Here is a 144,179-nt window from a genome sequence, read left to right as displayed (position 1 = left end):
TCAACTCCATGGTGGAGCTTGTGTTCTCCTACCTCGACCCCATCTACGAGTTCCATTGCAGCTTCCTCAAGGATGTGGACCAGAGACTCTCTATGTGGTCAGTAACTCTCATGTGTCCCGATATGTCTCATATTTCCTGGATATAACATATGCATGATCTATGTTATATTTCCCAGATATAACATATGCCTGATCTATGTTATATTTCCCAGATATAACATATGCCTGATCTATGTTATATTTCCCAGATATAGCATATGCCAGATATGTGTTATATTTCCCTGATATAACATATGCCAGATATGTATTATATTTCCCTGATATAACATATGCCAGATATGTGTTATATGTCCTGGATGTAACATATGCCTGATATGTGTTATATTTCCCTGATATAACATATGCCAGATATGTTATATTTCCCTGATATAACATATGCCAGATATGTGTTATATGTCCTGGATGTAACATGTGCCTGATATGTGTTATATTTCCCTGATATGACATATGCCTGATATGTGTTTAATTTCCCTGATATAACATATGCCAGATATGTGTTATATTTCCCTGATATAACATATGCCTGATATGTTATATTTCCCTTATATAACATGTGCCTAATATGTGTTATATTTCCCTGATATAACATATGCCAGATATGTGTTATATTTCCCTGATATAACATATGCCAGGTATGTGTTATATTTCCCTGATATAACATATGCCAGATATGTGTTATATTTCCCTGATATAACATATGCCAGATATTTGTTATATGTCCTGGATGTGACATATGCCTGATATGTGTTATATTTCCCTGATATAACATATGCCAGATATGTGTTATATTTCCCTGATATAACATATGCCAGATATGTGCTATATTTCCCTGATATAACATATGCCAGATATGTGTTATACGTCCTGGATGTAACATGTGCCTGATATGTGTTATATTTCCCTGATATAACATATGCCTGATATGAGTTTTATTTTCCTGATATAACAGTTTTGTCATGATCTGTGTGTTATTTCCTTCTTGTGACAGTTATTTTTTCTTCATATAGGTTGTATTTTCTTGCATGATATATCCGATATGTTATTTTCTTGTAGTATTTCCCTGGATGTAACAGTAACATAATTATAATAACATATTTCCTGTGTATAATATTACGTGTCATGATATATTCCATAATTGTATTTTATTTTCTAGTTTTTGTGGCAGTGCCCCTCTACATACTTTATATCCTGAGAGGGATATACAGTAAACTATGGTTATAATGAACTCAAATGGACCACTAATTTTAGCATGTTGAATCCGTAGTTCGCTATAAGCATATATACAACATATATATGGAAAATGGCCAGGACCAAGAATTTAGTTTGTAATATGCGTCAGTTCATTATTTGTGTGTTAGTTATAAACATATATTATGGTATGTGTGATATATACTTGAGTATTCTGCTTCAGGGAGGGAAAGTCCAACGCTCACCAGAACGGGGACTACCAGAGAATCGGAGACATTGTTCTCAATGCTCTAGTCGTGGCTGAAGAGGTGAGGGTATTTGCTTCAACAATGCTGTAATATATTCTTTATCTGTTAGTTGAGAGGGGGCACGGGTGGCCCAGTCGTCTAAGGCGCCACAATTTGCTGTGCAGAGTTGCGTCCCGTGGGCATGCCAGAAACCTATGATTGTGGGTTCGAATCCCAGTTCTCCCTGATTATGTTTCTAGGTTTGTCAGCACCATACCCGTGCTAGTGGGTATCAGCAAAGTGGTAAACGTCTGAGACCTGCATCACTTCGGGCTCTCCTCCCACATTAAGCTGACATGCTGTGATATAACTGGAATAAAAATATTAAAAGCGGCATTAAACCCAACTCACTCACTCACTGTTTGTTTAGAAATGATTACATTTGTTCATCCCTACCATCTGTTTTATGTGAAGTTGAAAATTGTATAGCTCCATTGCAGTGGTGAAATTGGGTTTGATGTCACTTTTGGACCGTCTCCGTGGTCTAATGGTAGAGCGTCCGCCCAGAGAGCAGAAGGTCCGGGGTTCATAATGTCCCAGCCGCGTCATACCAAAAGACGTTAAAAGATGGTACTTGTTGTTACCCTGTCTGGCGCTCGGCATTAAGGGGCTAAAACAAGGACTGGTCGGCTCGGAGTCAGTATACTGTGTCTGAGTGGGGTATTCATGTTAAACTGCGGCATGGTATCTCAGTGTGCTAGCACTATAAATCGGCATCAGTCCGGACTAGTACAAGCAGCCACACAAACACACACACGTACATGCACGTTGCTATATAAGTGCAATAATCTTGGACGCAATGTTAAACCCCATTTCACCTCACCTTGATGTCACTTTCAAGATTATTTCACTTATGTAGAGACGTGGGTGAGGGTGTGTGGCTGCTTGCACTAGTCCAACCTCATGTCGGTTTTATAGTGCTAGCCCACTGAGAAACCATGCTGCAATTTAACATAGATTCCAGATTCAGACACAATGTTCTGACTCCGAGCCTACCAGTCCTTGTTTTAGCCCCTTAATGCAGAGTGGCAGGCAGGGAAACAACAAGTACCATTTTTTAATGTCTTTTGGTATGACGCAGCCGGGGATCGAACCTCGGACCTTCCGCTCTCTGGACTCTATCCACTAGACCACAGAGACGGTCAGGTCCATACAGTGTTTCTTCATAGAATGTAGTTTCATTTTTTACGGATTATTTCATTGTCAAGTGTCGAGGCAACACACAGTTTGTGATACATATTTTAGGAAAGTGTAATTACGTTCTTTCAAATGGGTAAGGTGCCACAACAACAATAATTGCTGTAGGATCTAACGTTTGTGGGTTGAAATCTGGACATCAGTCAATCTTTATTCTGCCTCATCTCTGATATCTGACCTTGACCTCTGACCTCTCTCCCACAGCTCTACTGCAACTACCTGGACAGACAGGAGGAGATTCTGTCGGAGGTAGAGAGCAAGATGAGGAGAAACAGGAAGTTCGAGGAGTTGTACAAGGACTTTGAAGCCCAAAAAGTGTGTTACCTCCCCTTGAATACATTCTTCCTGAAACCTGGCCAGAGGTTGCTTCACTTCAAGTTGATATTAGAGAGTGAGTTGGTCGTCTCATGGCTGCAGTTACCTGCACGTTTGTATTAATATATCTGTTGGAATTTATAATAAACAATCAAATATTTGAATACATATTTGATGAGTTTTCATCTTTAAAAATGAAAGTTTGTCTTTGGATAGCAGGCTCTCTTATTAGTTGGTGATGGCTTCAAATAAGCACTTTGAATGGGTGATAAGATTTATTCCAAGTCTGTTTGAAGCTGATCCAGGAAGGTTTTTGCAATATGTGCCTTTATCGTTATGAACACTTGGGTAAAAAGTGTTTGAAGCTCTCATAAAATATTCTGTGTATTGAAAGTGTGCTAACACAGAATATGGATGGCTTTTCTGTGGAACTGTTGCATATTATGAAGTGTTGATGTGTGAAATGTTCAAATATACAAGAAATTTACATATTTTTCAGAACTGGTGAAGCACTATTCACTGAACCATGCCGATTTAGATGATTGTACAGGTGAGCTAAACTCTGTTGTAAATAATTGTAAAGATGAATTAAGTTATGTATGTAGTACATGAAAGTAGGGTGATTTAAACCCTCCAGTACATGATGATATTGGTGATTTAAACCCTGCCATAGATGATTGTACAAATGATTAAAACACTGTGTACTTCATGTCCTCGCTAAGATCAGTTTATTAAGTATGTTTGTTTGTTGTCGACAGAAGCTTTAGCTAAAGTCACGGAAGTAACGACGTCTTACAAGGACAAGTTGAAGCGAGTGGTGAGTGGTTGCTTCTAAATGTTCACTCAAGAAAAAAGGTTTTCAACATGCTTTGAAACGATTGATGCTTTTCCTTGTTTGAGGCAACCTTTCAAATTATGTAAAGGACATCTTCACAATGACAGGGGCGGTCGGGTAGCCTAGTGGTTAAAGCGTGAGCTCGTCACGCCGAAGACCCGGGTTTGATTCCCGAAATGTGTTAAAATGAGTGAAGCCTATTTCTGGCTTCCCCGCTGTGATTTTTCTGGAATATTGCTAAAAGCGGCATAAAACCGAACTCAGACTCACAATAACAATCCCATGGATATTCTGGGTTGGAATCAGGTGGGTTTTACAGGTGGTCAGACTCAGTGACTTGGCTAACTCCATGTCCTAGTACCTCAACTGTTGGCTGAGTGGAATGGCAAGCTGTGCAGAGTTGTGTCCCTTAGATGCCATCATCTGCTGGTTTTTGGTGAAGCAAAGACACATTGATCCTTGGTTTATACTCGTGGGGGCGCATGGGTGGCCCAGTCGACTAAGGCGCCGCGATTCGCTGTGCAGAGTTGCGTCCCTTGGGCACGCCAGAAACCTATGATTGTGAGTTCGAATCCCGGTTCGCCCCGATTGTGTTTGTAGGTTTGTCAGCACCATACCCATGCTCGTGGGTTTCACCGAAGTGGTAAACATCTGAGACCTGCATCACTTCGGGCTTTCCTCCCACATTAAGCTGACACGCCACGATGTAACTGGAATACTGTTAAAAGCGGTGTTCAACCCAACTCACTCACTCACTTATACTTGTGGTCATGTTTCACCAATGTCCACCTTTCGGCTTTCCTCCAATGTTAAATATTCGGACATGCCTTGATTAAGCCTGATTCACTCACAGTATCAGCGTTACAGGCATCTGTTGTTGGACCATGTGCTTGAACAAAGCATATTGTTTGTTTGTTTGCTGTTTGTTTAACGCTGCACTCAGCAATATTCCAGCCATATGATGGCGGTCTGTAAATAATCGAGTCTGGACCAGACAATCCAGTGATTGACAACATGAACATCTATCTACGCAATTGGGATACAATGCCATGCATCAACCAAGTCAGCGAGCCTTACCACCCGATCCCGTTAGTCGCCTCTTACAACAAACATTCGCCTTTTACAGCAAGCATGGGTTGATGAAGACCTATTCTAACCTAGATCTTCATGGGTTAAGAACATTGTGTTTCCTCTGTGTAACTTGTAACCGTTACAGGTATTTTGATGGTCATTATTTATTTTCCAGGAAAACCTTCAGAAGATGATAGAACTACAACGAGACCTTGTTGGAATAGAGAACGTAGTGAATGCCGACAGGGTGAGTGTACAGGGGTCAGGGGTCAGAGATATACTGTTGGGAAGAAATAGGGCAACAGTTAAGATGAATATCCTTCTTCGTTCATTGGGGATCAGAGTGGCGCAGTCATCAGAGCCACTTTAATTTGTGGTGCAGGTGTGCCAGAATCCCATGGTCGCGGGTTCGAATCTGACCGATTATGTTTCTTGGTTTGTCAGCACCAAACTCGGGGATTTCACTGAAGTGGTAAACATCTGAGTCCTGCATTACTTGGGGCTTTCCTCCCACATTAAGCTGACACGCCCTGATATAACTGTAAAAGAGTCTGGAGTGTGGAAGGTCAGTGGTTCGATCCCCGGCCGCGTCATACCGAAAGACATTCAAAGATGGTACTTGTTGTTACCCTGTCTGGCGCTCGGCATTAAGGGGCTAAAACAAGGACTGGTTGCCTCGGAGTCAGTATACTGTGTCTGAGTGGGGTATTCATGTTAAACTGTGGCATCGTATCACGATGGGCTAGCACTATAAATGGTAGAAAAGTACAAACAGCCATAAGTAAAGTGATGTCAAACCCCATTTCACCCCAGTGAAGTACCTCTATGCTGGTGTTGAACTATGAACGCATGTCAAGTTTGTATTTAATGTTCTAGGACTTCATCCGTGAGGGTTGCCTCCAGAAGTTTTCTCGGAAAGGTTACCAACAGAGGATGTTTTTCTTGGTGAGTCTCTTGGGGATTTCCATGTTTGACTAACAGTTTAACTTCTAACTAACAGGGTCTGTTTTCAAAACAAAAAAAGGGGTGGTTGGGTAGCCTAGTGGTTAAAGTGTTAGCTTGTCACACCGAAATATGTAATTTTTAAATTATTTTGTGTAAGTATTATGTGTTATATTTCATTATGTGATGAAATAAGGAAAACGTGAAAAGGGGATTAAAAGGACTGATTAATAACTAATAAAATAAAATTCGATCATATTATTCTGTTCCACGTAATGAAATTTGGGGTCCAAGGAACCAGTAGGAGAAGGACAGATTCATGGGACTGTTGGAGACCTGTCTACATTGCATGGCTATATTGTGTTCCAGTTCTCAGATATGCTAGTCTATACCAGCCGGACAGCAACATCATTGCTGCAGTTCAAGGTCCATGGTCAGCTGCCATTGCGGGGAATGATCGTAAGTGTGACACGTGTTGAATAACATTGTACCACTATCCACTTGGCCTTACAAGTTTGATGGTACCACTATCCACTTGGCCCAACAAGTTTGATGGTACCACTATCCACTTGGCCCAACAAGTTTGATGGTACCACTATCCACTTGGCCAAACAAGTTTGATGATACCACTATCCACTTGGCCAAACAAGTTTGATGGTACCACTATCCACTTGGCCCAACAAGTTTGATGGTACCACTATCCACTTGGCCCAACAAGTTTGATGGTACCACTATCCACTTGGCCCAACAAGTTTGATGGTACCACTATCCACTTGGCCCAACAAGTTTGATGGTACCACTATCCACTTGGCCAAACAAGTTTGATGGTACCACTATCCACTTGGCCAAACAAGTTTGATGATACCACTATCCACTTGGCCAAACAAGTTTGATGGTACCACTATCCACTTGGCCCAACAAGTTTGATGATACCACTATCCACTTGGCCCAACAAGTTTGATGGTACCACTATCCACTTGGCCCAACAAGTTTGATGGTACCACTATCCACTTGGCCCAACAAGTTTGATGGTACCACTATCCACTTGGCCAAACAAGTTTGATGATACTACTATCCACTTGGCCAAACAAGTTTGATGGTACCACTATCCACTTGGCCAAACAAGTTTGATGGTACCACTATCCACTTGGCCCAACAAGTTTGATGACACCACTATCCACTTGGCCAAACAGGTTTGATGATACCACTATCCACTTGGCACAACAAGTTTAATGACACCACTATCCACTTGGCACAACAAGTTTGATGGTACCACTATCCACTTGGCACAACAAGTTTAATGATACCACTATCCACTTGGCCCAACAAGATTAATGATACCACTATCCACTTGGCCCATCAAGTTTAGTGATGTCATACACGACGATGATGTTGATGTTGATGTTGGTGTTGATGTTGCAGGTGGAGGAGACAGACCAGGGCAAGGTCGCTGTACAGAACTGTTTTGCCATCTACGCCGGGAACAAATACATCCTTGTTGCAGCCAGGTGAGCTAAATATATGTCTTTGAACCAACCAGTAGATGATTGGAAGCTTGGGCTAGAGGTAGATGGCAGCATGAAACGCCCGCAGTGATTGGTGGTCGGTGCTCACACCACTGACCACTGGTGTCTCGGTCCACACTCACGCATTTCAATGTGACCTTTCCTACCTGTAGTATTACAATATCAACATGAATCCAAGTCAGATATGGTCGTCGTGTTTGTCTTGAAAGATGAGGTTAGAATTATCACGCTGATTGTTGTGTCACAGTTGTCAGGAGGAGAAGGACAAGTGGATCGAGGACCTGAACGAAGCCATTGTACAGTTCAAGTCCCGGACGGACGACAAGTTGCAGTACGCCAGTCTCAAGTCCAGTGCAAGTCAGTATCATACATACAATGTAGACCCGATGTCACTCACTGTTGACTATAACTGATATAACTCCTCTGTATCTCTCCTGACAATACTGCACTCCTACCTCCTTAAACATCTGTTAAAGTGTGGAAATAATAATTGTCAAAGCACAAGATACTATGATTCCAAGGGTCCCATTTCGTGAGTCATTGTAGCACCGTAAGTCTTTGTTAGGTACAGGACTTACGATAGTGGTTGTAGCACGTAAGTCTTTGTTAAGTACAGGACTTACGATAGTGGTTGTAGCACCATAAGTCTTTGTTAGGTACAGGACTTACGATAGTGGTTGTAGCACCGTAAGTCTTTGTTAGGTACAGGACTTACGATAGTGGTTGTAGCAGCGTAAGTCTTTGTTAGGTACAGGACTTACGATAGTGGTTGTAGCACCGTAAGTCTTTGTTAGGTACAGGACTTACGATAGTGGTTGTAGCACCGTAAGTCTTTGTTAGGTACAGGACTTACGATAGTGGTTGTAGCAGCGTAAGTCTTTGTTAGGTACAGGACTTACGATAGTGGTTGTAGCACCGTAAGTCTTTGTTAGGTACAGGACTTACGATAGTGGTTGTAGCACCGTAAGTCTTTGTTAGGTACAGGACTTACAACTGTCGTTGTAGCACGTAAGTCTTTGTAGGTACAGGACTTACGATAGTGGTTGTAGCACGTAAGTCTTTGTTAGGTACAGGACTTACAATAGACGGTGCGCAAGGCGCTCTTTGTGAAATGGGCCCTGCTGCGGGTTTTAAGGCACTGTCCATTTGTGGAAATATGTTAACAGTTCGCCCTTTGGTCAGCAGAAATAGTGGTGGATCTTACAAACATTCTTAGTCAACTGACTATGCTGACAGACATTTATGTTGTAGTCAATGAGTATGCAAATTAAACAGCCAAGTGTAACTAGATTGGTGAATCTCCGCGAATGTGGCTCTGTGAGGTAAACACTGTCACCCGCGTTTCAGGCTCCACGGAGAACATGGATGGGACAGAAAACCACCAAGATGGAGAGAACGCCTCATCTCCATCGTCCCCCGAGAAGACCATCCAGCATCGAGCCAACACAACTATGCACGTCTGCTGGCATCGGAACACCAGCGTCAGTCAGCGAGACCATCAGAAGGCAGTCAAAGTACGTTGAGCTATGGGAGTCATGGCCATCGTAAGGCGAGGAGGACAGCTTCAGATCCTTGTATCATTCACAATGCAATCTTACACTTTTAATATCTCCACTAGGGCTGGGACGGGTAACTCGGGTTGGATGGGTCCTGTTTTTACACTATCAAAAACTTTGATAAAATACTTGGTCAGCTACCCGGGTACGGTCAGTAATAGGAAGTCGGGTACCTGTGTAGGGTCAGGTAATAGGGTGTCGGCTACCCAGGCAGTGTCGGTTAATAGGGAGTCGGCTACCTGGTTAGAGTCAGGTAATAGGGAGTCGGGTACCTGTGTAGGGTCAGGTAATAGGGAGTCGGCTACCCAGGCAGTGTCGGTTAATAGGGAGTCGGCTACCTGGTTAGAGTCAGGTAATAGGGAGTCAGGTACCTGTGTAGGGTCGGGTAATAGGGAGTCGGCTACCCAGGCAGTGTCGGTTAATAGGGAGTCGGCTACCTGGTTAGAGTCAGGTAATAGGGAGTCTGGTGCCTGTGTAGGGTCAGGTAATAGGGTGTTCGCTACCCAGGCAGTGTCGGTTAATAGGGAGTCGGCTCCCTGGTTAGAGTCAGGTAATAGGGAGTCTGGTACCTGTGTAGGGTCAGGTAATAGGGTGTCGGCTACCCAGGCAGTGTCGGTTAATAGGGAGTCGGCTACCTGGTTAGAGTCAGGTAATAGGGAGTCTGGTACCTGTGTAGGGTCAGGTAATAGGGAGTCGGCTACCCAGGCAGTGTCGGTTAATAGGGAGTCGGCTACCTGGTTAGAGTCAGGTAATAAGAAGTCGGGTACCCAGGTAGGGTCAGGTAATAGTGGGTCGTCTATATTCTTACAATGTTTGATGTCTTTTACCCTGAGACTGATCAGTGATTTACTGTTGATTAGAACCAGCTAAGCGGCTACTTACTGCGCAAGTTCAAGAACAGCAACGGCTGGCAGAAGCTGTGGGTCGTCTTCACAAACTTTTGTCTCTTCTTCTACAAGACGTACCAGGTGAGAAAGCAAGGAGCTTGGAGAAATCTGTGTGCACACAAAATGGTGATGTCACAAATGAATGCACAGACCAATGAATAGGAACAATGTGTGTTAAGTATTGTGTCAATGTGTCATTCTGAATGCCATCAGTAGGTAGACTTCATATTTCTTCATCAGAACATGCTGAGAACATTACTTATAGGAAATAAGTTCCCAAGATGAATCCGGTCTTAAGATTTTGATTTGCACTGTCAGGTCGCAACTCTACGGGACAGTGGGGTAGCCTAGTGGTTAAAGCTTTCGCTTGTCACACCTAAGACCCGGGTTCGATTCCCAAAATGGGTACAATGTGTGAAGCCCATTTCTGGTGTCCCCTCGGAGTGATTTTGCTGTAATATTGGTAAAAGCGGCGTTAAACCATACTCACTCACTCGTAACTCTTATTTCACAGGATGACTTTCCACTGGCGAGTCTACCGTTGCTAGGATACGCAGTGAACACGCCCGAAGAGGAAGATGGCATACACAAAGACCATGTGTTTAAGTTGCAGTTCAAAAACCATGTCTACTTCTTCCGTGCGGAGAGCGAGTATACGTTTGCAAGGTATGTCAGCGTTTACTTTTTATGTTCTGTTAATTCCAGTCCTTTTTTTTAATAAATTCTATAATCCTTTTGTCTATATCAAATCTCCTTTGTTTCAGAATTGTGTTTCCTGTTTTATACCAAAAGGATTTGTTTGTTAGTGGGTCATTCCTTAATTAATGGTCTGAGGTTTGAATCCTATATTTGACTTGCTTATAATCCTTGGTATGTCTGTGCCTGCTCGTTGGTTTACCCGGGGCGGTGGGGTAGCCTAGTGGTTCCAGCTTTCGCTCATCACGCCGAAGGCCCGGGTTCGATTCCTCACATGGGTACAATGTGTGAAGCCCATTCTGGTATCCCCCGCCATGATATTGATGAAATATTGCTAAATGCTGCGTAAAAACCATACTCACTCACTCACCTGGTTTACCCTAGTGCTTTACTATAAATATTTTGAGATCGCCCCTTGCAAGCTTGTCGCCAAATTTTCACAAAGCATCTCTACATATCTTCAACACACCTGTGTTTGCCTGTAAACCTCAGACAAATGTTAGCACAGTGCATTATTACTAATTTTAGCGTCTATTGAGTAGTTGGTTGGTTGTTAAATGCTGCACTCAGCAATATTTCAGCTATATGACAGCGGTCTGTAAATAATTATGTCATATCATGTCAATTGACTGACAAAATTTTGATACAATGACATGCATCAACCAATGCAACAAACCTGGTCACCCGATCCCATCAGTCACCTCTTATGGCAAGAGGGGCAGTCAGGTAGCCTAGTGGTTAAAGCGTTCGCTCGTCACGCCAAAGACCCGGGTTCGATTCCCGACATGGGTACAATGTGTGAAGCCCATTTCTGGTGTCCCCCGCCGTGGTATTGCTGGAACATTGCTAAAAGCGGCGTAAAACCATACTCACTCACTCACTCACTTATGGAAAAGGGGCGGTCGGGTAGCTTAGTGGTTAAAGCGTTCGCTCATCACGCCGAAGACCCTATTCGATTCCCGACAAGGGTACAATGTGTGAAGCCCATTTCTGGTGTCCCCCGCCTTGGTATTGCTGGAATATTGCTAAAAGCGACGTAAAACTATACTCACTCACTCACTCACTCTTATGGCAAACAAAGGTTGCTGAAGACCTATTCTAACACAGATCTTCACGGGTACCATACAAGAAACATTTGACTATGTAAATGCTCCAGTGCTAACGGCCATGTTCCTTGTCTCTGCAGATGGATGGAAGTGATCAACAGTGCCACCAACAGCTCGCGTCGAGTCCGCCTCTTCAGTCGTCTCGACTCCAAGATGGAGGTGGATACGCCTTGAAGATAGTGCCATAGAGTTATCTCCCCTATACAGGCTGTTCTGTTGATGTTTCAGAGAATTAATTTGTGTAGCCGATCTGTTGATTGTATCATACTGTATATAACCATGTGCCCGTAGGGGGCGCTGACAACTTGATTACGTGTTCGCAGCTAGAAATGTTACCTTATGAACAAATGCATGTGGAAGTTTTGAGGTGTGGGGGTTTTCAGATTTTTTTACTCAAGTGAACATCATGGCAGATTTAAATGGCAGATGGGGCACAGTTTGTTACTAAGTGGAACGTTTGCGTTAAAACATGGAAAGTGTTTTTAAGTAATGACACAGTTTATCCTGTGTCGTGTGACCGAAAAGCGACCTCTACTGTGTGACCGTGCTGTGTCCAATGTTTAGCATACACGAGTTAAGAAAAGTTTTTTTGAAAAGTTTTTTAATATGTACACAAATTGTAAGGAAGGTTTGAAACTTGTCAACAAACTTACAAATCATTTGTTAATTTAAAAGTCTGCAGCTGACGAACTTTTTGAGATGTCCTCCCATGTACATCTCATAGCTGTCTGAATCAAGGGAGACAATTTCTTTTCTTGACTAATTCATGTCACGGATGCAAGTGGACCTTTAATGGTACAAGTCACCCTAAAACTCAAATATCGTACCATAAATGAATGAATGAATCGTAACTCATTTAGATTTAGAAAATCATGTAATTAAGTCGGTGCTGGTGAATATGTTTTGAAAACATCATCACTTAACAAAAGGTCAATATGAATTTAACTGTTTTAAATTTCTTAATAGTATGCGTATTGTTAGTAGAAACTAGCCTGGTAGGTTTAGTCAAGCATTAAACATGTAAGCACCACTCTACTTGCCTGCTAGCTCACATATGCTACTCAACTTCTGATAGGGATAGTCCGATATGTCATTCTATTTAAAAATACACTGGACATTTTATGAGAATCGGTTTTGGGTGTCATGGAAAGAGTGAAATATCCCTTTCGAAAGTTGAATCGTATGTGAGGATGTTGATCAATGTCATAATATATTGATACCTCAAATACAAAGCTTTGCTCTAACCTAGGGCACAGCTTACAACAAGAATCCTGTTCCATGAAGCATTTCCAGAGCAATAACTATCGTAGGTCTATACTATGGAATGGGAGTTACGACAATCGGAGCTAAGATCTGTTTCTGGAATGGGACTTGTCTTATGATGTGTTGCAGACAGTGGAAACTACCGTATTTCCTCAATAAACACCAGAGTCTCGATTAAACTCCAGGCCTTGATAAAACGCAGTGTATGTTTTTGGCACAGAATTCTCCCCATAATTATCTCTGCCCTTAAACGATGGGGGTAAAGAGTGGCTTAAAGAAGTATATATCGGGTGTTTTATCGTGGAAATACGGTAGCCCGAAACAGTTTAATTTTATCAGTGACACTATTACGTAGGAGACGATTGGGCAGTCAAATGGTTCTAAATTCACCCTAATGTTTACAATAACTAATAAAATGTATATAATACTAAATAAAAGCTGCAAAAAACATTTCAATAATCAGAAGAAATCTCTACCAAAAGCAGAGTCCATTTTATGATTCTAACAATATCATAAGCACGTGTTTATTAATCACTATCAAGACTAATCCCTGAAATATGCATTTAAAAAAACAATTCCCATGATTTATCTTAATCTGTTTTGCCTCAGCATTTAACTAATTGATATTTTAGATATGTACAAAGAGTTAGGGTGACTTTTTTGTGATGGTTCTAAAACAGCTGACGCCATTGATACAAGTTTCTAGATACAGGTTGTTTTAGTATGTGGAGGTAGAATATTGTGTCTATTTATTCAGTAATTTAGCTTAATCGTAGAAATGAAATTTTGAAACAACTAATTAAGTGCTTCCAAATAACATAATGTGATAGCTTTAAACATTACCGTATTCGACGTAATAAACGCCCCGCTCTAAGTGCCCACGGCGATATTTGCGTATATATTGGCTAGTAAACAATCCCAATTAGCACCCCTTCCAAATGATCAATGTACACAAGACATTTATTCGCGTATGATACGCATTCGTGTGTTATATGTACCCTTAATAATGGGCAATTAAATTCTGGAAAAATATATCTGTCGTCTATAAACATTCAGGCTGTCAGGCTGTCAGCATAAACCATGAAATTTATCTTTCAACTCTGTTTTTTTTCACCAAGATATTATTCTAATAAGAGCCTCCTATTTCTAATTTTGAGAGCGCCCTTTGCACTTATTACATCGAATACGGTATGCCAAACTAATTTCAGAGGAATCAAAAGTTCTTCAAAATTTACTTAGTAATTAGTTAACTTTATTAGTATGATTTACAGTTGTGTACAGATTGCCATAGAGTTGTTAATTTATGTCACCTTTTTCTTTTGAATAATTCAATCAAAATATTTAATATCCTTAGCTTAATAGACAACCTGTTCTTAGTTTTCTGACAAGGCGGTGAGAGTATTATAGTTGTGTGGGCATCATCAGTGAGAGTGCCTGTCAGAGTTATCTCCCTTGTTTTTTGTATGAGAGTGATCTCCCTTGTTGCGTATGAGAGTGATCTCCCTTGTTGCGTATGAGAGTGATCTCCCTTGTTGTGTATGATGGTCAATATAACCCAAACTTCCCTCTTTCCAATACTGCACAATACAAGGATTTGAATAGGATCACATTATTCTGTATGAACTTTGGACCTCTGTCAAATGTTTGATAGAAGTTTCAGTTGGTCTGTCAAATGTTTTTATATCACATACATTTATTCTGTCAACTGTTTGAAATCTTTCTTTGACAGTCGTATTTAAGCAGTTATAAATATATTTAAGCTGTTGTAAATGTTTTCATTATTTTGCTATTAGAAGAATTACAGAAATTAATATAAGTACAGACCATGTTTCTATGGTTACAGCACCCAGATCACAATGAACTGTGAGTTGGGACTTTAGGGGCTGTGTCAAAACCTTGCATGCCATTTTCCACTGAAGTTTATATTTGATAGGTGGTTCCATGTCTGTGGCAGTATTTATCTATGCTTGTCAGAACATCTGCTTATGATGATAATCTTACTTCTAAATCATATTCAATTCAAATCAAGTATCATATGCAATGTTATTATGTTTTACTTGCTAAAAAATGAACCTGATAAACGTTTTGAACTGTTTTCATGGGTTAAAGAAAAGGTTTTTCATGAATACTGTCATGACACAATCAAGATAAATATGTTTTGAAATTGAAAACACATTCTATTGACACGGCCCTGATGATAATATATTTGTAACCAACATCAATTTTTCAAAGCGGTTGCACTCTTTCAGTGCTTGTTCGTTGGACTATGTTTTAGTGTTTATAGTGGAGGGTGAATACAACATATGAAAAGTCCAACTAGCATTGAAATGTACAATAGGAGTGTTTCCCTCCTGCTGGTAGGTGCTAACGTATCGTATACCATGTACTGCACAAATATCGCATTCTCTGGTTGTGTTAATCTGTCACTGATGGCTCCGACCTGATTCACACCTCATTCTGCAATAGACTGTTCCAAACATGAACATACTATTTTTGTTACAAGGGTGAACAGGTGATACATGTTAATGGTGCTTTTTTGCTTTTAACAAATTTGTATCTCTTTTGCATTTTATTTGATTCTGATTTTAGCAAATGTAGCGTTTGTGTGCTTTCATATTGCGTATGTATAGAGAGCCGTGATGGCGCATGCTTGTACATTGCACAGTGTGTGTTTAGTTGGGTGCAAGATTCATGCAATTTTGATTTTACGAGAACTGGTACAAGGATGTGGTTGAAGTGTGTCTTTGTATGTGTGTGATCAGTCAATGGTTTAAGGTGTCATCTGCACGACTAGCACAAACTTAAAATACTTTGTATGGTTATATAAAACTCTGTCATGAAGTTAATGAATTCGGATGATTGTGTTGAATAAGGAGGCGGACATATACTACTCAAAAGAAGTTAAAGAAGTCCTGATTCTTTTCATATGAACTATTCAGAGTTCATCTGTCTTAGCTGGTGGGGGGCGGTCGGGTGGCCTAGTGGTTAAAGCGTTCGCTCGTCACGCCGAAGACCCGGGTTCGATTCCCGACATGGGTACAATGTGTGAAGCCCATTTCTGGTGTCCCCCACCGTGATATTGCTGGAATACTGCTAAAAGCGGCGTAAAACCAAACTCACTCACTCACTCATAGCTGGTGGGTATTGCAACACACAGGCTTCCAATTGTGGGTGTTCTTTTACTTGTTTTGAGCGGTATATGTTCTCCCATCATTGTAACTCAAGTTTATTGATTTTGTGGAGAAAATCCAGATTGCCCGTTATTTACTCTGAGATGTTGAGGGTTACCCTTTTGATAATTCATACAGTTTGCATAATTATGTAGAATTTAGTTAAAATGGACTACAATGTGTGATGTTAATTGATCTAAACCTGAAGAGTCTAAGTACTATAGAGATATTGTGTTTATTCTAGTTACCATGGCAATGAGAATGGGATCATATGTATACCTCAGTGCCATAACTTCATGTTGCTGCCATATCTTAGTACGTGTCATGATATTCGCCACGCCTCAACACCCCTCCCCACGCCCAACACCCCATACCCACTGGTAGGTATATAGCCTCCAAGGCCCACCCTATATAACCATCAGCCTCCAAGCCCCGCCCTATATGACCATCAGCCTCCAAGCCCCGTCCTACATAACTATCAGTCTCCAAGCCCCGCCCTATATGACCATCAGCCTCCAAGCCCCGCCCTATATGACCATCAGCCTCCAAGCCCCACCCTACATAACCATCAGCCTCCAACCCCACCCTATATAACCATCAGCCTCCAACCCCACCATACATAACCATCAGCCTCCATGCCCCGCCCTATATGACCATCAGCCTCCAAGCCCCACCCTACATAACCATCAGCCTCCAACCCCACCCTATATAACCATCAGCCTCCAACCCCACCATACATAACCATCAGCCTCCATGCCCCGCCCTATATGACCATCAGCCTCCAAGCCCCGCCCTACATATCCATCAGCCTCCATGCCCCGCCCTATATAACCATCAACCTTCAAGCCCCACCCTACATAACCATCAGCCTCCAAGCCTCACCCTATATAACCATCAGCCTCCAACCCCACCATACATAACCATCAGCCTCCATGCCCCGCCCTATATGACCATCAGCCTCCAAGCCCCACCCTACATAACCATCAGCCTCCAACCCCACCCTATATAACCATCAGCCTCCAAGCCTCACCCTATATAACCATCAGCCTCCAACCCCACCCTATATAACCATCAGCCTCCAAGCCTCACCCTATATAACCATCAGCCTCCAACCCCACCATATATAACCATCAGCCTCCATGCCCCGCCCTATATGACCATCAGCCTCCAACCCCACCATACATAACCATCAGCCTCCAAGCCTCACCCTATATGACCATCAGCCTCCAAGCCCCACCCTACATAACCATCAGCCTCCATGCCCCGCCCTATATGACCATCAGCCTCCAAGCCCCACCCTACATAACCATCAGCCTCCATGCCCCGCCCTATATGACCATCAGCCTCCAAGCCCTGTCCTACATAACCATCAGCCTCCAAGCCCCACCATACATAACCATCAGCCTCTAACCCCACCCTATATAACCATCAGCCTCCAAGCCTCACCCTATGTAATCATCAGCCTCCGAGCCCCCCCTACATATCCATGAGCCTCCATGCCCCGCCCTATATAACCATCAATCTTCAAGCCCCACCCTATATAACCATCAGCCTCCAAGCCCCGTCCTATATAACCATCAGCCTCCAAGCCCCACCATACATAACCATCAGCCTCCAACCCCACCCTATGTAATCATCAGCCTCCGAGCCCCGCCCTACATATCCATCAGCCTCCATGCCCCGCCCTATATAACCATCAACCTTCAAGCCCCACCCTATATAACCATCAGCCTCCAAGCCCCGTCCTATATAACCATCAGCCTCCAAGCCCCGCCCTATATAACCATCAACCTTCAAGCCCCACCCATAACCATCAGCCTCCAAGTTTTTTTATCACTTTCAGTTAGTATCTATTTTTTAGTTTCCCTGCTCATGCTCCCAACATGTAGCCCTTCACTGGGGGTAGAAGTTTAAATGACATTTATTTCTGTATTAGCTCATCGCACAGATACTTCGCTGTAATGATTTGCTCAGAGGCTATATTTTGTTACTATGACAACTCCAGTCCAGTGCTGTATAGTCGCCAGAACATAAAAACAGAAGTATGTTCCAAGTTCTAACAGACCATATTGAACATACTAGAGGCTATGCTTTATATTCACCATGTGAGATTTATAACAATGTTATTAAATGATGATTCTTTGATCAGTGGGATAAACGTGCAAAACAGAAAGTAAAGCCCCCCCTGAATTCTAAGTACATGATCTGTGGAATATTCACAAACTTTCTTCATTTTTTTAAAAATGTATTGAAGGGATTTTCTTAGAGATTTCTTGACTTTAAAAAATACAAATGTCTTCCAAGAGAATTGTCAAAACTATTCGATGTTCTAATATAATGTATGTCATCTTAATTACAATTTTAGTTGTCGATTCCATCTGCAAATCCTTTCTTGAATCTGGGTCAACTGAAACTTCCATTTTATTAAACCTGCTTGTTACATAAAAGCATTGTCTCCAATATCCAGTCATTTCTGTAATAGTTGGCTGGACTAGAATATAGGTCAAGGTCAAGGTCCAGGTCAACTATTGTTAAGGTTATGTAGGACAAGAGCTTAAAGGCGTTTCAATATTCAGGGGTATGAATAGACAGAATTAACCCATAGTGAGAGTGGAAATATCTTAAATAATATTTACCTTAAAGTTGACCCAGGTGATATGTCGCTTTAATATTAGCCGAGGATTAAAGGATTTTGTATTATATCAGGCTTTCTGATTGGTCAACCATGTTGTTTGATTGACAGGTGGGATATGTTAATTGCAGGGTCAATTCCTCACAACAGTCATAGTGCTTCACGTTTGAACTTAAATTATCAGTCGCCATGAAAGTCTTTGTGCAATGATTGTTCTGTGAAACAGCCATTTCAAGATGAGTAATATTTTGAGTGTCGTCTTTTTTTCTGTACGTTTTTGACTGCATCAGGACCAATATAAACTACTGCCACAGCCTTGTCATGTGACAGTATTCCTCACAACAGAAACACTTCCTGTATTGGTATGGCGATCCATTATTAGTAATGTCATTAATCGTTTATCATACGTCGTCATGCATTCATTGTATCATTCAGTTCAGCATGGCTCGGGCGGGTAGCTTTCATGGACTTGAACCCTTGACACAGTACTTGAATACCCAACAAGGGGAGATAACTCATCTTTCCCTTCTCTAACACGCTGGTTGTAAGTGTGGAAGAGAAACTGTAGTTTCAAACATGTTTTTCGGTTGTTTCTTTTCTAGGATAAGGTATCCGCTGACCTTAGAAATAAAAAATTCAGACAAAAACATAATGAGAATGATACAAGGTTATTTTATACCGAGGACGGTAAAGATCGCTTTGACAATAAAAATGACAGTAAAATGTCGCCGTCAGATTTTAAGGACACAATCCAGGCAAAGGTTTGTTTATAACCTGCCAACTGAGATGCGACTTTGAGATGAATAAAAGCATTCAGCACATTGCATTTTGTAAATATTTTCAACATACTGACAAATTCGTTTTCAAAATCAATAAAAAAAAGTCTGGCCTTAGATGCTAAGAATATTGGACGTAAAATGTCATTTACTGATGAAATCAGGGGCTGGAGTCTGTGTCAGGTATTGAAACACAGGTCCCTCGAGTCTTTTCTACCCATCCGAGTCCTGTCTGTCAGACAACCACATTAAAGCCAAGTTGAACCAAAGATGCTGATCAGTATTCGATGGTTACTGCAGCCCTGTGATGCCTCTACAGTGGCCGCCACAGACAGAGGTGCTATAGGACCGATCACTAGAAGTAGCTGTATAGAAACAGATGGTCATAATAGTTGTGGATAACAAATAGGTTTGGGAATTGAAACACTTAAGTTGGATTGCCAAGCAGCCTTAAAGGCCTCGTGGCACTACAGCTTTGAGCAGCAGAAGACAGCAGCTCTCAGCAAAGGTGTGCATTCGAGCTGATAAGCCTCAGGTTTCAGAAGCTCAAAGTAAAATTCTGCGTTTGCGTTGATCAGCCACAAGTTTCAGCAAGCTCCAGCAAGCTCAAAGTAAAATTCTGCATTTGTGTTGATCAGCCACACGTTTCAGCAAGCTTCAGCAAGCTCAAAGTAAAGTTTCAGCAAATTTGAGCAGCTGTTAAGAAGCCATATGTTAAGCAGTACACTAATATCAGGATAAAAAGACAAAATATCATTTGTGATAAAACTGAGCTCATGTGATCTATATACTCAGCATGTTTGAGCAGCGCTCAGCAATGTAAAGCAGGTCCAGGCAAAAAAGAAACACTTTACATCTGCAGAAATACAGCTGTTGCACACTTTAAGCGTTCTCTTCCTGTCACCTACCTGAGTTGAAGCAGACTTGTTCAAGTGATATAAAATCCCTCACCTCTACACCAGATCTCAGTGTAGCTGTTTCCAAAAGTAACAACCTGATACAAGAAATAGTCATGGAATGTTTGATTTGCTTGTATATAGAAACTCCTTGTTCAGAGTTGCTTCCCTTAAGTGTGCCAGGATCCGGTGGTCATGGGTTCAAATCCCAGATTTTCCACATATTGAACTTGGGTCTGTTTTCACATCCATGGGTTTTACCGAGGTGGTAAACATCGTCTCCGGTGTTGCTGTGGCCGTCCCTGATAACATCGAAATAACTGACACTGTTTCAAGTGAGATAAACCCATCTTTGTAGCTAGATACTCTTTCCCCCCCCCTTTGAACCTAGTCCCACATTTCTCACAATGAACTAGAATTATTTGATTATCATTTTCGTCAAACATTTTTGACATTTTGTTCCTGAAGCATCTGTTGCTGGTCTTGTATAATTCTGGTGATATTTCCTCATCACATCCTCGCGTTCACTGCGTGGGTCCGATCTCACACTCATGCATACTCTTATCATCTGTTTGCCAATTACAATGTCGGGGATGACAAGTTGAAACTGGCAGGAAAGTCCAAAGACTGAACGTGGTCTCGGACACAAACAATTCAGCTGCCTTTCAATGGCCCTGTCATCCCTGCTATGTACACATGTAAAATTACTTGTAAGATAATGTAATAAATGAAATATGACAGAATATGTCTCTTGTGATTTATGGGTGGGTATGACATTACGCCGCTTTTTGCAATATCGTGGCAGGGGACACTAGAAATGGGCTTCACACATTGTACATCATGTGGAATCGAACCCAGACCTTTGGCGTGACGGGTGAATGCTTTAACCACTTAGCTATCTCATCTTTGAGCTTTGTGATATTCCAGAGTGGAAGTAAAGGAAGGATGTTTGTCGTCACTCTCACCAATATTCCAGCTACATGACATCGTGATCCAGACAACTGTTTGTTTGTTGTTTAACGCCGCACTCAGCAATATTCCAGCTATGTGACGGCGGTCTGTAAATAATTGAGTCTGGACCAGATAACCCAGTGATTGACATCATGAGCATCGATAAACGCAATTGGGATACGATGACATGCATCATCAAAGTCAGCGAGCCTGGCCACCCAATCCTGTTAGTTGCCTCTTAGCACAAGCCCAGTCAACTTTCATGACCAGCATGGCTTGCTGAAGACCTATTCTCTACCCGAATCTTCACAGATCAAGATCATAGAGACCAGACAGATTGAAATTCTGTATTGAAGTGGTAGAAATGAAACGGAAGGGTTTGAGAGAGCAGACATCTGTTTGGATGTTGGACCAACACATTCGTCACACAGATTGGGTGGTCGAAGGCTGCTCAGGGTTAACCTAAAGTGACCTAGCTGTGGACGTGTTGTCAGATATTCACGCAAAGCGACATCATATAGTAATAAAAGATGCGAAATTTAATGAGATTGTAACATTGAACACCACTCGAACAAGAATCATCCTTTATTCATAACTTTATATAACATAATACAAGATATAAAATATACATCATGCATCCATTTACTCATTAACAAACAACTCTTACGCATCATTATGCAACTTAACCTGGAATCTACATAAAGTGAGTGAGTCGAGTTTTACGCCGCTTTTAGCAATATTCCAGCAAATATCATGGCTGGGGACACCAGAAATGGGCTTCACACATTGTACCCATTAGGGGAATCAAACCCAGGCCTCGGCGTGACAAGCGCTGCTTTAAAGGGCAATTAAAGTCACCATAGCAACTTTGCAGACTTTATTACTTCAGGACATACTAGTGCACAAATGCTTGACCAAAATTAAATTTGAAAAACAGAAATAGATTAAAACAGACGATTAAAATACGACATGCGAAATCATCCCCCAAACGATAAATTCCTCCATGGTGGGGAATCCCCCTACTGGCAGTAATTTAGGTTTCAAAGCTTAAGACAATCAGGCCAACACCCAGTCTGCCTGCTTCTTACTGGTTTGTGATACACTTCTTTTTTTCTGTAGCGCTTCCCATTGGTTACCGTGTCCACAACTTATGTTACCTTGGTAACAACACTGAAGATGCTTCTAGATGTTTACTCAGGGGATTAATCCCTGACAGGCATTTATTGTGTGGAGTAGGAGTAGTAAGCTGGTGGTCAGCCCAAACAGGATGTTTGTAAAAAAATCTAACTGATCTTTAATTCAATTATTCACAATGTCGAGAGCTAAGGTCCTTTCACACACTTAACAATGCATGCAACGTTGTTATATTTGTAGGATTAACAAAAATAGCAGAAACAGTATATATGTATAACCGTTTAGAATCACAAGATGGATAAACGCGGCAAACGTAATGGCCAGTTGTCACCCAAATAGGTTGGTTTTGGAAGCCCGATTACGGAGCGTGTGATTTCAGCACTTTCACTTGGACATTTAAATACTTTCTACAAATATTATGAATTGTTCTCTCTCGGAAATTGACTAAATGTATCTAGGTAAAATGATATATGAAGATTAAAAATTAAAAAATTGCAATGATTTTTTTACTTAACATGCCCTTTAACCAGTCTATGCAACCGCCCCCTACATACAGTAACACATGAAGTCAGTGATTGAATATTGTTTTATGCCACTCATCATACCAGCCAACACCAAGGGTTTCCCTAATCAGTGTTTAAAATAACATGGAAGACCTCACAAGCTCCCCTTTTGTCCAGACCCGTGAAGATCCAGGGTAGAATATGTCTTCACGATCAGCAACCCATGCTTGACCCGTGAAGATCCGGGTAGAATAGGTCTTCAGCAACCCATACTTGACCCCCGTGAAGATCCGGGGTAGAATAGGTCTTCAGCAACCCATGCTTGTCCCCCGTGAAGATCCGGGGTAGAATAGGTCTTCAGCAACCTATGCTTGACCCGTGAAGATCCGGGGTAGAATAGGTCTTCAGCAACCTATGCTTGACCCGTGAAGATCCGGGGTAGAATAGGTCTTCAGCAACCTATGCTTGACCCGTGAAGATCCGGGGTAGAATAGGTCTTCAGCAACCCATGCTTGCCATAAAAGGAGAATAAAGGGATCGGGTGGTCAGCCTCGCTGATTTGGTTGATGCATGTCATCGATCCCAATAGCATGGATCGATGCTCATGATATTTTGCATGGATCGATGCTCATGACATGAATCACTGGATTGTCTGGTCCAGGCATGATTATTGACAGGGACCATCATATAGCGTGATCGTTCACAAATATCCTCGCTACGACCCATCCTAGTGAACAAAACGTAGACTACATCCACTATCATAGTATCAACTACACACTGGGCGCATGGCTATCCTCTATGTCCGGGTCCTGGGATGATTCACAAGAAGAAAAGTGACACCCTATGGAACATCAATGTAAATGAGCCTGCAAGATTGATGATGGGCATTTTAAGGCCTGCATGGAAGTATTTTCAGAGCCGGGACCTGCTAACCAATTTCGTAGGTCAACAATCAGGGGTAGAAAAGGTCTTCAGCAACCCATGCTTGCCGTAAAAGGCGACTATGCTTGTCATAAGAGGCGACTGACGGTATCTGGTGGTCAGGCTCGCCAACTTGGTTAATGCGCAACTCGATGCTCATGATGTCAATCACTGGCTTGTCTGGTCCGTACTGGATTATTTATAGTCTGCTGTCATATAGCTGGAACATTGCTGATCACGGCATTAATCAACAAACAAACAAAGTATGATCAAATGTAATTTTTTTTTCTTATGACAAAATTAATTAAATGAACATACAGTAAACTACAGTTATAACGAACAAACGGATATAACAAACTAATTTTTTAGTCCCGATTATATGCTGTAGTTATGCTGTATATATATGCTTATAACGAATGACGGTTATAACAAACTAAAATTAGTAGTCCGTTTGAGTTTGTTATAACCATAGTTTACTGTATAATACATACATACATACATACATACATACATACATACATACATACATACATACATACATACATACATACATACATACTTAATACATACATACATACATACATACATACATACATACATACATACATACATACATACATACATACATACATACATACATACATACATACATACATATACAATTTTCATGGCAGGGCAGGGCAGGGCAGGTCCAAAAGCCCCATTGCCCTTACTTGTCTGGACCCTCAATCCCTTGAATTTCAACCTCAACTCCAATGATCATGATCATGTATTACTTTGAGCTTCAACATTGGAATTAAAAGCACACACATAAATACCAAGGTAATATGTACAATAAAACAAGTTTTTTTATATAATGAGCTAAGAGAGTTTTTTGTATGGAGAGTATGGTTTTAGTCTTATAAGAGAAGCAAATCCGAAAATCAGTGTCTGCAGCGTCCACTTGACTGAGGCCCCCATGCTGAGCTGCTTGTCTCTGAAAGACACAATGTCCACTTGTTAAGGTGAGTGAGTGAGTTTGGTTTAATGCTGTTGGAACAGTATTGGGGCACAGGGGACTCACTCTACCCCAGCATCCCCATAGAGAGGCAAGCCTCGGGTACTGGGGATGGAAATATACTGTCATAGCGGCCATATTGAAAATTAGATTTTAAAAAGCTGAACTAATTTATGTGTCATCATTGTTGGGAAGTTTCCACTTCAATAGTCCGCCGGTTTCTGCAAACGACACCTAATGCTTGAGAAATACAAGAATTCTGACACTCATTTCATAAAATCAGTATGACACACATGCTTGCATTGTAAAGTCGATTTATCATCCAAAACTGGCTCCCACAGGAGATATCCTTGGGTTAGATCAAGCGATATCTACACTGTAGATATCGCTGCAATAAAATTACATCACAATGGTTTGAAGAACATTGTGAGGTCACTGGTTACCATGACGTCACAATCAAATGACATCACTAATGACTCTGCTACTGAAGCTGTTTGCAGTACTTTTTACACTGAAGACACTGCTAATTACTGTCTACAATTTGAAAGAGTTGAAAGAATGATGTTGGATGATAAATAAAATCTCACCCTCGTGTCTTTTGATATGAAATATATCAACACTCGTTGATATATGTGGCAAAAATCCTCGGCAAGCCTCAGAATATTTCCACTTTTATCAACTCATGTTGATATATTTGATATCAAAAGACACTCGGGTGAGATTCTCTATATATCAACACTCATTGATAAAAGTGGCAAAAATCCTCGGCAAGCCTCAGAATTTTTCCACTTTTATCAACTCATGTTGATATATTTGATATCAAAAGACACTCGGGTGAGATTCTCTATATATCAACACTCATTGATAAAAGTGGCAAAAATCCTCGGCAAGCCTCAGAATTTTTCCACTTTTATCAACTCATGTTGATATATTTGATATCAAAAGACACTAGGGTGAGATTCTTTATGTACCAACCAAAACTGGCTTCCACAGAAGATGCTCTGGTGAGATGAAGAAATTTGTTGCCGGAGTACTCACATGCACAGCTTCTCTGCATACGCCGCCTCCAGACAGTGCACCACCATTGTCATCACCGTCCTGGGAACATACGAGAGTGAGTGAGTGAGTTGGGTTTAACGCCACTTTTAACAGTATTCCAATTATATCACGGCGTGTCAGCTTAATGTGGGAGGAAAGCCCGAAGTGATGCAGGTCTCAGACGTTTACCACTTCGGTGAAACCCACGAGCACGGGTATGGTGCTGACAAACCTAGAAAAATAATCGGGGGGAACCGAGATTTGAACCCACAATCATAGGTTTGTGGCGTGCCCAAGGGACGCAACTCTGCACAGCCCCCTGGGAACATACGACCAATACAGAAAATACAATACGTCCAGGCATATCTGCTGTCTTGTAGATGAAGGTTGGGCCCTGAATTGTTATAGTAAGATCAGATCAGACAGAAGATGGACAAACAGACCATCACACAAGTCAGGTGAGCTAAAAAATGGTGACTTGACCTTATTCCCAGTTGTGCTTATTTCAATCATGAAAAATCAGTGAAATTTGATTTAATTGCAATTTTTAGCAATACATCACTTAAACATGTTTAACTGAACTCAAACCAAAGGAACCGTGAATATCCGGGGTAGAATAGGTCTTCAGCAACCCATGCTTGTCATAAAAGGCAATCGTGACAATGCTCGTTGTAAGAGGCGACTAACGGGATCGGTTGGTCAGGTTCATTGACTTGGTTGATGCATGTCATCGTATCCCAATTGCATGGATCGATGCTCATGATGTCAATCACTGGATTGTCTTGTCCAGAATCGATTATTTCCAGACCGCCATCATATAGCTGGAATATTGCTGAGTGCGGCGTTAAACAACAAACAAACAAACAAACAAATCCAAGCATTTCCAGTTGTGTTTATTTCAATCATAAAAAAAACAGTGAAACTTAAAACCAAAGCTATGGGAAAAACTCCAGGATATCAATCATACCATGGAGAAATAATCCCCTGGCAAATCAATGAGGTAATATGAAGCAAACAGTTTGCTGTGATCTGTAGCTAATAAATATAGAACTCGTACTACAGTGAAGATGGAACTATGTTACATAAAAGTTTCCTATTCTAGTTGTATTTGTAGAACATTGTTAATCCCAAACTTAAGCATGAAATAAATATAAGGCCTTATATTAGGACCCAGCATTTAATATTATAAGACTAAAAAAACACATCTGAAAAAATACCCCTGTAATGCTTTTCCTTTTCATTGCTAATAAGTTTGTTAGTTTGTTGGTTTGTTGGTTTGTTGCTTAACGCCTCAGTCAGCAATATTCCTGCTGTATGACCAGTGGTCTGTAAACAATTATTTCTCCATTCTGGTATGATCGATATACTGGCGTTATTCCCATAGCTTTGGTTTGAGTCCAGTTTAAGTAATATATTGCTAAAAATCGCAATTAGATAAAATGTTTTTTTCATGATTCAAAATAAGCACAATTGAGAATGCTTGGATTTGTTTGTTTGTTTGTTGTTTAACGCCGCACTCAGCAATATTCCAGCTATATGACGGCGGTCTGTAAATAGTCGAGTCTGGACCAGACAATCCAGTGATTGACAGCATGAGCACCCATCCATGAAATTGGGATATGATGACATGTATCAACCAAGTCAGCAAGCCTGACCACCCAATCCTGTTAGTTTCCTCTTTTGACAAGCATAGTCACCTTTTACGGCAAGCATGGGTTGCTGAAAACCTATTCTACCCCGAATCTTTACGGGTCTATTGCTAATGACAAAAAGCATTTGGACATTCTAACTCAATTTCATTGTCAGAATTACTTGTTAACATGATAAAAATATTCATGTGCACACACCATTTATTGATCAGAAAAAATATTTATGACACACAAGTTTCATGCTGTCATCTCACATTAAAAAATAATTGTAACTTGTTTATTTTACAGCAAATTGAATCATGGGTGCCAAATTCATGCCATTTTCAAGACATTTTATCAACGATTCAAATTTAAGGCAGTTTCAAGGCTGAACTACCAAATTCATTGCCTGCTCAAAACTTGTGTTTGCCAAGGTGTTTTGGGGGATTTTATTATTTTTTGTTCAATGCAGTACTCAGTCTGATAAATAATCGCGTCTGGACCAGTGGATCAGACAATGCAGTGATTAATATTGTGAGCATCTATCTACGCAATTGGTTGGTTGGTTGGTTTGTTGTTTAACGCCGCACTCAGCAATGTTCCAGCTATATGACGGCGGTCTGTAAATAATGGACCAGACAATCCAGTGATTAATATCATGATAATCGATCCAAGTCAGCGAGCTTGACCACCCGATCCCGTTAGTCGCCTTTTACGACAAGCATAATCACCTTTTACGGCAAGCATGGGTTGCTGAAGACCTATTCTAACCCGGAATCTTCACGGGGCATATACACAATTGGGTACAATGACATGCAACAACCATGTCAGCGAGCCTGACCACCCAATTCTGTCAGTTGCCTCCTACAACAAGCATGCATTGCTGAAAACCAATTCTAACACGGAACTTCACAGGGGGAATTCCCAATGAAGGTGTCTTTGAAGAAAACATATCTAGAGGGTGTCTATAGTTTGCAATAAAACAATTATTTTCAATGATGTGGCACAGATCTATATTGAAGAATGCCTAAATGAGAACTCACAGACTCAGACACACAACAGGGTAGTTTTTGCCGAGATGTCTGGCAAAGTCTCCAAGAGGGCCGAGGAACAATGGTATCCTATCTGGGGAAAATGTAGAGATCTGCAAAAGAATTAAGTTACGTGAACATGGTTTTACCTGAAACTATCTGTGAGTCTTCAAACTCCAAGGAATAATAACAAATCTTTAACTTTTAACATGTTGGGTTCTGACATCAATTTTTGTCAGGTTTGGGATAACCACGGATTTGAGAATATATGTCAATCGAAGTGTACGTCTATCGGAGTATATATCACATATATCCCAGTTGGCATATAACATAACCTAATCTGCAATATTTCAGTTGAGAAACATATCTTGAGTATTATCATCAGAGCATCTGCCTAACGATCCTTATCTTGTCATTCATAATAATAATTAATAAAAGGGACAAAATGCTTCCCATATTTTTAAGAAATCTCTGCCTAAAGCAGAGTCAATTTAGATTATATCATAAGCATGTGTTTATGAATCACTATCAAATAGTGATGATATTATTAGGTGCTTGCAAAATGGGAGGAAAACATTTACTTTAAAATAAAACTACACATTCAAGTATTATAGTGATTACCTCCACGTCTCAAAAATGAGTACTTTGGAAAATATCCTAACTTTCACTTTCTCATGCGCAATTGTGGTTGGTTGGTTGGTTTGTTGTTTAATGCTGCACGCAGCAATATTCCAGCTATATGACGGCGGTCTGTAAATAATCGAGTCTGGACCAGACAATCCAGTGATTAATATCATGAGCATCGATCCACTCAATTGGGACCGATGACATGCATCAACCTGCATCAAGCCTGACCACCCGATCCCGTTATTCGCCTTTTATGACAAGCATAGTCGCCTTTTACGGCAAGCATGGGTTGCTGGAGACCTGTTCTACCCCGAAATCTTCATGGTTCTGTGCAATCAGGGTTATCTCTGATCTGTTCACTCACAATTTCAAACAATGGTATTCATCATTGGCCAATATTGGTTTACCTGGCCCAGACTCAATTTAATTTGTTTGTTTGTTGTTTAACGTTGCACTCAGCAATATTTCAGCTATATCATGGTGGTCTGTAACTCATTTAGTCTGGACCAGGCAATCCAGTGATTGACATCATGAGCATCAATCAACGCAGGTCAGCGAGCCTGACCACCCGATCCCTTTAGTTGCCTCTTATGACAATCATAGTCGCCTTTTATAGCAAGCACAGTTGTTGAAGACCTATTCTACCCTGGGTCTTAACAGGTGACTCAATTCAAGGCTGATGTAGATGGAATATTGCTGACGGTGGCTTTTAAAGTAAATAAATAGATAGTCACCTAACAGAGAATAACTAGGATTTCAAACTATGTGCCTTGTCGGGCAATTTGAAAAGAAAATATATTTTGCTCAAATTGGTCAGTCAAGAAAAGTCACCATAACATTAGCTAGCACCAGATTAACCCTCTTGGTGCCACGGGACCATATATGGTCCCTCACTTTTCACACCCGCATAGTGCCAGGGGACCATATATGGTCCCGAGAAAATGCCCTTTTTAAACTGTGAATTTTGATATTTAACACTGAGTGCGCAAAGTCAAAACTATAACCATCATCACCCAAATCATCTTAGGTTTAACATCGTGTAACTCATACTTTATACAATGCTACGTATTGCGAAATATGGCGAGATTAGTAAAGTGGCTACCGCTCTTCTCGGCCTTTTTCTGCCATGTTTGAACACCAAGCGAATGACGGCGAATTTTGATTATGCACCAATGTCACATACACGTAAATATTTTCAGACAAAATCCTTGTTCATAAGAAAAAATATGACCTGAGTGGTGAGAAAGACATATTTTTCCGAACTGTATACTTATTCACGTAAATACAATTCTGTTCACTCCTTATGAACAAGTATATTTACACGTTTTGTATATTTTTATCGACTATCGGTAATGGCGGAATGGTCGGTACACATGAGAAAACGACAGTGTATATTTCCATTACATTTATGACGTACATTGAATGAATTTATAACCATCATCATCCTAATCATCTCAACGTTAAAGGGGCACTGATCTAACGCAATTCCCCGGGACTGGTTGTTGCCTTTGTTATTGTTTTTTCCCAGTGAGTACCCGGATGTATAGCAGAAATCTAGACTAGTTCGCAACCTCTGCTGCGCCTTTCGTAAGCGCATTAGTCACGTTTATGGATACCGGTAGTAATAAGGGCGTATGGTCACATTGATCAACAAAATGAAATACAGTTTTCGAGATAATAAGGAAATGTAGGTATCTTTGAGGGTAGCATCGGTAATGGTGACGAAGTTTTGATAAGTCACTTGCTTGGTAATTTTGCGATTTTCGTTTACACTATTTTTACTTGCAAGTAAATATTTCACCTAAGCATTGCTTTTTTATAGTGTGTATATTTTTTTACTGTCAAAATGTGTAACATATGTATTAAACGTCTAAATATTTTACAAAGTGACTGAAAAACATTTCGTTGAAAAGTACATGTCTATGTTGTTTGGCTTCTAATCCTACATAATAATCTGTTGTGATGTTTGTAGGCCCTTTTGTTCGTCTTAATCAATCTGGATAGATTTCTAAGTCAAAATGGCTGAAATATTTACACATTTTATAAATTGCCTGAGAGAATCAAATTTTACAAATTGACGGTAATATATACACGCTTACAAAGGAAAAGATCGGAGAAAACAACGTCTATCGCGCATTGAAGAATTTCCCAAACAAGACGTAGAGGAACAAGAACGAATCGGTTCAAATGAAGGAAAACAAAATGCAAATACCATAATTACAACCCACCAAATTTATGTGTATGAATTTTAGGCAGCTTCCTTGTTCGAGGAATGTATCCGTGAATATCCACACAAAGGAACAATATCCCACTCGTCTGCAGATGTACAAAGAAACTTATTCGATGTCACGTGTCTCTGTAACAATCAAATATTTTAAAAAATATATATCGTTTCGGGATATTATAACCGTGTTCGTTTCTCAACTGATCACTTGGATTGTTTCAGGTGTTTCTCATAGGTGTCAAGTCTTCAAGGGTCGGCTGAGAAAGCCCACGTGACAACTATTTTCATAACGTCCACGGTTCCATTGAGTGACAGATAACAATGATCAATCAATCAACGTATTATCAGTTATCCCTTTGAACAAAGTATGTTGTTTTAACATCGGCACTTCACGCCATGATATGAGTGTATTCCCTTTGTTTTAGTAAACCTAGACATGTAAACACTCACTTTTGACATATCCACTGTGCAAGATAACAGTGATTAATCAATCAACGTATTTTCTGTTAATCCTTTGATGACCAGGAACGATCCGTTGATATACAAAAAAAGTAAATGAACTGATCATTCATCTCTTGCTGGGCTGCCACGTGCATATTACATAACACACATTTCACCTCACTTCAAACCTGGATTTAGATTGAATAATTACCCCAGACACAATAAATGCCAAATGGGAACCTTTGTCAGGTAATCTAAGTGGTGCTACCACTAATTGTACCTGTAATAAATTCATTAACTGAGCATCAAGTGAATGACGACAAATACACAAGTGTAGGGTTATACGAGAAAACATGGATGACAACAAGGGAGTAGTAATCGTATTATCGACGCAATCCAAAACCCGAAAATTCTTTCACTGCATGGATACTTTTTTTAGTATTAAACAAATGACGACATCCGATGAGCTCCGCCGTTCTTTTTGTCTTTTTGTTAAGGCCGAAGAAATTAATTAACATGCGCCCTTTGTCGAAATCTTTATAGATCACAGTTAACCAATCACTGTTTATGCAAAAATGCGTAAAACAAATATTGCCTCCAGCCTCCAAGTTCATTTAGCTGTCCTTACAGACGGTAGCCCAGTCTCTGGTCACGCTCAGTTGCGTTGCGTATCATCCGGGTACTCACGGGGAAAAAAACAATAACAAAGGCAGCAACCAGTCCGGGGAATTGCGTTAGATCAGTGCCCCTTTAATATCGTGTAACTCATATTTTATGCAGTGCTACGGATTGCGAAATATGGCGAGATTAGTAATGTGGTTACCGCGCTTCTCGATCTTTTTCTGCCATGTTGAACTTCATGCGAATGAAGGCAATGTTTATTATGCACCCATGTCACATACACGTAACTATTATTATATCAGACAACCAATTTGAAAAAGAAATCTGATCGGACTGATCAGAAAGATTTACTTGTCTCCACTGTACAGTTATTGGCGTAAGAGTACTAACGTTTAGTCGGCCACGGAAGTTTTTTTGTTCAAGTATTGCATATGTTTATCGACAGTGTGTCATGGCGATTTAGCGCGACGTTGCATACCAACCGACAGTGCAGATTGTCTTTTTGTTTATGATGCTGAATTACAGAAAATATTCATATCAAAGATATGGAAAGATAGCTATTATCGTTAATATTAAGTTGGTATTGTGTATATTTATGGGCAGGAGGTTCATGATCAAAACCTAAACATTAAATGGCCAAGCCCGAACTGATCGACAGGGCACGTTCGCCTCATATCTGTGCTGCGATTTCTTGTTTACCGGTTGTCCTACATACTTGCCCGTTCAGACAAATAACTGCTACTTTTTTTTTATATGAAAGGACTAAGAGTCATGTGTGATTGCTCAAACTACCTGACCGTGTGAGTGACTTGCCCTAACTGTTTCACATTTTGTTGCAAATGGAGATTTCAAAAGTGTGGCCACAACATCTAACGTGAGTCGATGCCATATTGTAAACAAATTGTGTCAAGGTCGGTTCCACATGTGGTAGCTCGGGCCCCGTTTCTGTCGATGGTACACGCGATACAAACATAATGCAACTACTGAAAACATCAACATAACTTCTACAATGATGACATCAATACCTTTTTGTATTTGGATTAACCGCTTATGGATAAGCTGTGCTTTTAAGTTCAATTTCGATTTGTTTTTTCTTTCATTGAAACTGTGATAACGGCGGTGTGATTGGTGTGCTGAAATAGTATTTTCCATGAGTCTAATGTACATGTAGAAGATAATTGATAACCAATTGTGTATGCATATATATCATCAAATACACATTACTAATCTCTTCAGAAAATGGAATATATTATAGCTCATTTTCAAACATTCTGCTATGGATATTAGATAAAAAAATAATATTAGATTTACAAATTATTTATGTACACTGTACTCTCGATTAACGTATGATAATCTATTGCAAGTCTTCAACTCTTATTTGATATGTCATCTGAAATGTCAGCAATGAGTACAATTAATTTTATTTCATTACAATCTGCAATTTTATTCAAATAGGCTGGTCGGTGATTTCCCGCTGCTGTGAATTTGTCGTCTGGACAGGTGCGCGTGAATTGACCTCGCGTGTTGTGACGTGGATGACGTCACTTGAAACAGCTGATCTAATGTTGTGGTAGTATAATGGATACACGTGGTTTCATTTTCCAAATAACAATATTCTCTTTGACTGAACTAGAAAGCATATCTAGTACATCACGATTGGAAAATGTCTACGGCGACCGACGAGTGAATGAGACCGCTTATCATTTGACTAACAGTGTTAGAATATTTGGCGCAGTTTTCTAATTTTGGTATGTTGACATGTGCTTTTCATATCTGTTTGAAGGCTTGATATTCCAAAAACATAATATGCATTTAGTTGAGTACAGTGAGAAAGCTGTCAAAATGGAACCAATATTAAACCATCTAGATCTTTAATATTTTAGCTTCATCTATTGGAATCTCGAATGGTTCAATTTATAACATAAACAGTAAAAGTAATTAGATCTTCTCACAATATATAGATAATCAATTTCTGAAAGACAAAAAGTTTTCAGTGTAAATGTGACTTCGTTTTGATGTTTTATATAGTTATATGTATGTCTTTTTTCACTCTGCATTATCTAAATTACCAAATACTTCGACCAGTGACATATATAGTAGTAATTAGATTCTACTTTGTTTTTTATCCTAGGTATGAAATAGATTTTCTTTTTAAATAAATATTTGTCTAAGAGCAAAATCAATACATTCTTGTGGGTTTTTTTCACCATTTTAATTTGTATATCTTCCCTCCAAGCTGTTGTTTAGCTAGGCCAAAATTAAGAAAAAAAGGAAAGACATAATAAACCATTTCTATGTAAGATTTTGCTGGTTAAATTTTCGGAGTTCAATACCAAGAATATATTTTTCCTTTTATGATAAATAATTCCATTACTTTCATTGACCTACGATCATTATCTATTTCAAACTTTTCCTTCAGTAGAATGGGATGGAATGGGAAACTAGTGGAAATAAACTATCACGTATGTCCTTTAATGTACATGTACATACCTAGCTATAGGTGTAAATACACTTCTAAAGTCGTATTTATAAATCAAATAAATAAATGAAAGAAAAAGTGGTATTTTATGGACTGGCCATACAAGTATATTTTGAGCAAAGGTCTAAGTTAGGCAGCCAAGTGCGAAATACGAGCTGATACGAGGATGTATGTTTTCTGGTGGTCATAGTGAAACAATGACATATGGCGCCCGAGTTGCGAGTGATCGAAAATAGGTTTGTTGAATAGATTTGCTGCCCATGAAAACGTTTCAACAATTTTGATTGAATCTACATGTACTTACTCTTGGGTGGTATTACGTTAGTATAATCTTGTTAATTATTAAGAAATAACAATGACGCCCGATATTGAGCCATGTCAATTTGAGTATTGTTAGGGCTGTTTAGCGATCTTTCACATTTTGTCCTTTGAAAATGTACGATGTCAATTACCCGGAAGTTGTTTTTATCACTAATAAAAGAGCACGGTCATTGAAACATACATGGACGTAACCGGGATTTCTTCACGATATACATTCCAAACTGTCATTCGTTTTGTGACATAATCTTTGAAACAGTCTGCGTATGAATTAATCACGACCACTTCCGTCAATTTTGTTTTGACGTCAAAAACACGCACAATTTCATCGGGGTTTTTTATCGGTAAATATAACTCACGGAAAATTCTCAGTGAATGTGTACTTCAACATAAATATCATATGTCTATCACTGTTAGGACATGTACATGCCAATGATATGAATTATTGGTCATTTAGGTTTCAAACAAGGGCGCTTACTTGACTTTGCTTGTCATATTCGTGTGCGTCCATATTACGATTAATGTGGAAAAGTAGGAAACTTATAATACTAGCACATTTATCGATGGCTGGGCAGTGCACAGATCTCTTGGATTTGGTGACTTTAGATACTGTTGGAAAGGCAATCAACTCGAGTTGCATGTTATACAATTTGGTTACATTGTGTGAAGAAATAAAGACGTTGCAACACTTTTGATACAATGTATACGTTTTGTAACCGCGACGTCAGCACAGTGCGGCACTGAGCGGTTTGCAGGCTGACTGACGTCCAGGCACCATGAGGGTTAACATGAATTTGGGAAATTTGCAATTCAAATTTGACATTCTGCAGATTTGGGGCAGGACACCCTGGATGAGGTGTGTTTCTATAGCTTGGGTTAGGGACACACCAGTGGACAGCTGATTGAAAGCAAGCGACCTGTAAATGCATTTCTGTCTAATGTACCGTTCTGACCAAACACCCTGAGTCCACTGAGTTATTTTGAACTTTGAGAGCTGGGCCTGGCAGCGCTACGTAATGTTATGGTGACACTCAAAGTTTACGACAGACATTTATGACTTCGTCCGCCGATCTCTATGGAGATACACAGAAGAGTGAGATAGAGACGCGATGGAGAGTGAGAAGAGAGACATACCCCCAATAACCAGAGGCCGAAGAGTATTGCCACTACCAAAACCGGGTGTGGAAATACAAAATAGTCTCCTTTAGCTGGTTTGGTGAGCTTCTTATCTGTTGCGGCCATGTTGTGGCGTTACACCCAAGTGTGCAAGGGAGACAACTTTTGAGTTGTAAACTGATACATGCGACGGTAAAATCATCGCATACATATGCAATGAGCTACAGTATACGTTTATAACGAACACGCTTATAACGAACTGACGGATATAACGAAGTGTTTTCGTCCCCGTCCATTTTCTGTTTATATGAAGTGTATGTGCTTATAACGAACTACGGTTATTACGAACTAAATTTAGTGGTCCCTTATATTAGTTCTTCGTTATAACCGTAGTTTACTGTAAATGTATGTGTGTCTGTTTGTCTGTCTGTTCGTCTGTCTTTCTGTCTGTTTGTCTGTCTGTGTTGTTGTTGTTATTGTTGTGGCTGTTTTGTTGTTGTTTTTTAAATGTAGCGGGAAAGTCCGCGTTCTTGTGACGCAGATCTAAGACGTTTTCGACTTTGGAAAAACACGTCGTTATGACGAATGCCGCACTCAGCAATATTCCAGCTATATGACGATGATCTGTAAATAACCGAGTCTGGACCAGATTCTGGACCAATCAAGTGATTGGCATCATTTGCATCGATCTCAGCAATATTGGGATACGATGACGTGCATCAACCAAATCCACCCAATCCCGTTTACGACAAGCATGGTGTGCTCAAAACCAATTCTAACCCGGATCTTCACGGGTGAATTTGTGGCGGGATTATAACTATACAAGGCTCCGTGTCAAAAATAGATGTATGTGACGGATGTATGTCACTTTTGCTGCATTTCATTTTATTTTGGGATTAACTACAAATTCTGCCCAGATAGCTATGTCAACGGTAACGTTATGGTTCAGGGCATTATCATTTGCCATATCATGGCGTGAAGTGCCGATGTAAAAACAACATACTTTGTTCAAAGGGTTCACTGATAATACGTTGATTGATTGCTCATTGTTATCTATCACTCAATGAATTTTTAAGGAACTGTGGACGTTATGAAAATAGTTGTCGCGTGGGCTTTCTCAGCCGACCTTTGAGACTTGACACTTATGTGAAACACCTGAAACAATCTAAGTGATCAGTTGAGAATCGAACACGGGTTATAATTATCCCGAAACGATATATATCTTTTAAAATATTTGATTGTTACAGAGACACGTGACATCGAATAAGTTTCCTTGTACAGCTGCAGACGAGTAGGATATTGTTCCTTTGTGTGGATATTCACGGATACATTCCTCGAACAAGGAAGCTGCCTAAAATTTATACACATAAATTTGGTAGGTTGTAATTATGGTATTTGCATTTTGTTTTCCTTCATTTACTGTAGCATTGAACCGATTCGTTCTTGTTCCTCTACATCTTGTTTGGGAAATTCTTCAATGCGCGATAGACGTTGTTTTCACAAGTCTTTTCCTTTGTAAGCGTGTATATATTACCGTCAATTTGTAAAATGTGATTCTCTCAGGCAATTTATAAAATGTGTAAATATTTCAGGCATTTTGACTGAAAAATCTGTCCAGATTGACTAAAATTGATTAAGACGATCCAACGGGCCTAAAAACATCACAACAGATTATTATGTAGGATGAGAAGCCAAACAACATAGAAATGTACTTTTAAACGTAACATTTTCAGTCTCTTGGTGATGACATTAAACATCAAAATGTTTGGAATTCGTTATCATAATAATACAGATGGAAATGTTTTTCAGTCACTTTGTAAAATAACTGAATATTTAGGCGTTTAATAAATTTGAAAATGTTACACATTTTGACAGTAAAAAGATATACACACTATAAAAAAGCAATGCTCAGGTGAAATATTTATTTTGTGTTGCAAGTCAAAATAGTGTAAACGAAAATCGCAAAATTACCAAGCAATTTAAGGGACATATCAAAACTTCGTCATCATTACCGATACCTACATTTCCTTATTATCTCGAAAACTGTATTTCATTTTGTTGATCAATGTGACCATACGCCCTTATTACTACCCATAAAAATGACTAATGCGCTTACGAATGGCGCAGCAGAGGTCGCGAACTAGTCTAGATTTCTGCTCTTCATCCGGGTACTCACTGGGAAAAAACAATAACAAAAGCAGTCCCGGGGAATTGCTTTAGATCAGTGCCCCTTTAACATGAATACCCCACTCAGACACAGTATACTGACTCTGAGCCGACCAGTCCTTGTTTTAGCCCCTTAATGCCGAGCGCCAGACAGGGTAACAACAAGTACCATCTTTTAACTTCTTTTGGTATGACGCGGCTGGGGATCGAACCACGGACCTTCCGCTCTCCGGGCGGACGCTCTACCACTAGACCACGGAGTCGGTCGTGTGTGGAATCGAACCGAGAACTTCGGCGTGACGAGAGGACGCTTCAACAGGCTACCCCAAAGCACAACACCAGGAAGTGTAATACAATGAACTACGGTTATAACGAACTCGAAGGGACCACAAATTTTAGATCGTTATAACCATAGTTCATTATAAGCATATGCAGTATACTACGCTTATAACGAACTGACGGATATAACGAACTGTTTTTGGCCCCGTCCAGTTGCTGTATATATGCCGTGTATGTGCTTATAACGAACTACAGTTATTACGAACTAAATTCTGTGGTCCTTTTAAGTTCGTTATAACCGTAGTTTACTGTATACAGCAAATGTCCGGGACCAAAAAATAAGTTCGTTTTATCCGTCAGTTCGTTATAAGCGTGTTCGTTATAAACGTTGTTTACTGTACTATGTGAATGTATATAGCAATGTCCCACTTTCAATCAAACCGATCCATTGATATTTCCCAGATGTGCCGTGACGGTATTGCGGATGTATTTCAAGGTCACGGTGACATGAATGAAAGGCGTCATGTGATGTTTGTAAACATCCCACTTATGCAAATATAACCTGTATCGTAGCGTCACCTGACATCACCTGACAATGACCATGTCTAAATATAGTCTCTCACAGTACACGCCAATGTTAGGTCAGGTATAGACAGCAAGATCACAATTCATTTCCGGATTTCTTTCAAGCCGTTAGGCACGTGGTGATTACCTCAGAACTTCGGCGTGACGAGAGGACGCTTCAACAGGCTACCCCAAAGCACAACACCAGGAAGTGTAATACAATGAACTACGGTTATAACGAACTCGAAGGGACCACAAATTTTAGATCGATATAACCATAGTTCATTATAAGCATATGCAGTATACTACGCTTATAACGAACTGACGGATATAACGAACTGTTTTTGGCCCCGTCCAGTTGCTGTATATATGCCGTGTATGTGCTTATAACGAACTACAGTTATTACGAACTAAATTCTGTGGTCCTTTTAAGTTCGTTATAACCGTAGTTTACTGTATACAGCAAATGTCCGGGACCAAAAAATAAGTTCGTTTTATCCGTCAGTTCGTTATAAGCGTGTTCGTTATAAACGTTGTTTACAGTACTATGTGAATGTATATAGCAATGTCCCACTTTCAATCAAACCGATCCATTGATATTTCCCAGATGTGCCGTGACGGTATTGCGGATGTATTTCAAGGTCACGGTGACATGAATGAAAGGCGTCATGTGATGTTTGTAAACATCCCACTTATGCAAATATAACCTGTATCGTAGCGTACATACATCACCTGACAATGACCATGTCTAAATATAGTCTCTCACAGTACACGCCAATGTTAGGTCAGGTATAGACAGCAAGATCACAATTCATTTCCGGATTTCTTTCAAGCCGTTAGGCACGTGGTGATTACCTCAGTCACATGCCCATGCGTATCAATGTTAAAAAAGATCTAGATCAATGATGCACTGCAGTAACGGGAGCGGGGATGCCCATACACAGTGCGTGCGCATGATGCTGCTTGTACCAGTTCAGTATTCAGGTTTTAAAGTGCTAGCGCACTGAGATACTATGTCGCAGTTGAACATTGTTACCCCACTCAGACACCGTATACTGACTCCGAGCCGGCAAGTGCTTGTTTTATCCACGTAACGCCGAATATCAGGCAGGGTAACAACAAGTAACTTCTTTTAACGTCTTTTGGTATGGTAAGGTCAAGCGTGTGGAATACGTTTTCCAAGTCCATATGTGTATGTATAGACTTAATTGTGTGTGAACACCTGATAATTAATACTTACACAAATGCTGGAACTTGTTTTATTCAGTTGTGTAAGTTGGGTACAATTTATCACACGGAAACAACGAAACAAACACAAGAGGCGTATACTGGCGGCCAAAAGAAAGTATACACCCATGGTTGATGGAGGCTAAAACTGAGACGAACAATAACTGCTTATTCGATGGTGATGCGTTTGATAAGGGCATCATAGTTGTGTTTTAGATCTTAGGTTTCCTTCCTTTCAACGACTGTTTGTAATTTCGGTTCAAATCCAGTTTTCAAGCATATACTTTCTTTTGCTCGGCAGTTTTGTATAAAACACAAATACATTAATTTTTGAAAATCAGGAATCAACGAATTACATCTTTAGCTGGTTTTGAAGCATACCAACTATAACTAAAGTCCAGGACAAAAAAATGTATTTCCAAGCATTTCCACGAAGAGCTGCACTAACAATCTTGGTTGTAAACACACTCACACTCAACTTTTGTCTCGAAGTGTAAGCCAACAGTCGCAACCGCCTTACACCCTTCGTTCCCTCTTTTTCTCGAAGTGGAAACATCACCTTATCAACATCCTTCGTTGCCCTTTTGGTGTCGAAATAAGCATCAAGGCACAATACAACATGCCCAAATCCTCTCTTTGTCTAGAAGGCGGCCTCGCGATTGAAACAATAAGACTTCATGTGCGCGAAGTCCGTGTTCTCAAAATACCTAAAAGAAGCAGGACATAACTGCACCACATCAACACGCATATCCCTTTCTTTTTGTATCGAACCCAGGACCCATTAACTCAAACATTAGTTGACAAGAGTGAGTGAGTGAGTTGGGTTTTCCGACGCTTTTCACGACTTTATACATTCCACATGTTCGGCATGTCGAGCGAACACTTGACCCACTAGACCCCCTTTTAACTTGACAGACGTTATCTGTCGATATTCGTCACCGATACAAGTACTTGTCTGACCTTGTAAAGAGTTCCGCTAAAACTAAAAATAGTTTGTTTAATAACACACTGTGTTCCTACTTAATATAGTACTTTGAATGATAAACACCCTAAATAACACGGGGCCTGCCTTCTGCCATAGGCGGATCCAGAGGGTCCAGAGGGTCACCCCCCCCCCCCCCCCCCCCCCCCCCCCCCACCTTTAAAAACCAAATGTAGTGTGTTGTAGACCATCTCCCCCACCCCATGCTGGACCCGCCCCTGCTACGGCACTGAGTTGCACAATACCGCGGGCGCCCCGCTATAAGGGACTTCGGTCACGATGACTTGACGAGTGATTTCTAGCTTCACGTGATGCACGAGGGCACTAAGAGAGTTGCAAGCAAGCAAGCCCAGATGACGGACGAAAACACGAGAGCAGACGTCCCGGATGTACCTGGAAATACAGGGAAAATATTAATTAATCTCTTGGGTACAACATTCATTCATTAGTAGTAGTAGTAGTAGTAGTAGTAGTAGTAGTAGTAGTAGTAGTAGTAGTAACCCGTGAAGATCCGGGGTAGAATAGGTCTTCAGCAACCCATTCTTGTCGTAAGAGGCGTCTATGCTTGTCGGAAGAGGCGACTAAAGGGATCGGGTGGTCAGGCTCGCTGACTTGGTTGATGCATGTCATCGTATCTCAATCGATGCTCATGATGTCAATCACTGGATTGTTTGGTCCAGACTCGATTACTGACAGACCGCCGTCATAGAGCTGGAATATTGCTGAGTGCGTCAAACAAAGTCGTAGCAGTAGTTGTAATTGTTGTTGTTGTTGTAGTACCAGTTTGTTGGTGTTGTTTTTTTGTTTAGCGCCGCACTCAGCAATATGCCAGCTATATGATGGTAATCTGTGAATAATCTAGGCTGGACCAGACAAACCAGTGATTGACATCATGAGCATGGATCTACGTATCAACCAATTCTCTGTCTATTTGTAGTAGTAATATGAGAGGTATTTGTCGTTTTTCTTGTGTTCACGACAAGGAAGTTGTACACTGCAACTTCTCAGGCAGTGAAGTCGCCGTACACGGAATGACGTGGAACGGTAATATCCACACTAGGATTACGTGGCGCCAAGGTCGCGAAAAGATTCAATGCGTTGTATTGTAGTCAGACAGATCGGATCTAGACGGGATTATGACCGACACATACAAAATAACTCCCGGAACCATCTCGAGACGAATCCGATTTAATTATTTAGATGTATACATAGATGGATCGGGGAAATGTACCACGTGTTCAAATGGCGATCCCTCATTGGATAAGAGCCCCAGCTGTACTCTGACGTGACAGACCGATCCCGTGCTGGAGCGAGCAGATCAGGCGTATATACGTACATACAGGTCAAGGTTGTCGCGTGACTTTGTTTAGAACCGCTCTACATAATCACGTCTTGCGTCATTTTGAACATACGCTATATATTACGTGATACCAATTCATTTGTTATGTATTGAAAAAAACCAGAAGCATCATTTATATACATCAACCATGGCATATTTGAAATGCTGCTTTCTCTCAATGTTAAAAGGGGCGGTCGGGTAGCCTCGTGGTTAAAGCGTTCGCTCGTCATGCCGAAGACCCGGGTTCGATTCCCGACATGGGTGCAATGTGTGAAGCCTATTTCTGGTGTCCCCCACCTTGATATTGCTGGAATATTGCTAAAAACGGCGTAAAACCATACCCACTCACACACTCAATGTTAAATGACAGCAAATCTTACCCTTGTCTTGTTTGCCTTTGGACGATCCAAATGTTTCATTGTCGCCCTCAACGTGAGTTTTGCCGTGCGTGTCGTTTTCACCGTCATCACCGTTACTGTCGCCACGATTCCCCACGGAGCCATTTGGCAAGGAACCGTTAGACAAGGGGTCATTCACTAGGGGAGGTACAGAAACATTAAATATAATAATTTCGGTACTCAAGAGGTCACAGTCCATGAGTACATCACAAACATAATAATATAACAGTTCTAAAGTGTAATCGACCTGTGAAGATCCGGGGTAAAATAGGTCTTCAGCAACCCATGCTTGCCGTAAAAGGCGACTATGCTTGTCGTAAGAGGCGACTAACGGGATAGGGTGGTCAGGCTCGCTGACTTGGTAGATGCATGTCATCGATCCCAATTACGTGGATCGATGGTCATGATATCAATCACTGGATTGTCTGGCCCAGACTCGATTATTTACAGACCGCCATTATATAGCTGGAATATTGCCGAGTGCGACGTAAAACAACAAACCAACCAACCAACATTAGCGACCTATTGTCTTGGTACAATATAATTTGTAAACATTAATCATTTCATAAAGAATTATTTTGTATATTTTGTAAGAGATGGTACAGAATGACTGGAGAGTATCCATGTGTTATGTGTTTAGGGTCCTCATAGATGTATTCTGTGGTAGCTTTTATTCCATAGTGAGTGAGTGAGTTAGGTTTAACGCCGCTTTTAACATTATTCCAGTTATATCACTGCGTGTCAGCTTAATGTGGGAGGAAAGCCCGAAGTGATGCAGGTCTAAAAGGTTTACCACTTCGGTGAAAACCACGAGCATGGGTATGGTGCTGGCAAACCTAGAAACATAATTGGGGCGAACCGGGATTCGAACCCACAATCATAGGTTTCTGGCGTGCCCAAGGGACGCAACTCTGCACAGCGAATCGCGGCGCCTTAGACGACTGGGCCACCCGTGCCCCCTTTTATTCAATAATGTCACTGGGATTTTGATAAAATGCTATCACACAGACAAAAACATATGACATAAAAATCGATATATAAACACACAATTTAACTAATTATTCCATTCACACCGTATATTTGATGTTGGTACAGAAAACTTTACATTATCTTTGAAATAAGCATCTACAGGAACACGCCCACTCTAAGCTCTGTTTTCTGGTGTTTCTGTTGTCTTGTTTTTTATTTTGTATTAACTGACTAATGTCTATAATTTTAATGTGACGTCGATATATTTAACGATAACAAGCATTTGAATTTTATTGTAAATATATCTAACTGGTTTCTCTGAATTTTAACTAAAAACGCCATTCTTACCCTTATATGGTTTGTCCTTGGACGACCGTATTGTTTTATTGTCGCCCTCAACGTTCCGTTTGCCGTGGGCGGCGTATTCACCACTGCCAATGTTACTGTTGTCACCATTAACTATAGCCAGAGTCCTGTTCACTAAGGAGCCGTTAAGTTGAGAGGAAAGTGGCCGACATCTGACACATGTCGACAAAGCAATCAACATCGCCACTGAATACGCCACCTGCCTTGTAATTTGGATTTCCTGTAAAGCGCCCATGCCGATTTATTACGAAGTATTGTCCTGTACAAACCTAGGCAATATTCACGCAGGAGTTGATGGATGTCTTCAGGACCAGCGCAAGTCTAATTTCACTGGTGTTGCCAAACACTCTACTATACAAACCACGGTGTGACGGGAACCCCGAATATGTCCGAGACAATATATCACTGATCGTCGAGAATCGAATTCCAAAAGCTGTTCACACAGCGCGAGATAATAGCTGCATAAACCACGACCTGTTGAGCATGAATCGAATAATCCGCACATATGTATCTTCACATCTATATATGTAATCTGTTGAAATATTTCCGCTCACAAAGCCTCTATTCATACCAGTTGTTGTGAGGGGAAATCCCATAAAGGCTATTTTAACATACACGTATCTTTACTTTCCCCCATCCCCGACGCAATACTGTGAGTTGAGGTTAAACGCCGCGTTCAATATTACGCAATACTGTGATCTGATACTGAAACGAAAATCGCATTTATAAGAATTGAATAAACTTGCCAATGTACAAATGGTAAAAGTAGGAGTGTAAGTATGTTATTGATAGCTTAAATGCAATCTAAATTAATATAATATTGGCATCGTAATTTAGTGGGATTGTATTAACTGTCCACACAAACCAACCCTTGATATGTTTGTTTGTTTGTTTGTTGTTTAACGCCGTACTAAGCAATATTCCAGCTATACGACGGCGGTCTGTAAATAATCGAGTCTGGACCAGACGGTCCGATGATTGACATAATGTATATCGATCCATGCATTTAGGATACGATGTCATGCATCAACCAGTTCAGCGAGCCTGACCACCCGATCCTGTTAGTCACCTCTTACGACAAGCATAGTCGCCATTTACGGCCAGCATGGGTTGCTAGGGAACTATTCTATCCCGGATCTTCAGGAGTATTGTTATGAAAGACCAGGGCGGATGGAGTGCATGCAGTGCATGAATATGACGAGGCTCCATGGAAATGGGGATGCTTTAGGTTTTGTGTGAATATGTGGTGGTGTATTGGATAGAGTGTCTTCCTGTAGGGCAGTAGGTGGGTGGTTCGATCCCCTTACAGTCTTCGTGGTGTAGTGGATAGAGAGTCTGCCTGTAGAGCAGAAGGTTTGGTGGTTCGATCCTCTTACAGTCTTCGTGGCGTAGTGGATAGAGTGTCTGCCTGTAGAGCAGAAGGTTTGGTGGTTCGATCCCCTTACAGTCTTCGTGGCGTAGTGGATAGAGTGTCTGCCTGTAGAGCAGAAGGTCGTGGTTCGATCCCCTGACAGTCTACGTGGTGTAGTGGATAGATTGTCTGCCATGAGAGCAGAAGGTCTTATTTTGATCCCCTGACAGTCTCCGTGGTGTAGTGGATAGAGTGTCTGCCTGTAGAGCAGAAGGTCGTGGATCGATCCTCTGACAGTCCCCGGGGGTGTGTGTGTGTGTGTGTGTGGGGGGGGGGGGGGGGGGGGGGGGGGTATGTATGTCTTCGGAGTCCTGTAGCTCATTTAATTCATGATATTTGATAACAGATCCCCGATACAATTCTGCATCGCATTTTATACGCTTCAGCAAAGTGCATGCGTCGTGATCTAACGGTACATGCAGCATGATTCATTTCCTATGACACTTGCCTTGTATATATATTTTAGATCGAGCAACAATATATTTTCTTATCGAGTTGGAATCATTGAGAGTGTAGGGTTTTTACCGCCAAAATCATTTATAGGCATCTTCCCGAGGCAAGGGAATTAAATGACTGCAAAAGTCCAGTTTCCACCCTTGCCGAACTAGGCTGCATTTATGGAGTTATATTTTGGCTGGATTAACGAGTCTAAGCATAGTCCAATCAAAACCGCTTAAAGAAATAGACATCCAGATTTTGGTAATTTAAAGCACGTGCACCGTCAATTTAGCATCAACAGATATATTTAAAATCTTTTCATGTTTTTAATCAAGGTGCTCAGTAGATTTGAAGCACCTCGCGAAGTTAGACCTGTTTTATTACAATATTGATCTTGATTATCGATCAGATCGTCTTCACTGGGCGCCGCCAGTTCGTTTGAATCAAATGCACTTGATATATGAGGTGGAATCTGGTTTGTCACAAGGAGGGTAAAAGAAGAGCCATTGGCGCCAAGAAATTCCAGCATTGTTCGACAAGGGTGGAAACTGGACTTTTACAGTCAGTTAATTCCCTTGCCTCGGGAAGATGTTTTCAGGGAGATACAGTTATCGGAGCGAGCGCGTGCAAGTCGCTAAAGGGCTTGAGAGAAAATGCATGGAAATGAATATAATAGCCCTATCAATACTTGACCTATAAACACTGACTGGTACAGGGACAGACTGCATTCAGATATCCCCACAGGCACGTGATGTGTGCACCCCTACAGTGCTGGATATTGTGTATAAGTCTCTGTTCACAAACACCTGCCAATATAACACACTGTCACATGACGATTCATGTCACAGTGACCTTCACGTGTGTGAGTGGGTGTGTGTGTGGACCTAAATGAATCGGTTTGATGGAAGGTTTGAGTTGGGTTTAACGCCGCTTTTAACAGTATTCCAGTTATATCGCGGCGTGTCAGCTTTATGTGGGAGGAAAGCCCGAAGTGATGCAGGTCCCAGACGTTTACCACTTTGGTGAAACCCACAAGCATGGGTATGGTGCTGACAAACCTAGAAACATAATTGGGGCGAACCGGGCCTTGAACCCACAATCATAGGTTTCTGGCGTGCCAAAGGGACGCAACTCTGCTAAGCAAATTCCGGCGCCTTAGACAACTGGGCCACCCGTGCCCCTGAGTGAGTGAATGAGTGAGAAGGGAGCAAGTGAGCAAGTGGGTGGGTGAGTGAGTGATCGAGTGAGTGAGTGAGGGTTTACGACCCTTTAGCAATATTCCAGCAATATAACGGCAGGGGACACCAGAAATGTGTACCCATGTGGGGATTCGAACCCGGTCTTCGGCGTCACGAGCGAACGCTTTAACCACAAGGAACCTGTGAAGATCCGGGGTAGAATACCGGTCAACTTACCTCACCTCACCTCACCTCACCTCAATCACCTCATCTAACTCACCTCACCTCACCTCAGCTCTCCTCACTTCAACTTACCTCACCTCACCTATCTCACCTCACCTCACCTCGCTTCGCTTCACCTCACCTAACTCACCTCACCTCGCTTTACATCACTCACCTCGCTTCACTTTACCTCACTTCAACTTACCTCACCTCAAATCACTCACCTCACCTCACTCACCTCGCTTCGCTTCACCTCACCTAACCTCGCTTCACCTCACTCACCTCGCTTCGCTTCACCTCACCTAACCTCGCTTCACCTCACCTCACCTCACCTCGCTTCACATCACTTACCTCGCTTCACTTTACCTCACTTCAACTTACCTCACCTCAAATCACTTACCTCACCTCACTCACCTCGCTTCACTTCATCTCACCTCACCTCACCTCGCTTCACCTCACTTACCTCACTTCAACTCATCTCGTCCCATTTCACCTCGCCTCACCTCACCTAAATTCACCTCACCTCACCTCAACTTACCTCACCTCACCTCACTTCAATTTACCTCACCTCACCTCGCTTCGCCTCACCTCGCCTCACCCCAGCTCTCCTCACCTCACTTCAACTTACCTCACCTCGCCTCACCTCAGCTCTCCTCACCTCACCTCACTTCGCCTGACCTCACCCCACCACATCTCACTCCACACATTGTCACAAACTTCATTTAGACGTTATGGTATGATACATAAACATTTTTTTCTCGCATGTAAAAACAAGTTCTTATTTACATATTTTCCCAAGCAGCGAAACTGAAACTAGATAAGAGTAAAGGCGGTGAAAGTAGTATTCAGAATTGCATAATCTGTGTATGCATATTCATTAATTGTGTGAAATGAATGAGAGTGTGTGCTGCAGTCTGATTACTTGAAAAAAAACGTTGCTGAATTCCTAACGACCGCTTAACAGAGGAAATACGGTAAGACTATGAGTCCAGTCAACAATGTCACTGACAACTCAAACATGCCTATCAGTGACAACGACTGTGTGTTGTGAAGACTCCAGCTGCGTTAATACGTAATGCTTGTCAGGTGATGGACGAACCCACTGCAGATGAAACTGTACCACGTGATGTGGGGTGTGATGGGGTTAAATATGAATAATGACCCGACGTCATACACGTCTAACAACGACACTGTTTCGTGGTGCTTGCGAATGAGTTGTAGACTCTCATCACAAGCTTAACACTCATGCGGGTAAATTATACATTATGTATTGACCGATACACGCATCTTTTCACTTTCGGTATGGCTAATTTGTTTGTTTGTTTGTTGTTTAACGCCGCACTCAGCAATATTCCAACTATATGACGGCGGTCTGTAAATAATCGAGTCTGGAACAGACAATCCAGTGATTGACATCATGAGCATCGATCCACGCAATTGGGATACGATGACATGCATCCACCAAGTCAGCAAGCCTGACCACCCGATCCCGTTAGTCGCCTCTTAGGACAAGCATAGTCGCCTTTGACGGACGCATGAGTCCTGTAGACCTTTTCTACCCCGGATCTTCACAGGTCCAGGATGACTGTAGAGTTTGTACAGATTGACCCCAACTTGACTGTTTTTAAGTACAAACAGTAGACAAGTAAGTCTTCGTTTCTATGGCCGCATACAAGATGGATTGTTCGGGGTTAGAGTTGCTTGCTGCTTGTTTGTTTTGTAACGCGACACTCAGCAACAGTCAAGCAAAATGTCGGCCGACTGTAAACACATTAAAATAGTGTCTGCCGAGTAGCACAAGATACCTCCCACGGAGACAGAGGTGCAGGTGTAGCCTGTGGGTAGTCTGTGGGTAGCCTGTGGGTAGCCTCCGAGTAGAACAGGATACCTCCCACGGGGACAGAGGTGCAGGTGTAGCCTGTGGGTAGTCTGTGGGTAGCCTGTGGGTAGCCTCCGAGTAGCACAGGATACCTCCCACGGGGACAGAGGTGCAGGTGTAGCCTGTGGGTAGTCTGTGGGTAGCCTCCGAGTAGCACAGGATACCTCCCACGGGGACAGAGGTGCAGGTGTAGCCTGTGGGTAGTCTGTGGGTAGCCTGTGGGTAGCCTCCGAGTAGCACAGGATACCTCCCACGGGGACAGAGGTGCAGGTGTAGACTGTGGGTAACCGCCGAGTAGCACAGGCTACCTCCCACGGGGACAGAGGTGCAGGTGTAGCCTGTGGCTAGTCTGTGGGTAGCCTGTGGGTAGCCGCCGAGTAGCACAGGATACCTCCCACGGAGACAGAGGTGCAGGTGTAGCCTGTGGGTAGCCGCCGAGTAGCACAGGATACCTCCCACGGGGACAGAGGTGCAGGTGTAGACTGTGGGTAGCCGCCGAGTAGCACAGGCTACCTCCCACGGGGACAGAGGTGCAGGTGTAGCCTGTGGGTAGCCGCCGAGTAGCACAGGATACCTCCCACGGGGACAGAGGTGCAGGTGTAGCCTGTGGGTAGCCGCCGAGTAGCACAGGATACCTCCCACGGAGACAGAGGTGCAGGTGTAGCCTGTGGGTAGCCGCCGAGTAGCACAAGATACCTCCCACGGAGACAGAGGTGCAGGTGTAGCCTGTGGGTAGCCTCCGAGTAGCACAGGATACCTCCCACGGGGACAGAGGTGCAGGTGTAGCCTGTGGGTAGCCGCCGAGTAGCACAGGATACCTCCCACGCAGACAGAGGTGCAGGTGTAGCCTGTGGGTAGCCGCCGAGTAGCACAAGATACCTCCCACGGAGACAGAGGTGCAGGTGTAGCCTGTGGGTAGCCGCCGAGTAGCACAAGATACCTCCCACGGAGACAGAGGTGCAGGTGTAGCCTGTGGGTAGCCTCCGAGTAGCACAAGATACCTCCCACGGAGACAGAGGTGCAGGTGTAGTCTGTGGGTAGCCTCCGAGTAGCACAGGATACCTCCCACGGAGACAGAGGTGCAGGTGTAGCCTGTGGGTAGCCGCCGAGTAGCACAGGATACCTCCCACGGGGAAAGAGGGGCAGGTGTAGCCTGTGGGTAGCCGCCGACTAGCACAAGATACCTCCCTCGCGGACAGAGGAGCAGTTGTAGCCTGTGCGAAGCTGCCGAGTAGCTGGTGACGTCACACTTTACCGTGTGGTGGTGGACGTTTACAGTCAGTAACTCCCTTGCCTCGGGAAGATGTTCACAGGTTCTACTACACCAGATCAGAACCAGCCTTCAGTGCAGATCGAGAGTTATCTGGAGGCTGTGATTTGGTGTGCGACTTGTATGTCTTTCAATTGTACATCCTTCCAGTTATTAAAACTGTTCACGTTTTTCAATATTTGGTGCTGAACGTGAGCACAGCTATTTTCAAGTAGGTGACATTTGGCGCGGAACTAGGGTTGGTGTGTTCAGCTTCCTGTCCTCGGGAAAGGTACTGGCTGACCTAGCCAGAATTTGTGTTTTTATAGCAGGTTTAGGCCAGACTCTGCAGATATGTACAAGTAATGGCTGTTGAATGCCTAGTTATATTTTACAAAATTATAGTGAGTGAGTTGGGTTTTACGCCGATTTTAACAGAATTCCAGTTATATCACGGCGTGTCAGCTTAATGTGGGAGGAAAGCCCGAAGTGATGGTATCGGTGAAACCTACAAGCACGGGTACGCTGCTGACAAACCTAGAAACATAATCGGGGCGAACCGGGATTCGAACCCACAATCATAGGTTTCTGGCGTGCCCAAGGGGCGCAACTCTGCACAGCGAATGGTGGCGCCTTAGACGACTGGGCCACCCGTGCCCCGTGTCCCTGCCACGCACTATATCACATGTCGATTCATGACACAGTCACGTGAAGTTTCGGTCCAACCCTAAAGTGCCGGGTATTATTTATAAGTTTGCGTTTACAAACGCCTGCCAATGTAACAGTCTGTATCACATGACGATTCGTGATGTTTTAAGTTAAACACTGCATGTGCTGGGGCGCGTTGCAAGCCACCAATCGCTTAGAGAAAGCAACTTACTCGCTCACCCCGGGGTCTGCAACAGTTCGAAGCGCTTGCGCACTCTTCCAAAATGGCGGCGCAACCACCGCTTGGTTGCCTTGACGTAATGAAGAACGTAATAGAAGAGGCTCGATGACGAGTTTAGGGCCACTTTGAAGATGTGGATCCGACCGAGGATGATGGGGTGTCAGCTGCCTTTGCTCATTTCCTCGCTGATCCAGTCAAGAATTTCTTCTTCCGCTGTCAAAGTCAGCCGCCATTTTGGTTTGACAACGAAGCGAACTCAGCCAGCGATTGTTTCGCTTGCAAGCGGCGTAAAGTTAGCGCACTGTTGTTAGGCGAATCGCTGTACATCGCTTGCAAGCGATTGGCGCTTTGCAACGCACCCCTGGTGTGATCAAACTTTGCCGTGTAGTACCGGTGACGTCACATTTTGCCGTGCAGTACCGGAGACGTCACACTTTGCCGTGTGGTACTGGTGACGTCACACTTTGAGGTGTGGTACGGGTGACGTCACATTTTGCCGTGCAGTTGATGTTATTAACAACTTTACACTAGATCGATATTTGTTTTTTGTCCGAATTAAGGTCACGTTACTTTTATTCACACATGTTGCGCATGTCATAAAGGCGAGGTGGGTGTCACGAATGGGTCAACAGCTGGCTGTGGTGAGATGTACAGCAGTGTACACACGGGCGATGAATAACGCGTTATTATCAGATAGGAGTATAATTTATGTCCCAGTTTGGTTAATTTCGAAACCTTTTATCAAATATTTATCAGATTTGGCCATACGGCCAGGAAGACTTCATTCTAACGCTTAATACAAACATATTCATTAAATTGTACATATTTCCTATATTTTATAGACGATTGTGTGCAAACTTTTGATAAAAGGCTGTTTTTCCACAATGGTAATTGTCATCACTTTTATTATTATTATTATCGTCTGTATATAATTATATTTGAGTCTGTGACAGGATCTGTCCAACTGTTTTTGTCAACCCCATCAAATTGGTTGGTTTGTTGTTCAACGCCGCACTCAGTAATATTCCAACTATATGACGGCGGTCTGTAAATAATCGAGTCTGGAACAGACAATCCAGTGATTGACATCATGAGCATCGATCCACGCAATTGGGATACGATGACATGCATCCACCAAGTCAGCGAGCCTGACCACCCGATCCCGTTAGTCGCCTCTTACGACAAGCATAGTCGCCTTTGACGGACGCATGAGTCCTGTAGACCTTTTCTACCCTAGATCTTCACAGGTCCAGGATGACTGTAGAGTTTGTACAGATTGACCCCAACTTGACTGTTTTTAAGTACAAACAGTAGACAAGTAAGTCTTCGTTTCTATGGCCGCATACAAGATGGATTGTTCGGGGTTAGAGTTGCTTGCTGCTTGTTTGTTTTGTAACGCGACACTCAGCAACAGTCAAGCAAAATGTCGGCCGTCTGTAAACACATTAAAATAGTGTCTGCCGAGTAGCACAGGGTACCTCCCACGGGGACAGAGGTGCAGGTGTAGCCTGTGGGTAGTCTGTGGGTAGCCTGTGGGTAGCCTCCGAGTAGCACAGGATACCTCCCACGGGGACAGAGGTGCAGGTGTAGACTGTGGGTAGCCGCCGAGTAGCAAAGGCTACCTCCCACGGGGACAGAGGTGCAGGTGTAGCCTGTGGGTAGCCGCCGAGTAGCACAGGCTACCTCCCACGGAGACAGAGGTCCAGGTGTAGCCTGTGGGTAGCCTCCGAGTAGCACAGGATACCTCCCACGGAGACAGAGGTGCAGGTGTAGCCTGTGGGTAGCCTCCGAGTAGCACAAGATACCTCCCACGGGGACAGAGGTGCAGGTGTAGTCTGTGGGTAGCCTCCGAGTAGCACAAGATACCTCCCACGGAGACAGAGGTGCAGTCGTAGCCTGTGGGTAGCCGCCGAGTAGCACAGGATACCTGCCACAGAGACAGAGGTGCAGGTGTAGCCTGTGGGTAGCCGCCGAGTAGCCCAGGGTACCTCCCACGGGGGACAGAGGTGCAGGTGTAGCCTGTGGGTAGCCTCCGAGTAGCACAGGATACCTCCCACGGGGACAGAGGTGCAGGTGTAGCCTGTGGGTAGCCGCCGAGTAGCACAGGCTACCTCCCACGGAGACAGAGGTGCAGGTGTAGCCTGTGGGTAGCCTCCGAGTAGCACAGGATACCTCCCACGGAGACAGAGGTGCAGGTGTAGCCTGTGGGTAGCCTCCGAGTAGCACAAGATACCTCCCACGGGGACAGAGGTGCAGGTGTAGCCTGTGGGTAGCCGCCGAGTAGCACAGGATACCTCCCACGGGGACAGAGGTGCAGTTGTAGCCTGTGGGTAGCCGCCGAGTAGCACAGGATACCTGCCACAGAGACAGAGGTGCAGGTGTAGCCTGTGGGTAGCCGCCGAGTAGCACAGGGTACCTCCCACGGGGGACAGAGGTGCAGGTGTAGCCTGTGGGTAGCCTCTGAGTAGCACAGGCTACCTCCCACGGAGACAGAGGTGCAGGTGTAGCCTGTGGGTAGCCGCCGAGTAGCACAGGATACCTCCCACGGGGAAAGAGGGGCAGGTGTAGCCTGTGGGTAGCCGCCGACTAGCACAAGATACCTCCCTCGGGGACAGAGGAGCAGTTGTAGCCTGTGCGAAGCTGCCGAGTAGCTGGTGACGTCACACTTTACCGTGTGGTGGTGGACGTTTACAGTCAGTAACTCCCTTGCCTCGGGAAGATGTTCACAGGTTCTACTACACCAGATCAGAACCAGCCTTCAGTGCAGATCGAGAGTTATCTGGAGGCTGTGATTTGGTGTGCGACTTGTATGTCTTTCAATTGTACATCCTCCCAGTTATTAAAACTGTTCACGTTTTTCAATATTTGGTGCTGAACGTGAGCACAGCTATTTTCAAGTAGGTGACATTTGGTGCGGAACTAGGGTTGGTGTGTTCAGCTTCCTGTCCTCGGGAAAGGTACTGGCTGACCTAGCCAGAATTTGTGTTTTTATAGCAGGTTTAGGCCAGACTCTGCAGATATGTACAAGTAATGGCTGTTGAATGCCTAGTTATATTTTACAAAATTATAGTGAGTGAGTTGGGTTTTACGCCGATTTTAACAGAATTCCAGTTATATCACGGCGTGTCAGCTTAATGTGGGAGGAAAGCCCGAAGTGATGGTATCGGTGAAACCTACAAGCACGGGTACGCTGCTGACAAACCTAGAAACATAATCGGGGCGAACCGGGATTCGAACCCACAATCATAGGTTTCTGGCGTGCCCAAGGGGCGCAACTCTGCACAGCGAATGGTGGCGCCTTAGACGACTGGGCCACCCGTGCCCCGTGTCCCTGCCACGCACTATATCACATGTCGATTCATGACACAGTCACGTGAAGTTTCGGTCCAACCCTAAAGTGCCGGGTATTATTTATAAGTTTGTGTTTACAAACGCCTGCCAATGTAACAGTCTGTATCACATGACGATTCGTGATGTTTTAAGTTAAACACTGCATGTGCTGGGGCGCGTTGCAAGCCACCAATCGCTTAGAGAAAGCAACTTACTCGCTCACCCCGGGGTCTGCAACAGTTCGAAGCGCTTGCGCACTCTTCCAAAATGGCGGCGCAACCACCGCTTGGTTGCCTTAACGTAATGAAGAACGTAATAGAAGAGGCTCGATGACGAGTTTAGGGCTACTTTGAAGATGTGGATCCGACCGAGGATGATGGGGTGTCAGCTGCCTTTGCTCATTTCCTCGCTGATCCAGTCAAGAATTTCTTCTTCCGCTGTCAAAGTCAGCCGCCATTTTGGTTTGACGACGAAGCGAACTCAGCCAGCGATTGTTAGGCGAATCGCTGTACATCGCTTGCAAGCGATTGGCGCTTTGCAACGCAGCCCTGGTGTGATCAAACTTTGCCGTGTGTTACCTGTGACGTCACACGTTGCCGTGTGGTACCGGTGACGTCACATTTTGCCGTGCAGTACCGGAGACGTCACACTATACCGGTGACGTCACACTTTGCCGTGTGGTACTGGTGACGTCACACTTTGAGGTGTCGTACGGGTGACGTCACATTTTGCCGTGCAGTTGATGTTATTAACAACTTTACACTAGATCGATATTTGGTTTTTTCCGAGTTAAGGTCACGTTACTTTTATTCACACATGTTGCGCATGTCATAAAGGCGAGGTGGGTGTCACGAATGGGTCAACAGCTGGCTGTGGTGAGATGTACAGCAGTGTACACACGGGCGATGAATAACGCGTTATTATCAGATAGGAGTATAATTCATGTCCCAGTTTGGTTAATTTCGAAACCTTTTATCAAATATTTATCAGATTTGGCCATACGGCCAGGAAGACTTCATTCTAACGTTTAATACAAACATATTCATTAAATTGTACATATTTCCTATATTTTATAGACGATTGTGGGCAAACTTTTGATAAAAGGCTGTTTTTCCACAATGGTAATTGTCATCACTTTTATTATTATGATTGTCTGTATATAATTATATTTGTGTCTGTGACAGCATCTGTCCAACTTTTTTTGTCAACTCCATCACATTGGTTGGTTAGTTGTTTAACGCCGCACTCAGCAATATTCCAGCTATATGACGGCGGTCTGTAAATAATCGAGTCTGGAACAGACAAGCCAGTGATTGACATCATGATCATCGATCCACGCAATTGGGATACGATGACATGCATCAACCAAGTCAGCGAGCTGGCCACCCGATCCCGTTAGTCGCCTCTTACGACAAGCATAGTCGCCTTTTACGGCAAGCATGGGTTGCTGAAGACCTATTCAACCCCGGATCTTCACGGGTCCCATCACATTGACTTGTAGCAGGCCTTTTGCAGAGTTATTCCCACTTCTTTGAGTTACATTGCCATAGTTGGCACCGGCACCGGCACCGGCAGCCTCATCTTTCTTGAAGTCACCATCTTCTTCATGCCATGTGACAGTAGGAGGAATTCTTCATCTGTCCAATGTAAGTCGTCACGGTACATTTTGAATATGACCACGACGTCACATTGTTATTACTACTTTCAAGTTTATTTGTTCGTGTTGTAACGCCGCTCTCAGCAATATTACAGCTATATGACGGCGGCCTGTAAATAATCGAGTATGGACGTCAATCCCTGATTGACGTTATGAGCATCGATCCACGATACGATACAAGATACGATGACATACATGAACCAAGTCAGCGAGCCTGTTAGTCGACTTTTACGACAAGCATAGTCATCTGTTACGGCAAGCATGGGTTGCTGAAGACCGATTCTACCCCGGATCTTCACAGGCCTCAAGGCATCATGGGCCGATGTCCCACACGAAAGGTGGCACTGTCATTGTGGTGTTCATTGCATCTTGTATTTACATGTCCAAATATATCAACACTCGTTGATATATTTGATATCAAAAGACACAAGGGTGAGATTCTCTATGTATTCTATGAACAATGTAGCCATAGTGTTGTCAACACATCACATTGTTTTTTCTACAAGAATAATTTCATTGATATATAGAGAATCTTGCTTTTGATATCAAATATATCAACACGAGTTGATAAAAGTGGAAAAACTCCGAGGCTTGTAGACAGTAGTTTTCACCGGAAGTGTCCCATTATACAGGGAATACCTTAAGTGTAAAAAGTTCTGCTGACAACTTCAGAAACAAAGCCATTAGTGATATCATTTGATTGTGACGTCATTGTAACAATGACGTCACAATGGTCTGCAAAGCACTGTGGTGCAATTTCATTGCAGCAATATCTATAAATAGTTTTATCATACAATGGGTAGTTTCTCGGCAGGATAAAGCCAACGGATAAAAACGATTTCCGTTGGGGTCGTATACGGATAGAGATGCAAATATCAAAGGTCAAGTAGGGACTACTTTCAGTGTTTATAAACAAACATGGCGTCGCCCTTGTCATTTGGCAATCGAGTCAGAATTAACCATCGGGAATCTGGATAAACAACAAGGCTCGCTAAATACAACATTATGTATATTCCTAATACAGGATATTTAACATCCCCAAACACACTCGCGTGATAACCTCTATATATAGAGTAACTAGCTTGAGAGAGTATCAACAAGAACCATCTTTTAACGTCTTTTGGTATGACACCGCTGGGATCCAACTCCGGTCATTCCACTCTCCGGGCTGACGTTCTACCACTAGACGTATTCATCACGAAAGCGTGTATTTTTCTGTCAAGCAGTTTATTCATAATGGTGAAAAGATAGAATAGCATTCATCAAATTGCACTTACATCATGGTGAGCTACAACCCTGAAACACATACCATGAACTACAAAATGAAGCTTGCCCAATGCTCCCAATGTGCAAACAATTTTCTGCTCACTGCATGCGATGGGCAATAGTTTTGAATGAAAAATAATTCTCCAAATATTTCACAATATTGGCAACCAGCTTGCTCATTTCACGCAATTGGCAGGTAATCGTTCCGCCCAAAGAGCGCTATTGAAATTGGTATTGTTTTACATGTTTTGTTTTTAATAAAGTAAACACTATTATTAATTGATTAAACTGTAATGAATAACAACCAAACAAATATGTGATCTTAAACAACTTAATTTTCTAAATAATAACACGATTTCGTGAGTAGATATAGTTCAGCCAAGATCATAATTTAGTGATTTTAAGAAAGTTAATAATGGTTGATCGCATTAAAGTCTACAATAGGTCTGACGTATTATTTTCGACCCGTATTTGATAAGTGTTTTACAGCCTAAGTTGATAAACCATATTAATAGTATTTTATGATTTAATGTTGATGCATCCGTGTGTGAAAAAAACCCAACATTGAACAGATCTTTGTAAAATAACTCGGTGAATAGATCCTTATAAAATAACTTTGTCCTTTTGGCTTCTGTGAACAAGATTTTAAAACTCATACACGTCAATGACAATGGCATGCATTAGGCACCTGCACAGATTGGATGTAACATATACATGTTTCCTGGAGACTAATTGTTGTCTGGAACGTCACGGGTTATTTTGAAAATAAATAAAGTAGAGTAATTTATTTTTTCACAAAACATTTTTTTCAGGATATCCATTTTGTCCAGCGAACATTATAGTATTTAGAAAATACTGGTTCAAAACTAACATTTTTTATAAATAAAAAGAGCAGAATTACAAATTTCAAAAATAAATATTTGTAAGGACATTCTTTTTGTGAAGCGAACAATATATCACAATGATATAACTGGAAAAATGTTAAAAGCGGCGTTAAACCCGTGCCCCGTGTCCCTGCCACGCACTATATCACATGTCGATTCATGACACAGTCACGTGAAGTTTCGGTCCAACCCTAAAGTGCCGGGTATTATTTATAAGTTTGTGTTTACAAATGCCTGCCAATGTAACAGTCTGTATCACATGACGATTCGTGATGTTTTAAGTTAAACACTGCATGTGCTGGGGCGCGTTGCAAGCCACCAATCGCTTAGAGAAAGCAACTTACTCGCTCACCCCGGGGTCTGCAACAGTTCGAAGCGCTTGCGCACTCTTCCAAAATGGCGGCGCAACCACCGCTTGGTTGCCTTAACGTAATGAAGAACGTAATAGAAGAGGCTCGATGACGAGTTTAGGGCTACTTTGAAGATGTGGATCTGACCGAGGATGATGGGGTGTCAGCTGCCTTTGCTCATTTCCTCGCTGATCCAGTCAAGAATTTCTTCTTCCGCTGTCAAAGTCAGCCGCCATTTTGGTTTGACAACGAAGCGAACTCAGCCAGCGATTGTTTCGCTTGCAAGCGGCGTAAAGTTAGCGCACTGTTGTTAGGCGAATCGCTGTACATCGCTTGCAAGCGATTGGCGCTTTGCCACGCACCCCTGGTGTGATCAAACTTTGCCGTGTGGTACCGGTGACGTCACATTTTGCCGTGCAGTACCGGAGACGTCACACTTTGCCGTGTGGTACTGGTGACGTCACACTTTGAGGTGTGGTACGGGTGACGTCACATTTTGCCGTGCAGTTGATGTTATTAACAACTTTACACTAGATCGATATTTGTTTTTTTCCGAATTAAGGTCACGTTACTTTTATTCACACATGTTGCGCATGTCATAAAGGCGAGGTGGGTGTCACGAATGGGTCAACAGCTGGCTGTGGTGAGATGTACAGCAGTGTACACACGGGCGATGAATAACGCGTTATTATCAGATAGGAGTATAATTCATGTCCCAGTTTGGTTAATTTCGAAACCTTTTATCAAATATTTATCAGATTTGGCCATACGGCCAGGAAGACTTCATTCTAACGCTTAATACAAACATATTCATTAAATTGTACATATTTCCTATATTTTATAGACGATTGTGTGCAAACTTTTGATAAAAGGCTGTTTTTCCACAATGGTAATTGTCATCACTTTTATTATTATTATTATCGTCTGTATATAATTATATTTGAGTCTGTGACAGGATCTGTCCAACTGTTTTTGTCAACCCCATCAAATTGGTTGGTTTGTTGTTCAACGCCGCACTCAGTAATATTCCAACTATATGACGGCGGTCTGTAAATAATCGAGTCTGGAACAGACAATCCAGTGATTGACATCATGAGCATCGATCCACGCAATTGGGATACGATGACATGCATCCACCAAGTCAGCGAGCCTGACCACCCGATCCCGTTAGTCGCCTCTTACGACAAGCATAGTCGCCTTTGACGGACGCATGAGTCCTGTATACCTTTTCTACCCCGGATCTTCACAGGTCCAGGATGACTGTAGAGTTTGTACAGATTGACCCCAACTTGACTGTTTTTAAGTACAAACAGTAGACAAGTAAGTCTTCGTTTCTATGGCCGCATACAAGATGGATTGTTCGGGGTTAGAGTTGCTTGCTGCTTGTTTGTTTTGTAACGCGACACTCAGCAACAGTCAAGCAAAATGTCGGCCGTCTGTAAACACATTAAAAATAGTGTCTGCCGAGTAGCACAGGATACCTCCCACGGGGACAAAGGTGCAGGTGTAGCCTGTGGGTAGTCTGTGGGTAGCCTGTGGGTAGCCTCCGAGTAGCACAGGATACCTCCCACGGGGACAGAGGTGCAGGTGTAGACTGTGGGTAGCCGCCGAGTAGCACAGGCTACCTCCCACGGGGACAGAGGTGCAGGTGTAGCCTGTGGGTAGCCGCCGAGTAGCACAGGCTACCTCCCACGGAGACAGAGGTCCAGGTGTAGCCTGTGGGTAGCCTCCGAGTAGCACAGGATACCTCCCACGGAGACAGAGGTGCAGGTGTAGCCTGTGGGTAGCCTCCGAGTAGCACAAGATACCTCCCACGGGGACAGAGGTGCAGGTGTAGTCTGTGGGTAGCCTCCGAGTAGCACAGGATACCTCCCACGGAGACAGAGGTGCAGTCGTAGCCTGTGGGTAGCCGCCGAGTAGCACGGGATACCTGCCACAGAGACAGAGGTGCAGGTGTAGCCTGTGGGTAGCCGCCGAGTAGCCCAGGGTACCTCCCACGGGGGACAGAGGTGCAGGTGTAGCCTGTGGGTAGCCTCCGAGTAGCACAGGATACCTCCCACGGGGACAGAGGTGCAGGTGTAGCCTGTGGGTAGCCGCCGAGTAGCACAGGCTACCTCCCACGGAGACAGAGGTGCAGGTGTAGCCTGTGGGTAGCCTCCGAGTAGCACAGGATACCTCCCACGGAGACAGAGGTGCAGGTGTAGCCTGTGGGTAGCCTCCGAGTAGCACAAGATACCTCCCACGGGGACAGAGGTGCAGGTGTAGCCTGTGGGTAGCCGCCGAGTAGCACAGGATACCTCCCACGGGGACAGAGGTGCAGTTGTAGCCTGTGGGTAGCCGCCGAGTAGCACAGGATACCTGCCACAGAGACAGAGGTGCAGGTGTAGCCTGTGGGTAGCCGCCGAGTAGCACAGGGTACCTCCCACGGGGGACAGAGGTGCAGGTGTAGCCTGTGGGTAGCCTCCGAGTAGCACAGGCTACCTCCCACGGAGACAGAGGTGCAGGTGTAGCCTGTGGGTAGCCGCCGAGTAGAACAGGATACCTCCCACGGGGAAAGAGGGGCAGGTGTAGCCTGTGGGTAGCCGCCGACTAGCACAAGATACCTCCCTCGGGGACAGAGGAGCAGTTGTAGCCTGTGCGAAGCTGCCGAGTAGCTGGTGACGTCACACTTTACCGTGTGGTGGTGGACGTTTACAGTCAGTAACTCCCTTGCCTCGGGAAGATGTTCACAGGTTCTACTACACCAGATCAGAACCAGCCTTCAGTGCAGATCGAGAGTTATCTGGAGGCTGTGATTTGGTGTGCGACTTGTATGTCTTTCAATTGTACATCCTTCCAGTTATTAAAACTGTTCACGTTTTTCAATATTTGGTGCTGAACGTGAGCACAGCTATTTTCAAGTAGGTGACATTTGGTGCGGAACTAGGGTTGGTGTGTTCAGCTTCCTGTCCTCGGGAAAGGTACTGGCTGACCTAGCCAGAATTTGTGTTTTTATAGCAGGTTTAGGCCAGACTCTGCAGATATGTACAAGTAATGGCTGTTGAATGCCTAGTTATATTTTACAAAATTATAGTGAGTGAGTTGGGTTTTACGCCGATTTTAACAGAATTCCAGTTATATCACGGCGTGTCAGCTTAATGTGGGAGGAAAGCCCGAAGTGATGGTATCGGTGAAACCTACAAGCACGGGTACGCTGCTGACAAACCTAGAAACATAATCGGGGCGAACCGGGATTCGAACCCACAATCATAGATTTCTGGCGTGCCCAAGGGGCGCAACTCTGCACAGCGAATGGTGGCGCCTTAGACGACTGGGCCACCCGTGCCCCGTGTCCCTGCCACGCACTATATCACATGTCGATTCATGACACAGTCACATGAAGTTTCGGTCCAACCCTAAAGTGCCGGGTATTATTTATAAGTTTGTGTTTACAAACGCCTGCCAATGTAACAGTCTGTATCACATGACGATTCGTGATGTTTTAAGTTAAACACTGCATGTGCTGGGGCGCGTTGCAAGCCACCAATCGCTTAGAGAAAGCAACTTACTCGCTCACCCCGGGGTCTGCAACAGTTCGAAGCGCTTGCGCACTCTTCCAAAATGGCGGCGCAACCACCGCTTGGTTGCCTTAACGTAATGAAGAACGTAATAGAAGAGGCTCGATGACGAGTTTAGGGCTACTTTGAAGATGTGGATCCGACCGAGGATGATGGGGTGTCAGCTGCCTTTGCTCATTTCCTCGCTGATCCAGTCAAGAATTTCTTCTTCCGCTGTCAAAGTCAGCCGCCATTTTGGTTTGACAACGAAGCGAACTCAGCCAGCGATTGTTTCGCTTGCAAGCGGCGTAAAGTTAGCGCACTGTTGTTAGGCGAATCGCTGTACATCGCTTGCAAGCGATTGGCGCTTTGCAACGCACCCCTGGTGTGATCAAACTTTGCCGTGTGTTACCTGTGACGTCACACGTTGCCGTTGGTACCGGTGACGTCACATTTTGCCGTGCAGTACCGGAGACGTCACACTTTACCGGTGACGTCACACTTTGCCGTGTGGTACTGGTGACGTCACACTTTGAGGTGTGGTACGGGTGACGTCACATTTTGCCGTGCAGTTGATGTTATTAACAACTTTACACTAGATCGATATTTGTTTTTTTCCGAATTAAGGTCACGTTACTTTTATTCACACATGTTGCGCATGTCATAAAGGCGAGGTGGGTGTCACGAATGGGTCAACAGCTGGCTGTGGTGAGATGTACAGCAGTGTACACACGGGCGATGAATAACGCGTTATTATCAGATAGGAGTATAATTCATGTCCCAGTTTGGTTAATTTCGAAACCTTTTATCAAATATTTATCAGATTTGGCCATACGGCCAGGAAGACTTCATTCTAACGCTTAATACAAACATATTCATTAAATTGTACATATTTCCTATATTTTATAGACGATTGTGTGCAAACTTTTGATAAAAGGCTGTTTTTCCACAATGGTAATTGTCATCACTTTTATTATTATTATTATCGTCTGTATATAATTATATTTGAGTCTGTGACAGGATCTGTCCAACTGTTTTTGTCAACCCCATCAAATTGGTTGGTTTGTTGTTCAACGCCGCACTCAGTAATATTCCAGCTGTATGACGGCGGTCTGTAAATAATCGAGTCTGGACCAGACAATCCAGTGATTAATATCATGAGCATCGGTCCACGCAATTGGGATCAATGACATGGATCAACCAAGTCAGCGAGTCTGACCACCCGATCCCGTTAGTCGCCTCTAACGACAAGTATGTCGCCTTTTACGGCAAGCATGGGTTGCTGAAGACCTATTCTACCCCGGAATCTTCACGGGTCCAATCTTATACATTTGTAGCAGGCCTCTTGCAGAGTTATTCCCACTTCTTTGAGTTACATTGCCATAGTTGGCACCGGCACCGGCACCGGCAGCCTCATCTTTCTTGAAGTCACCATCTTCTTCATGCCATGTGACAGTAGGAGGAATTCTTCATCTGTCCAATGTAAGTCGTCACGGTACATTTTGAATATGACCACGACGTCACATTGTTATTACTGCTTTCAAGTTTATTTGTTCGTTGTGTAACGCCGCACTCAGCAATATTACAGCTATATGACGGCGGCCTGTAAATAATCGAGTCTGGACGTCAATCCGTGATTGACGTTATGAGCCTGGATCCACGATACGATACAAGATATGATGACATGCATCAACCAAGTCAGCGAGCCTGTTAGTCGACTTTTACGACAAGCATAGTCATCTGTTACGGCAAGCATGGGTTGCCGAAGACCGATTCTACCCCGGATCTTCACAGGCCTCAAGGCATCATGGGCCGATGTCCCACACGAAAGGTGGCACTGTCATTGTGGTGTTCATTGCATCTTGTATTTACATGTCCAAATATATCAACACTCGTTGATATATTTGATATCAAAAGACACAAGGGTGAGATTCTCTATGTATTCTATGAACAATGTAGCCATAGTGTTGTCAACACATCACATTGTTTTTTCTACAAGAATAATTTCATTGATATATAGAGAATCTTGCTTTTGATATCAAATATATCAACACGAGTTGATAAAAGTGGAAAAACTCCGAGGCTTGTAGACAGTAGTTTTCACCGGAAGTGTCCCATTATACAGGGAATACCTTAAGTGTAAAAAGTTCTGCTGACAACTTCAGAAACAAAGCCATTAGTGATGTCATTTGATTGTGACGTCATTGTAACAATGACGTCACAATGGTCTGCAAAGCACTGTGGTGCAATTTCATTGCAGCAATATCTATAAATAGTTTTATCATACAATGGGTAGTTTCTCGGCAGGATAAAGCCAACGGATAAAAACGATTTCCGTTGGGGTCGTATACGGATAGAGATGCAAATATCAAAGGTCAAGTAGTGACTACTTTCAGTGTTTATAAACAAACATGGCGTCGCCCTTGTCATTGGGCAATCGAGTCAGAATTAACCATCGGGAATCTGGATAAACTACAAGGCTCGCTAAATACAACATTATGTTTATTCCTAATACAGGATATTTAACATCGCCAAACACACTCGCGTGATAATCTCTATATATAGAGTAACTAGCTTGGCAGAGTATCAACAAGAACCATCTTTTAACTTCTTTTGGTATGACACCGCTAGGATCCAACTCCGGACATTCCACTCTTCGGGCTGACGTTCTACCACTAGACGTATTCATCACGAAAGCGTGTATTTTTCTGTCAAGCAGTTTATTCATAATGTTGAAAAGATAGAATAGCATTCATCAAATTGCACTTACATCATGGTGAGCTACAACCCTGAAACACATACCATGAACTACAAAATGCAGCTTGCCCAATGCTCCCAATGTGCAAACAAATTTCTGCTCATTGCATGCGATGGGCAATAGTTTTGAATGAAAAATAATTCTCCAAATATTTCACAATATTGGCAACCAGCTTGCTCATTTCACGCAATTGGCAGGTAATCGTTCCGCCAAAAGAGCGCTATTGAAATTGGTATTGTTTTACATGTTTTGTTTTTAATAAAGTAAACACTATTATTAATTGATTAAACTGTAATGAATAACAACCAAACAAATATGTGATCTTAAACAACTTAATTTTCTAAATAATAACACGATTTCGTGAGTAGATATAGTTCAGCCAAGATCATAATTTAGTGATTTTAAGAAAGTTAATAATGGTTGATCGCATTAAAGTCTACAATAGGTCTGACGTATTATTTTCGACCCGTATTTGATAAGTGTTTTACAGCCTAAGTTGATAAACCATATTAATAGTATTTTATGATTTAATGTTGATGCATCCGTGTGTGAAAAAAACCCAACATTGAACAGATCTTTGTAAAATAACTCGGTGAATAGATCCTTATAAAATAACTTTTTCTTTTTGGCTTCTGTGAATAAGATTTTAAAACTCATACACGTCAATGACAATAGCATGCATTAGGCACCTGCACAGATTGGATGTAACATATACATGTTTCCTGGAGACTAATTGTTGTCTGGAACGTCACGGGTTATTTTGAAAATAAATAAAGTAGAGTAATTTATTTTTTCACAAAACATTTTTTTCAGGATATCCATTTTGTCCAGCGAACATTATAGTATTTAGAAAATACTGGTTCAAAACTAACATTTTTTATAAATAAAAAGAGCAGAATTAAAAATTTCAAAAATAAATATTTGTAAGGACATTCTTTTTGTGAAGCGAACAATATATCACAATGATATAACTGGAAAAATGTTAAAAGCGGCGTTAAACTCAACTTACTCACTCACTCACTAATCGCCGTACATACTTTTTCATACATATTGAAACCGTCCTTTTTAGGGGACCGTTTATACCTAGAATTGTTACGGGGAATTAACTCCGGGATCTCCACGCCTTCAAAAACAGACAGAGAGGTTTTCAGGCGAAATGCAGGAATCTTTATTATATGTGACGCCACAATGCAACAACATATATTCAAAACATCTCAGTATTACATTTAATAGTTTAGACATCATAATAAGCAATTAAATAGTACAGCATTAACATATTGAAATCAATAATTAAGAATGATAATGAGTTACATCATTACAGCATAGTAAAATATTTTCTGGTGCCTTGTTGGAGATATAACAATGATTACATAGTTGTAACCAGGGTAACCGCGGCACAGATACCTGGGGCTTTAGCCGGGCGTCACGGTACGTGCACCCCTTGAACAATGGCTGGCGGCCAAGCGTGCGTTGAACCGTAGCCTTAACCCTAACGAGGTAACTGCCGACACTTACTTCAAGATAATGATGATTAAACACTTTAACACTAATCAAAAACTTCTGACGTTTACCAATTATAAGTAAATAAATTAAAACATGAGAAACAGTTTATATAAGAAGTCTGGAATTTGTATTGTCACTTTTATCTATTACACTGCCGCTGAATTGCCTGTATCTTTATAGACTATTCTACGACATTAAACACAAAATCAACCGGCGCTTCACGATAGTGCGGATGCACTTACGTGACAACTAGTTAAAAGACATTGCCAAATCTGTGCGTATTTAGCTACGGAAACAGTGTTACTTTTCGTGTATTGTGTTCTAGACATATACGGTCACAGACTGGTTATCTTTAAATACATACATTTAGCTGCCGATGCTATGCTACTCATTATATTGAAACAAGAAATGTTTCCCGTGAAAATACAAACAGTTAGACGAATAACATGACCAGAAATATAAATGCAGATAATAGAACATGTTGACCTACAAGTCACTTGATACCGAAACGTTATACACGTTGAACATATTGTTTAATAAGCATCCACGACTTCCATAACTAAAATGGCGTTATATGTTAGATTGATATTTAAACGACTAGAATACTAACGCTCGTATTTTATCCGGGACGCTCTATTATTCCCTATCATTCAGTATAGTATTTGATTTCTAGATGAACTGTATGAAATTAACATATAGCAGCCAAATCGTAGATTTTGAACAATACTTTCTCATTAACTGTAACATAAGTTCATTGAACCAGCAGAGTAACAAAGTTAGAATTATTTACAGCACGTTTAACCAAAATGGCAAAGTAATGAGTAAAAGTAACTTACCTTCAAAAACAGACAGAGAGGTTTTCAGGCGAAATGCAGGAATGACTCTATGCCAAGATACCCCTGCATTTATACCCGAGACCTCCAGTCCACGTTTGAAAGCATGTCACTACCCATCTGTCCAGTTTGGGATTGATAACAATGGTTTCCCACATGGTGGTCAAATTATGCAAGTTTTGATGTGCTGACTTGCTTAGTTAATTGTTTATTGGCTGGTCGGCTGTGTTTGAAACTGGTCAGCCGGGTCTAGAATTTCTATAGCGCTAGCTGATTAGCATCTGCCAGCTCGTTTGACTGGTTTCGACAGCTTGCATCTCCATGCGTTACGTATTATGATAGGCGTCTTGTAAACTATGTAGCGTTTACTGGCTTTGGAATGTGAAACTTAAAGTAGAAGAATATATTTGATTTTGATAAAACTTGAAGAAAAATATGATGATTTTCGCACTGTTATAGTACCCCTGGACGTCGTGGAGCTTTTGACCGCAAAAGCCTATTAATATTTTCGTTATACAGGTGTTGACGTAAACATAATACAATTGTACACAAAAATACATAAAACATTTTAAAGTAACACAGCAAAAATATGTGAACATGACAAAGGATATGCACTGCTTAGACAGCCCACTTAAAATACCTTTAACATACAAGAAGGATCTAAAATTTGGTATCTACCATCATGAACCATAAGAATGTAGGCAGCGAAAGGTTGATTGAACATTTTCTGGAGTTTACGGGCAGTAAAGAAAGAGACTCGAAGCGTGTTCGGGACCGAGAGAGACGTTTTGGTTAGGAGGTTAGTCACAGTAAAGGCGGGCCATTCAACAGTAAGGGTGGGAAAGAAATATCCAGAGATTCGGAGCTGTTCCACTGTGTATGGGGGTTGAATATCCCAGTAGGAAGGACAGAGACTGACAGCCAGAATAGGAAGAGAGACACATTCTGGACCAGTGGTGAGTTCAAGAACGAGACCATTGTGAGTCCTACGATTGCGTTCATAGATGAGAAGGAGAAGAATAGAAGCCACAGCAAGTGTGATCACTCCTAGAAGGATTGACACATGATAGTCGGCAAGATCAGACACAACGAAGCTGGGACTAGAAGTGGTTTGTGAGTTATAATTTAGTACTGGAGGCTGTACTGCTTTAACTGGCGCCACACGAGTAACCAACAATAGTGCAGCAGAGAGTGCGCGAACTTTGAAAAACATCCAAACAACTAAAATAATTGAAAGAACTGACATAGCCGAAGCGGTGATGGCTATAATTGCATTTGGATCAGGCCAAGAACTTGGTAAAGTGATTTGACCATCAAGCAATGGTTCCGTAATAGACTGAAATATGGTTTGATCTTTTCTTGCCCTTTCAGCGACACGTTTAAGACTGAGATGGGACTTTTGATCATTGGCCAAAATATTGGAAATTTCATGAGAAAATATATCAAATTTTGGAATGGTGAAGTTAACTGCTTTTCTGAAAGTTGTATCACCAGCAATACTAGAGAGGGTAGAATCCTCGAAGAAGTGTTGAAGAAGAGCAAGGTTGACAGGGTGAAGGTGTGAGATCTGGTGTTGTGAAGTGCGACAAGAACCGAAAGGTGCAGGATAATACAGATCTTCAGTGGACAGAGAACAGTAACATGGAGTAGCAATAAGACAGAAGTTACAACCGGGGATCATACGATGAGTACCAGGACAGGTGAGAGTAAGGAAGGGTATTCTATATACGAGAACATTTGAGGTATCAATTGAGATAAGCTGAGGTGGCTGAGGTTTGGTGACATATCGAAAATCACAAAGAGATTTGATCAGACTCTTACTATTTTGAAAGAGTGCAAGGCTACATGATGGTTTGGGGGAGGATTGGAGAGCTATTCTGATAGGACAGTGTAGGACGAATTCATCACCAGAGCAGTGTGCTAAGGTAGAACTGTCCATACTGAGGAAATGACGGGAATCCAAGGACAGGGCAAAGTAAGGAGGAATATCAAGGAGTTGAGTCGAGTGGGATGATGTATCGTTCACAGGCACTGGGAGAGAAATAACTTTATACATTTGGAAAGGTTTAGGCAAGGATGATAAGGGAAACTTAACAGAAACATAGACGTGGGCCTTTGTACGGGCAAAGATGAATTTTGCTTGAGAATAGTAATATGTTGGGTTGGTTTGGAGCAATCGAAAGTTTGGGTACTTGTTAGATAAGATTGAGGCAATATGATGAATAGTTTGTTCCAGAATTTGTGGGGCAATTAGCAGAGGGGATAATTTATTTTTAGCCAAGTCTAAAATGCCTAATTTGAGCTCTTCAAGTTGATGCTCCACAGTATTTGAATTTTGAATTTGGTCTATCAAAATTGAAGTAAGGGAAGCAAAAGTAGCTTGAACATTTCTAGCATTATTCTGGATCGCAGCGGCTGTGAACGTAAGGGCATCATGATTGGCCTTAACACCTTTTAGCGCATTTTTAAATCTATTGTCTACCAATTTCATAAATGACGAGAGATGGGAAGAATGTTGTTTGAGGACATTGGATAGGTTTATGTCATGTTTGGTAAGGGCATTAATATGTTTGGCAAGCAGGTTGACGTCGTCAGTGGTGGCTGTACCAAACAATGTTTTGGAAAGGGACCCTACAAAACTTAGAACTGCTCGTTTGGAGCGACTTGATGAGGGGACCTTAGATTCAGGGATGAGCTTAATGATTTGGTGCCTAGTTTCATTTAGCAGTGAAACACACCTGGTTTTGATGACGTTAAGGTGCATTTGGATTTGGTGCAGTATAGCACACGTTCCATTGCCACTCATGGTGGGAATGCTTGGGACATGGGGAAGCTTGACCTCGTAGGTATGAACCCAGTATTCGGTAGCAAAATGGACTTGTGTGGTTGGCTTAAAAACTATTCCATAGTTGAGTCTCTGAACAGGGCTGGTGCCGAGGGTAGGGCGGGCAAACAGAGCCATAAGCCACAGGATAATCAAGCTCCAGGATGAACCTTTGATGAAATGAAAAGGAGCCATTAGAAGAGTTGACCTGGTTGAGAAGAATGTTGTGGCCACAAACACCTAAACAACCTAGCACTATGGGAGACAGAACACTTGGTAACTGCAAAAGGGGTGGTCACTCATATCTTATGGCCATGCAATTCACGTCATAGAAGATAGGGGGGTAGCTTGATAACACCTATGCTAATGAATCATTGGAAGTACTTATGTCCATGTTTGCGCTTCTTACCAGACATCGTTCTAGACCTATGGAAGTGCTTGATCAGGGATGGATCAAGATTGGAGGCGGGCTCCCAGGTCGTTTCTGAGTAGCCTAACCACTTGATTTGGTACTGTTTGGTACCGTTTGCCATTTTACATCTGATAATTTTGTCAACAGGATACGTTTGATTATCTTGAGATTTGTCATCCTGTTGACGGTTATTGGGTGGTGCAGAGTCTGTATCACTGATGTGTGGCTCTGGAAGAACCACCTGTGTGTCTGAGGATGTGTCAGCATCAGCAGACGTGCTGGTTAGAGGGGAATGTGCTTCAGCAGAAGTGCTGGGACGAGGGGCATGTGCTTCAGCAGAAGTGCTGGGACGAGGAGCATGAGTGTCCGTTTCAGCAGAAGCGCTGGGATGAGGAGAATGACGACCATGGTTGGGAGTGTGATCTGGAAGGCGGTCGTTGGGAGTGCGAACATTGTGGGGCTTGAGGCGATTGGCATGGATAAGTGCCTTGTGCGTCTTGTTCGTTTGAACATGTTGTAGCTTGAAGGTGTGATTGGGACCAAGCACAAGTATGGTGTAGGGACCTACCCATTTAACTGACAGTTTGGGGGACCTACCAGGGAGAACATGGGAATTTTTCATCAGGACCAGATCACCTACTGAGTATTGGGGATCTTTAGCTTTGAGGTCAGTGCGCTCTTTGTTGATTTCTTGAGAAATCTTCATATTGTCCTTAGCAATGGTTTTGGCTACCTTGAGATTGTCAAGAAGGGTCTGAAGATGGCGTTCTGCCGTTTTGCCTAGAGAGGGCTTGGGAAGAAGAGCAACATCAATAGGGAGATGCATCTCTCTGCCAAAGAGAAGATAGAAGGGAGTGTAGCCAGTGGAGGCACATGGTGCACTGCGCATTGACATCATGACACAGGGGATTAGGTCTGCCCAATTGGACTGTTCAGAGTCACAATAAGCTCTGAGTGCCTGCTCAATGGTCCTATTACGTCTTTCACACATGCCATTGGTTTCAGGATGATATGATGACGTCAGATGGTGCTTGATGTCCAACAATTCACACAGAGCATTGACAAGTTTCGAAGTGAACTGCCGACCTCTATCAGAAAGAAGGGTTTTGGGAGCCCCAAAGCGAGTAATGACCTGGTTGAACAGAATTTTGGCTACCTCAGTGGCATCCTGAGTCTTCATAGCAAAGCCTTCAGTCCAACGCGAAAAAGAGTCAACTACCAGCAGGACATATTTGTAACCATCTTTAGTTTCTGGGAGGGGACCAAGGATATCTATGTGAAGGCGAGAAAATGTGTCCTCTATGGGCATTGGGACCATAGGAGCATGTTTGCTATGGGACTTAGGTTTGATTTTCTGACATACCTCACATGACCTAATGTAATTTTCTATGTCTTGATACATACCAGGCCAGTGGTATTTTGACAGGAGAGCTTGAAAGGTGGAATCCCTTCCAAGATGACAACCACCTACTTTGGAGTCATGATAGGCGAATAGGACATCCTTGCGCTTGATAAGGGGGACAACAAGCTGGGTAATTTGGGGAGGCCTATGGGCTTTGGTACCTCTATGTTTTGCTTGATAGACATGATAGAGAATACCATCCCTGACTACATACTCCTGTGAGCGTCCTACAAGACCTTTGATTTGGGCATCATTGTACGTTGTAGGGATTTCATCTTTGGAAATGTAGTCAATAATTGGCCTGAGGTCAGGGGAATTTCTCTGTTGCATCAGAAACTGATCATCATCTATGTCAACTGCTGCCACAATGACAGATGGGCCAGATGGTGATGGTTTGTTTGCGTAATAGAGATCAACGGCTAGTGGAACACGAGCGTCTGGGTCTTGGTCAGAATCAGGTTGGACGGTTGAGGGTGGGACAGTAGAAGTGGAGAAGTGTGTTGGGGTCGGGGACTTATTGTTAGCCACATCAGGGGAGGAAGGGGGTACAAAGGGAGAGGATGACACAACTAAAACTGATTTGTCTTTTGTGGTGGCAGTGCATGAGGCTACTTGCGCATATGTTCTTTCAGATGGTAATGGAGGTGATGGTATGTCATCTGTGATAGGCACAGTCTTAGGCTCAGGGTATTTAGTACGAGATAAAGCATCTGCATTTGTGTTTGACTTCCCTGGCCTGTGTACTATTTCATAATCGTAATCTTGTAGCATAATTGACCATCGTCCAAGGCGACCTGTTTCTTCTTTGATGTTTTTGAGCCAAGTAAGAGCCTTGTGATCAGTGTAAATTTTGAATTTGGTCCCAGCCAAGTAAACTCTAAATGTCTTTATCCCTTCTACTACTGCCAAACATTCAAGTTGTGTTACCCCCCAATTCTTTTCTGATGAGTGAAGTGATCTACCCCCATAACAGATGACATGTTCCTTACCATCTAAACCATGTTGCCCTAAAATGTAACCAAGAGATGTGTTGGAAGCATCTGTTGTCAGAATGAAAGGTTTTGTAGGGTCTGGATAGGCAAGGATTGGGGATGTTGTCAGTTTTTGTTTTAAGACAGAGAAAGCTTGTTGACATTTGTCTGTCCTAGAAAATTTAACATCTTTCTTGAGAGTGTCATAGAGAGGTGACGCTATTCCTGAGAAATTGGGAACAAATTTCCTGTAGTAACTACAAAGGCCAAGAAAATGACGAACATCATGAACATTCTTTGGTGGAGGAATTTGGATGACTGCCTCAATCTTAGATTGGTCAACTTCAATGCCAGATTTGGTGAAAATGTGTCCAAGATATTGAACTTGTTTTGCTGCAAATTTACATTCGCTGGGTTTCAAGGTCAAGCCTGCTTGCTTTATCTTTTGAAAAACACATTTGAGATGATTCAAATGTTCTGAAAAGGTTTTGGAATACACGATGATATCATCGACATGAATAAGGACGTATTTCCAGTTCATGTCTTTGAGAGCTTCTGAAATAGTACTTTGAAAAGCCATTGGAGCATTTTTGAGGCCGAAAGGTAAACGGTTCCATTCGAAAACACCGTCTGGTGTAATAAAAGCAGATTTGTGTTTGGTTTCTGGATGTAGAGGAATTTGCCAAAAGCCACTAGCACAATCCAAAACACTAAAGATTTTTGCATGACTTTCACCTACTGCGTCGATGACATCTTCGAATCTAATTAAAGGGAAGAACATTGGCTTGGTAACCGCATTGAGGCATCTGTAGTCTACCGCAAAACGATAACTGTTGTCACGTTTTCGAACCATAACAACTGGTGAGTGCCACTCAGAAGAACTTGGTTGAATGATTTTGGCATCTAGCATTTCCTTAATTTGTTTTGAGCACTCTTTTCTAATTTCCGCACTTTGACGATAAAATGGGCGCCTAACGGGTCTAGCATCACCTGTCTCTATCTTATGTCTGTGAAGATGTGTGTGTCCTAGTTCAGACCAATTGTGAGAAAAGGCAGAATGTTGAGAATGAAGGAAAGAAAGAAGCTCCTGTTTTTGCGAAGAAGACAGGTCTGAGTCGGAAAGGTCAAAGGAAAGGTCTGAGGGGGGAGTGTGTTTGCGGTGAGAAGGGGGCTGGGATGGGATTGTGGATGTGTGTGTTGTGGATCCTGATCTACTCTGACCACGAGGGACTGATGCATTGATCAGAGAATGACGTGGGCGTGATGTGACATGGGATGGTCTGAGTTCTGGTTCAGGTGAATCTGATAGCAATGAGACGCTTGATGGGTCGACCTCACACGCTACCGCTAGCACTCTTTTGGTGTTGATATGAATAGGGGATTTGGTAGGGTTGAGGAGGCGCATATAAACACCTTTCTTTGTCTTTGTCACCAAACATCTGCCACCCTGCAGTTTAACTCTTGAAAGTTCAGGAACCGGTTCTAAGAGGAGAACGGAACCTTGCCTATTGCGGGAGATTTGGACCGGGATGTCTACCTGGCAAGAAGGTGGAACTGTGATGGGTTTCTTGGCCCTAACATAGCCTGCACTTGACTCTACCAGGGGAACAGTGATCAGACCTTCTTGAATAATGAAGCACTTGTCAGCTAGGGAGATAGTAGCCTTATACTCGGTGAGGAAGTCTATACCTAATATCAAGGAATGGTGAAGAGATTGGAAAACATAAACTGACTGGGGTAGAAGAAGGTTACCTATACAGATGTCCAAAGAAATAGCACCTAACACCTTGTGTATTTCACCACCTACACCTACGATTTCATGAAGGTCAGATTCTTGTAGGTGACCTAATGTGTAGCCTACCTTTTGAAGGAAGCCCATGCTGACACAGGACACAGAGGCTCCTGTATCAACTAGGGCTGTTGTCTTCACTTGCTTTACCCGCACTAGAACAGTGTTCTTAACTAAGGGAGCCACAAGCGAGACCAAGGGTTTTTCATGCCTGATTCCAGACTTCTGAGAATCAGGCGCGAGTCCCTATTGCCTAGGGTATTCATTCTGCGAATGATATGCCCTCATGCATACACTAGAATGGTGTCCTACTTTATGGCAAAAAGTACATTGTGTGTGGAAATGTGGGCAATACAATCTGTCTAAACAGTACATACCGCATCCTATGCATTTCCTTTGTAGGTACGGGGGTACTGGATACTGTGGGCGTCTCTGTTGTCGGTTGGTGCCGTTGTAGTGTTGAGGGCCCGGATTCCTCTGAGTTAGTTGACTCTGCTGTTGGCTGAATTGTTGAGACGGTGGTGTTGACATCTGATAAAGGGGGCCATGAAACCGATTCCGTCTGGGTTGAAATGGTTCATGACGGGGAGGCTGGAACTGCAGCTGTTGTTCTTGTTGTAGCTGGTGCTTGGTTGCTGGTGTTCCTGTGGCTTGTACTGCTGGGGCGTCTGTCTTGGTGATAAGGGTGGCCACGAGCTCCGACAGTTGGTCCACTTTCATGGCCATGTTGACCTCTGGGGACCTTAGACCCAACTGAGACCTCTCAGCCAGTTCTGCACCTGACGAACAGCTTCAAGTGAGGCCGGTTCCTTGTTGATCACCCACTGGCGGATGCTCGGACGGAGGCCATTAACTGCCACTGCCACAATCATTGACATTGGCAGTTCCTGGTTCCGAGTTGCTCCCTGTATTCTAGTAAGGAAGTCATTGATTGTTTCCTCCTTTGACTGTGCCATCTGGAGGAGGTTCACATCAAATGTTTTTGGCCTGTTAAATCTAGATTTAAAGGCTTCCTCCAGACGGCCCATGTCGTTTCTTGTCTCTTCCGCCAGGTCCTGGTGCCAGAGCTTTGCCGTTCCTTCTAGGTAGAAGGGAAACAACAAACATTGTCGATCCTGGTTATAATTAAAAAGTTTGACGAAGGTCACGAACTCTTGCCACCAGGACGTTGCTTCCTCTTGTCCTGTGTATGGCCTCAGCTTAATATGTGGTGTGGCCATTGTATGGGAGGGAGGTTCAGCTGCTGACGGGGAGGCTGTTGAAGCAGATGAAGGGGATGGGGATGGCGCTGGCAAGGGTGTTGTCCTGTACGTTGATGCCGTTGATGTTGACGCCGTTGATGACGTTGTTGCTGTTGATGACGTTGGTGCGGGGGTGGTTAGGGAGGGGGAGGCTGGAAGGGGTGATTCCTGCGTCTTGAGCAAACTGGTTAGGTTCAACCGTGGCTCAGGCCGTCGAAGCTTCTGTTTGTAGTTGGTAGGCGTGGCACCGGTCATCTAGGATAAGCTCCACCAATTGAAACCGTCCTTTTTAGGGGACCGTTTATACCTAGAATTGTTACGGGGAATTAACTCCGGGATCTCCACGCCTTCAAAAACAGACAGAGAGGTTTTCAGGCGAAATGCAGGAATCTTTATTATATGTGACGCCACAATGCAACAACATATATTCAAAACATCTCAGTATTACATTTAATAGTTTAGACATCATAATAAGCAATTAAATAGTACAGCATTAACATATTGAAATCAATAATTAAGAATGATAATGAGTCACATCATTACAGCATAGTAAAATATTTTCTGGTGCCTTGTTGGAGATATAACAATGATTACATAGTTGTAACCAGGGTAACCGCGGCACAGATACCTGGGGCTTTAGCCGGGCGTCACGGTACGTGCACCCCTTGAACAATGGCTGGCGGCCAAGCGTGCGTTGAACCGTAGCCTTAACCCTAACGAGGTAACTGCCGACACTTACTTCAAGATAATGATGATTAAACACTTTAACACTAATCAAAAACTTCTGACGTTTACCAATTATAAGTAAATAAATTAAAACATGAGAAACAGTTTATATAAGAAGTCTGGAATTTGTATTGTAACTCTTATCTATTACACTGCCGCTGAATTGCCTGTATCTTTATAGACTATTCTACGACATTAAACACAAAATCAACCGGCGCTTCACGATAGTGCGGATGCACTTACGTGACAACTAGTTAAAAGACATTGCCAAATCTGTGCGTATTTAGCTACGGAAACAGTGTTACTTTTCGTGTATTGTGTTCTAGACATATACGGTCACAGACTGGTTATCTTTAAATACATACATTTAGCTGCCGATGCTATGCTACTCATTATATTGAAACAAGAAATGTTTCCCGTGAAAATACAAACAGTTAGACGAATAACATGACCAGAAATATAAATGCAGATAATAGAACATGTTGACCTACAAGTCACTTGAAACCGAAACGTTATACACGTTGAACATATTGTTTAATAAGCATCCACGACTTCCATAACTAAAATGGCGTTATATGTTAGATTGATATTTAAACGACTAGAATACTAACGCTCGTATTTTATCCGGGACGCTCTATTATTCCCTATCATTCAGTATAGTATTTGATTTCTAGATGAACTGTATGAAATTAACATATAGCAGCCAAATCGTAGATTTTGAACAATACTTTCTCATTAACTGTAACATAAGTTCATTGAACCAGCAGAGTAACAAAGTTAGAATTATTTACAGCACGTTTAACCAAAATGGCAAAGTAATGAGTAAAAGTAACTTACCTTCAAAAACAGACAGAGAGGTTTTCAGGCGAAATGCAGGAATGACTCTATGCCAAGATACCCCTGCATTTATACCCGAGACCTCCAGTCCACGTTTGAAAGCATGTCACTACCCATCTGTCCAGTTTGGGATTGATAACAATGGTTTCCCACATGGTGGTCAAATTATGCAAGTTTTGATGTGCTGACTTGCTTAGTTAATTGTTTATTGGCTGGTCGGCTGTGTTTGAAACTGGTCAGCCGGGTCTAGAATTTCTATAGCGCTAGCTGATTAGCATCTGCCAGCTCGTTTGACTGGTTTCGACAGCTTGCATCTCCATGCGTTACGTATTATGATAGGCGTCTTGTAAACTATGTAGCGTTTACTGGCTTTGGAATGTGAAACTTAAAGTAGAAGAATATATTTGATTTTGATAAAACTTGAAGAAAAATATGATGATTTTCGCACTGTTATAGTATGAACAAATTTACAGGCAGAGCGAATGTTAGACGAGCATACAGCATATGTACACAGTCACGTGACAACGTTGATATCTATAAATACACATGAGGTCCTGCTCCCTTCAACATCGGATCGGCCAGCTACGCCAACCCATGTAAACAAACGATAAATACGCAAAAGGAAATAGTTTTCACGTTTAGGACATTTTCTCAATGAAACTTGACGATTTTATGACAAATGTGTAGTTTTCAAACATGAAATAGGTGGGAAACAGTATTCTAGTTATATCACAGCGTGTCAGCTTAATGTGGGAGGAAAGCCCGAAGTGATGCGGGTCTCAGACGTTTACCACTTCGGTGAAACCCATGAGCACAAGCATGGTGCCGACAAACCTAGAAACATAATCGGGGCCAACCGGAATTCGAACCCACAATCATATGTTTCTCGCGTGTCCAAGGGACGCAACTCTGCACAGCGAATTGCCGCGCCTTAGATGACTGGGCCACCCGTTTCCCCTTGTCCAATGAAAGACAGTAAACCTTTAGTCCTACAAATACAGTTATCTTTTTTAATAATATATATCTACAAATTTAAAACAATATAATTTAATTCTTAATTTCTTGTCCAATCATTCTAAACTTGACTCGGACTCCTTTTTTAATTCATTCATTCTCTAGGGTCTGGGAGACTGACTAGACAGACAGACATCCGGTACTTTGCAGATAATGTGTTAACAGACTGTGTACCGTATTTCCTCTATTAGACGCCGGCCACTAATAGAAGCCGGGTCAATTGTTTAGTGCAAAAAATAGAAGCCGGGCCTCTAATTGACGCAGGGTCAAAGGCTTGACCGAAATAAATAGAAGCCCCGGCGTCTGATTGAGGAAATACGGTACTCTGTAGGGAGCACAAGCGGCAATACCATGATTTAACAAGGGTGCTTGTTGCCATGGCGACAGGGAAGGGCGACAACTGTACCCGCCCTCAACGTGTGTATGGCCATACATCACAACAGATAACATATCTACATGGAGGACATGGTATCAGTCACTGGATTGTCTGGCCCAGACTCGATTATTTACAGACAGCCGTCATATAGCTGGAATATTGCTAAGTGCGGCGTAAAACAACAAACAACAACAACAACAACATGGAGGACAGACTTGCGGATAAGAAGACACAGAAAAACGATAGGATGTAAAACTACATTTCCGTTCATGAGATGATCCCTGAGTTGAAATCCTGGTAACAGTAAGGGGCGCAACTCTGTGCCAAGTGTCAGGCAGGGTAACAACAAGTACCAAGCGGCCACTACCAGATTCTATACAGTGAAACCTCATCAATCTGGTTTGAGGCGTAAAACTCCGCAATCCGGACGACCGTTTTTTTTATGAAAGTCTGTTTATCACCTTGTTCTGCAACCATGATTCATAAATACGGAATTGTTTTCTCTGGACAATTTTACGTTGAACGCTACTGTCCAAAATAGCAAGGTTTCACGTACTGTAGTTGAAATAGTGCTGACGATTCCAGATATTGCTACAATGCAAGAATGCTGATGCCAAACATACACATTTGACCAACTTGACGTGTTGCTATAACAACCATGACGACATCTAGCAGGAGGGGGACGTCAGGCAGGGTGGGGCCACCGGAGACCGCATGAGGACCGGAAGTAGCACCTGAAGACAAATGTGTCAAAATAAATTATATACCAGACTAATGTTAGTACGGAGAGAGAGAGAGAGAGAGAGAGAGAGAGAGAGAGAGAGAGAGAGAGAGAGAGAGAGAGAGAGAGAGAGACTTGGGTTTAACGTTTAACGCCGCTTTTGACAGTATTCCAGTTATATCGCGGCGTGTCAGCTTATTGTGTGAGGAAAGCCCGATTCGAACCCACAATCATAGGTTTCTGGCGTGCCCAAGGGACGCAACTCTACACAGCCTTAGACGACTGGGCCACCCGTGCCCCCAGAGAGAGAGAGAGAGAGAGAGAGAGAGAGAGACAGTCACTATTTTCTGCTGTATAAGTAGTGGAGACACACCAAAGTAGTTACCCAATCATCCCCATCAGCAAACAATACATGCACTTACCCGCTTTATTCCGTGAGCTTCCGACGGTGCCATTGTCATCCACATCGTCACCCAAATCATCGGATTTGTTTTCACTGTCGGCATCTTCCGTGTCTTTGTCACTCGGCACGGATCCGTTATCAACGTCACCGACGTCCTTCTTTTTCCGAGCCACATGAGCGTCAGGTAACTTCGAACTTCTTTCAAGGTAACGGTGAGCAGGTTCTGAGCACACTGTATCAATACTCAAGGGCTTGGTGAAACGGACCCGCACACACCCGCGTGTGTAAAGACTAACCGTGTTTGTTGCCCGATCAACACATAGATAATATGATCGTCTGCTGGGATGTACCGCTTCCCGCCAAAAGTAACCACACTTTCGCGGTATCGTCTGACAGTCTAGCCGTTTCAAACATGGCTGCGCATAGGCGACATTATTGAATAAAATAATCACCACAGGAACGCTAATGCCAAAGTACGATGTACGAAAATCCATGCTTTATCATGAAGTCAGTGTGAGGCTTCCATGCAAGCATAAAGCACAACTTCAACGTTCAGCGTATCAGGGCTGTACCGTCTGACCTCCGACCCTGGATGTCTGCTTGACCGAATCCGATCCGTCTCGTCCCTGAAGGATGGGGACACAAAGAATTTTTGTGAAAACAAATCTATTTCAGGTACTTACTGGTTTCAAGAAAGTATACTGTATGCGATATCACGTTCGTCCAGATCAAATGCAGATTAGACGCGCGAGGAAAGGGCTGCATTCGTCACAATCAGGACATAATGCATCTGTGTGGCACATTGCTATGTCCTACCTCGACGCGTGTGAACCCAGCAATGACGCCAGCTGAGAGTCGGAGGAAACACAATGACATACTGAATGACCCAAATCTTAAATTGTCTAAACGTCATGATTCTGAATACAAATATAAACCCACGTACGTCCCACGTAATCATACGTCCGTGTTTCACCATCTATAAGGGACTGTCCATTTATTAAAGGGAGGTGTGTGTCTTGAGGGTGGCTGGGGGTGGGTTGTGTGTGTGGGGTGGGGTGGGGGGTGGGGTGGGTGGGTGTGGGTGTGAAGACATGTTACATAAAATATGATACAGTACTAAGACCAATCTCAGTGCCCAAACCTCACCCCTCACCCCACCTCACCCCACCCCACCTCTGTAGCAAATGAGCAGTCCCATTAAGATCCTCGATCCTCTTCAGCGATCTTTTATATTTGTGATCGCCACATATGCGTGTTGTAAACATTTACAAAGCATGCTGGCCGGGCGTCGCCGCATTGCATTTCATTTGTATTATTGAGTAAGGGATGCTACTGATTATTGATTCAACTGCAGCATCCCTGATCAACTTTAGCCAGGAGTGAGTGAGTATGGTTTTACGCCGCTTTTAGCAATATTCCAGCAATATCACAGCGGGGGACACCAGAAATGGGCTTCACACATTGTACCCGTGTCGGGAATCGAACCCGAGTCTTCGGCGTTACGACCGAACGCTTTAACCACTAGGCTACCCGACCGCCCCTTTAGCCAGGCGATTATGTTTGTATGTTGTTTGTTGTTTAAAGCCGCACTCAGCAATATCCCAGCTACATCACGACGGTCTGTAAATAGTCGAATCTGGACCAGACAATCCAGTGATTGACATCATGAGCATCGATCCACACAGATGGGATACGATGACATGCATCAACCAAGTCCTCGAGTCTGACCGACCATCCGATCCCGTTAGTCGCCTCTTACGACAAGCTTGGTTTGTCGGTGACACGCAATCAACCCACTCACGGAGAGTGACATTAAACCCAGTCCATTTATAGCCCCCTTATATTCTTATATTCTAGGAATCCCACGGGTCGAAATGGGAAAAAAACCTCATGGCGGACCGCATTTCTTATGCGAGTCGACAACAAGGAAACCAGCATATAGCATCAGGCAAATCACTTAATAACACAGCCATAAAACTATTCAGTCCACCTGAATTCTTCTTTTTTGAATATTTTGCAATACAGTAAACTACGGTTATAACGAACACGTTCATAACGAACTGACGGATATAACGAAGTAACCTTTTAGTCCCGACTATTTGCTGTAGTTATATGCTGTATATATGCTTATAACGAATTACGGTTATAACGAACTAAAATTAGTAGTCCCTTTGAGTTCGTTATAACCGTAGTTTACTGTTTTGGGTTAAAATGGCACAGTAGGGGCAAGACTATAAAACGTGTTAATCTGCAAAACGGACTGAATATAAACTTCCATAATGATACATGCATAAAAGGCTGAGAAATGGGCCAAAAAAAGAGTAAATTCAATAATGCCATGGCGACCATAATATCCCCGAGTCGTCCAATGAGACTTGTACTGCAACACGCAATGGCGTGACAGCTTGAGCACATTTTATTGTCAAAGCGATGATAAAAAACAACACCAAGTATTATTTGTTATTTTTTATTTATAAAGGATGATAATAAAACAGTATATATGTATTAAACACAACAATACTAAATAATTCATAAAAATCCTCATCGGAGGGAGGCACAGGAAGATCATTTTCCCCGGATCGAACGATGTTACATCACTTGTCATCATCAGTGTCATCATCAGTGGGGTATTCATGTTAAACTGCGGCATGGTATCTCAGTGTGCTAGCACTATATATCGGCATCAGTCCGGACTAGTACAAGCAGCCTCATCATCAAAGATATGGTTTTGTGCATGAAATCGAATTATTGTGATGCCAATGTCTGATTTTCCTCCTATCACCTCAAAATCTTGAAAAAATGAAAAACAAGATATTGGGATTTATTCATATTTTTTCGCTCGATCTAACCACCCGAACTTTTGGGTAAAAAAATCAGTAAAAATAACAAAATATACAATTCTGGCCCCACGATACATTTCAAACCGTACAAATTGAGACAGTGAATTATAAAGTACTGTTCTTTCTCACTCATCACAACATACAAGCAAATTCTGTCAACACGACATATTAGGTAATGCATTTGTTTATCAGAAGAATTGGTTTTCCACTGGCACCATGGCAGTTTTTGGCAGAGATTTACTGTAATACAGTCAATGTGTAAAATGATTAAACGTTTCACGTAGGCAATTTGCAAAACGTCTAAATATATCATTTTACAATTTGACTAAAACATCTGAACATATATTTTATCATGATAAGGAATTCCAAACATATTTAGTTGAATTTCATCATCCAGTGACTGAAAATGGTAGGATAAAAAGAAAAACAAATTCAATGCATGTAAAAATATATTTGGCTTCTAATCCGAACGGCCCGTGAAGATCCGGGGTAGAATAGATCTTAAGCAACCCATGCTTGCCGTAAAAGGCGACTAACTGGATCGGGTGGTCAGGCTCGCTGACTTGGTTGATACATGTCATCGATCCCATTTGCGTGGATCGATGCTCATTTTGTCAAGCACTGGATTGTCTGGTCCAGACACGATTATTTACACAGACCGCCGTCATATAGCTGGAATATTGCTGAGTGCGGCGTTAAACAACAAATCAACCAACCAACCAACCAAGTCTAGCGGACTAGTGGTCGTATCTAACCCTCAGCACGTGACCGGATCAGTATGAGTGAGTTGTGTTTTCTGCCGCTTTGATTCACGGCGTGACAGCTCCATGAGAGAGAAAAACAAGTATAAGCCGTTTACCACTTTGATGAAACCCGAAACCTGTCTGATTGAGAGAGATTGTCAGATGAGTGGGTTACGTTTAAAGCCGCTTTGAACAGCATCCCCAAGCTTCATGTGGGAGGAAAGTCCGAAGTGATGCAGGTCACAGACGTTTACAACTTCGGTGAAACCCACGAGTACGGGTGTGATGCTGACAAAGCTAGAAACATAATCGGGGAGAACCGGGATACAAACAAAGAGGAACAGGTTTCTGGCGTGCTCAAGGGACGCAACTCTGCCCAACGAATTGCGGCGCCTTAGACAATGGACCACCCGTGCCCCCGATTGTCACATAAAGAACCGGCCCTGTAAGGAGCCTGAGAGGCCAGAATGAGAAGATTCCTGAGAGGAGGAGATAGGAGAGAGGAGGAGAGAATTCTATACTGAGATTCTGAAATACTGAGTGTAAAACAAGCACTAACAAAATACCGAAAAAAATAGGGGTCATGAATATTTTGGTATATATTTTTTCGGGAAGACTAAGCACACAATTTCATAAAAATATACCCCCAATCTCTTTTTGTTCAGCAATCGTACAAATCCATATGATAAAGAATATCTTGTAAACAGTTTGTCACGAACTCCTTCACCTAACAAGGACTGACAGGGCTGGAGACAGTGAGAGAGGTAGACTTAATGCCCACTTGAACACACAGCAGTGGAATAAATTCCAATCTATTATAAGAGATGCAGTACAAATCGAGGATGGCCTATGACGGTGATGAGACTTTGCTGAAACCAACGGAACAGGGGCCCGGTGAACAAAGCGTTCGTCGCGGTAAGGTTATCTTAAAGCCCACGCTTTAACAAAGACTGCGACTGTCGAACGCTTTGTGTATCGGGCCCCAGGAAAATGAGGAGGCTTAGGATAATAATCGGGGTGAATCTAGGATTCGGACCCACGCTCATCGAATCCTTGTAAACTAAGGGGCGCAACTATGTACAGTTAACTACGACAAAGTCGATTGTCTACTGTAACAATACAAAGCGTGAGATCAACAAATGACTGTAAATCACAAGTCAATATATACAAACAATACATCCACAAATAATTGTGCGCTAGCCACATCAATTTTAAAAGTTTCACAGTTTTTAAAGTACGATGTCGCCAGTGAATGACCCATACCTTGTAACTTCATGCATAACCATAAGTACAATACGTCGCATCTTCCAAACCGTTTGTAGATCTGCCTTCTTCAAATCATCTGTATCTGAGTTTCTGTTGAAGTCCGACTGCCAGTGACACCATTAGCATGCCACTTGAAAAAAAGCCACACCATACCCATCAACAGAGGCACAACACACGCTGTCCCTAGGAATGAATACGAGATGCGTTGTGTTATCTTGGAGGGTGGTGGTGGTGCTTCATCAAATGTTGGTTGTTGTCGACCTTCCTTGTGCACACCAAGCGAATGGCTGGGTCCGTCTGCAAGGACCAACAGAAAAACCTTCTGTAACAAGACTTTATCTCAACATCGTTACAATTTGTTTGTTTGTTTGTTGTTTAACGCCGAACTCAGCAATATTCCAGCTATATGACGGCGGTCTGGACCAGACAATCCAGTGATTGACATCATGTGCATCGATCCATGCAATTGGGATACGATGAATTAACCAAGTCAGCGAGCCTGACCACCCGATACCGTTATTCGCCTCTTACGACAAGCATAGTCACCTTTTACGGCAAGCATGGGTAGCTGAAGGCCTATTCTCTACCCGGATCTTCACGGGTTACTTCGTTACAAAGCAGCCTTGGGGACGTGAGGTGAGGTGGAATGAAATGGGGTTTGACGTCGCGTCCAAGATTATTGCATATTTTACTTAACTGTTATTTAGACATTAAAAAAGAATGTGAATGCGTGAGAAAGGTTTTACACTGCTTTTAGCAATATTCCAGCAATATCACGGCGGGGGACACCAGAAATGGGCTTCACACATTGTACCCATGAGGGAAATACATTTATACGCAGTTCATCGTATGTCGGTAAGCTCACATATTAGGCAAAAGGAGTAAATTAATTGTTTTTCGTCCCCGTCTGCTTCTCTTTCAACACCCACGCGAACTAGGTTTTTCCGGATTTTGTAACTAAGGGCAGGTAACTCTAACCTGCTTTTACCAAATTGCAAGTACAAACTGCACATGATGCACGATGTGTGTGTGTGCGTGTGTGTGTGCATACGTGCGTGCGTGCGTGTGTGTGTGTGCGTCTTTTGAGGGGTTGGGGGACATTAAAGCATTTTCGGCTTGTCACGTGCTTGTCACGTGCATTTAGACATCACTACAACTTTTATGAATCGCAATTCAGAAGCGAATATAACCATGTAATTCCTGCAGAATACAAAGATTGTACCGTTGGGATCAGTGTTTGTGAGTCATGCAAATGAGTTTATCAACTCAAATGAAGGAAAAAAACAGAAAGCCGTGTCATCACGTCATTTTAGGCCAAACCGAAAGGCCAGAAACGTTATACTTCATTTGGCCTTAACTGTACAGTGTCCATTGTGAAAACAACATATAGACAGCGGGTTCCATTCCTCACATGGGTACAATGTGTGGAGCCCATTTCTAGCGTCTCCCGTCGTGATATTGCTGGAATATTGCAATAAGCGGCGTAAAACCATACTCACTCACTCACTTCGACAACATCGAGAATGGTTGTGTACAATAAAACAGCAACTGTTCCAGGCATATTGGCTGGTGATATTCTCCATGTATCGGTGGAAGTCTGGTTATTCAATTATTGATCTGCAAATTATAATTTGTCGTTTCGACCCTCTTTATAACGGTTACATAAAAAAGACAACATACTTTTTTTCGCAACACGTATCGTCTCGTTGGGTCCCTCGTCCTTTTTCTTGTTCGCCGACTCGTTGGGGCTGGTGTCGTGTTTCACACCGTCCTGGACGGAGTAGTTGGTGAGGTTCCCATCGACAACGTTGTACCTGTCGCTTCTATTTGCATCACGGCCTACGTTACTCTTTGTACTCCGTTGATCGCTGATACCATGGTTCACATTAAACAGAACATTGCTGTTTGTCCCTAATTTTCTATCATTCCCAGACCCCGGGTTGTCTCGAACATTTGCATTAGTTTCCTGGCGGCGTTCGTTACCCCTGGTTTCTCCACCCCCGGTCTTAGTTTCTCGGTGACCGTTAGAATTGGTTTCTCGACCGCCGGTCTTAGTTTCTCGGTGACCGTTAGAATTGGTGTCTCGATGGCGGTTGCTATCTCCTCCAAAATTCCGGTCTTCAGAATTCAATTTGTTCCATACACTGCTGTGTGCGTTCCCATTCTCGTTGCTGGTTGTTTCTGAATGATTGATTGTCCTGGAACCAGCACCGCCAACATTGGCATTCGTCTTTGGGTCAGGAAAAGGTCCCCGAATGTCACTTCTGTTAGTGTCGATATACTGTTTGACACTTCTCGTCACGCAACACCGAATAGACACACACAATATGAAATATCGCAAGGCGTGCATCTCGATAGACGCAGCACAGTCAGACGTCATTCATGTAGGTAAACGTAGGTTAACGTCCCGTCTTTTACCACACGGTTAATCCCTAGGCGTCACTTACCACACGTTATGAACGATTCGATTCCTCTTCAGATGGTAACACTTGGCTAGAACACACGCGCACGGGACATCGAACATTGAATACATTTTACCTTGACTGTCATCACCTGTAACACGTGACTGCTTTTCTCCGAACCAGCTAATTCCCCGACAATGCGGTGTCTCCTGTTTTCTTATATACAGGACACCTCGTTGTCAGCGGTTGGCATATAGCTGAGTGCGGCGTTAAACATCAAACAAGCAAAACAAATCAAGCTGGTACTAACTGAGGGTATGGCTGTATCCAGACATCATCTAACAAATAGTCTCTGCTCTGGTCGTGTTACTGAGATGCATTTTAGATACGTAGCACTACAGGGCTTCCCCAGATCTATAAATAGCTTCTTAATGCGTTTCTGTTATTCGTGACTTGAGCACTGACTGCACAAAAACTCTACGGTACCTGCACTAGAGTGACCCCTCATATTGATGCAGTGTAGTTATCTACATTGTTAATAATCCCCACCACATCGCCAGTTTTCTGCGGCTATTTAGCCTGACATTTTTATGGCAGTCGGCTGCAAGCGAGACTGTTTACATTACGTGGCGGTCATGTGCTAGCGACAGACCCAATACAGTTCCGGTATAGAAGGGTCGAATCAATCACTTAAAATATTCGCTCCGGGGTGCTTTCAAGGCTTACTCAAGGTTCCGATCACTATCGATGGGCTCAATTCAATCTCAACAGTTTTTCATTATTCTGCTTCTCCTGTCCAGTTTTGGCAAACAGTTCTGAAACTTGCTGATGTTCATGTGACCTTCACCTTACCTGAAAAGGTTGTAGCTGATTGTTTAACTGTCAACATAAATTATTTGTTGATTGCAGAAGGCAGGTGTGCATGAAATGATCTATATACATTCAATTAACATTGGACCCGTGAAGATCCGTAGTAGAATAGGTCTTTAGCAACCCATGCTTGTCGTTATCGGCGACTATATATGCTTGTTGTAAGAGGCGACTAACAGGGGTCAGGCTCGCAGACTTGGTTGAAGCATGTCATCGTATCCCATTAGCGTGGATCGATGCTAATGATGTCAGTCACTGGATTGTCTGGTCCAAACTCGATTATTTACTGACCGAGTTTGACACAAGCTTACAGACGAAAGCAAATGCAGACGAGAACACATACAGCGTATGTACACAGTCACGTGACAACGTTGATATCTATAAATACATATGAGGTCCTGCTCCCTTCAACATCGGATCGGCCAGCTACGCCAACTCATGTAAACAAACGATAAATACGCAAAAGGAAATAGTTTTCACGTTAAGGAGATTTTCTCAATGAAACTTGACGATTTTATGTCAAATGTGTAGTTTGAAATAGGTCGGAAACATATTTAATATGCAGAAGTACTAAATTGACCGCAAGGAACTCTGGGTAGAGTGTGCGTCAGTCAGCAAAATCACATCTGAAGCTCTTGTCCAATGGGTGAGTGAGTGAGTTGAGTTTAACGCCACTTTTAACAGTATTCCAGTTATATCACGGCATGTCAGCTTAATGTGGGAGGAAAGGTCCAGACTCGATTATTTACAGACCGCCGTCATATAGCTGGAATATTTCTGAGTGCGGCGTAAAACAACAAACAAACCATGTATGATACGTACTTTTTTCTCCTATTATCAACCTAACATATTATATACATACGCGCAAGGAAAGGTACCATATGTCATAAAATCATTTCCACGTGTAAATAAAACTTAAATTAAATAATCCGTATCAACATACATAAAAAAGATAACGGTCGAATTTCTTAATATATACGACAAAACCTTTACCGTAAGAAATCTCCTAAATGCAGTCTATTGTTCAAGTCTGACAGCAAAATATGCAAGTGTCTAAAACTCGCTATTAAATAGGTGTCATCAGTCCAAATTGACATGTTTCTAATTTAAAAATATTCGTTTTTCCGTAAGTAAGAGTGAACAAATACATATGTAGTGGTAGAGGTCGTTTTCGGTTATTTCGCTTTGACTAAAATGATCGGCGATGATATCACAGAACCGAATTTCACAGAGAATTTAAAGGTGAGGTGAAATGGGGTTTAACGTTGCGTCCAAGATTGATGCACTGATATAGCGACGTGCATGCACGTGCGTGTGCGTGTGTGTGTGCGTGTGTGCGTTTGGCTGCTTGTACTGGTCCGGACTGATGCCGATTTATAGTGCAAGCCCTCTGAGATACCACGCCGCACTGTAACATGAATACCCCACTCAGACACAGATTATTGACTCCGAGCCGACCAGTCCTTGTTTTAGCCCCTTAATGCCGAGCGCCAGACAGGGTGACAACAAGTACGGCCTTTTAACGTCTTTTGGTATGACGCGGCCGGGGATCGAACCCCCGACCTTCCGTTCTCCGGGCGGACGCTCAAACACTATACCACGGAGGCGGTCGGAGAATTTAAAACTGTTTACATGTGCGTGCGTGTATGTGTGTATGTGTGCGTGCGTGCGTGCGTGCGTGCGTGCGTGCGTGCGTGCGTGCGTGTGTGTGCGTGCGTGTACGTGTGCGTCATTTATTGAGGTTTATGCAACTTCATCGTATCCCATTTGCGTGGATCGATGTTCATGATGTCAATCACTGGATTGTCTAGTCTAGACACGATTACTGACAGACCGCCGTCATATGGCTGGAATATTGCTGTGTGCGGCGTTGAACAACAAACAAACAAACACAACTGCGTGGATCGATGATCATGATGTCACTGGATGCATGTTTGGTTCAGACTAGATTATTCATAGAGCGGCGTTAAACAAGAACAAACAAAACTCATAAACCAGCAAGATGTGGGCATTCCAAAAGAAGAGCTAAAGATGTAAACAAGCCCTGCAATTGCTTAGCTCAATCTGCCAACAGAGGGCGCTAGTAGTCTTTTTTTCCAGGCTTGACGGAAATAGCCGAACCTGAGATTGGGTTCAGTTCAACATTGGAGGTCATATCACTATTTTGACGTCATACCGCATTCAGCAATATTCCAGTAGACGGCGGCCTGGAAATAATCAAGTCTAGACCAGACGTCTGGTGATTGATATCGTGAACAACAACCAACGCCGTCGGAGTACGATGACACGCAAACAGCCAAGCCACCCAGTCGGACCAGCCGATCCATTTGGTTGCCTCTGAGGAACAAGTGTGTCGCACGTCACCCGAGGGACCGGAAGACAACGAATGCATCTTGCCGCCACCTAATTATATTGCAGGTATGTCTTATGCATGCATGATTTGGCCTGAAACGGAAAGATTACCACAGTTAGGCATTTATCTACATAATTCATTTTTCACGTTCATCGACAAAATTAATAGCAGACGTCAAAACAAAGCAAGAGTTATTCCCCCTAGATATATTTCATTCGGAAATTATTGTAAATAACTAACATCATTAATTAGAGATAATAAAATTGCAATTGGTGTGCTGCAAATGTAGTGCGAGCAGGTGACATGAGAAATATCCCTCACATGTGAAAATGATCTGCGTCAGCAAATCAGAATCTGACTCTCATGTAAGGTAAGATAAATGGTGTTTGTTATTCGATTGGGCTTGGAATGTTTTTATACAACTCAAAATAATTTGGGTAAAGGTAATACATTTGCGCAGAGTAGAAAACACGCAATCTAACTTCGCACGTCTTCAGTGTAGTTTCGATTTCCACGTGAGGAGTATAAATTTCCCAGCATGCAGTACCTCCAGGGGTTACGGGAGGATTCACAGACATATTTTATGACATCCGAGGACAAAAGTCACCCCAGTAGTGAACTTCGTCATGTCTATTTATAGACGTGGTTTTCCAGGCATAAATGAAACAAACTTGCTCTTTCTTAAATTTCCTTGTTTTCATGTTTGTTCACAATTCCTGTGTTAGGGATTAAATATGTTTAATACACCAGTGCTGAGATAATGTACAGGGTGCTGGTATATAACAGGTACCAGTGAGACTTCTGCCAAGTTTGTTTGTTTGTTTGTTGTTTGACACCACTCAGCAATATTCCAGCTATATGAAGGTGGTCTGTAAGTAATCGAGTCTGAACCAGAACATCCAGTGATTGACAACATGAACATCGATCCACACAATTAGGATCGATGACATGCATCAACCAAGTCAGCGAGTCCGATCCCGATAGTTGCCTCTTACGACAAGCCTCTTATGACAAGCATAGTCGCCTTTTAGGACAAGCATGGGTTGCGGAAGACCTGTTCTACTTTAACACCACACTCGGCAATAGCAAGCCTTATGAAGATGGCATCTAAACAATCGGGGTCTAAGGCGCCGCGATTCACGCCAGAAACCTATGATTGAGGGTTCGAATCCTGGTTCGCCCCGATTATGTTTCTAGGTTTGTCCGCACCATACCCGTGCTCTTGGGTTTCAACGAAGTGGTAAACGTCTGAGACCTGCATCACTTCGGGCTTTCCTCCCACATTAAGCTGACACACCGCGATATAACTAGAATACTGTTAAAAGCGGCGTTAATCCGATCTCACTCACTCACTCACTCTAAACAATCGATTCTGAACCAGACAATCCAGTGACTGATACTGTGGGCCAAAGACCAGCACATGGCCAATTCTAAGCCTGAATCCCCAATCTCTCAGTTGGCATGGGTATCTGGCCATGTAGTTCTTCCTCTGCTTATGTCATATCAGAATTTGAGTCCACAACTGAAGGTTCTGGTAACCTGTTACATTTTCAGAAGGCGTGATGCCCATTTTCTGCACTGGTCAAGAAAAAATAAACTGAGTTGGGTTTTACATAGACTAATGAAGGTAGTTTCCAAACTCCCATACTGTCACACAGACTTATGATGGTCGTGTGCTGAAAGTGTCCAAACTCCCATACTGTCACACAGACTAATGGTGGTCGTGTGCTGAAAGTGTCCAAACTCCCATACTGTCACACAGACTAATGATGGTCGTGTACTGAAAGTGTCCAAACTCCCATACTGTCACACAGACTAATGATGGTCGTGTGCTGAAAGTGTCCAAACTCCCATACTGTCACACAGACTAATGATGGTCGTGTGCTGAAAGTGTCCAAATTCCCATACTGTCACACAGACTTACGATGGTCAGTTGCTGAGAGTGTCCGGAATCCCATACGTTCACATAATGAGTGAGTATTGTTTTACGCCAGTTTTAGTAACATTCCAGCATCATCACATGAATGATGACACCAGTAATAGGCTTCACACATTGCACAGGTCGCGAATCGGACCTGGGTTTTCAGCGTGTCAAGTGAACGCTTGAACCACCCCACTTTCACACAGACTTCTGATGGTCTCTGTGCTGAAAGTGTCCAAACTCCCATACGTTCACACAGGTGAGGTGAGGTGAAATGGGGTTTAACGTCACGTCCAAGATTATTGCACTTATATAGCGACGTGCATGTACATGTGCGTGTTTGTGTGGCTGCTTGTACTAGTCCGGACTGATGCCGATTTATAGTGCTAGCTCACTGAGATACCATGCCGCAGTTTAACATGAATACCCCACCCAGACACAGTATACTGACTCCGAGCCGACCAGTCCTTGTTTTAGCCCCTTAATGCCGAGCGCTGGACAGGGTAACAAAAAGTACCATCTTTTAACGTCTTTTGGTGTGACGCGGCCGGGGATCGAACTACGTTCACACAGACTTACGATGGTCTCTGTGCTGAGAGTGTCCAAATCCCCATACGTTCACACAGACTTACGATGGTCTCTGTGCTGAGAGTGTACAAACCCCCATACGTTCACACAGACTTACGATGGTCTCTGTGCTGAGAGTGTACAAACCCCCATACGTTCACACAGACTTACGATGGTCGGGTGACAAGTGTCCCCTACTTCAACAAACGTGAACATTCTTGTATGGCCAGGGCAGCCCTGCAATATCAACACACAATAAAGACAAACAACAAAACCATTCAAGTTTATATGTATTTTTATTTAGACTCCTCTCATAGCTTGTCTTTTTCCTGATATAACATGTCAGTTTTCCCTTACTAACAAAATAGCCTGGATCATTTTCTCAAATTGATAAAAAAACAAATTACCTGGCCCACACCTGAAGAAGAAACCCCAGAAATATGACTGCTGTGAGACTATGATATGATCGCTATGGTTACAAAAATAATATACCAGCAACCAATCACAAATTACTCTTCACAAGCAACAAAGCCAGATAAGCTGGGTAAGCCTTGGACAACCATACCTTATGCCTTACTGTTTAAAGTCACAGTCAGCAATATCTAAGCAGGAGGTGAGTAAATTAGTGTAGACCAGACAAACCAATGATTGATATCATGAGCAACGCCCAGTACCATGATGACACCCAATCCACCAAGTAACGGAACCTTGGTGCCGTTGTACAAAACAACCTTAGCACCATGAGTGCTGTAAGTCTATGTTAAGGTATGGGAGTTACGATTACCTTAGCACTACGACTGTCGTAAGTCTATGTTAAGGTATGGGAGTTACGATCACCTTAGCACTACGACTGTTGTAAGTCTATGTTAAGGTATGGTAGTTACGATCACCTTAGCGCTACGACTGTTGTAAGTCTATGTTAAGGTATGGGAGTTACGATCACCTTAGCACTACGACTGTCGTAAGTCTATGTTAAGGTATGGTAGTTACGATCACCTTAGCGCTACGACTGTTGTAAGTCTATGTTAAGGTATGGGAGTTACGATCACCTTAGCACTACGACTGTCGTAAGTCTATGTTAAGGTATGGTAGTTACGATCACCTTAGCACTACTAGTGTCGTAAGTCTATATTAAGGTATGGTAGTTACGATCACCTTAGCACTACTACTGTCGTAAGTCTATGTTAAGGTATGGTAGTTACGATCACCTTAGCGCTAAGATTACTTTGTACAGCACACCTAGATCTGATTTACCCACATGACAATCATAGGTTACCGGGACCAATTCTAACCTGAAAAGCCAGTGGGGACAATAACCACATCTTCAGTTATAAACTCGCCTTTAATTTTAATAACTTTACCTATGCCTTTTTAAAACACAAATGAAAAAAAGTCTGAAAAAATATTGGCATAAAAACTGAAAATGCACTTTGTGTTCAAGGTATTAAAGAATAAGGTTCTGTATAAAACGTAGCTTTCCAATTGGGTTCGAGGGGTAGGCAAATGTTTGTTTCAAGCTATATCATGAAAGCCTAAAATTAAATATTTCAGTAGGACTAGAGTAGGTTTGTCACAAGGTATGGAGGTACTCTGATAATCTTGTTTGCTGGGATTAGTATTGTAAGTATTGTAGTGTAAGAAAACACATCGTACTTTGTGAAACGTCATACAACCCACTTGGAACTTTGAGGTGCTAGGAAACTGAATGTATCAGAATATTTTACATGAGTATATATACTTTCGGTGCATCTAATACAGAGAAAGTTTATATCTTGGGATATATTGTATAGAATAAATATCTATATCTTTGACTTCATAAACTTTATCTGAAATACTGCATCATGTAGTAAAATTGCATATTATATATAATATTATCATATGTTTTGAGTTATAGCCATGTAATATTGCCATGTATTAAACAGGCCAGGTATGCATGTTATCAAGGAAATTATCACCATTAAGTAACCATCTTTAAGTAATGAATATGACATACAAACTGCCATTTTGTAGTTTCTTTCTCTCCAATTGAAAGAGGACTAATTACAGTATTTCCTCTATGAAGAGCAGGCTGTATTAAAGGTCCGAGTGTAGGGGTAGTTTTGTAATAAGAGCCAGGTCTCAAAGAAACCAGGAATAAGAACCGAAATAGGAACCAGGGCCTTGTTCCTCAAAGCCATCTTAGAGCTACAATGATCGTAAGCCTATGTTAAAGTACGGGACTTACGATCACCTTAGCGTTAAGATTGCTTTGAGGAACTGGAGCCAGGCCTCTGACAAGAGTCAGCATCTGATATGGCTGGTGTTTAAAGTGAACTGAAGTTAGGCCCCGGGCTCTCAATAGAGGAAATACGGTTTCCATATAAGTAAAGAAATTATCATCTAATATTTACAAAGAAAGCGTAAGGTGTATTTGGTCTGAATTCAACACAATTGGCACAAAAGAAAGCATAACACAAGGGAACACTATTTCATTGTGTTCCTAATAACATGTTGTTTAATGAGCCAAGCAAACATTTCACATATGTGGAAAAGTAGTTCATCTCAGGGCCCCTTTGTCCCTCCCAGCTAGTTTCCAACAAATCAACATGGGTGAATTGATGGTCTCTTTCTTTGCTTACCCATATGACCTTGACCTAATAACATTGTTTTTTCAATTTATCTTAATTTTCACCACAGATCCTATAGATAGAGAAACATATCGGTAAACAAAAGCCAGGATATTATCAAAAACTGACTCCTCATCAAACTAAGCCTCCTCTGATTTGTCTGTATCTGGCAATCCAGCATATTTAAAGTGTACAATTCACTGAGGAAAGCTGAAAATCAGGAGGACTCCCAGCAACATAATAAAACATGTCTACTAAAACCATCTTGTCTACAAAACGGATGTGCTACTTTTTGTTGAGAGTCAATAACCAGAAGAAAAAACATAACAACACCAAGCAGAGCTGTCATTGAAAGGCGGGATATCGATAGACTACGTTTCTACAGAACTGTAGCAGTCCACAAAGAAGAAACCTGATACAAATACCATTATTACCCACTAAATCTTGGCTAAACTTGAGAATTTGGGGTCAACAATGGTTCCACATTGCGTACGTGAGTGAAAGTTTTATGCCTCTTTTATCAATATTCCAACCATTTTATGGCAGGGGACTCCAGGAATTGGCTTCACCCACTGTACCCATGGAGAGATTTTGTTTGTTTGTTGTTTAACGCCGCACTCAGCAATATTCCTGCTATTTGATCTGGTCTGTAAATAATCGAGTCTGGACCAGACAATCCAGTGATTCACATCATGAGCATCAATCTACGCAATTGGGGTATGATGACATGCATCCATCAAGTCAGCGAGCCTGACCACCCGATCCCGTTAGTTGCCTCTTACGACAAGCATAGTCACCTCTTACGGCAAGCATGGGTTGCTGACAACCTCTTCTACCCCGGATTTTCACATTTCCCCCATGGAGAGAAGGAAACCTGGCGTTCAGTGTGGCAGGTGAATATGTTTCTTCCCCCGACCATCATCCCGATTTTTGTATTCTGCCCTTGTGAGACAAGTGGTAAATGTTGATGTCATATAGTAATTATGGGCTTATTTATAATGTGCCAAATCCACACCCTCAAGCATGCTTAAAGTGCTACATCATCACCCCGGTCAGTCGATCAGTGTGCACACAGTTTTATTCTCAGCTCCCTGGAAGGAATGTGATATTTGGGATAACACTTTCTCAGGAAAGTACAGATTCTCGTACCTTTTAGGGTTGAGTCCCGTCCGGGATTCGAACCCACACTGCCAGAGTGAGGCACACAAAGTCAGCAATCTCACCCACACCCAGACTTCCACAAACATGAAAGTCCTGCAACTTGTAGTCGAGATCACACACTTTGTGTACCCCTCTGACAAGTGTCAGAATGTGTGAAATGATCTAATGACAAGCTCATGTTGATCATACTTTGAAAAGTTCTTAATTTTGTTTTGAGCACCACTATTTGACCCATTAGTTTATATCATGATATATCACTACTGAAACGTCCAATCAATGACAGCCCTGCCCCGAGGACAAGTATAAACAAAACAAACAAGGGAGATAACTACATCCAGGACTACAGGAATCAATGAAAACAATAACTAGCAACCTCAATGGCAGGACCAAGACTCACACTCCTGCAAACAACTAATTACCGTATTTAATCTAAAATATACACATGATGGTTTTTTCTGCTTTTATCACTTTTTAAAAGTGAACATAGTTTGATAAGCATGTTAGGATTATCTTTCATATGCATGAGAGTGTCAACCACAAAAAGTCAATCCCCAAAATATATTTATAATTAATGGGCAAAATGAAATGCTGAGCCTTCGAATAAAGTTAATAATCTTACACCATCTTAATTTCATATATTTGACAATATTCTAATCATGCAAACAGCAGCAAAATATTTATTTATCATGTCCGTATTAACAGAAGAATTACGGTAATTATTGACAGCAGCTCTGGAACATCCCATTGGATGCGTTCCAATCATAGAAATATGAAGAGTGGAAACATGGTATGAACAAATGAAAGATGTGAACACCTCTGGGAAAAATATGGAAATGTAGACAGCCCTGACTATACAAATATTCATGATCACGTTAAAAAATAATAGAATTCTCAAAACGTAAACAGAAAATGGGTTGAATTAGCCCCAGCCCTCTCGTCAGACTCCTGAAGGGAAGTGTGGACTATGAAATGGGTTGAATTAACCCCAGCCCTCTCGTCACACTCCTGAAGGGATGTAGGGACTATGAAATGGGTTGAATTAGCCCCAGCCCTCTCGTCACACTCCTGAAGGGAAGTAGGGACTATGAAATGGGTTGAATTAGCCCCAGCCCTCTCAACATAATCCTGAAGGGATGTAGGGACTATGAAATGGGTTGAATTAGCCCCAGCCCTCTCGTCAGACTCCTGAAGGGAAGTAGGGACTATGAAATGGGTTGAATTAGCCCCAGCCCTCTCGTCAGACTCCTGAAGGGAAGTGTGGACTAGGAAATGGGTTGAATTAACCCCAGCCCTCTCGTCAGACTCCTGAAGGGATGTAGGGACTATGAAATGGGTTGAATTAGCCCCAGCCCTCTCGTCAGACTCCTGAAGGGAAGTAGGGACTATGAAATGGGTTGAATTAGCCCCAGCCCTCTCGTCACACTCCTGAAGGGATGTAGGGACTATGAAATGGGTTGAATTAGCCCCAGCCCTCTCGTCAGACTCCTGAAGGGATGTAGGGACTATGAACTGTAGGGACATGTGTCAAATGAATCCAATTTATACAAAGTTATTGCAAGGGGGGGCTGGCATGTTTAGTCTGATTAACACTCTATAGAAATAAATTTCTTATAATGAATCACATTGAAAGAAACATTTAAAAAATATTACATAATCCATACCAAAAGCTGTGTAAGACTGAAGCCAGTATAAAATAATGAGAAGTTTGTGTGATTGGGGATGTAAAACCAGATTGAACGCAATAGGCTTAGTACTCTGGCGATGCTAACAAACTGACCTGGGTTGCACTACCGTAAATCATCAAATACAAACCCCTCCTCTTCTGGCGTATATCATTCTCAAGTTATGCAGCTCCATTAAACAATTGTAGCAAGATTAAGCCTGATGGTACTTGACATTTTACGAACACTAAGATCCACCCCTATATGAGGCAAGCATCTATTTCGAGGTTTGCATCTATTCAAGGATTCACGGTAGGTCAAATTGTGAAGGATGAAAATGAAATCCAGAACTACTCAACTCTATTTCTTAAAACAGGTACTCAGTGTAAGATGTAAAATAAAACAATAAAATGGCCCATTCACAAGGACAACGTGACCTTGGCGGCCATATTGGGAGTCCAGTCCATCTTGGCATGCAACAAATCAAGTTCCTTTATTGCATACAACATCTGGATTATTCAATATGGTCAGTTGGCCAGTCTTGGTGAAGATTCTAATCAGTAGATGAACTTTTGAAAAAAATCATCTAAAACCATTCCTGAGTACCTGTGCTGAAAAAAGGGGGGGAAAAATCAAAATAAAAAAATCACTTGCACCAGCCTATGATCACAACTTACAAATATACTCTGGAAAAGATATCTCCCTATTGTGATGGTTTCAGAATACCATATTAGACCTGCCTAGACCCTACATCTGAATTCCATATTATCAAGCTTAGATTCACACCCAGGTGAAACTTTCACTCACCTGAGAATCACCTAAAAAGACAACGCCCACTTCAAGCCCAACTTCCCCATTATTACCTGTTCTAAGACGTTGCTGACAAAGTCTCGTTTATGACATCGAATCATTTACACACTATGGAGGAAGCAGTAGGACACAAAACATGGCCGGGGCAGCTAAGTTATTGCCAAACCTAAAGTAGGACTTAACAAGTCCCCAGCAATTTGTTAAAACCTAAAGCTTTAAATACGGTAAGATCACTCAGCCATGTCTCGTGTTCAGTAGTAGAACATCAGCAGTATGAGGCAGACACCATTAAACCTTTCTTGTTGCATTAAACAACAGTGACAAGCATTCAATCAACTCTTGTAAACATGTTTATTTACTGGAATAAACTACTCAATCTAGTAAATTGGAAGTCCAGCTTATTATCAGGTATATCATTCTTCTTTCCAGGAGCAGAGGCTCCACCAATCAGCTTTCAGAATTAACTGGAATCCACCAATCAGTGAGTAGATCCCTAACCAACAACCAATCAGAGGTAAGCAATATACTTTTTTCACCAATCAGAACATCTTAGCTTCTTTCCTACAACCAATCAAACATCACACTGTATTTTGTATCAATAGGGTGTCGAGAACACAAATCTCGTCGACCAATCCTATTTCCTTATTCATTTCCACCAATCACAGTCGAGCTGTGGCAAACTGTTGCTCCAATCAGATTGAAAATCACTTGTGAAGTTTGGTCTGTAGAAGATGACTAACCAAGATTGCCGGGCTGAGTGCGACACAATGCGGATCCTGTCGATGCAGCTGCTGCCGTTACAGCCCGCGTCCTACGTAGGACACAACATGTTAACAGCATGAACGGCGCTGCACATGGCGTTACGTCCACACAACTCGGCGTTCTGTACAATAAGGCATCCATATTTGGTTTGATTGACTCTTGGACATTCAGTAGACCCAACTGACTGGCACCCATTGTTGCGTTGCACTTACGTCTTCGATCGCCTTCTCTAGTGTTCTTATTGTCTCGTCAATGTCATTATTCACAATCTTGTAATCAAAATAATGTCCGTATGCCTTCTCCAAAAGTTCGCTTTCTCGCGCAAGTCGCTCCAAACTGCCATCCTGAAACAGAGAATTCTCCACATCTAAGAGCTGACATAGGCTTAGGGCTAACATAAATACTTTTTACAAACTTCTCCAAATTTCATTTTGGATGAACAATTCGTTACAATTAAGAATTTTAAACCTAAAACTTCTCAATAAATGAGATGAATACTGGAATTGAAATCATGTCAAAAATTTAAATTAAATATGCATCTTAACAACCTCTGACATAATCAGTTCAAACCTTCATGGAAGGGTTAATATTGTGTTTTCCTACTCCGTTTCATTACAGCTTATGCCCTATATTTCAGCAGAAATAAAAAAATGTTCAAAATTAAAGTTTTGAAAACAATCTTTGTTGGTTGCGTTAAGACATATAAAGTCAAACGTTCACGGTCACTCTAAAATTTACAACAAGCATATCTACAAAATATAAAGATTTCCCTTAAAAATATAGGAAATGAATTCAGCTAAGAAAGCAAATGTCAGATTGATGAAAACAGACAAGAAAATTCTCATTTTATAAAATAATCTTCAATGAAATAAAGTAAATTGTTTCTAACACAAATTATTTCCATCTCACATCACATTCCGAAGACACATACATGCATCCCCTCATCACCATGGTAACCCGGTACTTTGGTAACAAAAAAGCATTACTTCTTTTTTTAACATTTCGATTTTGTTTATATTTGAAAATATTCTTTCTTTGAAACGGAATGATGAAATTCAGAATTTGTTTACGTTGAGTAAAGTAATTGATCAATCATTGTCTTTACGGATTGTGGAATTGACATAAATGAAAGGATTTCACAATTGGTGCTCAATTTAAAATTCAATCTTGGATTAATCACAATTTTAGAGATGATAAACTAATACATTTGTTCATTAGAATGTACTTAATATACAATTTAGAATTAACTTATACAGTGAATAGCCATGACTTCACCCATTCTTGTTTTGGCAGTTTTATAGCACTTCATGAAAATGTATTTAATTTTAGACATTCTATTCAAAAGATTCTTTTATATTACTAAAGTCTGTCATGGCAATATTCATTCATTCTACTTTAGTCAATCTGTCATCATAGATTAACTATAGTAAGATGAAAGAATCGGGTGGTCCTTAACTTTTTTAGCGTGGTATATGCTGATTGATCGCTGATTTCTACATGACGAATGGCGCCATGCATGGGCACTGGAAACAGTGACACAGTTAGTGTACAGCATGCCCAGTCAGGACTCACGGTTGATACGGGATATATCTCCTACTGATATCATGCTAGTCAGGACTCACGGTTGATACGGGATATATCTCCTACTGATCTCATGCTAGTCAGGACTCACGGTTGATACGGGATATATCTCCTACTGATCTCATGCTAGTCAGGACTCAAGGTTGATACGGGATATATCTCCTACTGATCTCATGCTAGTCAGGACTCACGGTTGATACGGGATATATCTCCTACTGATCTCATGCTAGTCAGGACTCACGGTTGATACAGGATATACCTCCTACTGATCTCATGCTGGGACAACAAGGATGGCCGACTCACACAGGACACAACTATCACAGTCATGCATACAATGTTACACAGTGTAGTTATCATGCATACACAATGCATGTTGTCCCACTGGGCGACACCGGGACAAGCTGACATTGAACACAGGCACAAACTACGGCATTACCAAATTTGTCATTTTTTGTAATTTGAATATGGTTGAAGATGAGTTTCACTATATTCTAAAATGTCCATTGTATGATAATACAAGACATTTATATATACTCCACAAATATAGAGAAAATTGTAAATTTGAACAATTTGTTTTTCAATGTATACTAATCATATTAATGTTAAACATTGGTCCAGACTCGATTATTTACAGACCGCTATCATATAGCTGAGTGCAGTGTTAAACAACAAACAAACAAAACATAGGCCATTGTCCTGTTCCACAAAGTGATCTTAGCGCTAAGATAATCGTAACTCTCATACTGATGTGCCATGGTTGATGCTTTGACTGTTGTCTTAATGACACAACTGTATCAATTATTTCCTGAAGGAGGCTCGACAACACACAGGAAACACTGCATGGGATTATGGGTAGGTTACTGGGAAGATGTCCTACAATCACAGAGGAATCATCACAAGGTCAGGGTCATAAGGGCAGAACTAATTCCATCATACAAGGGTCATAGCGATCAATCATCTGGATCATCAATCATTGTCAAATACAAATTTGATCGTTTTATCTTTTTTTAGTGTTTTTTAACAAAATTCAAGTCAGTAGGTCGTAAAAATATTTTTAAAATTATTAAAAATATCAAATACATGTATTTTTTTATTTCCTAGAGAAGTTAAGTAGGTAAGGAAGTAAAGTGAGGGGAACAGGTTTTTAACATACATTTTCAACAAATTTTTATTATAGCTAACACAAATAAACTGCTTTTTGTTTATTTATTCTTCCACATTTCAATTTTTGGGAATCAGCAGAAACAAAACATATCCTTTCATTTAAATAGCTTTCCCAATATTTGAAGTTAAGCACAGAACTATTAAACTGAGATGCAACTTCCCAACATTCTGATATGTATGACCCATGACTGATGCTCAGGAGAGAGATGCAGTGGAGTTATCTCCCTTTACTTGTCCCATTCAAATCCCAATCACGAATAATTTAGAAAATGTGTGCGAAAATAAAGACTTAGAAACAGAATCATGAGTCTAGTTGGAGCCCTGACAGCGGGATTCTTTTGAGATCTGGCAAATCCTTTCAGAAAACCATGAATATTCACTGTAACATATAGATAGTTTCTCTGATTACAAAATATGTGTTAAATGGTTGTCTCTGAACCATTAAACACTAACAAACACCGCACTTGGTAAAGCACTGCTAATTAAAGACCCCACACTCTGAACTTAACACTTCTAATATATCGGACAAACTGATTCCTTGCAGAAACACCGTCTATATTTGTTCTTGTAAATCAGGTAGATAATCTATATCAGTCGCATACTAGCGTCTAACAACTTATTTGGTATTTACTCTAATAAGCAGCACTATCTTTGTGTTTTTGTAGAAAGGGTAGATATCTAAATTGATCCCATACTAAAGTCCAATAACTTATTTCATACTTATGTAAAGAACAACATCATCTATCTTTATTTATGTTTGTTAATATCTGGAAGACAAACAGCATCTACCTATATACTATCTTAAAATAACTTTATTCATAATATGGTATTATATCTTAGAAACACCATCTATCAGTTTTCATGTTTGAAACTATCTGGTAGACAATCAGTATCCACCTATATACTGCCTACCAACAACTTATATTCATAATAGGGAATTATATCTTAGCGTCACCATTTATCTGTATTTATAATTCCAGAGATGTTGCAGACAATCAGTATCTACCTATATACTACCTACCAACAACTTATATTCATAATATGGTATTATATCTTAGTGTCATTATCTATCTGTATTTATGATTCCAGAGATGTGGTAGACAATCAGTATCCACCTACTAGCGTCCCACAACTTACATTGACATTTTTCATCTCTTTTAAATCTATGGCCCTTGGCGCAGCAATGAAAACGACAAAAGGCGCATACTCGGCAGTCCTGAGAACCTTCAAGGCCTGAGAATCAGAAGAGATCATGCCAAAATAATGAACCAAACAGCAGAAGAGCTCAACCAAATATTAGTCATATATCACACAGGGAGAACTATCTAAACACATGCTCACATAAACACAAGATGCACCTTAATTCGGAAACATGAGAATGTATTTTACGACAGTTTTAGGTTAAAAAAAACGAGAAATAGAAAAATATTTATTGCAATATAACACATCAACTCACGTGCTGTGAAAAATGTTCTAGTCCTTACAAGAAGTGTTCAAAGTTGTAAAATTGGAGTAAAAGTCTACGGGATAATACAATTTTGAAACCAGGGCACCTGTTTGCCAATGTCCAATGATTATGAATTGTAGCCCAAGCGTAGTCATAGCGCCAAGGTTTGAACATATATTGTAATTTTCCATTTGCAAAAAATAGCAACACCATGTCAGATATTAATTTCCTTTATATATTGCAAAATTCTTGCATCATTCTCACTAACAGTGCAATTTGTCTATATATGAACACAGAAATAATAAAGTGAAAATAAAACTAATACAAAATAAACAAGAGTGAACTATGCATAAATATCAACTAAACAAAGACAGTCCCGCAGACACTAAAGACGACGACAGTCCCGCAGTGACTAGGAGGTGGCAGCTGATTGGCTGGAGTACCTGATGTATGGCAGGAAGTGTTGGAGCTGCAATAAAGACTATGAAAGGTGTGTAGTTTCCTGTCCGCAAAACTTTAATGGCCTGAAACAGATCACAATGTACCTATGAGAGAGTGAGTGAGTGAGTGTGTTGTGTTACGCTGCTTTTATCATGGCAGGGACACAACACCAGACATGGGCTTCACACATTGTACCTGTGTGGGGAATCCAAACCCGGGCCTTGGGCGTGATGAGTGAGTGAGTGAGTATGGTTTTACGCCGCTTTTAGCAATATTCCAGCAATATCACGGCAGGGGACACCAGAAACGGGTTTCATACATTGTACCCATGTCGGGAATCGAAACCCGGTCTTCAGCGTGACGAGTGAACGCTTTCACCACTATGTTACTCGACCGCCCCGAGTGAGTGAGTGAGTTGAGGTAAAATAGGGTTAAATGTCGCAGTCAAGACTACCATGTAGCAGTTTAACATGACTATCCCACTCAGACACAGTATACTGAGCCGACCAGTCCTTGTTGGCCCTTATGCCCAGCAGGGCAACAAGTACCATGTTGTAACGTCTTTTGGTATGACACGTCCCGGGATACTTTGAACAGTACTTCACCACAATATGAAAGACTCAAGTGCTTACACCGTTCTGCACAAAATGAACATGCTCATAAAGAACTAATGTTAACAGTGCCAAAGACATCTTCCCATGTCTACCACAGTTGTGTCCAAACTTCATCTCCGCACTGACATTCTTAGTCCCCCAACCCCCCAAAGATATGACATCCATTGGCCAAATCATCTCGTGTTCCAAAGAACCAATACTGACCATCCCATACAGCGGCAAGTTTGTTTAAAACCAAAATGTTGTAAGATTTTCAACTCCTGTCATAATGGGGTGTGTTAGCAACATAAACTTGTAGATGTAAGAATAACTATAACGTCATGATAGCATTGAGAGTAATTTTTACACCTCGAGCAATATTCCAGCCATACTACAGAGGGTTGGTTACCAGAAAGTCCTTCACACTTTGTATCCAAGTGGGGAATCCAACTCCGGTATTCGGCGGAAGAGCAGACACCTTAACCACTCGGCTACCATACCGCCCCCAACAGCTACCATACTGCCCCCAACAGCTACCATACCGCCCCCAACAGCTACCATACTGCCCCCAACAGCTACCATACCGCCCCCAACAGCTACCATACCGCCCCCAACAGCTACCATACTGCCCCCAACAGCTACCATACCGCCCCCAACAGCTACCATACCGCCCCCAACAGCTACCATACCGCCCCCAACAGCTACCATACTGCCCCCAACAGCTACCATACCGCCCCCAACAGCTACCATACCGCCCCCAACAGCATTGAGTGAATACTCGACCCAACAACTGCTCACCTGCGGTTCTACGTCTAAGATAGCCATGAGACCTCGTTTGTGAATCTGGCGAATCGTCTCCAGCTTGGTGCCATACATGGCGTCTTCGTGTGTGCCGTATTCCAGATACTGATTGGAAGCAATGTCGGCCACCATCTTCTCGTGGGTAACAAAGTGATAGTTCTTGCCATCTTCTTCGTTTTCCCGAGGGGGGCGGGTTGTATCTGAAGCACAGCAGTGTTAGTCAGTGATCAGATGTCTACAAGGAAATGATTGAACAGTCCTCCAGCAATGCCACAGTGGTGGGGGGAACACCAGAATAGTGATATATAATATATTTTACTTACGAGGTATTGGGTAGGCGAACCTATCTGGTTGACTTATGAGGTATTGGGTAGGTGAACCTATCTCGATGCCTAACGTGGTATTGGGTAGGCGAACCTATCTGGGTGACTTATGAGGTATTGGGTAGGCGAACATATCTGGATGACTTACGAGGTATTGGGTAGGCAAACCTGTCTGGGTGACTTACAAGGTATTGGGTAGGCGAACCTATCTGGGTGACTTACGAGGTATTGGGTAGGCAAACCTATCTGGGTGACTTACGAGGTATTGGGTAGGCAAACCTATCTGGATGACTTACGAGGTACTGGGTAGGCGAACCTATCTGGGTGACTTACGAGGTATTGGGTAGGCGAACCTATCTGGATGACTTACGAGGTATTGGGTGGGCAAACCTATCTGGGTGACTTACGAGATATTGGGTAGTCAAACCTATCTGGATGACTTACGAGGTATTGGGTAGGCGAACCTATCTGGATGACTTGTGATTAGTGTATTCTTTATGTGTCGTCTCCCAACTCCATGAGCACCTGTGAACAACAACATCATTGGAATATTCAACATCATACCTTCTAACACCAGCCCCAATCGTCGTGTCTTTAAACAACTCCTTCCACTTTCATGTTTATTGTCAGATACTTCCCCAAAAAGTTAGATCACACAAGGAACTTGGTTGAAAATTGATGGTTCACTAGAGGGTACCATGTTAAGCATATATTTCTTGGCCAAATATTTTATGAGCGTTTTTTTAGCTCCCGTTCCCTTTCGTTTTAACATTTGAACCAAAACCTGCGAGGCATGTCTTCTTCTATGAACATACACAGCAGGAGCTCTCAAAATACTACTTGACGTCCATGTACACAGCAAGTATGCATGGGTATAAGAATCACTTCACTGAGTTTTGGTAAAGAAGTTATCATCTCTTTGTAGAACAGTGAACTTTGAAAACAGTGTGAAAAAAAAAATTACATAAAAAAAACAACACTCCTACCAGAGATGTGTCTCTGTACATGACCAGGTCAGAGACACTGTTGAAATACATTAGCTATTGGGTGTATCCTGATGGGTAAAACTCTCCTGGGATGAACTACCTAGTAAGACAAGAGTTTTCCTGACGAAGGCCGGAAGCCGCACCACCTCCTCATACGTCACCAGGTCCAGCTGGTCGAACACCGCATTGTGCTTGGCCAGGTACTTGTCCTTCTTCTTCCGACCGAACCACGAGCAGTGGACTGAAAACAATGTGCACACATTGATGTGTTTGTTACAGAGCACAGTGACAATACATTTATCATAAGAAATCAGACTTGGGGAAACAGTGCCTGTCTTTCAATGCTAAGATGAATCATTTCTGGATAGCACAAGATATTACCTGAATGCTGTCTTCGACCTCTCTACAGCAAGCAGAGCTTACCTGAATGCTCTCTCCTACCTCTCTACAGCAAGCAGAGCATACCTGAATGCTCTCTCCTTGCTCTCTCTACAGCAAGCAGAGCATACCTGAATGCTCTCTCCTTGCTCTCTCTACAGCAAGCAGTGCTTACCTGAATGCTCTCTCCTACCTCTCTACAGCAAGCAGTGCTTACCTGAATACTCTCTCAGACCTCTCTACAGCAAGCAAAGCTTACCTGAATGCTCTCTCCGACCTCTTTACAGCAAGCAGTGCCTACCTGAATGCTCTCTCCTACCTCTCTACAGCAAGCAGTGCTTACCTGAATGCTCTTTCCGACCTCTCTACAGCAAGCAGTGCCTACCTGAATGCTCTCTCCTTGCTCTCTCTATAGCCAGTGAGGCTGTCCTCCACTCCTGCAGTTCCGGCGATGGAATGAGGCCTGCTGGTTCTGTGGGTGCACTGTCAGCCTTGCGGGCCTGCCACCAGTTGGAGTCGTCCTTGCTTATCACCTGCAAGACACAGTCAACTTAGTCTATGTACAGGACGACCCACTGCAAACATTCACTGATGCACCTCTGTGTTTCATGAAGCAGTCAGTAACATTCAAGCTATATCATGAACCTGTCATGGTGTCCTTCAAATACATCAGCCAGGGCCATGGTGCAACAAGCCATCGCAGAGCTACAATTGTCATAAGGCCATGTTAAAGTATGGGAGTTACTCTCACTTTAGTCCTGGGCAAACAAGCCACCGTAGTGCTACAAATGTCATAAGGCTATGTTAAAGTAGGGGAGTTACTTTCACTTTAGCCCTGGGACAAACAAGCCAGGCAAGTGATTGATATTATGAGCATCACATGTTTGTTAAAGTTCCCGAGTCTCACCTTCTGATACAAATCTGTCGCATCATACAAGATATAGTTTTATGCCGCTTTTAGCAATATTCCAGCAATACCACGGCAGGGGACACCAGAAATGGGCTTCAGACATTGTACCCATGTGGGGAATCTAACCCGGGTCTTCGACGTAACAAGTGAAAGATTTAACTAGGCTATGGTACAGACAAACCTAGAATCATAATCAGTGTCAATATGGGATTTGAACTGGTGATCCAAGGTTCCTGGCACGCTTCAGTTAAAAATATTATTTATTAAGTCATCAAAAAGAGATTTCTTTAATATTATACTTGTCAAAAAGAGATTTTGTAAATATTATATTTTGTGTATTCTTACCCGGAGGATATCGCCGACTTTGAATGGAACACCAGCTTGTGAACACGGTATCAGGTCATCATCGCGTGGGTCGTAATCAAACATCGCTCTCACATAGATCTGAAAACACAGGCATCTTATGCAGGAAGTGGTGATAAAGGGGAGATAACTCACATCATTAAACAGCGCTCTCACCGAGATATGAGAAAACAGTTATCTTCGGCAGGAAGTTGTGATCTAGGGGAGATACCTCTTGATACTTACCGGTACCTGATGCTCCAAAGTAACATCTTATCGTTACATAAAGTAAATTCTGACATTTTATACAGATTACCAAATACATGAAGAATACATGTGATGTCTCACTGATGTTAATTAAACAAATTTATTAAATGACATTAAACAAAATTATACCATTGTTCTGTAAATGGGATCAGATCCACATAAAAAGGTAAAGAGTTATTTCTGTGAATTGAACTATTATCTCTCAACAAATGTAATCAAAACTGACAAAACTGTCCTCATTACAAAAGTACATCTCTTATCGTAACACATACTGAAGACATTCCTGTGCAAGCAAAGAACAGTCACTGAGCCGCATGAGTGAGTGAGTGAGTGAGGGAGGGAATGACATTTAGCAGCTACATCCCAGATGTAGAATCAGTTCTGGGTCATGTCAACCAAATATAGTTTTATTTGTTTAACGCCACACTGACAGATGGTCTGTAAATAATCGAGTCTGGGCCAGACAATCCAGTGAGTGACATCATGAGCATCGGTTCACACAATTGGGATACGATGACATGCAGTCTGACCACCCGATCCCGTTAGTCGCCTTTTACAACAAGCATAATCACCTTTTACGGAATGCATGGGTTGCTGAAGACATATTCTATCCTGGATCTTCATGGGTCTAAACCAATGGTTATGAGCAGCGACATACACACTTTGGTACAATGTCACACAATCAGCCAGCTAGGTCACACGTAGCAAAAACCCAGTTTCTATTCTAGTCGACCTCCAAATGATGACACATGTACTTGTACGTATTCGTGAACTGATGCACGGTAATTACAGACATAAAGCAGTTAAAACTAAGAAATACGTTTTTTTGTAGTGAAATAATATTTGTGATGTTGATGAGATGGGCATGATGACACAATGACCAGCACTACCAACAGAACACTACACAGGTCAGCTTGACCCAGCTCACAGTTGCTACAGACCCACACAATACCACACTTCAACACTGAATGCAGCCATGGACAATGCACTGTACTGTTTGTTTGTTGTTTAACGCTGCACTCAGCAAAATTCCAGCTATATGACAGCGGTCTGTAAATAATCGAGTCTGGACCAGACAATCCAGTGATTGACATCATGAGCATCAATGTAGAATATCGGGATACTAATACATGCATCAACAAAGCCAGCGTGTCTGACCCCCCCGATCCTGTTAGTCGCCTCTTACGACAAGCATAGTCGCCTTTTACTGCAAGCATGGGTTGCTGAAGACCTTTTCTACCCCGGATATTCACGGGTCACACTGCACTGCACACAGGGATATCTAACATGACCGTTACACACTGTATATCGGTATATCTAACATGACCGTTATACAATGTTTATGATATCGGTATATCTAACATGACCGTTATACACTGCATATCGATATATCTGACATGACCATTATTGGCCGTACTGCATACAGCTATATACAATGTGACAGTTACCCAGCCGTTTATACAGTGTGACAATGTTATAACCATATACTGAAAGACATTATTTAGCCTGCTTTGCTTGAGTTCAGTACAACTTAATATCAATGTAGGAGAAGTGTATTAAATAAGTTTAATGGACCAAAGAGTGTATACTTTGAACAGACCTGTTATTCCCCATGTGCACAAAACCAATGGCTTGTTAGTTTGTTAGTGGAGTTAGTGGTGGGAAACAGTGGTACCCAACACACTGTGCAGTATAAATGTTTATAACACATTGTGTTGGGATAGTAGGACCAGGCACACTCACTGACTTGCTTACATGTGGGTGGTGAGTGTTGTTTTATCTAAATGTATTCATTCAAGAGATGACATTGACTAACAACGTGCAAGCACCTAGTTACATTTTTCCGTATTGTTTGTTTGTTTGTTTAACACTGCACTCAGAAATATTCAAGCTATATGACGGTGGTCTGTAAATAAGCGAGTCTGGACCAGACAATCCAGTGACTGACATCATGAGCATCAATCTCAATTCTCTACTCAGATCTTCACAGATCTCTTTCCGTATTAAAAACATCTGTAACACTCTTTGGAGGCGGTTCACTGAGGCAGTGATAGTCCCTCTGTCATAACGTTTACCTTATCGCGTCATTACGGAATAAACATTCTCAACCCAATACCTTTATGAAAAAAAACAAAGAAGACAAAATTGAAGAGATTGAAATGTAAAAAAACGCAACCCTCATCAAAGAATGAAAACAAAATAAACACCACCACTACGGAAAGACCAATGCGAAAGTGTGTGCTGAACTTGTATATGGTGATGGGGAAGTAGTATATGAAGTCAGGGAAGTAGCATATACTATAGGGAATGTGGAAATGGGTAAATGCTCAAAATAATTCCAAAAATGATTGTTTTTTGCACATAGAAAGTCATTAATAATTTTTTTTTACAAAGATTTAAAAGTATAAGATAGAAATTAGTGATAATGATGATAGTGGAATTGCTCAAATAAAACACGTATTATTTGCATTCGAAAGTTCATAAAAAAAATTGCCATTCAGAAAAAATTAAATGTCAATTTTGAAATGTTTAGCTGATGATAAATAGGTTATAATTTTATTTCATATTGTAATTAAGACTGGTTTCAGCAGGCCTGTGCAATGGATTTGGGATGTCTGCATCAAAAGGGTGGTGTGTGCAAGTTGGAGTATATTGTTTTTGCCACAATTGCCACATACGGACATACAAACGACTAAGTATGAGGCTACACGACACTGTATGCCACGACAGCCATATTGGGTGCAATGCATGCTGGGATAGGGGTTACCTCACACTGGGCAGGGTTTATTCGATAACTAGGCACAATCTTCAACGTTATACTGCCGCGAGCTTCCTTCTGCAATAACAAAATGCATGAGTTGAGAACAGAGTACATTTAATGTGTGGGGTCACCAAATACCTACCTCAATTCCAGACTCTACTTTCTGAGCTCCACCAACAGATGGCACCACTTTAAATGTAACAGAGCCTCGCAAGTTTCGCTAAAAATACACCAGGAGACAGATCGTGATATCAAAATCCTAGCAATCATAAAGAGTCTCTTTGTTTGGCACCATAAAGAATCTTGTTGCGTGGTATAATTAAAATGTTCTTTGAATGGCAACATAAAGAGGCTCTTGCGTGGAATATATAAGGAGTTCTTTCATTGGCACCATAAAGAATCTCTTTGCCTGGCACCATAAAGAATCTCGTTGCGTGGTACAATAAAGATGTTGTTTGAATGGTATTATTGAGAGGATATTTTAGTGGCACTATGAGGCAATTTGAGTGGTATAACTAAGATGCTCTTTGAGTGGTATAATAAAGATGTTGTTTGAATGGTATTATTGAGAGGATATTTTAGTGGCACTATGAGGCAATTTGAGTGGTATAACTAAGATGCTCTTTGAGTGGTATAATTAAGATGTTCTTTGAATGGTATTATTGAGAGGATATTTTAGTGGCACTATAATGAGGCAATTTGAGTGGTATTATAGAGAATGTATTTAAGTGGTATTACTAGGCATGCTAAGAGGCTCATGCTAAAAGGCTTGTTGAGTGGCACCAGAAAGAGGCTCTCTGATGGTATTCTAAAGAGGCTATTGAGTGCCTCTGTAAAGCTACTTTGCCACCTTAGGATTAAATCAAACAAAAGGTGATGGTTTAGCAAGTGTTTAAGCCTCACTCCATAGTTTTATTACATATTGATACTTGCATTTCTATTATACAAAAGCTGTCCGAAATAAAAATCAACATACCAGATGTTTTTGCTACAACCACATGCGTCCTGCACACCACTTTCACAGTGATATGATGATTCAGCAACAGGCAAACATTCTGTATTCAACATGGCCGCCTAGGTGGCCATGTTGAAATTCAGATAAGACATTTGTGATCACTGCTTGGAGGCATCACTGCTAGGATCATATATGCAAGTTGAGCATTTATGAGCATTTAAAAGCTTACAATTTGGAAGGACGGACGACAGATAATGCACGATAACATAATCTCACTCTAACATTCAGTTCAGGTGGGCAGGTTAACAATAGCCTCATGAAGCGATGTACCAATGGATGATGAACACCCCCTCAAAGAGTCTCAAGTCCCTGATGACAGCAACACATTTGCCTTGTTTACCAGGCTGACAGTTTGCTTTTAAGATGTCAGTGCACATTACTCTTAAATCCTCAACAACAACAGACAAGTGACATTTTCAGAGGAACCTTCAACGTTCCAGACCCTGAATGTCAACTATGGATGATTTGTAGATACATAGACATCATGATGTAAGAGATATGCCTTTACTTCATGGAAAACACATGGCTCACAGGATCATATAAAAAAGGAGAAATATTACATGCAAATGGGATACATTCAATGGATGCGATCTGCTCCTCCATACAAAATAGAATATGACAGACGATGACTAATGTCAATCAACATTATTGAAAATCAAATTATTTTCTCTGTTCAGGATGATGTAAACATACATCAAAGTTTGTATTCTCCTAAAAAAACAAATTCATATAACTAGAGAACATAATAAAAAAATATAATCAATATTTCTCATTTGAGAAATTGCCTGTGAAATATGGCCGTGGTTTGCAGCGACCACTGTAATACCTCCTTCGCTACACTGCCTGCCATTGGCCGAGGACAAAGGATTTCAAGATTTCCCAGAAGAGCTTGGTCTGAGCACTGGTATGGCTCCAGAAACTATTGACCTAACTTCCGCAGGGCAGAAGGCTCCGAACAAATGAATTCCCTTCTGACCTTGTTTAAAACTCAAATTGTATCGATTTATTACTTCAAAATAGGGAGTATCCATCTGGTTGCCAGGCGACGGTTTTTAATGATGATCTAAAAATGATGAGTAATTCATAGTAAATTATCATCATTTTGAAGACAAACCTTTGATTAGAGATGAAAAGATCACAAAACAGGTTAGTTTAATCTTAAATTGAAGATCCATTTTGATCATTGCAACATGAAGACAACCAGGGAATAGCCATTAGCTGATCTGATTTGAAAATCCTTGAAAGACGGTTTTCATTTCTTTATTTGGAAAGACATCAAAGAAAGAACAGGCCATCAAACATAAATCATGAAGTCAACGATCAAAACATACGGGACTCATGGTTCAGATTAATGAGAAACGGCATTTCTATAACGTGAAGCAGTTTAAATCTATTGACATCAAAAGGTTTTGATTTCAAACATTAGCTGAAGTTGAACCTAGTAGCAAGTATCGGCAGTTTAAACTAAACATGCATATAAAAATATACTTAAAAAACAGATTTAGGGATCAGGACTAGTTTGGGGATGTTTTTATGAAATTGGGTCCTCAGTCGTCACATATTCATGATCCCTGACTTTTTTGTTCAATATATTAAAGACTTCACAATTATTTTCAATAACCTTAATAATATGAATATCTTCAGCAACAATACACCACCAAAATGATGTTTGTCTGGTTCAATAACATCCTCAAAGAGAATTAAGACAATCAGAAGGAAATAGAAATGATTATGGGAGTGTGTTCCCATATCATAAACATCCTACATTAGATAAAGAATTATCAAGTAAGCCTTGATGGGCATAAAATAGGTGTCATATTTCTAATACATGATATTTATGACTTTGACACAGACAAGGAACATTTATTGGATCATTTACGGGCTTACTATCTATAACACAGGTATATTGCTGTCAACTTTTGTTTGTTTGTTGTTTAACGCTGCATTCAGCAAATATTCCAGCTATATGACAGCGGGCTGTAAATAATCGAGTCTGGACCAGACAATCCAGTGATTGACATCATGAGCATCGATCCACACAACTGGAATACGATGACATGCATCAGCCATGTCAGAGAAGAGAGCCTGACCACCCAATCATGTTAGTTGCCTCTTAGGACAAGTACAGTCGCTTCTTACGGCAAACATGGGTTGCTGAAGACCTATGCTACGCCAGATCTTCACAGGTCGGCTTATAATATCTGATATATATTATGGTGATAAAGTATGGTATATAGTTTATATCTACCAGCATGCGTTGCAGGGTTTCCACGGGTTGGTTCTGGACACTGACGTTGTTGATTTCCTTGATTTCATCGCTAACGTGAAGCGTTCCTAAAACATATACACAAGGTACGAGTGAGTGAGTGGATTTACGCCACTTTTAGCAAAACTCCAGCAAGAAATAGGCTCTACATACTGTACAGATGTGCAGAATCGAACCAGGACCTTTCGTCGTGACAATCAAACACTTTAACAACTTGGCTACCCAACGATCCCCAGATGGAGCAGTATTGGCCAAAACAGTATCTGTGTATACGCAATGATACATGTTGATACATATTGACACATATGTGACAGCAGTTAGGTCTTCTTGCCAGGGGATATAACCACATGGGTACATGAAGGGGAAGTAACTCTAAATATGTACTACTTAAAATATTCACTTATAAAAAGAAATTGCCACTCAGATGTCGAAAGAAAACAAATCACCCATAAACACTATGAATAATTATCTTACATGAATGACGGTTTCCGTGAATGAAAAGAAAGAATCCGCGCAGTGACAGTTAGTGCCCTGCTTCTCTTCATATACCGACCTTGGAGCTTTTGTCATCACCAAATATAATAGATGTTATCAAAACTGCTATGTAATTTCATATTTACAAAATTGTGGTAATCTAAATCAGTCAAGCAGTTAATCATATCAAATGTTACAGATGTGAACCTGGCCAATTTACAAACTCAATATAATTTCACCATGATTAGATCAGTGTGATAGGCCTGGGATAACATTATTTCATATCACCATGGGTATTGCCATGTATAACAATGTTTCATACTATGTCAAACTGAGAACCAGGAAGAGAATCATATGGTCTCTATTGTATCTCTACCAATTGAAAGCCTGCATCAGAAACAGGTAGAGATAACTCTCTCTGCCTTGGGATCACCAAGGGAGATAACTTACCTTGGGCCAAGAAAGGGAGACAACTCACCTTGCCTATGGATCATTCCACCATGCATAATTCTGGCAACAAAACATCTTCCTTCCTCGTTGACCTTCAATGTTATACCCTGAAAGATAAAAATAAAAAATTAAGTATTAACGCAATCCAGCAAAGAATGGCTCTTAGTTTCCAAACCAACACCAGGGATTTATCTTGGACCTCACCTTTAAGTTGTTATTTCGTTCACTTGTTATTTAGTTCACTTGTTATATAGTTCACTTGTTATTTAGTTCAATAGTTGAGACCCTTGAAGATCCAGGGCCGAATAGGTCTTCAGCACCCCATGCTAGGCAACTAAAGGGATTGGGTGGTCAGACTCGCTGACTTGGTTGATGCATGTCATCGATCCCAATTGCGTGGATTGATGCATATGATGTCAATCACTGGAATGTCTGGTCCAGACTTGATTATTTACAGACCCCCTTCATATAGCTGTAATATTGCTGAGTGTGGCGTTAGATACAAACATCTAGTTCAATTGTTACTTCTGAAAAGTTCTTTTTTTCTTAATTATAAAGATAACTTAACATTCTATTCAATGGCCATGACAGATTAACTATAATCATATCTAAGTTGTTATTTAGTTCACATGTTATTTAGTTCAATAGTTGAGACCCGTGAAGATCCGGGGTAGAATAGGTCTTCAGCAACCCATGCTAGGCAACTAACGGGATCGGGTAGCCAGGCTCTCTGACTTGGTTGAAGCATGTCATCGTATCTCAATCGTGTAGATCGATTGTCATGATTTCAATCACTGGAATGTCTGGTCCAGACTCAATTATTTACAGACCCCCGTTATATAGCTGGAATATTGCTGTGTGTAAAGTTCTTTGTTTCTTGATTTTAGAGGTAACTTACCATTGTATTTACTAGCATGATAGATTAACTATAATCATTTGAAAAGTCGGTGTTCATTAACTTCTTTTGAGTAGTATATATTAACACTGATGGAGAATTGTTTCCTTTGATATTTTTACTGACATTTGCTGCAGGCTTGGAGTCGACTATCAGCCAGTGTGGAGGTCAAAATATCCCCACAGAAAGACGGACATGAGGTACTGATGACACTTCTATCTGGAGCACGGTTAAATGTCGGTACATAAAGAATCTCACCCAAGTGTCTTTTGACATCACATATATCAACACAAGTTGATAAAAGTGGAAAAACTCCGAGGTTTGCGAGTAGTTTTTACCACTTTTATCAACAAGTGTTGATATATTTGATATCAAAAGACATGAGGGTGAGATTTTCTTTATCATCCAACATCATTCTTCGAACTTTTTCAGTTTGAAGACAGTAATAAGCAGTGTCTTGAGTTTAAAAATTACTGCTAACAGCTTCAGTAGCAGAGCCATTAGTGATGTCATTTGATTGTGATGTCATGGTAACCAATGATGTCACAATGGTCTGCAAAGCATTGTGATGCAATTTCTACAATGTAGATATTGCTTGATCTCACCCTAGCGATATCTCCATATCTATGTGGGAGCAAGTTTTGGATGATAAATCAAGTTAATCATGACCTACTCCAGTTAAACCCCTTGGGAAATAAGGTAAACACATTATATAAGTCTACTTACGCATAAAATAGCAAATCAAAATAGTATATCTCCTTTTTAAACCCATTTCCACAATTACTGCAACTGGTTTTAGAGATATTTCCATGACCTATCAGAATGTGCATTTAAGTAAAATATAACCATAATAACTTCAATAATTTTGGCTCTCCCAGTCAATCCCAATTAAACTCAAAATAGCAATGTTGCTATACTTTTAGACGAGTCTGCATCCCAAGAGAGGAAGTGATTGCAGCGAGTCTATATAATCAGGTAACCTCTCCCCACAAATAGATTTATCTACATCAACAAGTTAATAGCTTGTGTATTCATGAAGACCCCAGCTGGTGGACTGTGCAGACAATATAAGTTACAACATGCCGAGATGGGCGATACGTGTCTATATTCCCCTACTCACAGCACTATATTACATTCTTGTATACAGCATCTGGAAATAACTATCTTGTGACACAGCTGTGGGGCATAAAAGCCTGTCTCACTATATGAACATCTATTGATCTGATGGTTACTTTAGTGGGACAAGGATATATGTTTCTCTGCTTGTACTAGTCTGGGCTCAAGCTGGTTTTGTAGTGCTAGCCCATTGAGATACCATGCCGCAGTTTAACATGAATACCCCACTCAGACACAGTATACTGACTGAGCCGACCAGTCCTTGTTTTATCCCCTTAATGCTGAGCCAGGCAGGGTAACAACAAGTACCATCTTTTAACATCTTTTGGTATGATGTGGACGAGGATCGAACCACAAACGTTCCATTCTTTGTAGACACTCTATCCACTAGACCATGGAGGAGGTCTACTGACTTTGATAGTTGAGTTCTATTGTCAATTTGTACAGTTATATTTGTTGAAGAGAAATATACTATTTTCTTAAGGAATTGGAGAGTTCTGTTCAGTATTTGTTTAAAAACGAGAAAAAAGTCAGATCACAAATAAATAGATATGTAAGTTAATACGTGCAAACATGCAGGTAGCATTATTTGTAAGAGACATATATATCTAAAGGGGTAAAATACTGAGAGTGGTGGTTTTCTGAGTTCGCCAAACCACGAAATTTACGATCTTTCAAATCTGTTTTTTTCCCCACCAAAATTGTATTACAATAAGCGCCCCCATTTCTAATTTTGAGAGCTTCCTGGGCACTTATTAAGTCGAATACGGTATTGTCTCAAGGAATATTTAGAATATGTTAAAAAACATTGCTTTCTTCAAACTATTAATATAATAATATCCCTTTGGAAAAAAAGAAAACAACAACAATAAACTCTTTAATCACGATTGCTTTATCAATTTTGAACCATAAGCAGCCGAATATCAATAAGTCGAGACTCTATCCACAACAAGTTCATCCTTTGTAACAAAGTCTCATCCAGAATCTGATTACCTAGTCATAATTTTATTTGGCGAACTTGTCCAAAAGTAGCGAAAGCCAATAGAGATGCATATCTGCTCCGACTCTCCGATCACAATGACGGCCTAATTTGTCTTGTATGGCCTGCATTACGACCCTGTCCCACTCCAAAGTGCTGACCATTATTGGCGCCAATGTCCTACCAAAACTTGGAATTGTAGCTTGGAGCATGGACTCAGACAATTATTAGATTTATCCATCATCAGATATTCTCCTAATTACCCTACAAATGACAATATTCCTGGCAGGAGAATAAGCTCGTCAATACTGAGTCATCAAAGGACCAATTCCGTGCTCTACAAGAACCTTCATTATACGTTCAGATTTCCGTCTTATTAAGAATACTTCCTAGCATCCCTCTGGCCAGAAACAAGTTCAATACAATTGCCACACTAAATGAATCAGTTTGAAATTTGATGTTTTGCAATGTTATTAAGACCCATCACACAGTAATTAATCCCCTCTAAGGGATGGTTCCAGTTCTTTAAGTCCACTTCACATGTTCGTACCAAATCATTCAAAATTAATATGAATACTTTCTGGCAGTTGAAATGTGTTTATTATTGATTGAATCCTTTTCTGTAGTCATTTCAACTGTAAATATTCTATCAGGCTTTCACAAAGTGATTGAAGTAATTTTCTTAATAATTGGCAGCTTGCCATTACATGTCAATTAAAGTACCAGTAAACTTGCAGGGTCAGCTAAAATCAGCTTGTTAGACAACAGTGATGGGAGTTTTGAGTTGGTCTCTATTCATGGCAGTATTGTATCTGTCTCAAGGGCTAAGGCAAGATGAATGGGTTCGCGTCATGCACATATGTGGAATCAAAACAAGGCTACTATCCTGACAAGCAAACACCTCAACAAATAAGTCCCAGACACCAATTCCTGTTTGATGACGACACAATCTTGCAGTCTCTTGACATTATATAAGTACGGTGAGGTGAATGGCTTTTAACGTCTCATCCAAGACTATTGCACAAGATATAGCCATGTGCATGTCGCTGCCTGTACTAGTCCTGACTAATGCTGATTATTAAGTGCTAGCCCACTGAGATACCATGCCGCAGTTTAACATGAATACCCCACTCAGACACACTTTACTGACTCCAAGTCCACCAGTCCTTGTTTTAGCACCGTAATGCCGAGCGCCAGACAGGGTAAAAACAAGTACCATCATTTAACGTCTATTGGTATGACGCGGCCGGGGATTGGTCCCAGGCCGTCTGCTCTCGGGGAAGAGAGACTACAACTAGACCATGAAGGCGGTGACATTTATAAAAGTATGAGTTTGGATTAACACATCTTTTAACAGTTGAGATAGGTTTTTGTGTGAGTGAGTGAATGGATGGGTTTGGGGTGAATGAGTTTGGGTTCTTGTGGGTGTGTGTGAGTGAGTGAGTGAGTGTGTGAGTGAGTGAATGGATGGGTTTGGGGTGAATGAGTTTGGGTTCTTGTGGGGGTGAGTGAGTGAGGATGGCAGAGTGGATGGGTGAATGTTGGGTGGGTGAGTGAGTGAGTGAGTAAGTTTGGGATGTGGGGTGAATGAGTCGTTGAAGTTTTTTCTGTGGGCAAGTCACTGAAAGGAGAGTGAGTGAGTGAGTGAGTGAGTGAGTGAGTGAGTGAGTGGGTGGGTGGGTGGGTGAGTGAGTTGCTACCAAGGTAAGCTCATCTTCTCCCAGCCCCAATGATGGATGCTGATGTTGACACAACACAACCCATCACCATGGCCACCCTTCTCCCATATTTACTACATCACTAAGTGCATTTACGTCAGTGAAGTAAATCAGTTTACTGATCCCAGTTTATGAGAATCACGACAAGAAACAGTGGTTAAGTCTTGGTCAAGTCTGATCCCGAAGGCCACAGCAGCACGCAATACACGCCTCATCCACAGACAGGATTAACAGGTTAGTACTCCGCAGCATGTAACGGACAACTTTCTCTCCAATCCATTGGAACTAGCAATCAATTATTCTTCCTTACAACTAAGACATCCGGTGATGCTCGGCATCAAAAAGAATTTTCAGTTATAATGGAGATAATAAGAGGGTAAACCAGGAATTTTCCACATTTATCGGATCAATAAACATATTAATGTTTTTTAGACTAAATTACTTTTATGATAACTAACATAGTAGACAATGAGAAGATCAAACAAATAGGGTTTGATGTCCATTCTCAGCAACCACCTCTGACAAATACATCGTTAAAATGTCAGAATAATATTTCTGCACTCACATACAGATGTTGTCCATGGACAGGCCTACTTTATCTTAATCATGCCACAGTTTTTTATACCAAGGCAGGTTTTTAATCAATAAAATTGGCTTTGAATACATGTGCATGAAAATTTACGTCACGCTCAGTCATTGAAAGAGTGAGTTTGGGTTAACTCCAATTTGAGAAAAAAATCAGTGATATGAGTAGTGTCAGCTTGATATGAGAGAACAGCCTGCTCAACACAATGTATTCTGTTTCCAGAGTTCCACACAGAGAGAGAAAGAGAGAGAGAGAGAGATATTTGTCAGTGATATCAGTAGTGTCAGCTTGATGTGAGAGAACAGCCGGCTGAACACAATGTATTCTGTTTCCAGAGTTCCAGAGAGAGAAAGAGAGAGAGTGTGAGAGAGAGAGAGGGAGGGAGAGAGAGAGAGGGAGGGAGGGGGAGAGAGAGAGAGGGAGGGAAAGAGAGAGAGAGAGGGAGGGAGGGGGAGAGAGAGGGAGGGAAAGAGAGAGAGAGGGAAAGAAAGAGAGAGAGAGGAGGGAAAGAGAGAGAAAGAAAGAGAGAGAGAGGGAGGGAAAGAGAGAAAGAAAGAGAGAGAGAGAGAGACAGAGTATACCATGCATGCGTGTGTGCGTGAGTGAGTGAGTGTTATCATACACCATATCAGGTCGTATATCCCAAACTATTAAAAGGCACCAGTTCACCACTAGACCTATCTATGTGCCAAGTTTGGTTAAGATATCTCTCATGTTTTTTTAGTCACGAAACGTGATGGACGGACAGGGGGAAGGACAGCACTCATTCCTATATCCCCCTTCCACTTCATGGCGAGGTATAATACTCTTCTCCTACACTTGTGATGCAAGGGCTGACCAGGTGGTGGAAGTCTCACAACACTAATAGCCATGCAATTACAATCAGTCAGCACATTTAACTCTTTCAACACCACTCAACCAGAAGCTTTTACTGCTGTGACACCGAGTTCCCAGAGACTCTTGTGTGATAGATTTATAAGATAGGAATTATCTGCTTGTAAAACATCTTTGCTACTACATGTTTTACACCGTTTGAAAGGTCTCATCCTACTGTTTATAAATATGAAAGATATATTTATCACATTATTTAAATAATGCATTTAGAGTACAGCTTAATTAGTTTGTTTTAAATAAAAGGTGTAAGCTAACACATCTCTAATGTCCAGTTTTAGCTCCAAGGAAGCAAAAATTTGATGATTTACGGCAATTGTATGATTTCACAATATCCAATATTTTCTTCGTTAATCGTAAAATTATTTTTAATTTTTTTTTAAATATTATCTGTCATCAACAATATCCAAGAGGTTTTCTGCTCAGCAACATAAAAAATAAATGGGAAATACATCCGTTTTCGAAGCTTTGTATGAATAACACATGCAACGATTTCTCCGATTCGATCCTTGGTATCATTAGAAAGCCTAAGACTTCATTATTATGACAGTAACCTCCCCTGGAGTATTTTCATAGTTGTAACATGCAATTTTATTGGATAGAAATTGGTTTCTAAATACTGGGGACCTATTCTGCCCCGGAATATCTACGGGTACAAGCATGGGGGTCTGCAGGGGACAAGCTATGAAGTCCTGTCGTACCCGTATGCTGAACAGTGAAGAGAAAGGACATACCATTGGCTCATCCGTATTTTTCTGAAACTGCACGAGGCGGACGCGTGTCAAGTTGTCCATGTCGATGCTGTTCTCTGTAAGCTCAGGCTCTGTGTCTCCGTTCAGGTACGGCGGCTGTGGCGGCGGTGTAGCCCGTACAGCATCCTCACTGTACACTTCATGGGCTACAACATCATGTGCTTGTAGGAGGGCCTGAAATGAAACACAGCACTCTGTATTCAGACATCAGTTTCCATGGCAACATTCTGTGAAATAATTAGTTTAAGCACATAAATAGTGATACATTGTCCAAATCTTCCCACAGATGAAAGAAAGAAGACACTGCAGTGAAAATTCATGGAAAATGTTCAAGATGCAGTCTTGTTCACAGATTGATGCGTCTCAGTCCAGGAATCCAGGAAGTTCCATAAAAAAAATGCAGACCACTTGATGCACTTTTAAGAACAATGAGTTTTTATCGAGAAATCCCAAGTTTAAGAAGATTCAAACAAAAGGATATAATGTCCTCCAAATCATTCAGTGAACCTGAAAATATGAAAAGGGGGGCACTAACATCACAAAAGTATTACATAGCTGCTGCAAAATGAAGAAACTACTCCCCACAAACCTAGCTACAAGTGTGTGTCTCCTGGCAGACAGACACACAACCTTCCCTCGCTCATCTCAAATTGCTAACAAGCTTACAGTCTGATCAACCCTGATACTAAGGTTGGGACACGAATAATTGATTTTAGCTGATAGAGCATGGACCATTTAATCAGGAAAATACCCATAGTTCCCCTCAATACCTCAATCTAGCACTTCTGTCGACATGGGAAGTTGGGAAATGTCGTCTGCAGATTGGTGCATTCACAGTGGTATTGATGCTGCGTGCTACTTCCCTAAGAGCTAGTTGACACTCCTGTGTAAATATCGCACATTAATCATTGATTTCTGCATGAAATGTTTGACATTTGTTTCAGCAAAAGCGATTACCAGCAAATATAATGTACTACTGCACGACGACTTGGCCCACTGTAATCAGTTGCTAAGGAAATGTAATACATCATTCAGCAGTAGTCTCCAGGTAAAGGGTATGAACATTGTGTTGTGCTGTTTGTTGAGGATTAAGGGACCCGTTCAAAAGAAATTATTCCTTCAAGTTTTCACTACCTCGTTTTAGAGACCGGATACTATACACAGTTATAGTTAAAATAGTTTATATATATATACTATATATAGTTTAGTTACTGTATAAATAATAGAAATCAGATTCTTTTTGGAAACCAAACTTTTGAACTGGTCCCTAAGATAAAACAGTAGCAAGGAAGCACTATGAGACATCAGTCAGTACAGGGATGTGAAGGGTTAATGTTACCAGATGTTTTGATTTATAGCAAGTCAGTGAGTTGGGTTTAATGCCGCTTTTAACAGTATTCCAGTTATATCATGGCGCATCAGCTTAATGTGGGAGGAAAGCCCGAAGTGATGAAGGTCTCAGGCGTTTACCACTTCGGTGAAACCCACGAGCACGGCTATAGTGCTGACAAACTTAGAAACATAATCGGGGCGAACCGAAATTCGTACCCACGATTATAGGTTTCTGGCGTGCCAAAGCGACGCAACTCTGCACAGCAACGACTGGGCCATCCGTGCCCCCTTTTGATTTATAAGTGTTTCTTTCAGATGTTTATTAGCATGAAACCAACAGCTCAATCAAACACAGATAAGGACATAATCACTGATAGTAATATATTCTTGACATGCATGTTTCTTGACATACATGTTTCAAACAAAGCTTTCAACATTTCCACAGTTTAATGTTTGTTTGTTTCTTTGTTGTTTAAAGCTGCACTCTGCAATACTCAAGCTATATGATGGCAGTCTGTAAATAATCGAGTCCTGGCCAGACAATCCAGTGATTGAGATCAGGAGCATTGACCACGCAACTGAGATATGATGACATGCATCAATCAAGTCAGCCGAGCCTGACCACCCGATCGTATTGGTTGCCTCTTACAGCAAGCATAGTCGCTGAAGACCTATTCTACCCCGGAACTTCACGGGGGACAAGCATTGGTTGTTGAAGACCTATTCTACCCCGGATCTTCACGGGGGACAAGCATGGGTTGTTGAAGACCTATTCTACCCCGGATCTTCACGGGGACAAGCATGGGTTGCTGAAGACCTATTCTACCCCGGGTCTTCATTGGGGACAAGCATGGGTTGCTGAAGACCTATTCTATCCCGGATCTTCACGGGGGACAAGCATGGGTTGCTGAAGACCTATTCTATCCCGGATCTTCACGGGGGACAAGCATGGGTTGTTGAAGACCTATTCTACCCCGGATCTTCACGGGGGACAAGCATGGGTTGTTGAAGACCTATTCTACCCCGGGTCTTCACGGGGACAAGCATGGGTTGCTGAAGACCTATTCTACCCCGGGTCTTCATTGGGGACAAGCATGGGTTGCTGAAGACCTATTCTACCCCGGATCTTCACGGGGGACAAGCATGGGTTGCTGATACCTATTCTATCCCGGATCTTCACGGGGGACAAGCATGGGCTGCTGAAGACCTATTCTACTTGTTCTAAACCGAGGAAAACAGTCATGATGCTGTCAAGACTTTTCGGGCAAGCCCAAGGGACACAACTCTGCACAACGAGTTCTGGTGCATGAGACGACTGGGCCATCGTGTCCTTGGGCGTTCTGTTGTTACATTGTCTGGCCCTCATCCTTAAGGGGCTAAAACAAGGACTGGTCAGCTCAGAGTAAGTATACTGTGTCTGAGTGGGGTATTCATGTTAAACTGCAACATGGCCTCTCCGTGGACTAACGCTATAAAAACGACATTAGTCTGCACAGACAAAGACACAGACACAAACAAGTCATAAAATAAGTGCAATAATCTTGACCCTAGGGACCAGAGACATGCTTCTACTATTGCTGACTACAGCAAAATTCAAGATTCTTGAAGCAAAGTGTAGTATGCTCTACACCCTTTTTACATTCCTTTGAACTGTGTTGAGGGGTTTGTCATGTGTTGGACCTACAAAGAATAATGAATGGACACGGCAGTCTTGCCCCGTAATTATCTGTTCGGCCATCTTGCTATCGAGAACTGATTACAAGCCTGGTTGTCTGGGACAATGACAGCCCTTCATTTGTACTAAAGAGGACATCAGTGTAACACTAGTCATTAACTCAGGCAGCTAACAACTGGACAATCTATTTGGTCCTAAGGCTAAAATAAAATATGTGTTTCACGGGCCCCCCTTCTACGAAGCCATCTCAGAACAACGACTGTCCTTAGTCCATGTTACAGTGTAGGAGTTGCGATGACCCTAGGGCTACGACTGTCCTTAGTCCATGTTACAGTGTAGGAGTTGCGATGACCCTAGAGCTACGACTGTCCTTAGTCCATGTTACAGTGTAGGAGTTGCGATGACCCTAGGGCTATGACTGTCCTTAGTCCATGTTACTGTGTAGGAGTTGCGATGACCCTAGAGCTACGACTGTCCTTAGTCCATGTTACAGTGTAGGAGTTGCGATCACCCTAGAGCTACGACTGTCCTTAGTCCATGTTACAATGTAGGAGTTGCGATGACCCTAGGGCTAAGACTGTCCTTAGTCCATGTTACTGTGTAGGAGTTGCGATGACCCTAGAGGTACGACTGTCCTTAGTCCATGTTACAGTGTAGGAGTTGCGATGACCCTAGAGCTACGACTGCTATCGATGATAATGTATTAAAAATATACATTATTATCAGTTGTCATGACATAGTCACAGATGTTTTTGAATTCAGGTCTCAAGTGAGAAGATGGTTGGGGCTGTTATCAGAAACAAAAAATTTGGGGGGGGCCTAAAGAGGTCATCCACCTGACAGCAGTTATTAACTGTGAGGGGGGGGTAGGGTAGCCTAGTAGTTAAAGCATTCGCTCGTCACGACCAAGACCCGGGTTCGATTCCCAACATGGGTACAATGTGTGAAGCCCATTTCTGGTGTCTCCCGCCGTGATATTGCCGGAATATTGCTAAAAGCGGCGTAAAACCATACTCACTCACTGACTCATTAACTGTGACAGTCAACAGCTGAATACATGCCTGGTCCCTAAACACTCAATGATGCTGACAATGGACGGAGGTTCACTCTCACATATCTGATCACGGCAATAGTCTGGCAGTCATGTGACACGGTGTCCATTACCCTGGCACTTAGTTCTTGAAATGTAACTAATAGGTGCTCTCAATCACTGTCATAAGAGCACAGGACTGTCTTCAGGACAACGCCAATATGAAAACTAACAGTTAATTACAATGTAGAGGGAATGTGAGTGAGTGACTGACTGAGTCAGTCAGTCAGTCAGTCAGTCAGTCAGTCAGTCAGTCAGTCAGTCAGTCAGTCAGTCAGTCAGGACAACGCCAATATGAAAACTAACAGTTAATTACAATATAGAGGGAATGTGAGTGAGTGAGTGAGTGAGTAAGTGAGTGAGTGAGTGAGCATCATTTCATGCCACTTTTAGCAATATTACCACAGCCAGGCACCCCAAATATGGGCTTCATACAAGTTACCCATTTTGGGAATCAAACCCACAGCATGATGAGCAAACGCTTTAACCACTGGCCTACTCAACACTGAATGTGACAATTAAACATGCATAGAGGTTGATACATAACTTCTAGCTCTGCAGAAACCATACCAAGGAATACATGAAGAAACCAAATACATTATTCATATTTAGAAAGTAGGGCCACCATGATTTGTGTGTTGATTCTTACATAATGATTCTATCTCATGGTCTGACCAATGGCTGCATACATATCTGAAGATGCCTGTGTTTCTGACCACTAATCCAGATTTATGACACTGCTAGCCAAAATCAATGGACACAAACAACCTATTGGCAGGCGAGGCTGTGATGTTCTTGAGGAATAGTCAAAGAATGAAAAGTGTACTTGTGGAGGAAAATATTGAATTGGTCAACAAGCCCAAGTGAAGACCCTGGTAGGTGGTCGGTCCACTATTTGGCCAGGAAAGATCAGAGACCAGTGAGGTCACGGCAAACCTTCTTTATCAGACACAGAAAGCAACCTCACCAATGCTGCTGTCGATGTTGCGAAGACCTGTAGTGACGTCCAACAAATCTGTCTGAAGAATGTTTCAAAATCTGCAAGCGATCATTCTCTAAGATCCAATGATTTCCAATAGTTTTCTCCCCGAATTTGGCCTGACCCATTTTCCTAATGGCATTGAAGAAATGTTCAAAAGCTTCACAATATTAAATACATCTGAGAGTGTTATTGGATTGACGGCGGGGTAATACTATCCACAGGTTTCCTTAACAAATTAGAAGGTATTGGCCTGCCAATGTGACTCATATTATACACAGATAACTGTCTAATCTTTGGCTCCCTCAGAGCAGCCGAGTGTTTCGCCACAATCATAATGTAACATGGCGGGGTTTTTGGTGAGATAGAATCTTTTAGAGAAATACTGGAAGCATAACTGTCAATTCATGAACTTCAAAGTTCCGAAAATGCAATAGTGTTGTGGCAGAGTGCTTTGCATCAGAAAAGAGACGTGATAGCGTAATGGAGGGCTTAGTCGTTTTTTGACATTTTGAAGTTGTATCACAGCCTGCCAGCTGGATGCTGGGAGGAAGCCAACTGATACAGAACTTGATGAGTGAGTGAGTGAGTTGGGTTTAAGGCTGCTTTGAACAGTATTCCAGTTGTATCACAGTGTCAGCTGGATGCTGGGAGGAAGCCAACTGATACAGAACTTGATGAGTGAGTGAGTGAGTGAGTTGGGTTTAAGGCTGCTTTGAACAGTATTCCAGTTGCATCACAGAGTGTCAGCTGGATGCTGGGAGGAAGCCAACTGATACAGAACTTGATGAGTGAGTGAGTGAGTGAGTGAGTTGGGTTTAATGCTGCTTTTAACAGTATTCCAGTTGCATCACAGAGTGTCAGCTTGTTGTGGGAGGAAAACCTGAAGTGATGCAGGTCTCAGACATTGACCACCTTGGTGAGCATGGGTATGGTGCTGACAAACCTCGACGACTGGGCCACCTGTGTTTGGACACCATGTTGGACATCTTCAAACAGGTATATGTTCCATAATTTGTATCCAATTCTTGGAATTACGATTGCTTTCTGAAAAGCAGGGCCTTGAACCATATCTGTCAGTGTTTTCTTTACAATTCATGGTAATTCATATAATTCATGGAATAGCCACCAACAATTACATTGTCTTTCAAAGACATGATAGATACAAGCCGGCTAAAACAGGATGAGCAGTTACCTCCCCTAGCCATGCCAGGATCTGCTGGTTAAATTATATTCACAGTTGATCTGGTTCTGATCTTTGGTTAATCAGTCCCATGTTGACTTGCTCAAATCATTAAATGTCTATGACCTATTCACGTTGACATTCCTCCCACCAAAAGCTGACTTGAATACTTTTCCAGCAATGCTAAGCCAATCTCACGCCCAACCCTGGGGCACAAGCTAACGAAGGTGCTGTAATTGGCCGTGCAGGGATACATCTTACTTATACTTGTGATCATAGGTTCGAATCCCAGTTATGATTTCAGGTGTGCTCGTGGGTTTCACCAAAAGTGGTAAATGTCCAAGACAATCATCTTCCCACATCAAGCTGACATGCCGTCATAAACTGAAAAACTGTTCAAATTCACTCACTGACTTATCAAGTACTGATCAGGGAAAACATATTTGAGCAAAAGGACAACACATCTATTCCTCAAAACATATTCCCCTTGATTACAAATTACAGGGGAGGTTCGCTTGTCACGCCGAAGACCCGGTTACAATGTGTGAAGCCCATTTCTGGTGTCCCCTGCCGTGATATTGCTAAAATATTGCTCAATATACTCACTCACTACAAATTACATCTTTTGTCCAAGAATTTAAATAGTTTCTATCAATCTCCATTCCATTTCAACTGATATTGACTATGTGACTTTCAAAGATCCATAAACCACACCAGGAAGTCAAGGAGGAGGTGAGTAAATGAAAGTTGAACACTGAAGTCAGCAACATTCCAGCATCACCACGGCAGTAAATAAACAAGTCTGGGACAAGGTATATGGACATGGGTTATGGACAAGGTATATGGACATGGGTTATGGACAAGGTATATGGACATGGGTTATGGACAGGGTTATGGACAAGGTATATGGACAAGGTATATGGACAAGGTAAAGGGACATGTAGTGCTGAAACACTTCAGATGTTGGTGTCATACTTTGAAGAGATTCTCTGGAATACTTTGTATCATATGTTGCCATGGTTGCAAGACAATTGAAACAAACATAAACATAGAACTAAACTAGCTGTAGTAAGCACCCCGGGAGCTTGGCAAATTGCCAAAGTGTGACGCTTCTTGAAACCAACCACAAGTTACATTTGTTGTCAGAGACGTAGCGGTGCTCGAAACTTGATAAAAGTGGAATGGATTTTCCAAAAATTACTTTGGATGACTTAAAAGAGATAGCTAACCCATGCCCTACCTCACAACTAACCCTAATGATTGTAAAGGGGTGCTTGATCGAAAAGGGGTACCTAACCCTAATGATTGTAAAGGGGTGCTTGATCGGAAAGGGGTACCTAACCCTAATGATTGTAAAGGGGTACCTAACCCTAATGATTGTACAGGAGTGCTTGATTGAAAAGGGGAACCTAACCCTAATGATTGTAAAGTGGTGCTTGATCGGAAAGGGGTACCTAACCCTAATGATTGTGGGGTGCTTGATCGGAAAGGGGTACCTAATCCTAATGATTGTAAAGGGGTACCTAACCCTAATGATTGTAGAGGGGTGCTTGACCGGCAAAGGGTACCTAACCCTAATGATTGTAAAGGGGTACCTAACCCTAATGATGGTAAAGGGGTACCTAACCAATGATTGTAAAGGGGTACCTAACCAATGATTGTAAAGGGGTACCTAACCCTAATGATTGTAAAGGGGGACCAAACCCTAATGATTGTAAAGGGGTGCTTGATTGAAAAGGGGTACCTAACCCTAATGATTGTACAGGGGTGCTTGATTGAAAAGGGGAACCCAACCCTAATGATTGTTAAGTGGTGCTTGATCGGAAAGGGGTACCTAACCCTAATGATTGTAAAGGGGTGCTTGATCGGAAAGGGGTACCTAACCCTAATGATTGTGGGGTGCTTGATCGGAAAGGGGTACCTAATCATAATGATTGTCAAGGGGTACCTAACCCTAATGATTGTAAAGGGGTGCTTGACCGGCAAGGGGTACCTAACCCTAATGATTGTAAAGGGGTACCTAACCCTAATGATGGTAAAGGGGTACCTAACCCTAATGATTGTAAAGGGGTACCTAACCCTAACGATTGTAAAGGGGGACCAAACCCTAATGATTGTAAAGGGGTACCTAACCCTAATGATTGTAAAGGGGTACCTAACCCTAACGATTGTAAAAGGGTACCTAACCCTAATGATTGTAAAGGGGTACCTAACCCTAATGATTGTAAAAGGGTACCTAACCCTAATGATTGTAAAGTGGGACCAAACCCTAATGATTGTAAAGGGGTGCTTGATAGGAAAGAGCTGCAGGTAACCTACCGTAACACAAACACAACCACAACTTGTCCCAATGACTGAAGAGGAACACAAAACCTGTGAAGAGGGCGCCACAATCAGCAGCCTTAGCCAGTTAGCGCTAATTAAGCCTGGCCCAGTAAACTGCATTGTTGACAGTTATTCCTTCACCATTGCTGTAATATACACACACAAAAAAGGACCTGTTATGTAAATCTATTTTGGGATTATCTATATTCGACCATAAGTCTGCAGCAAAAGACTGTACAAATTCCTAATTTGAAGTTCCCAAATTTGGAACAATAATACCATGTCTTTCCCAATTTGACTGCCGTGGGAACAAACGGAACGCTGTTTGGAATTCCAGATAAATCCTTGCTATTATTCGAGTGGGGTGCTTAATACTGCAAATACAGTAAGTATACCACATAAAAAATATTATTGAGTACAATGAGACCAAAGTATAAACTCGCCTACCTTTCACAATCTTCCATTAAGAAGAAGATATCAGGGGCTGTGGTCAGTTGTGTCAGGAGATTGTGTCGGCGCCGCACTGCCATCTTGGGTCTGCAACAATGTCCAACACAATGAGCACAAGTGATTCACAGCCAAAACAAGTTAAAAAAATAATTAAATTACTCCACCAGTCTTAATGCTGTGATACCTTGGTAACCAAAAAAACATCAATTTCTTGGAAATTTAGATATAAAGGTTTCAATAAAGATGTCACTTTTCCTGGTTCCTGGTTCACTGGAATAATTACAGAACTGTTACCATGGTTACAATCAAGTGGTAACACAAGGAGACTAATGTCAACAACATTATTGACTTTAACATTAGGTTTTTTTTAAGGAGATGTGAAAGGTAATATTCGATGATACAATGAACTTGACAGGATTGGGAGGGGAGGGAGGGTGAGGGAGGGGGAGCCAGGGGGGAGGGACATCGATGGAATAGAGACAAACAACTTGATCAATGAATGGAGCATAATTTATGCATATGTTACCTAGCTCACAATCACTCAGATTGACTGAAAACAGCGAAGGAATCTGGGTCAGTATCTTTTGATTCGTAAGAACTTGCCTGACAAAACTTGTATTGTCATCAAGTGTTCAACTTGGCATGGCGCAACAACATACAACTGATTGACTATTATAGGCATAGTTACAATAAAGTGTCTATGTACCTACTTAGTTCTCTCTGTTATTTATGTCAACACTAGTCTAGATGACATGGACCCTTCTACAATAGTTATTGATCAACACAATGGCTAACAGGATCAATATTAACTTTTAATAAACATCAGAACCATAAATCCTATCATTAAAATGTATTATCCATTATTTACAGGACAAGAATATACATGATATAGTAACTATACTTCAAGCAGCATGTACTTGGAAATGAGTTTGACAGAAACTCTACTTGAAATATGTGTTTTACATGGAAATATACCACAAAATAACACTCCAAAATGTACTATGATCAATAACGGATATCAAGAAATTACACATGAATCATAATAAATGAATTTTGAGTGAAAAGCATTACATTATAACATTACAGTACAATTGAAGCGCCCTGCAAATCACTATATAAACAAGAAATCAGAGTTGTCTCCCATACACCAAGGACAGATTCCATTGAATGACTGGGAAGTTGAATTGATGTACCTGATGATATAGAGGGGATAACTGACACCATGTGTACAACTACCAGGGAGGTAGTCTATATTTTGATTCTACAAGCTTCAATATCTACTAGATCTGGGGTGGGGTGGGGTTGGGTGGGGTGGGGTGGGTTTTGGGCCTTGAACAAATACATATTCAACAGAAAAAAGTACTTTATACAACACATACTCATAATGAAGGGACGTGTATTTGTAGGAAATACGGTAGTTGAATATTTAGATTTGGGCGTGATGAATGGTGCATGTTGATTAATGATAACATGGAGCAGTTCTTCTGTCGGATGAAATACGGTACAGTTGTATACACTGTTATAGGGCGTGGTCAGTGTGCGCATTTATCATACATAGAAACACACATACAAGAATACATGAAGCTCGCTGCCTGCTTCTTCGCCACGAAGACACTTGCAACGTGCACCAGAAAGCGGCAAAAACAGGTGACATTTTCTGGGATGAAAATTAAAGCTGGCAAATAGCCAAGGGACTCAGGGAGAACAAGGTTTGGAACGTGCTTCGTCCCTGTTTGCCAGAATGGCCGCTCTGTGCGGGAAATAAAAGATGTGGAGTGAAATATATGAATGAACTTACCTTCAGATGCATGTGCATAACTGTCCCCTCCGTCGATGGAGATGCGACGAGGTCGGACGAGCACGCTTGGGTGTGGTGATGCCAGCCAGCGACAATCGGCCCCGTGCTCCGCCATGCTGATAGAGGAAATGACGGCTTTAGACATTAGTGATCTCGCTTGTGATTGGTCCTTTGCCGTTTCCTTCCGGGTGGCTTGGTGCCGACTGCCTAAACTGCGTTTTTTGGTGGTCGATGCAATGCCCAGATGCTCTCGGTGCTTTGCCGCTTGCTTTTCCGAGTGGCTAGGTGCCGGCTGTCTAAACTGCGTTTTTTTGGCGTTCGGCGCAAAGCCAAATTGCTCTCGGTGTAGCCGGTGTGGTCACGTGGTGGATTTGTGTGAAAAGTGGAAAGAAGTAGAAAAAGTGGAACTATGGAAAAATAAAGTATATTTATGCCATCATTTGTTTTACAGACAACAGAAGATGTGTAGGTAAAGTAATTAACTGTATGAAACCTGCAGACGAGGTGTAACATATATCAACGGTGACAAGCGGAAAGAGTTAAAACTGCTTTGAAGGACAACAACAGGATATCGCAAGAAAACCAAGAAAACCAAGAAACAAATTATGCCACATAGTGAAGGAAGTAAAATGAACACTTTAAAATCCTATATATTTTTTTTGTAAATTTGTAGTGAAATTTTCTGAAAAAAATGTGACAATATTGTGTTTGAAAGCGAAGCCATAACTATGGGTAAAATGAACATTTGAAAATTTCATCTTTTTCAAAATTTCAAAATTGTAGTGAAATTTTTTGAAATTCTGAAAAAATGTTATGAAATGTAAGACAATATTTGTTCCTAGCGTTTGAAAGCAAAGCAGGAATTCAGGTCGAAAGCGAGCAAAAGCGGGTAATCGAGCCAAAAGAACTGAAAGGGAAAAAAGCGATTAGTCGTAATCATAAGCGAAAGCGGAAGAATAGCGGGTTAAAAGCGGGGAAGAAGCGGGGTAAAAGCGGGGCCTGGATAATGGAGGCAAAAGCAGGGAAAGGAAGGGAAAGGGAGAAAAGCGTTAAGTCGTAACCACAAGCGAAAGCGGAAGAATAGCGGGTTAAAAGCGGGGAAGAAGCGGGGTAAAAGCGGGGCCTGGATAATCGAAGCGAAAGAAGGGAAAGGGAGAAAAGCGATTAGTCGGTCGGTGAAAAGGGAGCGATTGGATTGGCGAGGGTTGAGGGGTGAGAGTTGAGGTTGGGGTTCATGTAACTGTTAAGAAGTTCTTTAAAAAAAGAGTTCCTTCCAAACAGGGGGTTTGCAGCCATTCAGGGTGCCCCTGGGCCAAAGCGAGCAGTGCCAAGAGACCGCGGACTGAAAGTGGAGACGCAAGAACTTCCGAAAGGACCCCTAAGGAGCCCAAAGTGGATTTGCAGACGGGTGTGAATTGTCTGGAAAACACCCTTTCTATTAATAAACGTTCGGATATACCGCGATATGAATATGAAGACTGGTGTCCATATTAGCGCTGTGAAAAAAATACATTCCAGCCTATGTGGGTACAGAATCGTTTGTCTGGCCGTGGGCTAATGTATTTGGAGGTTATAAGCTCGCAACATGCAGGTTTTCTTTCTGGGGCCTAAAATTGAAGACCATACGTAAGTTGCACGTTGCACGATATTTTAAGTTTTGTAAATACGCAAAAGATGCCTAAACCACAAAAAACAGATACTTTTGATTAATTCGAAAACAGAAAGAGCGACACTATTTGTTGGGTATGAATAATATTTGTGGAATATTGTATGTTATATTTATATAGATCTCACCATTTCTCAGCGCACTTTTTGAACTATAAATACATAAATTCCTTCCATTAGTCATGTGTTTACTCAATATATCTGTCAATCCAAAAAAGCAAGAAAACTGATTGTGGTAAGTGTGAGAATTGTATGCGCTATGCTTCAAATAAGTGGTTGCCCGATGGATGTCAACCAAGAGCTAGCCGTAAGTGACGAAGAAATAGTGCATTAATACTTAAAGACAGCATGGAAACACGTTGATGTGCTGTCATTCGACGTTGTGAACTTGTATTAATGAAAGAGGTGACTAAAATTCTAACAGTATGGGGTGGGGAGGCTGAATGGCCGTTTTGCTATGGATAATGTTGCACAATGTTGAACATAGTATACATGGTGTCATAGCTACTAAAGTTTCGTTCATTATCAGATCATTGTCAGCTGGGAAAGGTATCCCGAGATAGGGTGGTCAGGCTCGCTGACGTGGTTGATGCATATCATCGATGTCAATTGCTTGGATCGATGCTCATGATGTCAATCACTAGATTGTCTGGTCCAGACTCGATTAGTTTACAGACAACAGCCGTCATATAGCTGGAGTATTGCTGAGTGCGGCGTTAAACGACACACCAACCAATTTGTCGAAAGAGAGGTAGTTGATGTTAGGGAACTGAGTGAAGCGGCAGAGAAATATGTTAAAAACAGCCGTTTTTAGACCCCATCGGCCTGCTTGTCGTGAGAAGGGTTGTTGATGTGACTAAACTGACTAAAGCGGCGGAAAAATATCTGAAAAATAGCTGTTCACAGAAACCAGGTTTGATAGTGCGGCTTCAAGCCCGATCCTAGGTTTGAGGTCTAGCAAACAAATCATTTCCATAACTTATGTTTTCCAAGAACACCATTCATGCCTTATTTTACGACACGGTAGACTATTCATTCAGCTGTGTATGTATATTTCCATGAAAGAACATTGAAAAAAAAACAGAAAAGGAAAAAAGGAACTCGATAGAGAGTTCTGGAAGAAGATTGGTGAGATTGGGGTAGGTCGGGAGATACGAAAACAGATCCCCGTCAACGCTAAAATTACTCTCTCTTTGAAGTAACTAGAGCGGTTGATAGAAGCCACTGTGGCAAGGCTCTTGGTGTTGACCGTATCCTGACGGAATGTCTTAAATCACAAAATGTTATTTCGGCTATGCACCTTATTTTTAATATCCGTTTTAACACTGGAAAAATACCTGCATACCAAAGTAGTCTACTTTAGATCCTTGGGAGCCGATATCGTATAGAGGTTTGACCCTCCCCAATTCTAGGGACAAATGATATTGTAATATTTTATATAACCGTCTGCAATCTTGGACTGAAATTACAGGAGCTCTAAACGATGAACAAAATGGATTCCGGAAGCGTTGATCAACTACGGATCATATTCACTCTGTTTGTTCTTTTATTGAAACAAGAAAAGGTATTAAAAAGACACTTTTCTGCTTTTATTGACTTTCATAAAGTGTATGATTCAGGATGAATGTCATGTATTGCTGGCCTTGGTCCTGCCGCAGCTGACAGTGACGCTATATGTGGTCAAATTTCAGTTGGATTTAGGCCAGAAAATTGGCCAGTGACTTGTTTTGGAATTAAAGAAGTGTCATAAGGTTACTCCTAATTTACACGTATTAATACGGACAAGGAACGTTTCTTTAACATCAGCTAAATAATTTTTTAGAGTTTACCTTGATAACCTGTAACGTCACGTGACCTCCGCCATAATGGTCCGAAGCTATAGAGGCGAGATAACCGTTATTCAACATTAATATTTTGTTACTGTATCTCATTCTAATCATCTCTTCAAATGACGGGAAAACGTCTTATAGAAGTCAACTATTTATAAGCCTTGTAATCTTTCAATGTTTTGTTTCAATTAAGAAAAAGGTAAATACTGACTTGTGAATTTGGGATAACATTGAAAATGTTGCTTTTAACTTGTTATCTATATTTTGTCATTTATTGACAATTTCCTTTGGCGCATATCAAATGATGTTATTTATCAGAAAAGGTATACCTAAGAAGCCAGCCTGCCAAAATCCAGCCAATCAACAATCACAACAAATGATCACGTGACGATCTCGTGAGCAATATTTTTTTCACCCTGAACATGGCGTGTGTTACATCAAGATGTAAACGATTTATTTTTCCAAGCTGACAATTCTTATTTCAATGAAGCTTCATGGAACTGATACGCGACCACATTGTTTTTCTCAGTGATCTAGGATGTCTTTGTGGCTCTTTCATTTTGTATACAATTGGATAATGCCAATTTTTTTTTAACGGATGTAACCTCGGGTACTGGAGTCCATATTTTTGGACCCCGTGAAGCCCTACTTCCATGTCTCGGTATAAAATTCTGGATCTCGATTTTGTAAAAGCGCTTCAAACTTTCCAATCCACATCTTCTACCATACTCCAGCACAAGCCTGTTTCATCATGCTTTCAAATCTCAAAATCTAAAACTTGTCACCGACCAGTTATCGCCATTTGTTCATGTTATTTCTGGATATTCCATGTACAAAGTTGGATGTACCAATAACTTGAAATTTTGTGAAACTATGAGAAAATGCGCTTATTTCTGTCTGTGAAATAAGATTCGTTATAACGCTACGATAGGGAATCAAAACAGTTACTGACCCAGTTATCGCCATGCTCTTAACAGCACGTGCCACGTGATCACGCGCACCGCTTCAGTTATACAAATTAAAATTTTTACTCTCTCTGGTATCCATTCGATTTTTTTTATTCATGAAAATGAATAAGAAATGCTGTAATCAAAGTGTGGGCTGCAAACTGACCAAGACCACTATTCGATGTACACACTCTTATCCTTAACACTATGGATATGGATTTCGCCATATATAGAGACTATGCATTCTTGGAAATATAGCTCAGATTTGGTTTCAGAATTGTATTTTGGGGGGAAAACTGACAGACAGACAGACAGACAGACAGACAGACAGACAGACAGACAGCAATGACAGGACTGAAAGTGCATCATCGTGTTGTTTGATTTATATTTACGCGTGAATTAGTCACGTGACACCACTGGGTATCTTTTCTAAAGTTGTATATACATGTAAGCAAAGTTTTTATGCTGGGTGTTTTTAATATTTTCTTATGAGAGTCCGCTTTGTTTATGATTTTCAGAAAAATATTTCTCTCTTCTAATGAAAACGAGGAAATATAAAATGAGCGTATTTTAATTTGGAACCGAGCGTTTTAACAAATCAGGTTGTATTTATTTCGTTGAATAAGGTAGCTTTCATGTGATATTTGATATAATGATACTGTTAAAACGTCCCGTCACCTTAAAAACTAATTGCTACTTCAGTAAAGAAATTTTTTTCTCGGGAAATTTGGATAAATATAAATATTATTTGTCACATCACTATTAGTCTATTACAACATGGACGGTTTAACATCTTCCATCACATCAATATTTCTATTGATTTTTTTCATATTACATTAATAAGGCAAGTTAACTAGAACAGATTTATTGAGACATCATTGGTTATTTATGTAACTGGTAACTGGTTTTGTAGAAAAAAATCGTACATCCGATAATAGTCAATACAAACACGTTTTCTAAACAAGAACTTTCAAAATAATTATTTATTACCTCTAAAAATTTGTACAGTCTCCACAATTCACCTATTCACCACGTGGTCAAATCACAATTTATTATTACAAGTTACAAATTACAAGTTACTTTAAAGCTATTGTATAGATGGCGCTGTACGACAATGACTGGTGATGTTGAATAAGGACCTCATCTTTCAAGTATTGTATTCCCTTCTGCTCGTAACGATTGTGTCTCACTTGACCTACAGAAGTGAGCGGAATTACCCGGATCGACTTTACAGTAAAAACAAAATCTGCTAACTTACAGCCACAATTTAAAGCTGTGACACCCGACCAAAAAGCAAATAATTTACGGCCGCACTAAGCAATATTCCAATCGTGTGTAAATGATCGCAACCAGACAATCCAGTGAGTGATATTACATATCTTGAATACACATATTTTTAACAGGCCTGATGACTAAAACACATGCATAACACAATTTATGTTTAATGAAATAATACTCACAAACAATAAATACCTTTATCTATAAAGAAAAGTAATTAATTTATTTATACAATCGACGATGTGTGTTCTTGCATACCGAAAGTTATATTTTATATCTAATTCAGGTTAGTGTGGTTGCTTTTCAACGCCGCACTTCCAGCTATATGACGGCCATCTGTAAATAATCGAATCTGGATCAGACAATCCAGTGATCGACACTATGATCATTGATCCAATTGATTTAGATACAAGGGCATGCAAACAACCAAGTCAATGAGCCTGACCCCCAGATCCCATCAAGGCCAGCATGGGTTGCTGGTGACCTATATTCTTACACGGAACCCCCACGGATTACTGGTAGTTATAACATTGATATGAATCAAAATGTAACTACTTGTAAAGCTTACACACACAATATCGAAACACAAACACACCTGTAATTTGGACAGTTTCAAAATTTTGTTCAAATGCATACAGTGTTACACTAGTTATCAATGCATAGTTTTATCTGATATTGAAACAGTTAGCCACTGTGGACCATGCCATGTTCTTACATACTACGTGCAGGCATTGCAAGGGGCAGACAGTGTTGAAACCAAAGTGATGCTGGTGCATGACATTCACGTGTCAAACAGACATCACATTCCACTGACTACATCCTGGTCTCATCACCGGCTTGCAGAATGCAGATAGCTTTAGAGTAGTATAGGAAATAGGGGTTCCAGGAATATTTCCGAAGAAGCCATCATACTATCATTGGGGTAAGTATGTTTAAGAGATACAAATTCTGACGGGAGATATAGCCTTTCCAGTGATATCGCTGTTGTGTATGCGCTGTGTACGACTTGCCTTGAAATGCCGTAGAATGGTCTCGTTTGGTGACTTACGAAGGACGCGTAATAATAGACAGACAATATTGGTACTTGGAATATATCCGAAGAAGCCATCATACTATCATTTGGGTAAGTATGTATAAGAAACAATAATTATCATGGGAGATATAGCCTTTCCAGTGATATCGCTGTTGTGTATGCGCTGTGTACGACTTGCCTTCAAATGCCGTAGAATTGTCCCGTTTGGTGTCTTACGAAGGACGCGTAATAATAGACAGACAATATTCGTACTTGGAATATCTCCGAAGAAGCAATCATACTATCATTGGGGTAAGTATGTATAAGATACATTAATTATCATGGGAGATATAGCCTTTCCAGTGATATCGCTGTTGTGTATGCGCTGTGTACGACTTGCCTTGAAATGCCATAGAATGGTCTCGTTTGGTGACTTACGAAGGACGCGTAATAATAGACACACAATATTGGTACTTGGAATATCTCCGAAGAAGCCATCATACTATCATTGAGGTAAGTATGTATAAGATACATTACTTATCTTGGGAGATATAGCCTTTCGAGTGATATCGCTGTTGTGTATGCGCTGTGTACGACTTGCCTTGAAATGGCGTAGAATGGTCTCGTTTGGTGACTTACGAAGGACGCGTAATAATAGACACACAATATTGGTACTTGGAATATCTCCGAAGAAGCCATCATACTATCAGTGAGGTAAGTATGTATAAGATACATTAATTATCATGGGAGATATAGCCTTTCCAGTGATATCGCTGTTGTGTATGCGCTGTGTACGACTTGCCTTCAAATGCCATAGAATTGTCCCGTTTGGTGTCTTACGAAGGACGCGTAATAATAGACACACAATATTCGTACTTGGAATATCTCCGAAGAAGCCATCATACTATCATTGGGGTAAGTATATATAAGATACAATAATTATCATGGGAGATATAGCCTTTCCAGTGATATCGCTGTTGTGTATGCTATACGCTGTGTACGACTTGCCTTGAAATGGCGTAGAATGGTCTCGTTTTGTGAATTACGAAGGACGCGTAATAATAGACACACAATATTGGTACTTGGAATATCTCTGAAGAAGCCATCATACTATCATTGGGGTAAGTATGTATAAGATACATTAATTATCATGGGAGATATAGCCTTTCCAGTGATATCGCTGTTGTGTATGCGCTGTGTACCACATGCGTTGAAATGGCATAGAACTGCCTCGTTTTGCCTCTGAAAATGAGGCATTGAACCTGGTTTCTTGTGCAGTCTTTCAAGTTTACAACTTGTATTTATGGTAGAGGTGAATAAAACTCACATCGTATGGGCTGGCGTTTTTATTGACACCCTTCAAAACAGTGTCATCTTTTCAACGAGCGCTGTGCTATTAGTTATGACGATATGTTGAGCGTGACGTTGTTCTGAAAGTGGTCATTGCGACTTTAATTGATAGGCAGCCTCGGGTGACCTGAATACAAAGATGGTCTGCTTTTAATTTTTAAAAAAAAATGAAAAAGATATTTACAAAATGGTCCAAGTGGGCTCAAACCCAAAACCTTAATCAACACACTTTTTATAATTGGGGCACATCACCCATTCAATCAAACCATCAACAATGAAAAACTGAAAGAATTTGGCATGTTATTGTTGGAAAAAAACAATAAAACCAGAAACCACTGGACTGCTCTCTACTGAATGCAGCGTTAAAAAAAATAAATATATACAACACATAAAAAAGTATTTGAAACAGACATGAACTATTGTAAAAAAAACCATAAATAGCCTTCAAATACGCCTGTCATCATACATTGCTCGGTAGCACAGAGATAAAGAAGCTGGGTTAGTGAATGCAAAGTTCGATGTTCGAATCACACTAGGAACAATTTTATACAAATAATGACTTTTTTTCCACGTGTGAACATTTGAGAATTTATTTTACTTAAAATAACTCACCAGCAGAGGAAAGTGTGACAATGTATCAAATGAGGTTTCTGCCGCCTGTAAATCACTTTATTGTTGTGGTGCTCTGTTAAATGGCAATACAACATTGCATTGTGCTGTATATATTTCTTGATCACAAGATGTGTTGAGTACTAAACAAGAGTATTGGCGTGAAGTTCATACACATGTGATAGATAGTACTAATTTGTTTTATTATCAGAGTACTGCCCTAAAAGTAAACCCAAACCTGCTGCTGATGTATGTGGCATTCCAGCTGCATGCGGGGATATCAAAAGCAGACCCAAAAAAAGAGAGAAAGATTTCCAACAGATTTTTTTCTAAGAATTTCGGGAACAATCTTATGTTCAATAAAATCCCAGGTCTGAGGAACAGGATAGAACTGATTGAAGCGACATAGTAATATCTGTAAAATAACCATTCACAGAAACCAAGTTTGATACTGTGACTTTAAGTATGAGGTGCAGCTGACAAACAATTTCCATTGCTTCTGTTGTCAAAGTGCTCTAATCATGTCTTATATATGTCCAATATAGAATCAGCCATGCATGCATGCATATATCTAAATCGATTGTATGCACAGAGGGAATCGAAACCAGACGCGCACTCTACTGAGCGACACACATTTCTACGCCACTTGTAACTTTCCTAGTCATACCTAAACATTTTGGGAAGCTGGTGAAAGGAATCAGAAATGATCAATTTAATATGGGCATGGCGGGAATATAC

The 144,179-nt window shown here is 41.7% G+C and overlaps 4 protein-coding genes and 1 pseudogene across 4 annotated transcripts in view; 1 reads left to right on the top strand and 4 right to left on the bottom strand.

Annotated features, from left to right (window-relative positions):
* LOC139447261 (FERM, ARHGEF and pleckstrin domain-containing protein 2-like) overlaps positions 1–13,690 on the top strand; it is a 152,641-nt gene extending 138,951 nt beyond the window's left edge. The window contains exons 17-30 of the mRNA XM_071228533.1: positions 1–97; positions 1,472–1,556; positions 2,937–3,123; positions 3,547–3,597; positions 3,806–3,864; positions 5,129–5,200; positions 5,830–5,898; positions 6,265–6,354; positions 7,318–7,403; positions 7,669–7,778; positions 8,769–8,935; positions 9,838–9,945; positions 10,379–10,530; positions 11,747–13,690. The exon at positions 1–97 is cut by the window's left edge and continues 37 nt beyond it. Coding sequence (XP_071084634.1) covers positions 1–97; positions 1,472–1,556; positions 2,937–3,123; positions 3,547–3,597; positions 3,806–3,864; positions 5,129–5,200; positions 5,830–5,898; positions 6,265–6,354; positions 7,318–7,403; positions 7,669–7,778; positions 8,769–8,935; positions 9,838–9,945; positions 10,379–10,530; positions 11,747–11,840 — 1,427 coding nt within the window. The 3' untranslated portion in view covers positions 11,841–13,690. The remainder of the gene's footprint in view (positions 98–1,471; positions 1,557–2,936; positions 3,124–3,546; positions 3,598–3,805; positions 3,865–5,128; positions 5,201–5,829; positions 5,899–6,264; positions 6,355–7,317; positions 7,404–7,668; positions 7,779–8,768; positions 8,936–9,837; positions 9,946–10,378; positions 10,531–11,746) is intronic.
* Positions 13,691–24,584: 10,894 nt separating this feature from the next.
* Positions 24,585–36,561, bottom strand: LOC139448486 (transmembrane protein 254-like). Its single transcript, XM_071230034.1, has 4 exons — positions 36,451–36,561; positions 28,619–28,719; positions 25,948–26,007; positions 24,585–24,888 (listed from the first exon to the last, which is right to left on the bottom strand). The coding sequence occupies exons 1-4, from the start codon at positions 36,556–36,558 to the stop codon at positions 24,774–24,776; spliced, it is 384 nt and encodes a 127-aa protein (XP_071086135.1). The 5' UTR covers positions 36,559–36,561; the 3' UTR covers positions 24,585–24,773.
* A 5,321-nt stretch (positions 36,562–41,882) lies between these two features.
* Positions 41,883–45,283, bottom strand: LOC139448436 (uncharacterized). The gene is made up of 3 exons (XM_071229986.1): positions 44,705–45,283; positions 43,370–43,525; positions 41,883–42,043 (listed from the first exon to the last, which is right to left on the bottom strand). Exons 1-3 carry the CDS (start codon positions 44,955–44,957, stop codon positions 41,955–41,957), a joined length of 498 nt encoding a protein of 165 aa, XP_071086087.1. The 5' UTR covers positions 44,958–45,283; the 3' UTR covers positions 41,883–41,954.
* Positions 45,284–68,620: 23,337 nt separating this feature from the next.
* On the bottom strand, positions 68,621–76,999 carry LOC139448496 (uncharacterized; annotated as a pseudogene).
* Positions 77,000–98,887: 21,888 nt separating this feature from the next.
* Positions 98,888–134,866, bottom strand: LOC139449034 (peripheral plasma membrane protein CASK-like). Its single transcript, XM_071230511.1, has 16 exons — positions 134,752–134,866; positions 134,532–134,628; positions 132,951–133,040; positions 128,984–129,035; positions 123,902–124,093; positions 117,011–117,089; positions 116,041–116,126; positions 112,920–112,997; positions 112,784–112,852; positions 109,753–109,851; positions 108,883–109,030; positions 108,220–108,360; positions 107,578–107,658; positions 106,808–107,010; positions 104,666–104,761; positions 98,888–101,127 (listed from the first exon to the last, which is right to left on the bottom strand). Exons 1-16 carry the CDS (start codon positions 134,864–134,866, stop codon positions 100,951–100,953), a joined length of 1,803 nt encoding a protein of 600 aa, XP_071086612.1. The 3' UTR covers positions 98,888–100,950.
* Between the last annotated feature and the right edge of the window lie 9,313 nt (positions 134,867–144,179).

The sequence above is a fragment of the Haliotis cracherodii genome, unplaced genomic scaffold (genome assembly GCF_022045235.1).
Source record: "Haliotis cracherodii isolate W230 unplaced genomic scaffold, xgHalCrac1.p SCAF_7, whole genome shotgun sequence".
NCBI classification, from domain to species: domain Eukaryota; kingdom Metazoa; phylum Mollusca; class Gastropoda; order Lepetellida; family Haliotidae; genus Haliotis; species Haliotis cracherodii.
This window is presented reverse-complemented; position numbering and strand designations above follow the sequence as displayed.

What these genes read in the sequence shown, in the direction of transcription:
- LOC139448486 (XM_071230034.1), bottom strand. Translation starts at nt 36,558, where the DNA reads ATGGCCGCAACAGATAAGAAGCTCACCAAACCAGCTAAAGGAGACTAT. An exon ending in TCGGCCTCTGGTTATTGGGG is followed by an intron (nt 28,720 to 36,450) that starts GTATGTCTCTCT and finishes ATTCTTTTGCAG; the next exon opens with ATCTCTACATTTTCCCCAGA. An exon ending in CCTGTTGTGTGTCTGAGTCT is followed by an intron (nt 26,008 to 28,618) that starts GTGAGTTCTCAT and finishes GTATGTTCCCAG; the next exon opens with GACGGTGATGACAATGGTGG.
- LOC139448436 (XM_071229986.1), bottom strand. Translation starts at nt 44,957, where the DNA reads ATGGGCGCTTTACAGGAAATCCAAATTACAAGGCAGGTGGCGTATTCA. An exon ending in CAAGGACAAACCATATAAGG is followed by an intron (nt 43,526 to 44,704) that starts GTAAGAATGGCG and finishes TACCTCCCCTAG; the next exon opens with TGAATGACCCCTTGTCTAAC. An exon ending in CAAAGGCAAACAAGACAAGG is followed by an intron (nt 42,044 to 43,369) that starts GTAAGATTTGCT and finishes CTGTATTTCCAG; the next exon opens with GTACATCCGGGACGTCTGCT.
- LOC139449034 (XM_071230511.1), bottom strand. Translation starts at nt 134,866, where the DNA reads ATGGCGGAGCACGGGGCCGATTGTCGCTGGCTGGCATCACCACACCCA. An exon ending in AAAATACGGATGAGCCAATG is followed by an intron (nt 117,090 to 123,901) that starts GTATGTCCTTTC and finishes TTTATCTTTCAG; the next exon opens with GGTATAACATTGAAGGTCAA. An exon ending in AAGTCGGCGATATCCTCCGG is followed by an intron (nt 109,031 to 109,752) that starts GTAAGAATACAC and finishes TGTGTCTTGCAG; the next exon opens with GTGATAAGCAAGGACGACTC.